Here is a 143,849-nt window from a genome sequence, read left to right as displayed (position 1 = left end):
CCCTGCTTATTTTAGCAAGACAATGCCAAACCACATTCTGCATGTGGCTTTGTAGTAAAAGAGTGCGGGAACTAGACTGGCCTGTCTGCAGTACAGACCTGTCTCCCATTGAAAATGTGTGCCGCCTTATGAAGTGTAAAATACGACAAAGGAGACCCCGGACTGTTCAACAGCTGAAGCTGTACATCAAGCAAGAATGGGAAAGAATTCCACCTACAAAGCTTCAACAACTAGTTTCCTCAGTTCCCAAACATTTATTGATTATTGTTAAAAGGTGATGTAACACAGTGGTTAACATGACCCTGTCCCAGCTTTTTTGGAATGTTGCAGCCATAAAATTCTAAGTTAATGATTATCTGCCAAAAAGAATCAGGTTTATCAGTTTGAACATTAAATATCTTGTCTTTGTAGTGTATGCAATTAAATATAGGTTGAACATGATTTGCAAATCATTGTATTGTTTTTATTTGTTTAACACAACATCCCAACTTCATTGGAATTGGGGTTGTACATCCTGTTGTCATCCATGGAAGTTGAAAACGTAACAAGCCTATTATGACAATCAGAAAAATACATACTCAAGTGAAGTAAGGACACCTGGAAAATCTAATTAAGTACTTTGTTACAGAAAGACAAAAGGACAACACGTTTATGAAGTATTTGTAGGCTCTCACACGACCAGATCTGGCCCCGGTGTGAGCTCACACCCGTGATCATCATACAAGGTGTGTCACAAAACACATATTTCAAATCCAAACGAAAGTGGTTTCCCTTTGAAAGTAATCCCCCTTTGCTGCCACGCCTTCATGCACTCCTGTGAGGATTCTTCCGGGATCCTCCGTCTTCGTGGTCTTCTTGATGTCGTCCACGTCTTCAAATCAGGTCCCCTTGAGTTTGGGAAAGAGGAAATAAATCACACAGAGCCAGGTCGGGTGAGTTGAGAGGTTGCTCCAGCACGGCAATGCTCCTCATCTCCAGGAAGCGTGAGATGCTCATGTCATGCCACAACCTTCGCCGCCTTCTCACGCACTGAACCAAGCAACCGTCGCAGGGTATCTTTGTAGACGTGCTGCTTGATCATCTGGCCCGCATTGATGAGGAAAACTTTGGGTTGGAAATGTATATTTTCTGACACACCTCGTATAAGGATCAGTGGCGTGAAAGAAGTCAAGCAAGTGTGAAAAACATATTGAAGAACAAATTACTGTGCTGGAGACTGCTGCATCATTTGGCCTCTGCGGTGAAATGTGACGGTGCAGCATGCATGCAAATTTAAAGCCAAGAGCCGGCGCGCTGATGCAAAGCCACACCTGTCACTCTTCGCTCTCCCTTTCCTGGTACAGAATACAAGGATAACTACACGCAAGTCCATATCCAGTTTGACTAGCCGGTCGTCTTTTACTTTAAATCGGCACCGGCCAAGGGTTGACTAGAAGGGCTAGCAGCTCAGAAGCCAACCTGGCAAACAGCTTTTTTGCCGAGTGGCTAACAGCCAAGCCCTTTTGAGCTAAACGCCACTTTAAATAGGGCTTTACGTGTGCGTTAGTAATCAATCGTTCGGCTATAATAAAAAAAAGAAATAATAATAATCGGTCCAGGTTTGTTCATAAGCAGTCGGTTTAAAATCGCACGTAGCTTATTGAGCTAATGCCGTTGTTTCCAATTCATTCTCGCTGGCGGCTCCAGCGACGTCATAGATTGTTTATAAAACTATAAGACACATTCGGCCTTAGCTAACCTCCCGGTGGCGACCCATTTGCCGTTAAGGAAAAATAAAAACAGTAGCTCTAGTAATTGCTTGTTTGTTTGTTTTTTAAACTTGGCGGTATTTAATTGTTCCGTTATCGAGGATTTACCTGATCCGGCGGCGAGCGCCATGTTGATGGTGCACGACGGGAGCGCGCACGCAGCTGAGCAGTGGTCGACGTCACGGGCATGCGCCCGCAACCTAGCTGGGCCTCGGACTCTTTTTTTTTTTTTTTTTTTTTTTACACGACTCTAGTATGAATGTTCTATTTATTACATTTAAGTTGGTTACTGAGGATTAATTTATGAGACAGGATCACAGGTATTATTTTGTTTTCGGAATGAATGATAAGTGGACGTAAACACAGTAGCCTACAGGTCACAGCTAGATGTACATTTTGACCAAAATGCACCAATTGGTCATAATTACTTCCAAGTAAAACAAAAATAATGTGTGCAAACTACACACTATTGAGGTAACGCAACTCATGCACAATTCATTAAGTTTAATAGTCGTTTCTTGCACAAATATTTCTTAATTGGGTAACATAAGTTGCTTTAATGGCGGCACGGTGGCCAACTGGTTAGAGCGTCAGCCTCACAGTTCTGAGAACCCGGGTTCAATCCCCGGCCCCGACTGTGTGGAGTTTGCATGTTCTCCCCGGGCACTCTGGTTTCCTCCCACATCCCAAAAACATGCATAAATTGGAGACTCTAAATTGCCCGTAGGCATGACCGTGAGTGCGAATGGTTGTCTCTTTGTATGTGCCCTGCGATTGGCTGGCAACCAGTTCAGGGTGTACCCCGCCTCCTGTCCGATGACAGCTGGGATAGGCTCCAGCACGCCTGCGACCCTAGTGAGGATAAGCGGCTCAGAAAATGGATGGATGGATGGATGGAAGTTGCTTTAACCCAATTTGAACAATTTTGTTTTAAATATTTAAGGTAATCGACAGCGGCCGACTGGTTAGGGCGTCAGCCTCACAGTTCTGAGGACCCGGGTTCAATCCCCGGCCCCGCCTGTGTGGAGTTTGCATGTTCTCTCCGTGCCTGCGTGGGTTTTCTCCGGGCACTCCGGTTTCCTCCCACATCCCAAAAACATGCATTAATTGGAGACTAAATTGCCCGTAGGCATGACTGTGAGTGCGAATGGTTGTCTGTTTCTATGTGCCCTGCGATTGGCTGGCAACCAGTTCAGGGTGTACCCCGCCTCCTGCCCGATGACAGCTGGGATAGGCTCCAGCACGCCCGCGACCCTAGTGAGGAGAAGCGGCTCAGAAAATGGATGGATGGATGGAAGGTAATCGACGCACAGTGGATATGAAAAATCTACACACCCCTGTTCCAGTGCCAGATTTTTTGAATATATAATAATAAAGCAAAAAAAAGATAAATCAAGATAATGTGGTCTATACCCCCCGCCACTCAATTGGATTTGTTTTTAAACCTTTTGGAGAGGAATGGTAAAACTAAACAATTGGGATAAAGTGCTTGCACAAGTGTATACACCCTCTTTTAACTGTGGATGTGACTGTGTTTAGAATTAACCAATCACATTCAAGTTCATGTTAAATGGGAGTCAACACACACAAGGCCATCTTGGTGTCACTTTTATTTATTTAATACATCACAAAAACCTGCCAACTGGGGTGTGTAGACTTTTTAATTCCACTAAATGATTTGAGGCTGGTTTTAGTTGAACTAACTCAGTTTAAGGTGTGGTAGTGTTGCCTAAAATGTGAAGTAAATAATCGAGAGAAACTAGTATAAATACTGGACTTTTATTTAGTTATAAATAAACAGTTGAATACAGTATACACATTGTACATCTCCCTAATGGAAGACAAAAAAAAGGCATCAAGGTATATTATTGTGATATCTACAAATTGATTTGCCTCACAGGAGGGGCAAAATAAAGTCAGTCCATTAAGGTTTTTTTTTTATCATTTAGCTGGCAGGGTTTACAGTAAATCAAATTAGGGAGCTGATAAGGCAATTAATATCCGAGCAACTCAACAAGTGATTTGAACAAAGCCTGTCAAAATATACCATTAACAGACTGACCCTCCTCCTGACAATCTTAATTAAATCAAGTTGGAGCACCCAATCAGAGCAGAAAACCCCCGCTTGTCACAGGTTTAATAACAAGATATTGCCTTGGAAGTGTTTATTTTTTTTTAATTTTTTTTTTTTAAAAAGCAATTCATCTCAAACTGCTTGAGAATTGCAGTAGCCTAAATCCTAAATAAAAGGGGCATCCACTGAGCTCCCGTTTTTAAGTCAAATATATCAAAATGAGTTGTGGTATGTTGGCAATTGTTAACATTTTTAGCAGCATATTAACACGAAACCTCTTTCAAATGGAATTACAAAAATAGTAATACACCGCTTAAGTGTTGAACCAAACACCAAAATCTACCATCAGCCCGAGTGTTTCTAACAGTGGCGCCAAACAGGCACAAAGCAACATCCGTTGACCAGCGTGTCTTTTTACTGCACACAAAGCTGCTTCTCAAATGACGAACGCTACAAGCACGACAGAATCTACAGTAAGTGTTTTCTTTTTGTCATGGTCAAAGTCAAGGTTGCAGCAGCCTCAATTGGACCAGAAACAGTGTACTTTTGTTATATCCATTCACAAAGACCTAAAATACAAATAGAATTGTTATATTAATGGGAATATTTTTTTTAATAGTCTTTCCCAACAACTGTGGTGCCATGAGAAATCTTCAGTGGCGCTGGCGCAAATGATCTAATTTCACATAATTTGTCTGAAAATATTTTTTTTAATTCATTACAAATATGTATATCTTTGTTCATCTATGCATGCCGGTGACTGAGAGTGACAGGCAGAACAATGAAATGCTCTTCCACTACATGGCAGAAGATACAATTAACCTGTATTCATACAACAGAATAATAGCAAAGGGTTCAACTAAATAGGCCAAGATTTCATAAATTTACACACAAATAAAGATCTTCATTATTTCAGTATTCATACAGTTTGTGATGCTTTTACTTGGCCATGTGCTATGAGAAAGGTTGGGAAACACCGTTTTAATAGATCTGTTTCCACTTCAATCCTAAATTCAAGATAATCAAGTGTGAAGGATTCAAATAGTGGAATATTACTATTATATTGTATAAAAAAATGTGACTATCTTTAAACAAGCAGAAGCGTCGCGATACTCAAGCCTTTTAACCTGGTTGCTCACCAGGATGCTCCTTGGAATGAAGACAGTTTGTGTAGGTAATTCAATCCTGAGACACGTTGGGTTAACGACGTCGTGAGGTTTTTGAACACACCACGAATCAGATTCCAACCTGGTCAAGCAACCGCGTTCAGCAAAGTAAAGGGGAAGCGTTCCATTGCTTGCTTCAGTCACCACTCTGTAATACACGGAGCATTTGTGTGTTACGTCTTCCATCGTAGTGCAGCATTTGTTTAATGGTGCACTTTAAAGGTGTCTCAATTAGAGCTTTCAAAAATCACTGTAAACGCTTTAGGAAAAGAAAGAAAGGCATTTGACTCCAAATCCAACGCGTTAAGACATGAAGTTACACTGCATAGTCATTTGCTGTACAACAAGCTTACAAATGACTGACGAAAGCGCTAAAAAAGAAACGAAAAAGCTTCCCACCAGTGACTCAATGACATCATCTCATCTGTCACTGAAGCCCTTTTAATGTCACCAAGATAGTAGACACAAAGGCGGGAATGGTAACGACTCCCACTCCCACACCCACACCCACACCCACACCCACACCCACACCCACACACACACACACTATACAAAACGTGATCTCTAGTGTAGCATCTGAGACAAGTTGATCAACACAAAGGTTCTGCGATAGAGCGAAGAGACAAACAATGTGTGACATGTAAGGCAGCTTGACAAAACAAATGACTGACCTGACCTAACCTGACACACTCAGGCCACTACATTAGGTACAATCGCACGCGACTCAACGTGACCGCTCGACGCCTCCTACGCGAAAACAACTAGATTTACTTTAAAAACCTAATATGCTTTTTGCGAAGGTTTTTTTTTTTTTTTCTCCGTGTGGTACTGAATTGGGCTTTTGTTTAAACAGGTATTCAGCTATTCTCCTAATTAAATATGACAACTTTTAATATAATGCAGTCCAGTACAACATCCACTTATTATTAACACAAACTAAAAAAAAAAAAAACATGAAAAAATACACATTTGAGATGAATTCACGATGGAGCTGCTCTGTTACACTTTACATGTGGCCAGGAGGAAAGTTTAAAATAAAATTAGGACGTTGTATTTTTTGTGGGAATGCAATACTCTGACTTTTCATTAAGCCAGCAGGTCATGACTGGTCTGACGTCTGTCCACTCATTTTGTTTGTTTTTTAAAACCTGTCATAAAGACTCCTTTTCGCGTTAAAGTGTAACTATTGTCTCATCTCGACAAAGCCACGGTTAAGATGGCTTTCAATAAATAAAGTCGAGAAACAGCAATAAATATTGTTGACCTTTTAGACTGACATAGTGGAGGCTGTGCAGCCAAAAATGTGTGGGGGTCAACAAATGTAATAGTACAGGTACCTCTCAAGAAATTAGAATAATGTAAAAAGCTTCATTTAGTTAGGTAGTTCAATTGAAAAACTGAAACTCAGAGATGCACTACACAGAGTGAAATATTTAATGATTTTGTTTTTCTTACAAATGTATAATTTTGATGATTTTAGCTTACAGCAAACGAAAGCCGAAAATTCACCATCTCTAGAAACCAGAATATTACGTAACAAACAATCAAGAGAAAATGTAAATTATTTTTAATGTAGAAATTAGGCAGGAATTTGCCCTCTAAAAAGTTTTTCCCCTAAGCTTTCAATGACTCTTTACAATGTATGAGTACTGAAATAAATGGAGTTTTCTACGATATTGTAATTTATTGAAATGTACCTGCAGTTATTCATATTTCTTTTTCTCTTGCTATCAACATTGGTTAAGCATTTTTTGTTCCTCTCCATTTCTTTCCATAATCAAAATTTGAATGGAGCGCTTGAGCATCAAAGAGACCATGGATTAGGTGCCAGTAAATAAAGACTTTCAGATTCAGGATGAGCGCATCCACGTGAAATGGAATCCAAATTAAAAGACGAAACTCCGGGAGTACTCCTGATTTTCCCCCTCTGTGATAATCTCCTTAGAAAGTGATCTGACCTTACTTTCGGTGCAGTTTCAAAAATGTGAGCAGTTAGTTGTTAAAATATGTTGCCGTTTTGAAATGATGATCTCCATCGTGTATAATGAAAAAAATATATATCCTCTTGAAAAACAGAAAATGTGCAAGAGTTAAAGCTATGGCATCAGAACCTGTTAGTTTGTCTTCGTATAGATTACGGTGAGGCAAAACAGGGCAGGGGGGTCTTCTGAGGTAGGGTGAAGTTAGCCTGCGATGTTACTTGACTTTATGAGCCCATTTAAGGTCATCAGCCCTGGGCTTCTCTCCCGTGACCCCTTGGATAAGATCCTCCAGGTACCTCCAGAAGCCCACCTTCTCCAGGGGGTAGTTGAGCCAACCTGCAGAAGAAGACGTGAACTCAGTGACTCTCAGCAGCTATTACGGGGCAGACTGCATACAACATATGAAGGCAAACCTGTAGTGATGCAGAAGTACGTCTCGTGCGGGGAGACATGATGGATGCGGTGGTGCTTGCGGGGAAGGATGATGTGGCAGTCCTGCAGGAACACCACCCAGCGCGGAAGGCCGAAGTACGTGTGGGACCACTTGTGGATCTGGTTGGTGAGGGTCACGAAGATGCCGAGTGCAAAAAGGTAGCAGTACCACGGGTAGAGATGGTAAATCTCAGCTGCAGTTGAAAGGAGACTAAATAAGGTCAACGTATAAAAGTAGGAAGATAATTTCATGCGTGCGCAAGTGTCTCTGCTTGAACAGAACTCTGCCACATACAGACCCTTTCCAAAACAATTTAATATCATGGAAAGGTTTATTTATTTCCATAATTCCATTCAAAAAGTTAAACTTTCATTGATTATAGATTCATGGCCCACAATTTAAACAATTTCAAGTATTTATTTGTTTCTTTTTACATCATTTGGGTTTCCAGCTTATAAAACCTACGAAATCAGGATTTCAAAGAAATTTAATATTGTGAAGAAATCAGCCCAAATTTTGCAGGCCATAACTATTTTAAACTGAGTGTCACACACTAATCATCTACTAAACTCAATGCACCTGCAGAGGTTTCCCCAGGTGTCATTAAATTGCTTCAGTTTGGGTCAATTGTCTCAGTTGGGTTCAATATGGGGAAGACTTGACAACTGGCCAGAAGACCATCATTGATACCTTCCATAGGATGGGTAAGCCACAACAGTTCATAGCTAAGGAGGCTGGGTGCTCACAGATTGCTCTGTCCAAGCATATCAATGAAAGTCTAGTGGAAGGACAAAATGTGGCAGGAGAAGATGCACCAGCAAAAGAGAGAACTGTGGGCTTTAGCGGATTATCAAACAGAGAACGTTCAAGAATCTAGCAGAGATCCAGAAAGAGTGGAATGAAGCGGGAGTCACAGTTTAAAAAACACACACACATTCAGACGCGTCCGGGAGATGTGCTACAGCTGTCGGGTTCCTCGGGTCAAGCCACTTCTGAGCCTGAGCCGACGTAGGAAGTGTCTCAACTGGTCCAAGGAGAAGAAGGAATGGACTGTTGGCCAGTGGTCCAAGGTCCTCTTTTCCGATGAAAGTAAAGTGTGCCTTTCATTCGGGAATCAAGGTTGAAGGATTTGGAGGAAGATGGGTGAAGAACAGAACCCAAGCTGCTTGCGGTCCAGTGTGAAATATCCAGTCAGTCACTCATGATTTAGGGTGCAATGTGCAGTGCAGGTGTTGGTAAACTCTGCTTTCTTAAATCCAAGGTCACGCAACAGTCTAACAGAATGTTTTAGAGGACTTCAGGATTCCTTCTGCTGAGGATCTGTATGGAGATGCAGATTTCATCTTCCAGCAGGACCTGGCCCCTGCCCATACCGCCAGAAGCACCAAAACCTGGTTTGATGCCCATGCCATCACAGTGCTAGACTTGCCAGCCAACTCACCGGATCTAAACCCCATTGAGAATCTACGGGATATTATGAAGAGGACAATCAGGGGCACCAGACCCAAAAACAAAGAAGAACTGACAGCAAGCATCAAGGAAATCTGGGCTCCCACAACTCTCAGGCAATTCCACGGCGCATCAAGGCAGTGATTAAAGCAAAAGGATTAACAACCAAGTATTGAAGGTTAACATATCGTTTTGAAAGTACCATATCTTGATTGATTTAATGCGACCCTAATTTCTCTCTTTTTTTTCTACAAAAACTGAGAAGTAAAGAGTGATTTCTTCTCAGTATTGTAAGTTTTGAATTCCTAATTTCATGGGTTTTATCAGATGGAAGCCCAAATTATGTAAAAATAAATGCATAAAATTGTTTCAATTGTGGGCCCTGAATCTACAACCCCAATTCCAATGAAGTTGGGACGTTGTGTTAAATAAGGACAATGTCCCTCAACGTACAATTGCAAGGAATTTAGGGATTTCATCATCTACGGTCCATAATATCATCAAAGGTTTCAGAGAATCTGTAAAAAATCACTGCATGTAAGCGGCAAGGCCGAAAACCAACATTGAATGTCCGTGACCTTCGATCCCTCAGGCGGCACTGCATCAAAAACTGACATCAATGTGTAAAGGATATCACCACGTGGCCTCATGTACACTTCAGAAAACCAATGTCAGTAAATACAGTTCGGCGCTGCATCCGTAAGTGCAACTTGAAACTCTACTATGCAAAGCAAAAGCCATTCATCAACAACACCCAGAAACGCCGCCGGCTTCTCTGGGCCCGAGCTCATCTGAGATGGACTGATGCAAAGTGGAAAAGTGTTCTGTGGTCCGACGAGTCCACATTTCTATTTGTTTTTGGAAATTCTGGATGCCAAACTGGGAAAGAATTCCACCTACAAAGCTTCAACAATTAGTGTCCTCAGGTCCCAAAAGTTTATTGAATGTTGTTAAAAGAAAAGGTGATGTGGTGATGTTTTCGAACGTGTTGTAGCCATAAAATTCTAAGTTTATAATTATTTGCTAAAAACAAAGTTTATCAGTTTGAACATTAAATATCTTGTCTTTGTAGTGTATTCAATTAAATACAGGTTGAACATGATTTGCAAATCATTGTATACTGTTTTTATTTATTTATGTTTAACACAACGTCACAACTTCATTGGAATTTGGGTTGTATAATCTATGCAAATGTATCTTTCTGAATGCCATCCATCCATTTTCTGAGCCGCTTATCCTCACTAGGGCCGCAGGAGTGCTAGAGCCTATCCCAGCCATCATCGGGCAGGAGGCAGGGTACAACCTGAACTGGTTGACAGCCAATCACAGGGCAAACATATAAACAAACAACCATTCGCACTCACATTCACACCTACGGGCAATTTAGAGTCTTCAATCAACCTACCATGCGTGGTTTTGGGATGTTTGAGGAAATCGGAGTGCCCGGAAAAACCCCACGCAGGCACGGGGAGAGCATGCAAACTCCACACAGGCGGGGCTGGGGATTGAACCCAAGTCCTCAGAACTGTGAGGCAGACGCTCTAAGCAGTCATCCACCGTGCCGCCTAACTTTCTGAATGGAATTATGGAAATAAACTTTTCCATGATATTCAAATGTTCTAGATAGGGTTTGTGTGTCTCAGTTCTAAAGCATCTTCTTTTGGCCACTGGCTGATTTCTGCTCTTTCGTCCGCCATTGGTTTTCAAACGTCTTTTTTGTCGAACAATTGTGACATTTTTCACCTTTTGAATGCAGTCACATCGAATAGCCCTGGGTCGGATTTCAATAAAATCAGAATTGCACTGTTCACATTGACATGAAAAAAATCTGATGTAGGTCACATTGGGGGGGTCGGAATGATCTGTTGTGTTAACATAGCCTAAGACTTTGTCTAAGTACACAAAAGGCCTCTTTCGCCCAAACACCGCTCACAAATATGTCTAAATCTGTTAGTGAGCACTTTGTACTTTACTATGATAATCAATCCCCTCACAGGTTTAGCATATCAAGATGAAAATGTCCACATTTCTTGTGTCCAGACAAATGTTGTTTTTTCCGGTAACGACCGAAAAACATTTTTAAGTCACACCAAGAAGCAGTGATAGCTCTGACAAAGGCTGAAGTGACAGCCAAAACTGTCAGCAAGGTAAGAGAACCTCTCTTCACTTGAGGAAAAAAAAAAGATGTCTCATCACAAGAAATCTAAAATCTATCATAAAAAGATGTGGAACGCTATAGATCTAAATCAAGATGCTGATTAGACAGCATGATTATTGCACTGGTGTGCTCTCGGCTGCCCACAATAAAAGGGCAGTCTAAAATGCGCAGTTTTATCACACAGAAGTTGCAAGTTTTGAGGGAGCATGCAATTGGAATTATCTCTAAACTGAATGTTTATTTTTCTACCAATGCCATCTTTAGACGTTTCAGGCCGCCACACACTACACTCTAAAGCACACTGCGCTCGCTTGGACCGGATCATAGCAAAAAAAGTGACACCTGGCAACTCAAGCCCGCACATTAAACGATTGGATATACTGTACGGAAGCCCTGAACAGCGAGCCCCTGTACACGTTTAATGCTGCAGATACAGTATGTTGTACTTTATCACATTTATTAAATCATAAAATGATAGAGTAATAGTTAAGGAAGCAGCAGGTTGCTAAAGAGACAGGACATGAGGGACAATAAAAAGAAAGAATATGGATATTTTAAAAGAGGCTCACTCTGTCCCATTCATTTGAGCGTACCTGGCGCGGTGCGTACCGCTCGCGTACATTTTGGCCACAAGCTTCGCTTTTTCATCCACGGGCAGATTATAAATATCTCTAAGTATTGTTGTGAAACACAATATTAGATGCTTTATATACTGCATTTGTATGGCTTGGGGGAATTCTGTCTCTCACTCACTTAAAACCCGGAAATGTATTTTTAGTGTGAGTGAAAGTTTATGTGCATTTTGATTGGCTGTAATCTGCGACGGCGTGCACCAGCAACTTCAATTTTGAATTCCGGCAAAACCACTGGCCAACTGATCGGCCACTCATGAAAACAGTTGTCAAACCCCGCACACTGCGCGAACGTTCAGTCGGGTTCGGCCATGTCGCTCGGTGGGCAGCAGCCTTAAGGCACACCTGTGCAATAATCATGCCGTCTAATTAGCATCTGGATATGCCACACCTGTGAGATGGATGGATTATCCCAGCAAAGGAGAAGTGCATTAGCTGCACATGCTTTAGAGATTTATAGAACAGTTCCTCTGAAGTTTTTAATGTTTTTTGTAGAACTGCATGGCATGCCAGATCAAATGCCCTCTGGGGCCTGGTTGACACACCCTGATAAAAGACCCTCATGCGCAAGAAAAGGACTCACCAGGGGAGAGGGTGAGGAAGTTGAAGGCCATGTTGGCGAGCGGGACGATGGTCAACATGCAGTTGTCGCCGTTGGTCTCAATGAAGTCGTGACGGGTGATGGCTGTGGGGTCAATATGGTGCTCTCTGAAGGGTCGGATGAAGGCCTGCACACGAGTCGAATAAGAGGGGGGACACACACACACACACTAAATGTGAATGCAGGAAGAAAAAAAGGCTCCTCAATGAAAAATGCAGTGGAGACGACCTTTCCGAAGATGGGAAGATCCACCGATCCCCACGTGTCAGCCCCCCAATGAACAAGGCCTGAGGCAAAGTCTGCAGTGAGGATTCCTGACGCTGCACATGGGTTCAAAAAGACTCATTTATTATGATGTCAGTACTGTATATCTATTCTTTGAATCAGTACTTACCAATACCCAACAGGATGTACCACAAATGCCCCAGGTGGAAATTGGCAAGAAGGTGAATGAAATTGAAGGCCATGAGAGAGAAGCACAGGAGGACACTAACCCACTCTTGACATCTTTTGCCTATGAGAACAGCAGAACAGCAGCAGCTTCTGTTAGAGCACTTTTGGAATACATTGGCGCTTTGAGATACAAGTTTAATTTGTTCTGTGACCAGACCACCCAAGTTATTCAAAACACTCGTTTCGTTAATCATCTTTCCCCATTGAAAGGAATGGAAAAGCCATAACTGAAAAAGGACCACAAACATTTTTGTAATGTATTTTTAAGAAAGAAAATGGCACTGCATAATATTGTACATTATAATACCATAATTAAATAGATTAGACATTCACTGACAGTGTTGTGATACATTCGCCTGATTCATACGTTCAGTGCAGGCAGGCTGAGTTCGGTTCCCAGTAGTATGGTTTTCATTTACACAGTAATTACTGCATGATTATTTTCTGCTCCAGAAACGCAAAATAATATGTTTAGTGAGTGTTTTACAAAAGACACTGGACCGCACTCCGCCCAATGCTATGTACAATGCGTCGTTTCATTGGAGTCATTCTCGGTGTGCCACCAAGTGGGCGAGTGCGGGCATTCACTAAATATTAAAAAAATAATAATAATCAAATACAGCAAGATTTTAGGGGAGCTGATAGGCTTCATCAGCATTGTGTCATCTCCTCTCATAGTGGCTTGTATGTAAATGATTTTTTTTTTTCAACAAGAAAAAAATGTTATACTGATTTACTGAGGATTAAGCTGGCACCAAAGTGATGTAGTTGTTTTGAATTGAAGTAATTCCCTTTATTTTAGGTTTAGTTTGACAGTAGAATGTTACTCAGAGTGGAATGAAAGAGCTCGAAGCCTCTTTTTCGAAGACTGTGCCACTTTTCACTTTGGCCAAACTGCTGCTCATTGTGAAGTGAGCCAACTCAGTTCACAGTCCATTTCTTTTTCTTTGCAAAAAAAAATAAAAAATCAATCAGGTCATTTGTATCTCTATGTACCACTGTAGTGACCTTCTGATCTCCAACAGGCCACCGTAGCATAACCTGACATGACATCACTTTCTACAAATCACCACCCAAAAGGTTAATTAATCACAGGCAACGTACACATGATGACGCAACGTTCCTCTGCGTGGTTACACGACTCGTCTGTGACTGAAATCTTGACAAGCAGCCAATTGGCTTGGAAGAAGTCAAAACTGCACATTGCAAATCAACATCAGGTGCTCCTGTGAGTGTTTGCATGCGTTTTAGATCATGAAAACTGTCGGCAAGACTCGTAAGAGCAAAGGTTTTGGTTTAGTTTGTGGCCCTATCTCACTTTTCACATCTTATTAACAACGTTCATGTTTGCTCTTTGGAGTTGTAGCGTGCACCTAAAGCCAAAGGCGAACATCTGTGCAGCTCCTGCTTCGTGTTTGAAATGCAAGTACAAAAAAAAAAAAAAATATTAAAAATAAATAAAAATTACAAATAAAAAACCCAAGGTCTCAATAATACAAATTCAAGCGACCTCACGTGATTGATTCCCATTGTGCAACGAGCACGGTGGCTCAAACAAGCACTGCAGTGTCGACGTGGGTGTCTCTATCAATCGCAGACATACTGATTTAGTCGTCCTAAGTGTAAACCGGTAACTCCAGTGCAGTATATAACAGCCGGTGAGCTGGCACAACCCGGATGGGTGTTTGCACCAGCCTAGCATTGTGACGACGAAGTAGCGACACGGATCCACTCACCTGGCGAATATAAAGTGGCCAATTCTCGGGCACCGGCGTGCTGTGGACCCCACCTCGCCGCGCCCCGGTCGGGGTTTTGTAATTCCTCTCTACAGCTCCTCTCGTCCACCATTCTCGAAATTTCTCCACTTTGGGCCCAGCCCCTTCTGTTGAGTCTGGTTGCTCCTCGGCAGGAGTCAACGGAAACGTCAACTTCTCAGCCCACACAGAACGTAGGCCTTTCGGACCAATCGAGTGCGAGAAGCCGGGGCCAGTAGCCAATTATCACTCGCAAAGGTGCCGACGTCTGACCAATAGCGTTGCGAGAGAGAAAATGCACTTCCTGACTATGCCTGACCCCACCCGAACTGTTGGCGGAAGCCAACCGGCCCTCCCCCACCATATGGTGCCCTACCACAGGATGGACAGCAGATGGCGACAAAGCGTAATATACGTATAGGCTATACATCAGGGGTCACCAACCTTTTTGTAACTAAGAGCGACGTCTTGGGGACACAACTCAACTTTATATATGGACAACTTTGGGGTGCATCTGTTTCGTCTTTCGATTTTCAACGAAAGCTCTGCATGGTTAACGCTCAAATTCTGGTTCTGATTTTTGAGTTTGCCTGAATTTGAAAAGGCTGAGAAGTTCAAAGAGGACGCCTTACCTACTCAAAACCGGTATGGGATTCTCGAGGTTTATTTCAACTGGTTGGAACAGATATTGTTCAATGATCAGCATAAATTACACCCCAAAAAAAAGTTGATTCCGATTCTGATGTACATGACAAATAATAGTCGTCACATACCAACAGTCTCTCCAGTACTGATTAATGCAAAAACCAGTTTGATACATACTTCTGAAACGCAAAATTTGCTCAAATTAACTTTAATTATGCTATTATCAGTCATCAATAATGTTCATGTTATGTATGTGACGATTATGTTAGTTATTTAAATCAACAAAATTGCTAAACAGGCCCAGATTTGACACCCAGTAAGTACATTGGTGAGCAAATTTAGATGAAATCATCATTATTTCAGTGTATCCTTCGTGAGGTATTTTCTTTTGGGGGGGGGGGGTTCCTCATGTAAAATATTTGGCTCAAAAGGTTGACACTGATTCGTGAAGATGTTTGCTAGTTGTTTCTTTTTGCCACGAGATGGCAGTCGAAGCTCAGTTAAAACTTTCAAGACCATCGGGGTTGAGAAACATGAGGTCACCTTTGCGCAATACAGTCAGTACACTGTATCATAGTGGGAAAAAACGCGCAATCAAACATATTAAAACTAGTTATACATGATCAAGAAGAACATATTCTGTTAATTTATATATCTATTTTGCTTCCATGACAATCAAACTAATAATGCTACTTATAATAACAGTCATCAATAAAAGAGCAGCAACTGGGGGGGGGGACACTTTTTATTTTTTTTTGGGTACTTTGAAAATGTTTTTAATTTCTCCAAATAAATGTTGCAAATAACAATATTTGTATTTGGAATTTCGAAGATATGTTGTCAGGAGTTTAAAAAATAAAACCATTTTACTCAATACCTATAAATAGCAAAATCACAAAATAATCATTTTGCTGTGGCTTTGTTTTCTTCAAGAGCTGCACATCATAATTATAAATTGATATCGACAAGGGGAGTAAGAATAACAAAAATACAACATTGTCAGACAAGTGCCAAATAGCAAATAAATCAATCGGACATGTGCGTGCTTGTTTTGCGACGCAATCTGAAGTTGCGTCGTGTGCTGACGTCATAGCAACGCAGTAGCGTCACCCCCCCACCAAAAAAAAGGCTTCTTGACCGCCTCGTGAAATTTTCCATGATCGTCTTTAGGGGGCGTGATCGGACCAACTGTCAACAAGTGGTGCGGCTCTTGTTGCTTTTGACACGCTGTTGCAAACAGTGCAATGAAACGAGCTTGATATTTATCTTGTATTGGCTGTGTTCAAGAAGCTATGGTTAAAATAAATCATAATAATAGTAATAGTAAAAAGCATGGAGTTGGGGGTGAGTGTTTGAAAAGCGTGCACGTCACACACCTGCCCAGCTAAGCCACGCCCCTCGCCTGCAATAAAACTTCCCCCGTGACAGGAAGACCTGTCAATTCCTCCCAAATCCACAGCGAGCACAACTTAACGGCACATAGGCACAGGGGCCACGTAGGGGTTTCTTCGAGCAAAACAAAACAAAACAACAACAACAACAACCAAGCAACATTGCGACACTCGCCGAAACCGACGCGGGCGCCACATCAGCCCTCCATGCTCGTGCAACCGGGCGGGTGTTAAGATCCATGGAAGTGGCCGGTTTCTACGACGAGGGCAGCTTTGCTATCCACGCGAGAGACGGCATTCTCAACCCCGGCGGCTCGTACTGGAGGCTCGGCGACTCCATGACGGAGTTGGGCATCGAGGAGCGGGAGAGAGCGATCGACTTCAGCGTCTACTTGGATCCGGCGGCGGCCGTGCACTGCCCGCAACTGGCGGCGCACTCGCACCCTCAGCAGGGCGACGTCTTCTCCGACTTCCTGGCGGAGAATAAGCTCAAGAGAGCGGCCAACGTCAAGAACTACACGCTGCTCAACGAGCTGGAGGCGGTTCAGCGAGACGGGCCGCGGGACCCCCGGGGGCCGCCGTCGTACGGTTACACCGACCTCCAGGAGACGCGCGTGGACAGCGTGCTCGCCTCGGAGCTGGCCCGCTACCGAGCCGCCAGAGACGACAGCAACCAGGAGGACGTGAAGATGGAGAACGGCTCGCCCGCCGCCTTTGACATGCGCCCCTACCTGCAGTACCAGTCCACCGGGGGCAGCGTGGGCAACATCTCCACGGCGTCGTCCACTTGCTCCAGCCCGCCCGGGACCCCCGCGCCGGCGGGTCAGAGCAGGTCCCCGTCGCACGGCCCCAAGCTCTCCAGCGGGAAGGCGAAGAAGCGCCTGGACAAGGACAGCGAGGAGTACCGGCAGAGGCGCGAGAGGAACAACCTGGCCGTGCGCAAGAGCCGCGACAAAGCCAAAATGCGCAACATGGAGACGCAGCACAAAGTGTTGGAACTGGCGGCGGAGAACGATCGTTTACAGAAGAGAGTGGAGCAGCTGTCCAGGGAGCTGGCCACCCTGCGCAACCTGCTCTCGGCCACCGGCCAGTGTTAGACGCCCCGACCCGGACCAGCCTTTGCTCCCTCCGCGGACTCGAAACGTTGTTCGGAGGGATGAGGGGGGGGGGGGGGGTCATGTGGGGGTGCATGGTGGTACGGCAACCAGTTTACAAGGACACTTTGCAATGAGACTGAAGAAGTGGCTTGCACGGATTGCGCAATCACGCAGCAGTCTTCTTTTCTTTTTTTTTTTTCTTTTTTTTTTTTTTTTTGGGGGGGGGGGCGCCTTAGCTCTCTTCTTCTCGTCTAATCGTGTGTATGCAGTATTTGTGCGCGGGTTCGATAAGACGCGCGTGAATTTCGACGTAAACGTGTCGAAGTGGAACAGCGGCTGCTTGTCAAACGAAGAGTTGTGCTGCAGTGAAATGATGCAACTCTTTGTAATAGTATGGGCAATGGATGAAATAAGTGGAATTATTTAATATCGACGAGGTGACATGCAATAATTGTACTTGATATTTTATGGAATTAAAACAATTTTTACTTTGGTCGAAACAATTTCACTGCCACGTCTTTATTTTTAGGCTGCTTTTTGGGAGAAGATCAGGTGGACTCAAACCCTGCTGGGAGAGAGCTTGTCTGCCACCTTTTTAAAAACTGTGAAAAATAGAAGCACCGTTTTCTAATTCCTAAAAAAAAAAAAAAAAATACAGCTGTCTTAATAAATGACATAACAGTAATCCTAACGACTACATTGTCATGCTTTCTTGTGATTTATGATGCCAACAATAAATTTGCATACAAGGATATATTAGTTTTGGCTGAATAAAGAGCTTGTGCAACATTTTCATGGCCCGCCGCCATCTCGTATAGAACATTTTCATGCATTCTCCAAATGAACGGCAACCTGGTGTTTACACATTGATTTGACACAAAATGTCCTCAGATCTTTGCAGATTACGGCCTGCGGCCATACTGCTGAGAGCAGCACATAAAAAAAAAAAGGGTCGGCACGCACGCAGAGCAGAAATGTTAGCTTTATCTGCGGCACACGGCTCTGTCAATAGTCTGCCGGGTCCACTGGCCTGCAGAGAGGGGTTCAAGGTTGCAGGCAAATTAATCAGCAACTAACCCTCCTCACACTAGCTCAGGTCACGCTTCAGACCACCAACATGCTGCAAGCGTTAAGCGCATATACATTCCTAATCCTCTGCAAAGTCTTTGCGCGCAAAACACAAAACATGGCAGTCTATGGAAAGCCTTTGAGGCATTTGTTCCATTGACTTGCTATCCAACTTAAGGGTCATGAACTAGTACACTACTACTCCTACTACTAGTGCCACTTTGGCCCAGTCGTTCATGGGCCTAAAACTGGATATCCAGTTTAAGGCTCTTGAGTAAATGTTCAAACGCCTTTCCATACACTACTAGTACGCAACTTGAAGGACATTTCTGCACACTAGTAGAACAACTATATGATACTAATGAGGCAAAACGGCGTCGTACTTGACCACTATGTGCTGCTGGTACTACTAGTGACATTGTAAACTAGTTAACGTCCAGCACAAGATGTCAACTAGTGCACGGTTTCACGTCACTAGTAACATGTAGTTGCCCCGCTAGTATGGCAAGGTTGTCCTACTAGTGTGCAGAAATGTTATACAGTAATGGAAAAACCAATACAAGTAAGACACAGTTTTTCTACTAATGCTCCCTAGTCTTGCTACTAGTGTGCTAAATTGTCTTGCTTGTGAGGACAAAGAGCGTACTAGTACGTGGACCTTAAGCTGGATATCAAGGATATTGAAAACATTGTCAAACGACTTTATGGTAAATGCCAAAAGTGTGGAAGTGGAAGTGTGGAAAAAAACATTACTGGTAAAGACACAATTGCTCTACTAGTGCGCTGAACTGTCTTACTAGTGAGAACAATGGGCATACTAATACACTGCTCCTAAATTGGGCATAAGAATATCCAATACATGCTACAAAAGCTTTATGGCAAGCCAAATATGCCGAAAGTGGGCCTAGTAGCGGAAAAAACAAAAAACAGTGCTAGTTATGAACACAGTTGTTCTACTAGTACGCCCTAGTCATTCTATTAGTGCGCTGAATTGTCTTACCAGTGAGGACAAAGAGTTTACGAATACGTGGACATAAAAGATGTATGTCAAGGATATCGAATTCACGCTCCAACAGCTTTATGGGATGTCAAAAGTGCCACAAGTAGTGGGAAAAAAGAAACCGTTACTAGTAAGACATAGTCGCTCGACTAGTGTGCTAAATTGTCTTACTAGCAAGGACAAGGAGTGTATTTGTACTTGGCCCTTAAGATGGATATCAATGAAGAGCTTGAAAACTTGCAGTTTAGCTTTAAAGTCGTTTGAGTATTTATTTGATATCCTTGATAGCCATCTTAAGGTCGTAGTCGTGGTAGTAGTAGCAGTAGCAGTAAGCAGCAACACAACGTAAAACGTTCTGTCACAAGCAAGCAAGGGAAAACCCAGCAGCTCGCAGGAGACGCAATGGGATGCGGAGGTGATCCGTGACAATTTCGGGTGGGGAGTGTTGACAACTTGAAACCCAGTAGAGAGGAAAAACCACCACAGCTAGTTTTTCAGGAGAGGCCGCTTTTTTCACCTTTCAGGACTGCGTTTGACTCTCCGTAGTAGTCAAAGCACTGCTTGTTTCTTCATGTATTGCGAGGAGATTTCCACTCTCAGTGTTGAACCGGCGAGCTCTGAACTATTGGGCAATAGCGTTCTCCACCCACATTTAAGGAAGCAATTGTTATCCTGCGTGCACTGTATGAGGACAAAAGCTGTGATCAACACGATCAAATGTAAGTCAGAATGTGTCAACCATTCCAAATATCGGGCTCCAACATGTTTTTCATCAGTAAACCATTTAACAAATAAATGCTCTAAATGGCAATATTCTCATTTGGAATTTGGCAGTGATGTCAGCATTTTCTAGACTAAAACTTTTATTTCATTGTTGTGTTTTGTTTCACTATTATGGTTATATTCATTTTGCTCACCAAGTGAACCGTCTTCCGAATTGTTCGAGATACAAGCCCTGTTTGCTTTGCCTGTATACGATACGAGCGCTGTGTGGTGGCAATGAGCTGAACTCAACTGACTTCACAACCAGCAGCGCTTTGGCAAAGAGTGAACATTCCTTCAACAAAGAGGCTTCAAGCTGTTTATTGTTGAAGTTTACTCTCAAACTAAAAAAAAAAACAAAAAACGAGAATTACACATAGTGTATTTGGAACTTCATGCTAACACACAACGCAAAACGGCATAGACGCGCAAACATCTATAGCAATAGCATCTATATTTGCGCCGTTACAACCCTTTAAGCAACGGACAGCTGAACACAAACAGTGGCGCAACACATGTAGAAAGACAATATAACAATACTCACGGCATCTGTGAAAAATGACTAATAATACTGGATCTTAGTGGCAAAGGTACACAAACCAGGAGCTGCACAATCGCAATGAATTGATCATGATGCACAAACAGTTTCTTTACATCCTATTTCATTATGTTATTACTGTATGTTTTTATCATGGACAATACTATGCAGTGCTATTTTCATTGTCAAAAAACAGATCACTTAACTCATATCTCAAGGCACCGCTGTAACTTCAAATAGCAAAATCGAAGAAACTGCTCTTTTTGGGGAGGTTTCTTCTTTTTTTCCCCAGACATATATGCAGTTGATTGAGTGAATTCTCTCTTGAGGGATTGTAATGTGTAAAATAAATACAATGGAATGTTTCATGTACTCGCTCACGGATGTTTTTATTTGTGTAGATATGTATTGATCAACACATGTGTGCATGTGCATGCAGACCAGCGCAAACTAAACAATGACTTGCAATTAAAGCAGGCTTTTAAGAAAGCACATATGCTGCGCTGTGAGTGTTTGGCTCCAATTCAAACATTTTTGGAATTTCTTTTTTTTTTTTCAGTGCGATGACCCCCACTCGTGTTCCCTTGGATCCCCATGCTGTCTTTTCCTTGCTTCTTGCTCAAATGCTGACAGGAGACAGGGAAATTCCCACACAGGATGACCTCTTCGCTAAAAAGTTTAGCCCAGCCTCCTCTCCTCATTTTACCGTCAGTGGGCAGTTTTTGTCCGTAACCTCGGTGTTGCATCACAGCCCCTCACAAGCCAACTGGCCTCCTAATTTTTTTTTTTAAAAATCCTCTGACAATGCAGTGCAAACAGGCAGAAACACACCTGACACGCTCATGTGGGAACAGTTATGACAGTGTTTTTTTTTTTTTCTTGTATGAGCATGTAGCTCCTCAAATAGTTAAATACGTATACTGTAGTGCATTATTTGATAGATAGATAGATAGATAGATAGATAGATAGATAGATAGATAGATAGATAGATAGATAGATAGATAGATAGATAGATAGATAGATAAAATATACAGTAGTAGTTATAACCCATTACAGATATTTTAACACCAACGGTGGAGCAAGACATGTAGACAGACAACATAACACTATTCAAAGGCATATATTCATTATCTGCTGCGGAAAACGCCGTTTCCATTTATTTCAATGAGGAAAATGATTTGTGTTACAAGGGTTTTGAGTTACAAGAGTGGTTATGCAGTGAATTAAAGTTTTAAGTCATGGCACCACTTTGTCTAATACTGTAATATTCATACAATTAGTGCAAAATGGAAAGTATATTGTTGACAGTGATATATAAGAACATATTAATGCAATTATAATACACCCAATATGTACAGTGTATGAAGCATCTGTTGGTATGGATATGTATGCACGAATGCTGCCTCTTGAAACGATTTACTTTCTTTGTAGTTATTCTTCTTATGCCAGCTCATTGGCCACTTCGATGGCTTTCCTACGCTCAAAAACTAACTCGATTTTTAGGGGCCGCAAGTACTGTAGCGCCCCCGGGAACACACTTACCACAGAAGCCACGTTTACTTAAGCGGTATTCATACTGTACATAGCGATTTTTCAAATCTAAAGCAGGATACACACGCACTGAGATGTTAAAATTCGTATGTGTGCAGCCTAATCAACAGGCAAGCAGTCCAAGTCGAATCCCACCTCAACCAAAATTCAGCTAGGATGGGCTCAAACTGTAAAGGAAATGGATGAATGGATTATTAGTAGTAGTTATAGCATGGGGTTCAAAATACATTGTACTGCAGACATCAATGTCAAATGAGTGTTCAAGGGAAAATGTATTATTAGATAGGTTTTGATACTGAAAAGACTGTGTGTGTCTTAAGTGACTTCTCTGTCTTGTTTCATTTTTTGCAAACAAACCATGTAAGTTCCTAATTCACACAGTTATTTTTAGTCTTTGACATGCGAAGCAAAGTAAACAGCACTTGAGATTCTTGTCGCAAACACCATACACTGCAAAGTCATTGGAGTAAAATGCAAAAGAAGAACCAAAGTTGGAAAGTAGAAAAAAAAAAAATTTCACAGTACAAAAGTCTGGTCTCATAAAAAAATATATGAAATAAATATTAGTTAAGTATCTTCCGTTCATAAATACACAAAGTGTGGTCATCTGTCCATCCCTCTTAGTTAGTTAGTTAGTTAGTTGACCATTAGCAAAGCTGGTAGAGTTCATTTTGTGATGCCTTTATATTTTGGTGTGAATGGTGTTTTTTGAATTATAACACACACAGTATGCATGAAATATCTGATTAAATGCATAATGTGTATGTAATTAAATACATTAAAATAATGTAAGTGCATATTTTCTATTAATCTGGTAACATTCTACAGTACAATTTGATCAATGGGTGGAGATTGAGAGGTGTGAATGCATAATAATGTAACAGTGTATCGAACGTGTTAATGATTTTCACTTTCATTCTTGACAAGTAAAGGTGAGTAAAACAAAGACGATCATTTGTAACCCAGTGATGTTCAAACCGTTTTTGAAGTGTCAAGTCTTCACAAGCTAACCTTTATCCATGCACAGTATGGTGACTCATATAGCCTTCATGTTAGAGAACTTGCAATGGAATGTAGCTGCTTTTACAATGTTTAAGAAATGTAATTTTGTTGACAAGTAAACCAATGGGAAACATCTCCCTCCACTTCTTAGTCCAGACAAAAAAAATGCCTGAGCTAATACCAAAATGTGTCAAAACGTGTTTTGGTCATATTTGAGCAGATGACTGATTTGGCGTCTGCCGTGTTTGATTGCAGATGCGTGTGCAAAATGAAAGGAGCACCGGACATCCTGAACACGGCTTGTAACGGGAAGCTAGAGCGCCTGAGCTACGGTAAACGGCCACGAACATGATCTGTCTTGAAGTGAACCAAAGTTTCAACATCGCTTTCCACTTCTGCAATTTGGCCAAAGATGACTTCGAGAACACCAAAGTGAGGAGCAGAAGTGACTTGTGGTCACTACGCAGCAAGCATCTCTGCCCACTTATTGTGGAACATCAGGTCATCTTTGCAAAATGAACGTTAGCTTTTAATATTAAAAAGACACACGCCTCACTATGTGTATGGAGGGATTCTCCATCCAGAATCTTGACTTAGTATGTGAAGGAAAGCACAATTTAATGATGTGCCGTAAATATTTGAGGTGCAAGAACCCGATTGAATTTGCTTTGATTAATATAATTACGGCGGCCATCTAGTTAGCACATCTGCCTCATAGTTCAAATTCAGCCTCGCCAGTGTGGAGTTTGCATGTTCTCCCCGTGTCGGTGTGGGTTTTCTCCAGGTACTCCGGTTTCCTCTCACATCCCAAAAACATGCATGGTAGGTTAATTGAAGACTCTAAATTGACCATAGGTATGAATCTGAGTGTGAATGGCTGTTTTGTTTCTATGTGCCCTGCAATTGGCTGGCGACCAGATCAGGGTGTACCCCGCCTCTTGCCCAGAGTTAGCTGGCATAGGCTCCAGCACTCCCATGACCTTAATGAGGATAAGGGGGACGGCAAATGAATGAATGAATATTATAACGACGTCACCTTGGGAGCTTTAAAGTCTAAAGCCCCAGTCTACACGCGGACTGTCAAGTTAGACTTTTTTTTAATTATCTTTTTCCCTCCTCCCCCCTCTTCCGCCAGTCTCTGCGTGACGTGCGCGCACTCTCGGCCAACAGCGAGGCGCTCTAAATTGGCCATCCTAGCGGTGGGCCACTTGGCACTGTTTCAGCCACGCACAAAAAAATTGGCATTCTGAAAAGGTGAAAAACTGTTTAACACTATGGGCCTTATTTTCGTCAACAGCGTAAATCCGGGAGGGCGTACGGCACAACTCTGTGCCAGAGGCAGGCTAGAACAGTGTTGGTAATTTCGTAGACAAGCGCAGCCCTGTGGATCTGAGAGTGGGTGGGCTGCACTATTGAGCCGAGAGTGGGCAGGCTGCATTGTGGATGTGTTTACAGCTGACTTAATTTGCCTCCACTTAAAGCGGCTCCTCTCATTCCCTATAAACATGGCACAAGTAACTGTCTCGACAGAGACATCTCTGTGCGTAATTGCAGCGTTCCGTCCATGAGTGGAGCTGCTCTTGGTCGGTGTAGCAACAGATAATGGGCCTCCTTCACTAACTGTACAGATTTGCGCTGTAATCATGTATACGCACATTTGACACAAATCTGTGACTCATCACGTTTTTTTCCGTACTCTGCAAACAGATTTAGAACCTCCTCAGACAATGAGTACACACGAATAATGCGCATTAGAAAAACATCAAACATACAAACTACGTTGGAAGTCTCATAGATAATGTGAAATCCAAGATGTCAAAAACCATAGCTATTCTTCATAAAACTAAGGATGTCTTAAATAAGTCATTATACACACTTGACTTTTCACTGTTACAGCCATATATGATTTCTCGTGTGGAAATATGGCGCAACACATATAAAACCAACACTCCCCCAATCTTTATGCTACAAAAAAAAACAGCCATCAGAATTATTAGTCAAGCTGGCTACATACATAATTGTTTATGAACTCAAATAGACTAAAATATTACGACTTAGTTGAATTAAAAACAGCAAAGGTAATGTACAAATTTTACTTTTCCATAGGATAGCACTCAGAAGCTGTTTGAAATTGGAGAGAGTTGTTACACTCTGAGGGGAACAGGTGTATTTAAAAATTCCCAAACAAAAACATATATATATATATATAATAGTGTGTCTCTGTTAGCGTTAAGTCGTGAAATGACTATGATGATGAATTGAAAACATGAAGCTCTCTTATTCTGTTTCAAAATATGTTTAAAACAAGTGATAAAAATGTATTTATACCAATGAGGAATAAACAAAAACTTTGATGATGATGAAGCAGTTGGCTATGTGAGCTTAACTGTTGTGATTTCCTTACCTGTTATTTTTGAATACCTAGAGTAAAGTCAAAAAGAGTTCACCTGTGTGTAATGATCTAATGACAATAGAGATACAGCTGTTCTGTGAAGACAAAGAGGTTAGCAAACAAACAAATGAAAAAAAACACCCAAATGAACACATCAGAAAGGTCAGTCATGGAAAAGTTTCAATCAGCGATTGTTTCTAAAATACAACATTGGTAAGAAGGTGCCATTTTGGACCTTTTCCAGGAGTCGTACCTGATTGAACTTCCATCGATTTATTTCAGCCGATCGCCACCAAAATTGAACAGTGTAGAAGTGTGTCATAGAAGTTCCAGGACTGGTGTCACAAACGATTTATTTCAAACCCAAACTACAAACTGTGTGTTTTCCCCTTAAATGTGGCCCAGACAATCAAGCGGCACGTTAGCGGCAAACCTTTACAATTTGACCTGAAACCTGATTAATTCAATTCAGGCCAAAGTGATCTAAATCATCACGGTGCGGTCGTCATTTAAAGTGTATTCACGGGAGTGGAAGATGGAGACGATTAAATGCACCGTCATCGTTGACATGAGTAACATTTGCGTAAAAATCATTAGAATTGTGACTATTCGGGCGAGGTGTGGTCTTTTCTACTGATCAAAACATCCACACTCAGCACATATGAGTCAACTGCGAATGCTGATTTGTCATCCAAACTGTAGGCTGATATGCAACTGTACTGACAGCCACTGAAAGTTCGGATCATTGCTCTGTTCCTCAAAGTTCTCCTATAGAACATTCCTAAATTACCAGAGGCACTATTTAACTAAACACACACCCTGTTCTATTTTGACAAGCAGGCCTCACTGATTATGAATATTATGGAAGTGAAAATGTGTCTTGTGTGAAGCCAAGTACTAGAGAGGAAGAGGAGCTCTGCTGCGATTTGTAGTCGTGCATACAGTCAAGTACAGCGGTTGAATTCTTTCCGCGACCAAGCTCAAAACTACTGGTTAGGATGAATGGTTACTTTAAATTCAGGTTAAGGTTTAGTTCAAGAGATTGTACTTCAAGTACACTCACCTGTTATTACTTTTTATTCACAAAGCATAGTACTTTACCATTTGAGTGTCATTTTATAGTTTGTGAAAATCTTGGACTCCTGCTTTTGAACTAAATTATTTTCTTCGATTTGTCAGGTGTTGCGATTAGATGACCTCAAAGACCTCTTTGAAAGACCTTTTCAATAAAAGTTGAATTTTTTTCGAAATTAGCCTCTTAATTGCTAAACTCATATGAATTTACAATACACTAAATAAAAATTATTACCTTTAACCTGAAACTGAAAAAAAATTACGTTTTACTCAATTCACAAAAAAAATGGAGAAATCTGCTTTTGTATTTGAACTCTTCAAATATACCTGAGCTGAGCCAATGACTTTTACGCTGTAAGCGAAAGGACAAGTGAGTGTTCCGTGGATGTCAGGAAGTATAGTTTGTGAACCCCAATATTTCTCCTCCAAATGCGTTTGTAAGCCTATTTGTTCATGAACCGAGGTTCCACTAAGAGGTTCCACCCGAATTGCTTAATTGCCTTAATCCTATTTTTTTCCCTTCACTGAATCTGAAACAGACTTGTCACTCATGTCGTTGCTCGCAAGTCAATCCAAAAAATATCGTCCAAATTGGTTTGCCATCTACTGTTTAGCTAATGTTACAATACTAGGGCCTCAACCTTATAATCCCAAATGTTAGTTTTATCTTATATTTATTACTATGGAGGAAATGGGGGTAGGAAGTATTTTAAACCACAACACTATAATCCTGTGCCAAGCATCCATCCATCCATTTTCTTTACCACTTATCCTCACAAGGGTCACGGGCTGCTGGAGCCTATCCCAGCTATCTCCGGGCGGGAGGCGGGATACACCCTGAACCGGTCGCCAGCCAATCGCAGGGCACATAGAAACAAACAACCATTCGCACTCACACTCACACCTACGGACAATTTAGAGTCTTCAATCAACCTACCACGCATGTTTTTGGGATGTGGGAGGAAACCGGAGTGCCCGGAGAAAGCCCACCCAGGCACGGCGAGAACATGCAAACTCCACACTGGCAAGGCCGGGATTTCAACCCCGGACCCCAGAACTGTGAGGCAGATGTGCTAATCAGTCGTCCACTGTTCCACCATTATATATATATATATATATATATATATATATATATATATATATATATATATATATATATATATATATATATATATATATATATTAAAAAAAGCAAAAGCATTGCACAAACATGTGTATAATATATAAGAGCGCAATACTGGGAAGAGCTAAGATCCTGTGCAGAACCCACAAGCTCCCAGGCCTCTGGTAGAGGACCTGAGCTTGAAGCAGATACCGTCCGGTTGGGTGAGAAAACAATCAATCAATCTATCTATTCTGTACATATATGTATATATTTATTTAGATACCGCTGGATTCATGAAACTGGCATTGTGTTAAGGCATATCAATAAAAAAAAAGTCAATGTTTAAAATGTATAATTCATTCAAATGCTTTAGGGTCCACAATTTTTTTTTCCAAGGAAAAAGACTATTATACATATTTACTATTTCAACCTTGATATTCATGACCTGATTAACAGAAAGGAACTTAACGAAATTCAATTGAATTAAATGCATTATTAACCAATACTGCTGGCTGCTGAGGAGATCTGCTTACACTACCAACAGGAGGGAAGAGCTAGATTACAAAAGCACAGTCAGTGTTACCAACTCAGTCAATTGCTTGCTATATTTAGCTACTTTTTCAACCCCTCTCGCTGCTGTTTTTCAAAAAAGTGACAAGTGCCTTTAATTCCTGCTAATGAACAGACAATATGGGCGGAATCCTCTCCACATTGTTTTCTGTATGACAGGACACGAGCCCGGTGGAAGGCAATCATGGAGTAAATGGCGCTGAACATTTACAAAGACATGGTGGCCATTCTTACGTTACGCAAAAGCACTGATTTATCCCCATGTGGGAAACTTTTGACTCGAGATATGTGCTTCCAAGCCGCAAATATTTGCAGAGTTTGCCTTTCCTCAGCTGTACAACTCGACATGACAAAAGTGTGTGAGAGAGCGGGAAATGTTGAGCAGCAGCATGCAGGGATGTCAGATTTATGTGATACGTCACAATCTTCAGAGTTTCTAATTGGCCAAAGTTAAGGTAGGGAGGACAAACTGGTTCAGTATATTTGTCTGACATAATTTATTGGAAATTGTTTTGTGACCCCCCCCCCAAGTTACACTCACCAGATGTCCAATCGCTCACTTGTACGTGACAGCGCCTCCCCCTTAAAAACTGTAACTTCAGCAAGAAATCAAAATAAATAGTGTGCTGTTATTCTTGTTCCTTGGGATATTTTAACAAAAGCATTGCACAAACATGTGAGTTACACACTTGGGAATTGTTGTAAATCGTAGGGGGAATGTCACCTTTTGCCACTGGCCTGTGTCCAACCAGAAGATACCAATCCAGCTAAATGAAAAGAAAATGAGTTGAACTCAAAATTTGGCCAGGATATGAATAATGTTGGTCTTAACTGTACTACAGGGACTAATGCAAAAGTCAGCACATTTCCTGGGCACTGTGGATACTGAACTTCTAAACAGCTCAGGGTGCGGAACACAGTGTGTGGAAGGTAACTGATCATTCCCTAAGCTACACATCCAAACCGATGAGCGACCAATCACAGCGCAGCACACAACTGAGGTCTGACACTTTCTTAAATTCACTGTATAGTTGCGATCTTTATTTCTATTTTTACTTGAAACTCAAAAATCAATGAGCACACTTTTGTCTGTTCCATGCATGCAATGTACTCTACAGCGGTGCCTTGAGGTACGAGTGCCATGAGACGTGAATTTTCCGGGACAAGAGCCGTCATCCAGACGATTTTGTGCCTTTGACTTGCATGCAAAAATTTTAGATATGGGCGCAGTATGGTGGCAGTGAACTCAACTCAGCTCACTTTACAACAAGCAGCAGTTTGGCAGATAGTGAACAATTCTTCACAAAAGAGACTTCACTCCCATTTGAAGTTTACTGTCAAGCTAAACAAAACAAATATTTGTTTTATTATTAATTTAATTTGCTGCATTTATTTACGACCACACAAACTTAAATCCGCTATCTTAATGCAAATACATAATGGGAAACGCCATAAACGGATTAACAAGTCGATTCTATATGGAGGTTTTACAATGCTTTTATGCTTTAAGCAACGGCTATGTGATGACAAACGATGCAGCAACACCTATAGACAGACAATATAACAATACCCAAGGGCATACTATTCTTTATCCTCTGCGAAAAACAACTACCGTAATTTCTTGTGTGTAATGTGCATTTTTCCCAAAAAAATTCATCATAACTCTGTCGAGTGCATTGTACATCGGTAAAAGGAAAATGAAAAAATTCGTTCATATAGTATAAACGTATACTGGTACCTAGGAGTTGTGAAAAAGGCGTACTTTCATTCCAATATGATATGTAGCGTCTAATGTTACATATTTATATGTAATACAGTAGATTTTCGCAGCTCACCTGAGAATCATGACGTCCTTGCAGGCGCCACCATATCATATCACATCTGTTGATGGCCTCCAATTTAACGTCTTCATTTACTATACTGCCACTTCACAGAGCACACCCTCAAGTTAAAAAAAAAAAAAAAAGAAATTTAAATATATTTACAAAAATGTCAAGTAACACAACATCTTTGAAAGAAAACATGGAAGGCAATAGGAAAAAACAAAGACTACCTGTGGAACACATTAATTGGCCTTTAGTTCCGTAGGGGAATTACCCACCACAACAGTAGTTTCATTCCAATGTGATATGTAATGTCAAATGTTACCAATGTATACATAGTATGTGAAATTTTCACTGCTCACCTGAGAATCATGTCATCCTTGCGGGACATTATATCCTGGTTGACTTCCAGGTCAAGGACGGCGTGTTATGTCCTCTCAGTGCCACTTGCTATCTACTTTTTCCCTCTATAGGCTATTTGGCAAATTACCACTTACTTCCCAATGCATCACGGTCTCCAGTTGACTATTTTTAATACGTTTTACTCTGAACTCATTCCTTCTTGGAGCATTACTCTGCATTGCTACTGAAGCTAGCTAGCTCCTCCCGCTAGCTCATGTAGCTGCTAGCGTCCTACTAGCATCTCTAGACTTGTACCACAACAACGGCCAGCAAAAAACAACGCCTGGTGGCAATGGAATAAAACTTGTGCGCGAATTGTTTAATTCATTCATTAAAATAATTACTGTACATTCAATTTAAGTATGTCTTTACAATATATTTGTATAAAGTAAAATATTATAGAGTGCTATTTTCCCGATTAAAAAAAAACAGTGGCATACAGTGAGGGCTTTCTAGGCCTTCTCTGATAGCTCAAACACTATCAGAAGCACTGACCTAATTGTATTAATTCATTTCCAACAGTCTATTGACAGTATCTTCATTCATAGCTAGTGTGTCTTGGCTGCCCAGCTTCTAGACTTGTACAGTATATGTAGATGTTTTAGTCCAATCAGGTTTCAGCTTCTATATGTTGCCATGTAAATGAGTCTTCCTAAGGCCTTCAGGTTTTAGCGTCAAACACACACACGCCGTTGAAATTACTGTTTCTTTAACACCACTCTTTGCCTTCGCGAAGGCTGAGTGTCCGTCAATTTTCCATCCTCTGATTGGTTCAGCTAAATAGTCTGCTATGTTTACCCCTCTGATTGGTTGAGGTGAATATGTGCATCTAATTTACTGGGGAGGACAATGTCGGACATGGTTAAAAATTCATTTTCAAGAAAAACTCAACATTGTGAGGCTAGATCAACCAACATAGTTGCTAGAACTGCTATATTGTCGTGTATACACTAAAAGCTTTATAGAGGTTTGGAGTTGTTTAGAGCTGATATATTGGAAGATGGTACACATGTTTCTTGCTTTAGTAATAATGGTGTTCATCCTCAAATATGCAAAATGCCTCTGTCTCTTCTTTAATGCCACACATAGTTATGTAGTGTTTTTGTACATGATTTTGCAACGTGATGGTGTTATTAAGAGGTGGATTAGGTCACTGAAGGCCCAGGTCCAAAACTCACCACCCGCCACTGTTAAAAACACATTTAAAAAATTGTTCGTGGGGGTTTGGTTTGAACAGATTCATGGTATTTCCATTCATTTCAATGGGGAAAAATGATTGAAGATATGTGCTTTGAGTTATGATCGTAGGAAAGAACAAATTGAACTTGTATCTCAAGGCACCACTGTGACATTACATGACATGAATATCTACCTCCCTTTATAACCTTTATACCCCAATCATAGCCAACAGCTTGCTATTGAGTGGAATAAGTGATGTACATTTTAGGACAGCTTCCAAAACAAGAAGGGTGTCTCCATGATGATGACGACATTCCCTCCCACACACAGACACACACCCATACACACACAGACACACACAGACACACACACACACACACACACACACACACACACTTGGCTCTGTGACCATGTTCATGTTAACTGCATCAATGCGGGCATGCACCTCTCTCAAAAAAATCCGCAGCTTAATACGTGATTCTGCTCGCATCTGTTTGTTATGATCCGAAATACCTCACCGCCAACCCAAAAGAACGCAGAGGTGACATGGGTTTTGTTTACATGAGGCCCCCGCCAGCGTCATCGCTCCTTGTTGCAATCTGCAACAGGAAGGATGCGGGAACCTCGAAGCGGACCGTGGGGGAAGCACCAGCTTCAAACTCTTGGTATTGATGCGTTGACCTACATGCATGCGTGCAATCTGCGGCAACGTAGCCACAGATTGTCGCACCAATATCTGTGCCTAGTAGTCGGTCCGCACCGCAGGCAAGCAGAGGTGAACAGGAACTGCTTACTTGCAGACGTCTTGACACACGCAAGTGAGCTGTGAATGAGGAACAAAACAAACAACATGCTTCTCCTGCTAGCTATGTGGAAAAAAAGTCGTGCACTGAAGCCCAAAACCAGAATTTCATTCATTCTTCAAGCTCATTTCAGCTAACTCAAACTGACATGTCTATATATATATACATATATATATATATATATATATATATATATATATATATATATATGTAAACACACACTCACATATGTAGGATAGAAAATGGATGGCTGGATTGGTAACAGCCTAATAAGAACTAACAATTCTGCAGTGATATTGCAAACAAAGTGCTGATGAACAATAATAGGTAATGTACTAAACACATCCATAAACATTTGTCATCGATTAGATGAGCAGTTACCCCAAGATAATTGCGATGACTCACTGAAGTCCAATAGTCCCCGGTAAACAAATAAAATTCAGCATCAGCCAGCAGTTTTCCCTTGGTGGTCTTATTTGTGCAATAGATTTTGTTTATCCTTATTGTAATTGCCCCCCTCGAAGGTAGTTTATACGATGGGTCACCTGTGGCGATATACATAATATTTTGCAGCCTACCTGATGTGTCTATCCATTTTGTAAAAGTGTTGCTTAATTTACCCTGGGTATTTTTCCTGACAACATTGCCACGGGTACAGTAGCGTTCCTGCTCGCGGCTGCCTCAAAAACGCAAAAACGTGTTTTGCATTGAGATGGTATTTCTAACTTGTTGTGCTTTTCACTTATCTGGCGTGAGCACTTACCTGATCACTGAGCTAATAGCAACCTGCACCGCCTTTCAGATATCCTTCCGTGGCTAAGGTAAAGGAGCATGTGCGGTCAAAAAAAATGGTGTGATTAATCAGCGTCAATACATGATTAATGCGATAATTTTTTTGTGATTAATCATACGCATTTACTCGTTAATTTTGACAACCCTACTATATATGTGTGTGTGTATAAAAATATTTTTATATATATATACACATTTGTGTGTGTGTGTGTATTTATTAAATCAAAGCATGAACGGCAACTATATTGCCCAACAATAACGCTTTAACTGAAACAATAACACATTTAATATTTATAAAATAACATAAATTAAGGCAATTTCTCCCACAAGAAATTGTCTGAAATCAACTTTCTTTGTTCACATTCATGAGACAGCACAATAAACTCACCAGGCGGAGATTATTTAGCCATTCTTTTCACTGGCGTGTTTACCAGCTTTCACAAAAGTGTGTCTCTTTTAAAACTTGGATTGGTGAAACAGAGTCGTGTGACAGCGCCCCAGGCAGAAGTCTCTCTTAGATAAATAACACTAAAAGTAGCGAGCGGAATGTCAACTGGAAATAGTCCAGTGAACGGCCTACAATTTATCGCAGGTAGCATTAGCGCTGTAAACAAGACAACGTTAGCCATGGCTGCTCCGTCGATAACATGACTTATCCAAATGGAGTGTGACTATAACACTAAATGTTATCGAGTTGAAGTTTTATCCTTGGGAATGTAGAATCAATTAAGAATAAAAAAGAGATGATAAACTTACCCGTGGAGCAGAAATGCTGCTAATTCTGCATCGTTTCTCTGAGCCGCCTGAGGTCCTTTCGCTCTGCTTCTGTTTGCTAGTCTTATGCCCAGTTGTTGGCAAACGAGGGATGGACATTTTTTTCAGTTTCCAGTTTCTGCAAAGCTTTTGAAGTGTGCCTGCAAGTGCATGAGAATGATTGACACGTCGTTAGTCATGTCTTCTGTCTCTGATTGGTTGTTATTCCTCTGGTGTGCTTGCTTCTTGCAAATCAAATTAGAGGCACACCAGAGAGGAATGATTTTTTTTTCGCTGATTATTTTACGTGTACTCCTTTTAGATCATTCTGACAGTTTTAACAAATATGACAAAATTTGAATTGCAAACTTTCCCTTTAATAAATTCGTAATCCGGATCTTTAGTGAGTATGATGTATTTTATTGATTCTGTTTACGTTTTTTGTCATATAATATAAATATAGATCGTGTACTGCTCCGCTGATACAAACAAAGACAGGAAGCAAAAAAGTAAGTGTAAAATGTAAAAAAAGGAACCTAAGTCATACTTGAACAAAACGCCACTTGAATAGTCATAGTAATGATCCATCAACATGAAGATAATACTTGACTTATATAGCTGAACAGGTTAGAGTTTGACCTAACCCCCAAAGAGTCACCAGATAAAGGTAGGTGATTATGGGTTGAGTAATGATTTTTTTATGCAGACGTTTGGATTGTTTAATTTTTTCCCCTCATGTGTACTTTTAAAATGCATATTGTTTTTATCGTTCAGGTTTCAAAGAGAACGTGTTGAATTGAGAGTGGTTAGCGTGGGCCTTTATTGGTCAAGGAATCATTTAACAGTTGAACTTTAGTTGAACACACACACAAAGTACAAGCATCATTTCTTTTTCTAACTTTTCATAGGGCGCTACTGAATGACTTGGGAAGTGAGATCACGTCAGAGACAATATTTCAGAAAGGTTCCAGGGCCGATGTCACAAAAGAATGGTGCCTTGACATACAAGTGGCCCGACTTATGAGTTTTTCGAAATACGAGCTCTCGTCTGGCTGAATTTTTTAGATAGGCTTCACTGTGTGGTGGCAGTGAACTCAACTTCACAACAAGGAGCACTTTAGCAGATAGAGAACAAATCTTCCCCCCCAAAAAAGAGGCTTGAAACTGTTTAATGCCACTCCCAGTTAAAGTTTAATATCAAACTCAACATAAAACAAAGAATTACGTGTACTTAAAACAACCACATAGCTTTGCAATTACTCGAATAGCTTAATGCTAACATATCATGCGAAATGGCATAGATGGGCTAATGAGTAGCATCTGTGCCATTGTTCTAAAGCTTTAAGCAACAGATATTTGAACACAAATGGTGCAACAACACATGTAGCCCGACAATATAAAACTACTGTACTCACAATCATATATTCGCTACCCTCTGCTAGCAACAGCAGAGGATACTGAGTTACTTACAGAAGTTAAGAAAAACTCTTCTTAATTTGTCTGTAGGACTGTATTAGACTGCCACCCAGTGGCCAATTTGCACACACCAGAAGCCACCGGAATAAATTAATTATGATGCTCAAACTGTTTAATTCTTCAAATGTTATTCATTATTACTATGTATTTATAAAATGCAATATTATATGTAATACAGGAAGTCCTCGAGTTACGACGTACTCGACCTACGACGTTACGACTTTACCACGGCCGTGCCTCGTCCGCCATTTTGTCCCCAGCACCATAGTGTGCTTAGCTTGTGCATAGTGCTTATCTGTATATGTACACCGGGAGTATCTTTGCCTTTTTCGCCCTCCTTTTTTCACACTCTCAGCAGTAATGGTAAGTACAGCATCTTATTTTTTTATTTTAATGTATGTTAGTTTCTTTATACGAAGTGTTAACCTTTCCTGCTACGGTCACCTGACCGTGGTCGGGAGACGCCTTCTCCAGGGGCGAGGTTGTCCTCCTCGGGGTTAACTCCCTTGTCTCGTTGCACAGCTGAGCTGGGTGACGGCAACAATAAAAGGCACGAAGCACCGATTTGCTGCTTTAATGACTTTATTAGCTCCTCTGCACATTCAACGTCAACGGGTCCTCTGCTAATCGCTACTCTTCCTCAGTCGCCGTCACTACACTTGCCACTGTACACGCTATCACCTGCGCGCACTCCTTCCTCCTTCACAGTCCCGACTCACTCACACATCGACGCACACGCCCACACACACTGAGCTTGCTGTCACAATCACGTGGGACAATACCCGTAACAGAAGTATTTTCGACGTAAATTTCGACTTTAACGGTGAAATCCGACTTACGCGGAAATTCAGATTCCGTTCTTACGACGTAACTCGTTCGTAAATCGAGGACTTTCTGTATTACAGATTCTTATTAAAACATATTACAAATTGTTTTGCTGTTTTTTTTAGTGGGAAGGCTGGAACAGATCATTCTTTCCAGTGGGGAATTTGAGATAGGAGTGTTTTGAGTTACGAGCGTGGTCATGGACTGAAAAAAAAGCATGTATCTCGAGGCACCACTGTTTTTCAAACCAAAACTACAAACTCAGTTTGCAAGTACAAGCAGCATGTCACAAAGACATCCTTGGTTCAGTGCACGAGAAAAAGCGAAAGTTGTGGCAGGACAATGCACCTGCTCACAGTTCTCTAAGCATCCGACATTTCCTGGCTGAGAAGAACATTGCCGTGCTCGAGTAACTTGCCTTCTCACATGACCTGGCTCCGTGTGATTATTCCTCTTTGCCAAGCTCAGAGGGGTCATCAAGGGGACATAGATCAGAATCAGAATCATCTTTATTTGCCAAGTATGTCCAAAAAACATACAAGGAATTTGTCTCCGGTAATTGGAGCCGCTCGGGTACGACAACAGAGAGTCAATTGACAGAGAACACTTTGGAGACATAAAGACATTGAGAAAAACAGTCACTGAGCAATAAAGGGTTGCAAGTTCTCTGGTAATGCCAGTACAATTTCTTTGTTTTGTTTTTTTGTGACAATTGTGCAAAAATATGCAGAGTCATCTAGCAATTAGAGCAGTTTGAATGACTAATATAGTAATAGGCCGGTGCAATGACCATTGTGCAAAGGGCGCAGAGACTTCAAGGAGTGTATGCAGTTTAAAGTGACTAGTAGCGCGATAGTCTGGGACAATGTTGATTGTGCAAATGTTACAGATACTCCTCAGTCAGTGTGCAAGTGGGGCAGATGCTACTCTGGCATGAGTGGCCAGTACTGGTCAACAACAGATATGCAAATATTGGAGCGTGGCGAGACTACTACAGCGAGTGCACGAGTCATGTATAATTAGCCCGACAGAAATGTGACAACAAACTCAAGACAGAAAAAAATTGGCAGCATGTTGCAATGGAATTGTAGGTTAGCGGTTTAAGAAGTTGATGGCAAGAGGGAAGAAGCTGTTGGAATGTCTGCTAGTTCTCGTTTGCATTGATCGGTAGCGCCTACCTGAGGGAAGGAGCTGGAAGAGCCGGTGACCGGGATGTGGAGAGTCCGAGAGAATTTTGCACACTCTTGTCTTAGTTCTGGCAGCGTGCAAGTCCTCAAGGGTGGGTAGGGGGGTACTGACAATCTTTTCAGCAGTTTTGATTGTCCGTTGCAGTCGGAGTTTGCCCTTTTTTTATAGCAGCACCAAACCAGACTGTGATGGAAGAACACAGGACTGATTCGGACCATGGACCATGCTTGTAACTCAAAACACTCGTATCTCCCAAAAAAATTCTCCATTGATCCAAATGAATGGAAATGCATTCCAGCCTATGCCCCCCCCCCCCAAAATAAAAAATTACTCATTGTGGTGTGTGTCCAATATTCATTCTTTCCTGCCTAGATGCAGCAGCCAATCGTTTTGTAGGGAGGTGTGTCCTGTCTAGAATTCACGTGGGATTCATATATTCATTCTTCACAGAGGTTAAAGAATAGTGTATGACTGTGAGTACTGTTATATTGTCTATGTGTGTTGTTGCACCGTTTGTGTTCAAAAGTCAGTTGCTTTAAGGGTTATAACTCCGCTACACAGATGCTAATCATTGCATATGTTCGCATTAGCCTTAAGATAGCAGACTGAAGGCTAAGCTGTGTGGTTGTTTTAAATACACATATAATTCTCTTTGTTTTATGTTTAGTTTTACAGTAAACTTCAACTGAGAGTGGCATTAAACCGCTTGAAGTTTCTTTTTTAAACTACTCATTCTATCTAAAAATCAACAACAACAAAAAAAGCGTCAGGTCACTCATATTTCAAGGCAATACTCTAAATATTTGAAATATATCTCACTGACAACAGTCCCGGAAGTTTTCTGTCACACCCTGTATGTAGTGAAGTACAATACACAAATCAGAGAGATGAAGGTCTCAGTAGTTACTCATCAACACTGCTGTTTTTGTATTTTTGAAATGTTGAAATAAGCGGCATGGGGCATGAAGACACATGCCACACATGACAGTGGACTCACACTTCCTGGCAGACTTGCGCTTCCACCGTACTGTGCGCGCGTAGTGACTCACACTTTGCACAGTCACACTTGGAAAGGCTCCTGTTGCATACAGGAATTTCCTGATCCTGGCTTCCTACGAAAAACAACTGAGGGCTTCATAGTGGCCCGTCCCTCCCTCACAGTTGGCCACCTATTGGGAACTTCCAGGTTAATAACTAAACAGCTCGGGATGTACGGAGTGTGGAGGGGTCAACAGGGCAGGGCAGGGCAGGGCAGGGAATGGGGAGACGTCCCCCCTTTGCTCAAAGGGAACTGTGAAGTCAGCATTGTTCCCATTTATAATCCTCAGTGCACTTTGGATACTTCTGATTTTTGTGAGTCAAAAGACAATCAAAGTGTAATTTTCTCACACCTAGACACACACTCCTTGTTTGATCACAGAGTGAAAAGTCCAAATCTATGGAAAGGTTGAACACGGTGACAAGCACGTTGTGGCTTTCAGTTGACTTCCGGTCCCCGGTCACACCTTGATTGTAGTTTTCCTACTGCAAATAAGTTCAGCCTGTACAATCTTGCACGCTTGACGTCAGCACAGGGGTGGTGGAGAGTGCTATTACTCACTGTGTTTGACTTGCATTCCTGTACACCACGTACCAATGTCTACCTCTTATTTCCCAAACAGGAAGTTGTAGATTGCCAAATCTCCTGCACCCTGCAAGAGGCAGGTTAAGGACGGCCGTGGGTGGGTGGGGGGTGGGGGTTATCGACTACAATGTAGCTTTACCAATGTCTGATTTTGTCCAAAGGAAACAACTTTGAATCACATTTTGTCAGATGGTTAGTAGTGACTGTGTTTGTGTATGTTGCGCCAGCAGAAGACACTTCACGACTGTATCGCATTGTAAACAAAACGCAAAGTGATTGTACAAACCCAGCCAGCACGAAGAAACAGGAAAGTGTGGGCAGCGATCAAAAGCCAAGGAGTGCATAGGTCAACAACGCCACCTTGTGATTGTTAGGAAACACTCCATCCAGAGAAACAATTACGGCGCCCATGAAATTACTGTATTCCCGTGCCATCAGATTCTGAATTCGACGGACTACAACAGATTTCTTTTTTCCCATCAAAATATTTAGTGGACAGTAATCCCCCTCAATATCGCAGTTCACCCTCGCAGTCACGCTGTATCACAGTTTCGTTTTGTTGTTGTTGTTGTTTGTAAGCGTTATTACAGTTGTTTTGACTATATATTTTTATCCTGTTTGTGCTCGTAGGCCTATAATATTTTTGGGGTTAACAACTGCTCTTGCTCTCTCAATATGTGTTATATGTGTTTGCATTGTTTTAAAAGTGTGATTAAAAAAAATAAGTGCCATAAGTAAGTGCTATAAAACATGCCTAGTGTTTATTTAAATTGGGTATTTTTATATCACGGATTTCAATGAATGGGGGGGTTGCGATACAAAATTCAGCTTAAAAAATTCAACATTCAGCGCGAAATATTAAATGTATTCAGCTGGGAAATTCAACATTCATTGTCAAACATTTAACATATTCAGCAGCTAAGTCAACATTTAGCTGCAAATTCGGCGTCAAAACATCACTTCCGGGTCAGCAGGAGAAGCCTGTCAAAAAGAAGTCAAAGCAATATACCTAAAACTAGAGGTGCAACAATTAATCGATTACCAAATTAATCAACAACTATTTTGAAAATTGGTTAGAGCGTCTGCCTCACAGTTGTGAGGACCGGGGTTCAAGCCCCGGCCCCGCCTGTGTGGAATTTGCATGTTCTCCCATTTTCTATTACTGTCAAAAACTCATTGACAGTAATAGAAAATGCTTGATTTCAGTTGTTGCTACGGAGGGTGGCACAAGTAGTTTTTAGGTTTAAGGGGTAATTATTTTTTCAAACAGGGACAGGTAGCTTTGAATATTTTTTTCCCTTTTAAATAAATTACTGTTTAAAAACTGCATTTTATGTTTACTTTTGTTATCTTTGTCTCATCGTCGCATTTGCGTGATGATCTTTACGTTTTTTGTTTTGTTTTAAACCTGCCCTGTTCAGCTGCATGGCGGATCTGTATGCCTTTTGCGCTGGAACAGTTTTGCTGTGCAACAGGGGAGTTTGAAATACTCCCTCTGCTTATTATTCCGATGTTTATTGAAAATGGAGCCAGACAGGAAAAGGGGTTTAGGGGACAGACAGAGGGGTGTGAACCACAGCAGAACAATAGTTAGACAGACAGTCTTGATATCTGACCACCAGTAATGTTACAAGTCAAATTGTGTTCTTAATTGTAGTTGGGGGGGACACACCCAGTGAGAACATGCAACAACTAACCATGAGCACAAGATGAGAGAGGACAGAAAGCGGCAGGGCAGGACAGGATGTGGGAAATGAGCATGGCAGTGCTACTGATGATTGGTGAGGTGGGTTGCTTTTATAGTGTCTAAACACCTGCAATAACCTGTGATTTGATATCTTAATATAATCTGTGTTATTATTAGAGTTCCAGCACAGCAATTAAAGCCTATAGCGTGTCTATGGGATTTTCCGTGAATGAACACCATATCACAAGCATGTTAGTCAACTGGTGTTCGGAGTTGCTCAGCCGGCATATTGAGGAAGTGTGGGGTCGACCACCACGCCCAACGCCCGATCCACCCCCCACCCAGCACGCCCATAGCTGCCACCACCCCTACCATACCCGGAGAACATGGGGGCCCCAACCACCAACAGGGCCCAACGCAGGAGCCGGCTGCAAGGTCACAGCCAGCCAAAAGTGAGCCCATGCCCTTGCCTCCCCATATGACCGCCACTGGAAACACATACAGGGGGTGATGGTTCATGAAGCATAAAACATGGAGCAATAGGTTGCAAAAGTGTGGAAAATTGCAACAAATGGACATGACTGTCCATCAATGTCCTACACTCGGATACGATGTTCTGTTCAATGCGAGCTCCCACATCAATAAACATCCGAAACTTGAGTCGGGACATTATCAAACAGAAGTAGGAATAAGGCTATAGATCATCCCAGACCATACGCATTATTTAAGAGGAATGGTCTAAATGTACTCTTATATTTTTGCTCTTGTCGGCACTTACTATCATTGTGAAGCAGTATTCACTCAGCATTGGATTGTTTGCTCAGTAATAGGGATTGTGAACTGGGTTTAGACCGTTGTGAGACAGGGTTAGTCTTAGACCTGCCGCACATTGTGCGGTAAAACACATTACAGTTGGCGGATCACACCCAAACAATGAATTTTGATCTTGGACACCCTGAACCACAATTGTAGGCTTCAGAGGCTGCACATACAGTATTATTGTACTATCACTTTTATTACACCGTAAAAAGATAAGAGTAATCATCAAATAAGAAGCGAGTTGCTACAGAGAGGATATGGGCCAAAATGAAAAGAGAGCGGGGCAGAGGCTCGGCTTGGCTCCCTTTCATTTGAATGTACCTGGCGTGGCCAAATCACATCCTGCACGTGTTACAACAGCGTGGCTTTGTAGTAAAAGACTGCAGGTACTAAGACTGGCCTGCCTGCAGTCCAGACCATTCTCCCATTGAAAATGTGTGGGGCATTACGAAGCGTAAAATACGACAACGGAGACCCCGGACTGTTGAACAGCTGAAGCTGTACATCAAGCAAGAATGGGAAATAATTCCACCTTCAAAGCTTCAACAATTAGTGTCCTCAGTTCCCAAACGTTTATTGAATGTTGCTAAAAGAAACGGTGATGTAAAACAGTGGTAAACATGACCCTGTCCCAGCTTATTTGGAATGTGTTGCAGCCATAAAATTCTAAGTTAATGATTATTTGCTAAAAACAATCAAGTTTATCAGTTTGAACATTAAATATCTTGTCTTTGTGGTGTATTGAATTAAATATAGGTCGAACATAATTTGCAAATCATTGTATTCTGTTTTTATTTATGTTTAACACAACGTCCTAACTTCATTGGAATTGGGGCTGTACATTGCTCATGTACATTTTGGTGACAATGACTGCAAGCTTCGGTATTTCATCCACAGGAACATTATAAATTATAAATATACCGTAGTTAAGTGTTGTTGTAAAACAATACATGTAGGTATACATTATGAAATGGTTGTATAGTGGTCTACAATAAAAGCTAGAAACCATTGAGATGATAATGGTAAATTTATTTAGAGATGCTAAAAGGGACATCTAAATGTGAAAAGGTGTACTGTAAAAAGAGGCAGTAAAATTACTTTGCTCCTTTTCATTCAAATTTTTTTCACGAAAAAGTATTTATTTTATGAAAGATTAAATGCATGCATAAAGGAAACACATTCTGTAGTATATTTCTTTATTTGAAAAGGCAAACAAATGTAAATAAAAAAATACACATTTTAAGCTCATCATAGAAAACTGGAGAACTTGAGGTGCTGAGGTTGAATCCCTTGATCAAGCACAACCAAAACAAAGTCAGCACAATAAAACCTGATTTGAAATATATATATATATATATATATATATATATATAGTAAGAGTTTATCCATTAATAGGACAAGTATACATTCTAAAAAGGGTATAGATTTGTCTGACTCATTTTGTTGAATGCTAGCAGCATTACTAATGTCACTTTAGAACACACCAGTTGATTCACAAAAGCAGCATGCTAAAAGTCAACATAATCATTCAAGACAACTTTTCCAGCTCAGGGCGATGCAGTCTTACTACTACTACAGTGTATTTTTTCTCTCCCTGTGCTGGTGTTGTTCTTAATCCCTGGTTCCCTGTTCAAAAGGATAAGGCGACAGAATAGGATGTGTTTGTATTGCTGGCAAATAGTTGGCTCTGTTTACTTGTTCTCTGCACCCACTGTGACAGCGACTTCACTCCAGCCACACTCATACATCCATTTTTTCCCCAAATGTATTTATTTTTTATAGCTCTTGTCCTCATTAGGGTCACAGGTGAGCTGGAGTTTATCCCAGCTCACTTTGAGCGAGAGGCGAGGTATATCCTGGACTGGTCGCCAGCCAATTACTTGACAAACGTTACACTATAAAACTAATACTTTGCCCTCCAATAGAAATATTTGCATTGTTGAGAGAATATGCAGCAGGAATAAAGAACCATGGTTCACATTAGTTTTCCTTTAAAGTCCCTGTAAAGTGAAAATGTCACAAATTTGACACACAACAGACAAATGTTGCTAGCAACCCTGAAATGTTTTTATGGTTACAAAATTGGCCAAGTATATAAAACGAGGATTTAATGGGAAGAATTATGCTGTTGTCTCTACTCAAGCACTGGCGGGGTCCGCTGAATGCGCTGAAAACATGCCCCGCTCAACTCTCAATCAAACACCAGTACCACTGATATGACACGGAAAAATCGATGCTACTTCATCGAGCAAACATTTTCTTCTGAGGGCCGAATACAGAAAAATCCAAGGATTCAAGGGCCACTTTCTTGACCTTTAATTTATTAAACCTGGTAAAAACAATCTACCAAACAATTATATATTGTTTACAAAGAGTTCTACATCACAGCTTTCTGTTAAGAGTGATAAAGAAAATTTTGGGATGGGCCTCGACTATGCAATCCACTATAATAAATCCGCACCGCATTGTGTTGAACTCCACATTCTGACCTAAAACATTTCAGTTTAAGATGACATTTTTAAACATCATTAATAGGACATTGACGAGGAGCAGAAACTGGAGGAAAAATTTGTTGCTTATCTTTATTCACCGTAATGAAATTTGTTTTTACTATTTTAGTTGTAAATAGTTTCTGTGCAAATATCCTAATAGCATAATAGCCTGAGTCTTTTTTTTACTTACTGATACAATAACAATTGCAGCGAAAATTGTTTTTCCTGTGTAGACTGGAAGACGTCATGGTAATCCGCAAAGGTTGAATCGAGGTGACTAGTTATTTGTTGAGGTTTTTTTTCTCTCACAATTAGCACAAGTCTGCACGTTTTCAGCCATTATCTTCAAATGTATAATTTAGAAACAAATCTTGGAATTCACTTTACATGGTCTTTAAATGGTATATTAATATTTCTTAAGATGATGTCACTCAAGCATTAGTAGGAGGCTCAATAACTACACACTTGCACATACAGGTCCATCTCAATAAATAGTGTCAAAACCTTAATTTAGTTAGATTGTTCAATTCAAAAAGTGAAACTCAGAGATGCACTACACACAGGGTGAAATATTTCATTTTTAAAAATATATGTATAATTTTGATGATAATAGATTACAGCAAACAAAAACCCAAAAGTCACTATCTCTTGAAACTTGAATATTGCGTAACAAACAATCAAGAAACCATGAAAATGATTTTTAATGTAGAAATTAGGCAGGAATTTGCCCTCTAAAAAGTACTTTCCAAAGTGTTTAATGAATCTATATAAATGTATGAGTACTGAAATACATTGGCTTTTCTACTACATTCTAATTTATTGAGATGTACCTGCACATTGCAACAGCCAGTCATGGGCCACTAATGGGGAGAGGACAGATAAGTTACCCCAGAATTGAGCTCTTATCTAGTGGGCACAGTGGCGGTTCCTTCCCACGTTCACTCACTCCATCGTACGGCCGCAACTATGTCCTGTCTGGCTTATTTTCAAGCATGTGTCACTTGATTTTGATCGCGCAGTTTATGCAGATGAAGAAAAATGATGTTAAAAAAAAAAATTAAAAAAAAAACGAAATAAGGACAAGACTTGTGATGGGACCTATTGTAGCTGTTTTGACCATGTGGTAAATGGGCTGCATTTATAAAGCACGTTTCTGCCTTCAAGATCCTCAGAGGTCTCTTCCAATGTCACCTCAAAAGGAGGATGTTGCCACTGAGACGTTGCAGTGGACTCAGTTGTTTTGATCATGAGTACAAAAGAGTACTGTATTAGGGCCACACTAAAAGGAAGAGAGAATAAAGTCATATTTTTCCAAAACGACTTTATTCATGTACCGTATTTTCACGACCACAGGGCGCACCGTATTAAAAGGCGCAGTCTCAATTACGGGGTCTATTTCTGTATTTAACACATACATAAGGCGCACAGTATTATTGGGCGCAGGCATAGTAAAACATATGCGAGCTTAAAACATACAGTAGCATGCATGCACGCTAAAACAATGTGTTTAAAGAGGCAGCGGGAGCAAAACTGAATTCGGTTGTACTTTATTGAAGTATTTAACGATGTACTCACGTTATTATTTGATCAATCCTCATCCACAAACATTGTCAGAGTCATTCTCGTTGCCGGGGGGCAGTTCAGCAATGATGCCGGCTTTCACGAAAGCTCGGACAACAGTCAAAGCAGATACCTTAGCCCAGGCATCCACAATCCATTTAAATATGGTGGTGTAACTTGCCCGGTGTTGCCTCCCAGTCTTAGTTGCACTTGGTTTTTCACAGCAGCTGTGAGATGGGCTCGCATGGAGTCACAGATCAACAGGGACGGTGACTTGTGGAAAAAAACATCCGGTGTCTTTACGTACACCTCACTCAGCCACTCTCTCATTTTCTTCTCGTCCACCCAGCCCTTAACGAGGACTTCGGCTGGAAACTTTTCTTTAGGCAGCATCTTCCTCTTAAAAATCACCATAGGTGGCAGTTTATGTCCATTACCATGGCAACCAGGCACAACAGTAAAAGCCGACTTCTCGTCCCCCGTTGTGCGTATCGCTACCGTGGTGGTCCCCTTCTTCTCTACAGTGTGGTTCACCGGGATGTCGAAAGTGAGCGGCACCTCGTCCATGTTGGTGATGTGGCTGGGCTGGATGTGTTTGTCAGCAATCTTTTTACTGCAGTAGGAGCAAAAGATGGCCAGCTTTTCCTTGTAATCCGCCGGAAGTTGCTGCGCCACGGTGCTCCTTGCCCTGATGGATAGACGACGCCGTTTCATAAAACGAAAGCACCAAGACGGACCTCCTTGAAAATGTTAGATTTTCATTTCTTCTGCAAGCGTTATTGCCCTCAGTCGAATGGTGACTGTAGAGACGCTTCTCCCGGCTGTTCTCTGATCATTAATCCATTGCCCGAGTTGGAAGACCAACTCGGGCCACCTCACCTTGTTTCCGCGGAAACTCAGCTTCGTCTTCTTGACTTGGCGAAGCTCGTTTTCCTGCTTCCTCCAATTGCGAACCATGGATTTGTTGATCTTGAATTCTCTCACGGCTGCTCGATTCCCATGTTCCTCCGCGTAACTGACAGCTTGCAGTTTTAACTGTGCTTCATAAGCGTGTCTCTTTGTAGGTGCCATTTTCGGGGGTCCTTAGCCAAACCGATGTTGTTTTGCACAATGCACACCCCGACACTATATACCTACTGGGGGCGTGCCTTTATCATCCTCCTTCACGCGCACCCTTCCCATCCACATCCTCAGTCACGTCCGCCTTTCCTCTATATAAGCAGCGCGTCGGCAGGAAATGCTCCCAGTCAGTCAAGCGGAGCGCTCATCAAAGTCACACATAAGGCGCGCCGCATTATAAGGCGCCACGTCCATTTTGGAGAAAATTTAAGACTTTTCAGTGCGCCTTTTGGTCGTGAAAATACGGTAGTTTTTTTTTCCAGTGTCGCCTGATAAATACTCCTTCATACATAAGGTGAGGCAAGAGAAAATCTCTACGTAATTTAAACAGCCATGGCTGTATATAATTGCTATGCAGATGACATCCAAACCCAGTTAACCTCAGACAACAGCCAACTCTGTCAAGCCATTGACCAAATCAAGAGCTGATACCCTTTACTCACCCATAAGTGTTAACCTTTGTCAAACACTATTTTTATTTCCTCATCATTTTAATTTCCGTCTTATAGTTATAGCTTCTTCTCATCATTTGTAGATTAGTGTGGCTATATTTATAGGACCCTAATGTATTGCCCAGCAGGCTACTTTTAGTACAACAGCACGTGCAGCGTGAGGTTTGAAGTACAGGTGTAACAATTAAGATTAATCAACGACTAATCGATTACCAAATTAATCAAGACCTATTTTCATAATCGATTAATTATTTAGAGACCTTTTTTTAACTTAAAATTGTCCAAATCCATATCCAAAGACTGATTATCTTTGTGTTAAATCAAAATCAAACCTTTGGTTTTAAATTTGGAAAATGATCAACATTTTGTCCGTTTTCTGATGTTACGGACAAAACCAGTAACAGAAAACCAATCAGTTTGTTCGTACATTTTCTACACTATCAATTTGAAATAATTTCCTATTTTTGAGTAAAGTGATGGAAATTTCAAAAATGTTTTTTTTTTTTTTTTTAATCCGATTAATCGAATTTTTTTTTTTTTACAGATTAATCTATTATTAAAATAACTCCGAGCTGCAGCCCTAGTTTGAAGCATCTCTCCGCATCACAAAGTGGAGTGGTCAGTGGAGAGTTATTACTCAGTCATGAAAAGATCATTATTTTCTACAATAGTTGCTGTATGAATTTTGTCGCTCAAATATTGCATTATTTGTTGTTCCAAGATACATATATGTACATATGTATAGAGAGAGAGAGAGAGAGAGAGAAATACAGTGCCGTGAAAAAGTATTGGCCCCCTTCTCAAATTCTTGTATTTATGCAGTTTCTCCACTTTGTTTAATATCATCAAACAAAAGTAAATATCAGACAAGTATTACCCAAGTGAACTTAAAATGCTGTTTTTAAATGGTAATTTCATTTATTTAGGAAAAATAACTATTCAAAGTTACCTAGCCCTGTAATTACCCCCCCTTGTTAAATCATGAATGAATCGTGGCTAATCACAATTTTCGGTTCATTTTCACCGATCACACCTGAGCCTGATTACCTCCAGACCTGTTCAGTCAAGAAATCACTGAATCTGTCCTGACAAAATCAAGTCAGACAAAAGATCTAAAAAAAAGCTGCAGCAAAATAACATGATCCAAAGAAATTCCAGAACAGTCGGGAAATTAAGTAATTGACATATATCAGTCTGGAAAGTGTTACAAAGCCATTTCTAAAGCTTTAGGATTCCAGCGAACAGGCCTCAATGGAACTCAGGACAACTACTAAAGAATTGCAATCTTTTTCCCATAATAAATTAAATCACCATTTAAAAACAACATTTTAAGTTCACTTGGGTTAAATTGATCTCATATTTACATTTGTTTGATGATCTTAAACATTAAGGTGGGGAAAATACGCAAAAACATAAGAAGTTGAGAAGGGTGCCAATACCTTTTCACTGCATTGTAGCTGTATAAATGGTGGGAGAAGACACCTGTCTGTTATCATCTGTATTGGCATAATTTTTTTCATTTCATTTTATTATGATCGAGAAGCTTTCAAACTCACTCTGCATATTCACAAGCACCATGCTGTAAGAAATATGTGCATGGTCCCATAAATATAGCCTCTTATCTCGCGATTTCTAAAACACTTTGTAGGAAAAGCGATGCTTTGTTTGTTTAAGTTGACGTACGACTCGGGGACGTGATACCTTGAAAAGGCCCTGAGCTTTCAAGACTAAAACAACATTTGGCCCGGATAGTTAGTGGAGGGAAAGAAGGAGGGGAAGGAGAGCAGACATCAGTGGTAAAAGACTCGATAGCAGACGTAAGCGCTGAGCACCAGCGCCGTGCACAGGCACACATTGGGGAGGAAGGGAGACCAATTGTCAGGCTCCGCAGAGGTTTCCACTAACTGCTGAATGGCGTCCGCCACTTGACGCTGCTCCGTGTCGTGCTGTAGCTGGGCTTTGGTTTCAGATTTGGAAGTCAGACCTTGGACTCCCACGTGATCATCGGGCTGAGTGCTGTCATCAGGAGGCGGCTGGGGGGCAACCACGGTTCTTCTTCGCAGCTGTGAGTCTTGAGAGGACCTGCATGGGGACAGCAGAGGATTAGATGAGTTTCTATATTTTTAGTGGCCACTTGAGAACGACAATGTTTGATTTTTATAGTTATTTTGACCCTCTGCATTACATAATAATTGGTAGCAGAGCTGATCTCTTCTACCAGATATTTTTAGAAGCGTTAAAATAAAAATGGCATGTCAGGGTGACAAAAAAGACAGCCATATTTATTTCCCCTTTAAAACTTGATTTTAAAAGTAAATAAATTAGATTAAAGTTACTTTATTAGTGACATTCAGCAGCTGCCTAAGGCACATTATCCAAGATACTGTGCCTACATCAGTACACAAAATAAAGGTGGAGACAATAACACATGAGCCAACTTACAGATATTCTTTGGTACACAAAAAATGACATTGTTACTGTTGTTGTTTTTTGCCCCGTAGTATAAGAATGTGTGTGTAATTTACCTGTCTTGTCAGGTTGTATTTGTGGTGCTTGTTTATTTTATTTTCGTTTAACTCTGAGACTGCAGGGTGTGTTTGAGGTTGTCACCTTCCGCTCATTTCCATTGTGTAACTAAACGGCGGAATCCCCTCCCCCCACCCCATCTGCGGTCCCTTCTCAAGGTTTCTTTTTTCCACAAATGGAGTTTTGATTTTTGCCTTTCCCGATTGGGGGAGGGGGGGTTAGATTAGGGGATGTTGTCTATCTTTGCCAACTGGGCCTGTGAAGCCCTTTGAGAGCCTCTTTTGTGATTAAGGTCTATACAAATAAACTTGACTTAACTTACTGTGGGGGTGAATTTCGAAAGTGACTCTCTGTCGATGCTCAAAGTATTCTGAAGTGCCTCGACTCTTCTTAGGAGACTCATCCTCGCCACAGTAGTAACGCACAGTGACTAGGATAAATAACTTTTATCTTATCAGTTTGGAAATAGTAACACAGCTTACTTGTTACTGAATGAAGTAGACATATTATTAGCGTCACTAAGTAACGCGTTACTGGCATCATTGGATCATAGACCTATGAGCAGGTCTGCAGGCATTTTGTTAAGTTCCTTAAAAAAAGAACTAAAAACTCCTAAAACTTTCCTCATGAGTCACGTTAGAACTCGTGATCCTACCCGCTTCCTGTTTACAGAATCAATTACGTTGGATAGTGAGTTGTTTTGGGCATTTCTAAGCAACTGATATACTAAATATTTAGTTTGGCTTGATAGAAATGTTATGTTTATCGTTTCTATCTGGCGTTGTCAAGTCTCCCCGGAACAATTCATATTATCAATCACTTAGATTCAAGCAGAATGATTACCCCAGACTGTGGATTTCAACTGGCTGGACAATCTCGTCATTCTTGGGAAAACACATTGGCTCAACTTTGCCATTTAGAGGGTCTCTTGGAGGGGGGAGGGGAGGCGGAGGGGTGAATTCAGGGGGATCATCTTCCCCATTCGAGAACTCCCTCCATGATTCCTAGTAATAGACACAAAATACAAGTGAATATTTACAATACTTATCAAATGAAGATGCCTGGATGTTACTCCAAAACGCTGGAAAAGCACTTGCCTGCAATGACAAATCTCCCTGAAGGTATTTAGCACCTTCAATAACTGCAAGGTAGGAGAAGCGAAGTTGATCTGCAGTCTGAATCAAACCCATGCGATGACGTCGCATCTCCAGTAGAACATCACGGATACGCACTGACGACGGGTCCTTGCGGATAGACATCTACGGGGAAAAAACTCAGAATTTTCCAGACATTCTGTTACTTAATTATGAATGCCTAAGTAACTACTAATAGAAGAGAAATAATTCATATTACAGTAGTTCCTTGACAAAAAAGTTTAATTTGTCTGTGACTACACTTGTAACTCAGAACACGTCAAATCAACTTTCCCCTTTTAATGAATGGAAGTGCCATTTTGTCTTGCCAAAAAAGCCAACATTCTTGCAGTGTTTTTTATTAAGGAAAATGGCACTCTATAATATTGTACGTTATAAAAACAGAGTAATAACAATCAAGTAGAATGTAAATAATTAATTAGTATGTGAATCACAATTTCATGCTTCAAGTCAATACTTTGTGCTGCTGCTTCTGGTGTACCACGTTGGCCACTGGGGGGCAGTGTAATACAGTTCTACGGACAAATGAAGAAGAGTCACCACTACGCTCAGCGACTCAGTAAGGCACAATAATGGTCGTTTTTCACAGAAGATAAAGAACTTACGCCTGTGAATATTGCCTGTCTACATGTGTTGCTCAACTGTTTGTTTTTAAATAACTGTCACTTAAAGGGTTAAAACACCGCAACTATAGATGCTAATCATAACTCCGTCTACGGCATTTTCTATGATGTGTTAGCATTAATCTAACGGGGGCGTTACAAAGGCCAAGTTGTTTTGTTGTTTTAAAAACACAACATGTAATTCTCTTTGTTTTATGCTTAGTTTAACAGCAAAGTTTAACTGGGAGTGCCATTAAACAGATTGAAGACTTTTTTTTTTTTTTTTTAAGAATTCTTGACTAGCTGACAAACTGCTTCTCATCCTGAAGTGAGTTGACTTTGCTGCCACCTTACAGCAGTCTGATCTCAAATTTTCCCTTGCAAGTCAAGGCAAGAAAATATTGACCAAAAGATGGCTTTTATCTCGAATAACTGCTCAGTCGGGTCATTCATATCTTAATGCACCACTGTACTTCTTTCAAATTGAATGAAAGTTTTGCATTGTTCAGTTAAAACACTAATGTCTGGATTTGTATTATCTCTGTACAAACCAGTAAAAGGCAGGTGTCCACCAGGCAAAAGGTTCCAGAGCGTCCGATGCCAGCACTGCAGTGCACCACCACTGGCCCCTGGTTGGAATTCATACAACCCGACTCCCGCACTTTGAACAAGAAATTAAGGAAGGAAGCTGGAGACTCTGGGACACCAAAGTCAGGCCAGGTGGTGTAGTGAAAATGTAAAATTTCACGTGTCTCTAGTGTCTGCAGAGGGGAAATGTCACATAAACCCAGAGAGAGTTTGTAAAATAAATAAATAAAACTAAATGGACAAACATCCCACTTTCAATAACATCTGGTCGCGCAGAACTTACAGAAAGATTTTCCAGCTCGAGATGACGGACCGTGTAATAGGATTTGATGTCTTCGGAAACAAAGGTGAGCTTGAAGTTGGTATCCTCAAAGACAGCATCCCTCTCTTCTCTGTGTGGCCAATACTGTGCACACTTGACCTACGATCGACCATGAGTCAAATGACTTTTGGGAAAAAAATCGGTAGTGAGGAAGGAACATAAGTAATGGAACCTGCTGCTTACAGATCCTTTCTCAATCACTCTGTTCAGCATCACCACACCGTAACTCTGCTGCTCCCACACCATCTCCCAGAAGTGGCCACATGTGTTGGGTAAAGGTCCCTAAAACAAGAGTGACAGTGTTAGCACAGCCTTTCCCAAACTTTTGAAGCACCCCCTTCAACATCTTCAAAGAGTTCCTGCATACACTCTAAAAAAAATGTGGTGTTATGTCTCATCATGCAAACATGTTCCAAACTCGTAACAAAATAATCAAATTAGGGGAACTTTTGGAACTGGGTTTGTGTAAAAAGTTTGGTGGGACTCAACTAAAAACCTAATTAAAGAGAGGCTTTATAATTAATCGCAATAGTATTAGAATGAAAAACAAATCCATCCACCCATTTTCTGTAACACTTATCTATTTGACAGAGTTAGCTGTGAGTCCAATTCACGGATGGTAGGGCTGTATTGAAATAAGTATATAAATAATTTTCAAAGTGTGGTACAAGTACCACTTGTTGGCTAGTAGTATGCGAACGAATCACTGAATTAAATAAAATTCACAACATTTAAAACATTCAAATTAAATAAACAGAATGAAGCATGTAGCTATGCATAAAACCTGTTTTAATATTTTTTATGTACATTTGTTTTACTTTTCAGTGCAGTACATTTTTAGAAGTACAGTTCAGTTGTATTTAACTGTTGAGTACATTTACATTTAGTCTGTTTACAATATATATATATTAAAGTACAGTTTTCATTCAACTTTCATGTGAAATACATTTTTAATTTAATCTTTTAAGTAGTATATTGTATTTTCCTATAATTAAGCACAGTGGTAATGTTCACAACAATCATATACTTTTCAGGAATAAAGCCTATTTTTTGTTTTTGATTAACACTTGGCCCTATTACATTACTGTACTTTAATTTTAGGTGGTACATGGTATAAAATGTTTGACAACCACTGCTTTAAGAAATCTTTGTCGCGTTTGAAATGCCAGAACCACAACATGCCCCCGGGGTCCAACTCGTAAAGTTTGTGCCTCCAATCCAAATACAGCCATATGAGGTCACAGCGTTATCAAACTTTAAATTCATTATTCTTATTATTATTATCACTATCATCATCATCATATTAAGGATATTTTAAAAAACGTAAGCCTAGAATGAAGAAATTTCTTCAGCAAGCCTCCTCCAACTGCAAGTCATGGTCATTTGACCGGAGTGAGCAAAACTGTGGCTAGCGCAAATGCTAAGGCGATATAAGGTGGATTTGGATAGTACTACAAAAAACCCTGAAATTAAAGACCTTCCAGGCTCATTTATGTCAGCATTATGGGAGCATTTGGGATAGCCGCTTGAGAACAGATGAAAATTGTGTAGACGCCAAGACCCAGACTATTTGCCATAAGTGCTTCAAAAAAATATATTTTTATTTGCCAAATCACGTCCAACGTGTTAATGCACTTTCAAAGACACCATCGTGAATTATATTTACGTCGGGCACAAAATAAAACAGTCAGTCTCCTTTAACAAATGTATAAACAAATTGTGTGTGGTTGTGTGTGTGTGTATATATATAGAGATAGAGGTATAAATATCATATTATAAATATAAGTAACATATCCATCCATCCATCTATCCATTTTCTTTACCGCTTATTCTCACTAGGTGTGCTAGAGCCTCTCCCAGCTATCTTAGGGTGTACCTCGCCTCTCGCCCGGAACTGGTCGCCAGCCAATCGCAAGGCACACATAAACAAACATTCATACTCACATTCACACCTACGGGCAATTTAGAGTCTTCAATCAAATTACCATGCATGTTTTTCGGATGTGGGAGGAAACCGGAGTACCAGGAGAAAACCCACGCAGGGAAAGGAAGAACATGCAAACTCCACACATGCGGGGCCAGGATATGAAACCAGGTCCTCAGAACTGTGGAGCGGATGTGCTAACCAGTCGTTCACCGTGCCGCCATAAATAACATATTCATGTTTAATTTATAGTAACAGTACATTATATTAATTTATTCATTAAAATATTGCATTACTATATTAACGTATACAAAAAAAATAATCTAACCTTGTATGGAACCATGGGTCAGAAATAAAGTAAAAATCGAATCTTATTTTTGGATTATTGATACAGCTATAAAGGATGGTAGCAAAACTCGGTCTTTGCAAAGACACTAATGCTCAATTTTTTAAAAATCAAAGAGGGGTTGAATTACTTACATCTAGTAAGTACATTTGTCTTCTTCCATTATATACAAACAGTTAATAGCATAAAGATGCAGGATTATTCCAGAAAGATGCTTACCTGAGTAAGGATATAGTTCCTCTGCGCCTCTTCAATTGTTATTAGGCTGGCATTAATGTAGTCATTGGCACTCTGTTGCAGGCATATTCTACTGTGGTCAACTGGGGAGAAAAAGACTGATAAACCCAGGGCTTGACAATTAATAAAATTTTAATAATGATCGCAATTTTGGCTGCCACGATTGATATGAACCTGATCGGTGGCGATTTTTTAAATTTAAAATGCGGGCATTGCTACATATGAAAAGTACTTCATTTGCAGCAATGCCCGCAACCTAGTCACCCAGCCACCGGGGGGGGGAGCGCATGGTTAAAGATTCATAACGCTCCGGCACTGCACTCCGGTGCCAACTTCAACATAAAACTTACAATGGCATTCATGTCCAATGTAGTAATATACAAAGCTTTTATTTTATCATATAACATATATATCATATAACGCATTACTGTAACAACTTCAGTAGATGGCAAATACTAATTAATAATGGACATTCAGAGCAAGTATGCACTGCAATGTGACTAAATATAGTCCCCTACAAAAGTAAAAGAACGCCAAGGTCAATTATTTTGTTTTTTTATACTGAATACATTTGGGTTTCAGATAGAGACAAAATTCCAGAATTCCAGATTTCATTTCATGGTATTCACATCTTGATGTGTTCAACAACTCAGGACAGAACACCTTTTGTTTGAAGCCACCCACTTTTCAAGTGAGCAAAAGTATTGGAACAGACATTATTAAATTAACTTAAAGTGATGTGTATTTAGTGGCATAACCCTTACTAGCAATAACTGCATCAAGCCTGCGATGCATTGACTTCACCAGACTGTTGCATTCTTCATCTGAAATGCTTTTCCAGGCCTTTACTGCAGCCTCTTTCAGTTGTTGTTTGTTACTGGGGGTTTCAACCTTCAGTCTCCTCTTCAGGAGGTAAAATGCAAGCTCTATTGGGTCCGGTGATTGACTTGACCAGTCTAAGACCTTAACTTTTTCCCCCTGATGAAGTCCATTGTTGTGTTGGCAGTGTGTTTTGGGTCATTGTCTTGTTGCGTGTTGAAGCTTCTCTCGATGAATTTGCATGTATTTTTTCTGACTCACTTAATTGGTCTGAAAAGATCGCAGTATTTATTTACTACAAATAATCTATAATTATTCATCCAGATATGCCTGTGACATGCAGAACAAATAAATGCTCTTCCACTAGGTTCCAGAAAGTACAATTAACCTGTCTATCCACCTGTTGCCATTCATACAACAAAATAGTATCTTTGTGTTCAACTATTGCGTTGAATAGTTGGACATTACTGTGAAAAGAAGGTCAAATTAATTTCATTGTTAAATATTTTTGTGCATTTTGGGTTCATCCTGAAATTTCACCAGAAAACCCAATAACCCTAACGTTTTGTGAGAAGTATGTGCCTTGGCTCAATAAAAGTTTGGCAAACACAATTCAATTGGCCTTGGCACTACTGGGAGGCTACTTACATGGGCTAACATCCCGATAGCGGTTGCGACTCTTGTTTTCTGGTAGTTTGGCCAACTTGCAGGGCAGTTCACACGACTGCTGACGAATCTCCTGGAAGACAAGGGAACCTTGACCTTGACATGCTGGTCACAATGGTCTCTCTAAGATGCTTTTAGTCACTTTTATCTACATTTTATGCCATAGATACATACAGCATTTTAACACAACACTTTGACAGTATCATGAGGTGTGGATCATACATGCCAATAGTGTACAGATGTACATTACTCGGTACGAGTAAGAATGCTCCGATACTACGCATGGATACTTTAAGAACATGGGTGACAAATCTTTTAGGCGATTGCAAATTATGCTTAGCAAAATGGACGAATTCCTTCGCTCAGGCCGCCGCCACCCGGCAAGCAACGAGGTTTGTAAGCCCCATCACCTGCTCCGAAAGGCTCCGCTCCAGTTAAGGCAACCGAGCTCCCGCCACACAATTAATCAAATGTTAATCGTGACTTTGATTTTGACTTCTCAAACAATCGAATAAAAAAATGATGTGCCCAATGGTGTGGTGTGTGTATGCAAGTTCCTGCGTTGGGAAAGCACCTGCCTGTGTTGCTTGAAGAAAGCGTGTGATGTATGTTATTCTGCCCTCCCTGAGCAGGCTTTAAAGAGGACATATTTTGCCAAACCAACTTTTTCTCGTATTTGGGATGTAATATTGGCACGGTGCTCGACTGGTTAGCACATCTGCCTCACAGTTCTGAGGACCAGGGTTCAAATAGCACATCTGCCTCACAGTTCTGAGGACCAGGGTTCAAATCCCGACCCCGCCTGTGTGGAGTTTACGTGTTCTCCCTGTGCCTGCCTAAATTGCCCTTAGGTGTGAATGTGAGTGTGAATGGTTGTTTGTTCATATGTGCCCTGCAATTCGCTGGCGACCACTTCAGGGTGTACCCTGCCTCTCGCCCGAAGATAGCTGGGATAGGCTCCAGCACGCCCGCGACCCTTGTGAGGATAAAGCAGTAGATAAAATGGATGGATACGGTCTCTATGGTGCCTCAGTAAACGTAAAATATGAATTAAAATCGTCCACGCATTCCTAAGATCTAGATGCTTTTCTGCCGAGAGAGCTGAAATCAGGTCTTTCGAATTTCTTGAGCTTATCAATGTCTTAACTCCGCCTTCCCTTTGCACTCCCGAGCCAGTGCTGTCAACATAACAAACATGTGCTCTCACAAGGGTTTTCTACACGGAGGCAAGCAATCAGAGGAAAGGGGGTGGTCTTAGCCAAATATGGATGAAAGCGGATACAAAACTGGGTCAAACAGAAGTAGCTGTCAGTGGGGCCTTTTCTGGAAAAACCAAGGTGTTTTTTTAAATGAAATTGACACCGTTATACTAAGTTCATGTTAGAGAGTCACTCTATGGAGGTCTAATTAGCCAAAATACAGGACTTTTAAGCTGTTTAATGACACCCCAGTTGGAGTTTACTGTAAAACTAAACCCATCCATCCATTTTCTGTACCGCTTATCCTCACTATGGTCGCAGGCATGCTGGAGTCTATCCCAGCTATCTTCGGGCGAGAGGCAGGGTAAACCCTTAACTGGTCGCCAGCCAATCGCAGGGCACATATAAACAAACAACCATTCACACCTAGAAGCAATTTTAGAGTCTTCAATCAACCTAACATGCATGTTTTTGGGATGTGGAAGGAAACCGGAGTACCCGGAGAAAACCCATGCAGGTTGTATATTTAAATACAAGACATACTGTAGTTCATTTTATAAACATTTTCATCTTAATGCTAGCAGTCAATTGAAAACTTTTGATGGGCTGAAAAAGATTGCATTAAAAGTAACGGGTGGGATTTACCTTCAAATAACAAATATTCGGACACGGAGGCTGTAGTAACACATACAGCCAGGTAATATAACAATACTCACAGGCAAGTGTTCTTCCCAATCTGGAGCAAAAAACGAATTATATTAATGAAGTTCAATTGCGACTTTCTACAACTCTTTTAAATCTTAATGTAAGTGTGTGTCCATGTGTCCACCACACTGCCCCTAAGAGGCTAAGGTGCAAACAGCAGGTGTTTGTTTTTTATTTACTGTTTTTTCATTGCCTTTATTTTAATGTATTATTATTGTACCTGTTACTCATTTATTTTCTGATTGTTCTTTTAAGTTATATTTAAAGTTCAGTAATTGTTGTTGAATAATACCAAGTTTTGAAAGCAATGTATAACCATGTTCATAAATCGTGATTTCAATATCAATCTTATAATATATATAATTTTATATTATCATGATTCTTTTTTTCCATAATCCCTTGTGTGATTAAGTATCACTACGGTTACCTTGCCATAGTTTTATTTTATAACTTATGTATCCTCAAGTCGCAGTCTTGTATTTATTTTTACTCACTTTATTTTGTAGTTAACACGCAGAAGTAACACGGCATCCGTATTCCTACTTGTTTATATCCATTAGACTATGTTGTTCTTCGTCTCTAACACAGTGCCCCCTGCTGTTGAGACTGGCGGCACATTTACATTTGTATTGAAACGTGTTCAATATTCAAGCAAAGTTGGCGTTTTTCAACAATATTCAATTCAAATAAAACACCTTCATCGCAATTGCAAGACGTAATTGGTCTGTCAAGTAGGTAATCGGTTTCTGAGTACTTGTACTGGTGGTACTCAGTCTAGGAAAAATAAATATTTTAAAATGCGATAAAATAGTGGAACGACTCAAAAGTGGATTATTCGCCAAAAGAGAACCCGTGGTTAACTTCGACAAGATATAAAAAACGAGGTACATAATTATGTAAAATATAAGTGCATAGTGACTTCCCGAACACCCTGAAGCACACGAAACCTAATAGGGACATCACTTCCTACACATCCATCATAATTCGTCCTATAAGTGACATTTTGAGACCGAAAAACTCCTTTTTACCCACCTGGTAAATGGCGCTCCAAATCCTGTTGTCATCGATTTCCCGAAACTCGGCTTCCATTGCTGACAGTCCAGCTGTCGCTCGTTCCTTCCCCCGCCGTGAACTATCTCACCTCGCTTTGATCTTGATGTTTTTTGGCCCCTAAAAGTATCCCAAAATTTAGGACAAAGAACGCCGCCGCTGTGGATTAGTTCTCAGCCGAGCAGCATTTATGACTTCGATTACAAAACGGCCTGCTGCTGATGTTAGCGGAAACGAGCCGCAGGCAGGCAGGCGCCTCCTACGCGGGGTAGCTACTAGCTAGCTGCCGTTTTTGCCAGCAAACGACGAATACGCACAAATACAAAAATTGAAATGTCGCCACCGCCCACCTGCATATAAAGCGGGCTCGTCAATGCTGCAATGAATATAACTCTGAAAAAGAGGGAACAGTCACTTTTCACCCATTTCTACGGCAGCTAGTGTGTGTACACACTAACGGGAGCGCGCACGGAATGCATCTTGTTACAAGTGCTTCCCGCCTGGTGTGCGCGCACGCACGCACGTCGTGGTGTCTACGTCAGTCAGTAGGTGACAGAAGTTTCATTCAAAGCTATTAATCGATGTTATCCCTCCCTGTCAGATCCTTTGTTAAAATTAAATCGATTTATTTTTTCTTCTGTGACTCCCACACTGAGACTGTTATTCATCTGTTTTGGTTCTGGAAATGTACACGTACCCGGCGTAAACTGTGGCAAGATTTCTGCAGATTTATCTTGGATATCTTCTGTAAATTTGACGTTACTTGGCAAAATACACTTTTTAGCTTTGTTAAGCGTGACAGCTCAGTTGAAAAATCTAATCTCTAATTAATCTCAGTATCTTTCTTTATTTATATTCACAAATTTAAGTTTGCCAAGGAAAAAACTGTTTTCCCCAATGTTTTTATGAAAGAACTGCAACTGCATTAAATTTCAATATCTGCAGCTAAAAACAAAGCTATCAAAACCTTGAGATTGTGTTCCCATTTCAGTGTGAATTTTTACTCGTGACCCCTGGCATGTTTCTATTTTATTTTTGTTTATTTGTCCCTTTTATTTGATGTTTATGTAATGTTTACCCATTACATTACATGTACATTGCACTACTGCTATGTCGGACGTATTTTTAAATAAAGAAAAAGAAAAAAAGAAAAAAAACATGCAGCCAGCCAGTGGAGTCGCACTGCAACTACAGAACACTGCAGCTAGACTCTGCTAAGAATTCAATCATGATATTTCCATGTTTTGGATATATGAGGATGGCATATTGGGATATTCCAACATGGACTGACTGTTGTTCAGAAGTTTTCTGCAGACTGTCTTACAGCAACAACTGAAACAAGGGACTTTGATGCTAAAGCGAGCTAGCAAAACAACTTACCTTGACGCTTTGAAGCAGCTTTAACACATTGACAGGTATTATGTGTAAATTTTTGACCAGCTCCTGGCGTGTGTCTGTTTTTGTGTTGTCTTCTTTTGGCTAACTACTGACTTTCTATGGCTGGTTTTCTTTAGCTGTTTTGTCGCTTTGGTGTTAGCCTTCGGCTCCCACTGCTAGCTGATGTGTAGCTATAGTTATTGCCTCCCAGTGGTGGAAAAGGTATTCAAATCTTTTAACGGTAAGTTGCATGATCCGTGTTACAATGCAAAGACGTTTTTTTTTTTCCTAAGGAAATCCACAGTTTATTTAGCAATGCTAGGTGATCAGCAACTAATTTCTGTAATGCAAAAAGAAATGCATACCTTTCAAAAAAAAAAAGAAAAAAAAAATGGATACTGCGTATTTATTCAGCAAAGTTGCATCAGTAGTGGAACACGAGAACCCTCTATTACACAAATCGCTATTTATTATTTGTTTGCTCATATGCTAAGTGCACCACACGTACGCACATACATAAATTTACACACCCTAGCAGAATTTGTGAGATGTGTATCATTCTTTGAAGAAAACATATATTATCAGGGCAGGCTGAACAGTTATTCCATTTTTAATGGGATTCAAATTCAACTGTAAGGTATATCAGAATAACACAATCAGTAAAAAAAAAAAAAAAAAAAAAAAAAACCTAGCAAAAAATAAAATAATGAGGTTGTGCCCATTCAGTCATCAGTCATATTTTCCCCAAATGACCAATGTTTGACAAATTCTGCCACGTATGTAAATTTATGAGCAGAACTGTGTCCAAAATGGTGCAAAGTGAACATACTGTATGTATGTTCTGTAGAGCAGTCTTTCCCAACCTCGATTGAACCCAGGTACTTATTTTGCATACGAGAAACTCTCACAACATGCCAGCAAAAACAAATGTCACAAAAAGTGGATACACAGGTTAATTATGTACCTTCTGCCATTTAATTGTTCATGCACATGTTCTGTACATCGCTGGCATACATTGTTGCACAAAGATAAATTATTTGTAGTAAATAAATAATTTCCCTACCATCCATCCGTCCATATTCCGTACTGCTTATCCTCACTAGTCATGGGTCTGCTGGAACCTATAATTAAGTGAAATTTCCCAGTCATCTCTTGTGTCACACTGGTTGGGAATCACTGTTATAGTGTAGGTGTTGTATATGTTGTTTGTGTGGCTGTCATTTTCCTAAAGACTCCCCTCAATTTTGTACTCTTATGTCATTTAGATTCCTGGAGCGGTTTGAGAGCTCTGTGTGACCCTCAAGGCAGCATGGCCCCCAAGGACATCATGACCAATTCCCACGCCAAATCAATCCTTAATGCCATGAATTCCCTCCGCAAGAGCAACACACTCTGTGATATAACTCTAAGGGTAGAAAATACGGATTTTCCAGCTCACCGGATTGTCTTAGCGGCCTGCAGCGACTATTTTTGTGCCATGTTCACCAGTGAGGTACGGGGTCCATAACAAAGCTTGTTGCTGTTTTTTGTTTAATGTCCTGTTCCATCAAAATCAAATGTTGTTCTACTGTTTTATGCATAACACAGGGCAAAATGACTCTGTGACATGGGTTAAAAGTCCTATATTTTGGCTATTTAGACCTCCATAGAGTGACTCTCTAACATTGACTTAGTATAGAGCGGCTGAAATAAGTATTTAACACATCACCATTTTTATCATGAACTATATTTCGAAAGTTGACATGAACATTTCACCAGATGTAGGGAACAACCCAAGTAATCCATACATACAAAGAAAGGAGACCAAATAACATCAGAAATTAAGTTGTGTGTAATAGTGTGAAATGACACAGGGAAAAAGCATTTAACCCGCCAACTGGTATTTATTTAATACTTTGTACAAAAGCCTTTGTTTTGCAATGACAGCTTCAAGACGCCTCTTGTATGGAGAAATTTTTCCCATGCATTGCTCTCGTGTGATTTTGGCCCATTCCTCCATACAAGCAGTCTTCAAATCTTGAAGGTTCCGTGGGCTTCTTTTATGGACATTGAGTTTCAGTTCTTTCCATAGATTTTCAATTGGATTCCTTTCAGGTGATTGACTGGGCCGTTAGCAGCTTTATTTTATTTTTTCTTCAAAACCGATTGAGAGTTTCCTTGGCGGTATGTTTTGGATCATTATCCTGCTGAAATGTCCATCCTCGTTTTATTTTCATCATCCTCGTAGAAGGCAGCAGATTTTTGTCAAGAATGTCTCGGCACATTTTGCCCATTCATCCTTGTGAGGTTTACCAGTGCCATTTGCTGAAAAGCAACCCCACACCATCATGTTCCCACCTCCGAACTTCACTGGTGGTATGGTGTTTTTAGGGTGATGTGTAGTGCCATTTCTCCTCCAAACCTGGTGTGCATTAGATTATACTCTCACAGTATTTAACTGACTTGTCCAAATGTTCAGCTAACTTTAAACAAGCTTTGAAATGCTTTTTTTTCCAACAATGGGGTCTTTCGTAGTGAGCGTGCATACAGGCCATAGTCCAACAGTAAACTATATTCATAATTTATGATGTAACAGTGGATGAAATAGTGAAGCCTGCTGCCACTATCGGCACAATGTGCGCCAGCAATTAACTTGATGGACAAGTCAATGTAAGCGGAGGAAGAGCTCAAACCTCAAAATAGCCCACTCTCTTTTTATTTTCACCCACGTCCCTTTTCAGATCACGTTCCCTATTAGTGGGCCAACTTTCCAATGTTTGGTGAATTGTGCTTCACAATGATAGTAAGACATCAAAGGACACAACGTCGCTAGGAAACGCTTACTGCTTGGCCGCCACTAAACCAGAGGTGGGCAAACTACAGCCCACGGGCCACAGACCAGAGGTGGGCAAACTACGGCCTACGGGCCACATCAGGCTCGTTGATCATTTCAATCCAGCCCGCCAAAGATTGGTACAGAATCACCCAAATCATATCAAAGTCATGACTACAATCATTTGACCTTGTCCTGTAATGCAGAGTGGTTCCACCAGGTTGTGCTGTAAATCCCAGTGCTTCCACCAGGATGTCCTGTAATGCCCAGTGGTTCCACCAGGTAGCACAGTAGGTACAGTGATACATTGACTTTGGCTGTTCTGTTTTTACTCTGCTACTGCTCTGAACCCTTCTTCAATCATGAGTGGGCCAAAGAAAAGAAAAGAAAACTCGACAGTGAGTGCCAAGTGTTTGATATAGAATGGACCACTAAATACTTTTTCACTGAAGTTATGTCAAATGCTGTCTGTCTAATTTGTTAAGAAACCATTACGGTTTTAGAGGAATATAACATCAGCCGTCACCTTTCTACCAAGCATGCTGATTATGCTAACAGCCAATCAACGCAGGAACTGATGGCTACGGCTCAGCAGTTAAAATCAAGCTTGCAGGCTCAGCAAAACACATTTATCTGACAAACTGCCATCCAAGATTCAGTCACACAAGACCCTGAAACAGCGCCACAGGAGCTGCTGATGGAACTCCAATGTGATATTGTCTTAAAAGAGAAGTTTTAGTTCTCAGCCGAGCAGCATTTACTGAGTTTTATGCTTCATTAAGCGCAGACAAATTTCCAAAAATCCGGAAGATGGCACAGAGGATGCTTGTGGTGTTTGGCTCTACATGTGTGTGTGAACAGACTTTTAGTGTGATGAACACGAACAAAACATCCTCAAGATCCCAGCTGAGTGATGGAACATCTCAGATGAGTTCTGAAAATTGCCACAACAAAACTGACATCAGACTTTGATGCACTGGCAAAAAAGGTGATCAACAAAACAACACTGTTCCCATTAAAAGTAAATCTAAGTATTAACACTACAATGCCTTTTGTTTTGTTTATTTTTTATCTGTAAGCATCTGGTCCTGGGTTGGCCCGCCTGTCAAATTTTAAGTCCATGTGGCCCCTGAGCTAAAAGGTTTGCCCACCCCTGCACTAGACTCATGATATCACCAAGGACCAATCAGAACAAAGCTGTTTTAATATTTTTTAATATATATTTAAATTAGATTAACAGTGATCCAATCAGGCAGCACAGTGAGCGACTGGTTAGCACATCTGCCTCACAGTTCCGAGGACCGGGGTTCAAGTTCCGGCCCCGCCTGTGTGGAGTTTGCGTGTTCCCCCCGTGCCTGCATTGGTTTTCTTCGCGCACTCCAGTTTTTCCTCCCAGGTTTCCTCCCACATCCCAAAAAGATGCATGCTAGGTTGATTGAAGACTCTAAATTGCCCTTAGGTGGGAATGTGCGCGCCAGTGGTTGTTTGTTTATATGTGCCCTGCGATTGGCTAGCGACCAGTTGAGGGTGTACCCCGCCTCTCGCCCGAATATTGCTGGGATAGGCTCCAGCACACCCACGACCCTAGTGAGGATAAGCGGAACGGAAGATGAATGAATGATCCAATCAGAGCAATTTAGCTTATTAAATATCAAATATTAATAAGAAGTCTGGCTGCCTCAAATGTCAGGTAGAAAAGACCAACTAGAATAGCTTGATAAAAGGCATTCTTGGCAATTCCTACCCAAATTACCTTGCAAGCCTGACAAAAGGATATCAAAGATGATAAAAAAAATAAAATGTGTTGTGACATGGCTTAAAGGTCCCGTATTCTGGCTATTTGGACCTCCATAGAGTGACTCTCTAACGTGGACATAGTAAAAGTGTCAATTGCATTTCAAAAACACCTTAGTTTTGTCAGAGTGTCCAGAAAAGGCCCCTCTGACAGCTACTTCTGTTTAACCCAGTTTTGTATCCTCTTTGTCCATATTTGGCTCAGACTGCCCCCTTTCTTGTGATTGGTTGCCTCTGTGTGAAAGACCCACTTGTGAGAGAGCACGTGTTTGTTATGTTGACAGTGCTGGTCTGGGAGTGGAGAGGTAGACTGAGATCTTGGCGAGTGAAGTTGGTTTGACAAAATATGTCTCCTTTAAAATAAGAGACTTTACGAGGAAGTAATAAAGATGTTTTTTTCACAGAAAGCCTTCATTAGGTTTAAAAAATTACACTTGTTTTTAAAGTATTTTCAAGGTTTTCTAATTTGGCCTGTAGATGCCTTGTAAATGCATAAAATGTAAGCATTCAAAATGCAATTTAATGTTATTTTCCTCATCCTGAAATGTGTGTTAGCTTGCAGAAAAGGGAAAATCCTTTGTGGACATCCAGGGTCTGACTGCATCAACTATGGAGATCTTGTTGGACTTTGTCTACACAGAGACGGTGCTAGTTACAGTGGAGAATGTGCAAGAACTGCTCCCAGCAGCATGCTTGCTTCAGCTGAAAGGTTTGTGTTTCAGTTGGACTGATTCTCATTGTGTATGTGTGTACATTTCCAAATGACTTGTGGAAGATGGATGTGTCTGCAACTATATCCTTGTTTTCCTCAGGAGTGAAAAGAGCCTGTTGTGATTTTTTGGAGAGCCAACTTGATCCATCGAACTGTCTGGGCATCCGTGACTTTGCCGAAACGCACAATTGCCTCGACTTGATGCAAGCTGCCGAGCTCTTTTCCCAAAAGCATTTCTCCGAGGTGGTTCAGCATGAGGAGTTCATGCTGCTGAGCCAGACAGAAGTGGAAAAGCTTATAAAATGTGATGAAATCCAGGTAATAAAACTGGCTGACGAGAGGCTTATGGTGTTACACATCATGAAGAAGGCTGCATGTTTCATGGCCAGAGTTGCCTGGAAACATTGTAACCAGTCTATGGAGGAAGTCTGCATGATGTTCCAAAATTCAGAATGTGAACCAAAATAAATTATTGTTCTTGGGGAAACATAGGAGCTTTAGCAGTAAGCAGTATATCTCTGACTTTACGGGGAAACAAATATTTTAAAGTTGCCAAGCGTTGCTTTGTAAATAATTTTTGGGCAAACAGTTAGAGTGGTGTTTCTTTTATTTTTAAAAACCCAAATGTGTTTATACTACTACTAACATGTACAGTGGATATAAAAAGTCAACACACCCTTGTTCAAATGCCAGGTTTTTTGTGATATAAAAACATGAGATCAATGTAAATCATTAAAAAAAGAAAATTCCACCATTAATGTGACCAATAATCTGTACAACTCAGGTCACATTTAATGGTCGAAAAAGTTTTGAAATGATGTATCTTCTCATTTTTTATTTAAAAAAAAAAAACCTAGTAGACTTTTTATAGCCACTGTATGTACAGTATTTGCCCGCTTCTCTTGTTTTTTTTGCATTTTCCCCACTTTGATTAAGATAATCAAACGAATGTAAATATTAGACAAACATATCCCAAGTAAACATACAATGCAGTTTTTAAAAGGTTATTTTATTCATTAAGGAAAAAAATAGCTGTCCATCTGTGAAAAAGTTAAATCATGAATTAACTATAGCTAATCACATTTTTGGGGGGGAAAATTAGTTCATTTTCACTGACCACACCCAAGCCTCCAGACCTGTTCAACCAAGAAATCACTTAATTCTGTCTTAAATCCTTATTCCCAACCAAGCTTAAAGTAAAATTCATGTACGTACATTTAATTTGACTTTGTTACTCAGACTGTGCTCTGTCTGCAGGTGGACTCAGAAGAGCCTGTGTTCGAAGCTGTGCTAAACTGGGTCAAACACAACCGAAAAGAGAGAGAGCCCTATTTGCCAGACATGTTGGAGTTTGTCCGAATGCCGTTGCTGACCCCCCGCTACATCACAGACGTCATTGATGCCGAGGTGGGACACGCCACAGGTTCTTCTGTGAGAGGTTATCTCCTGTTGTGTGGCTGTCATAGGCTACATTCACACTGCAAGGCATGATGCCCAATTCGTTTTGTTTGTTAAATCTGACCCTTTTAGGTCGTTCACGTTATGAAAACAAATATGACTTCTCTTGTGGACAGAATGCATCCATGAAGTGGCACGCATGCGCACAAAACACAATGCACAGTGTTTACGGAAGTAAATATGGCTCATCCCTCTAACCCATTGTGGCAATTTAAAAGATTTTGTGCTTGAACTGACCCCCCCCCCAACCCCACCGCCTCAATATTTATCAGTTCTAAAGCATCTTCTTTTCGCCTGTGTCTTTTTTGACTGTTTTCTGCTTCTTCAGCCACCATTGCTTTTTGCACATGTATGTGTGACAGTTTTCGCCCTTTGATGACGTGTAGGTCGGATAAGGGCAACCTGAGCGTCCAAACTGGACTCACATCGAATACATATCCATTTTACACTATATCAACGTAGGGAAGAGGCCTGGGTCGGATTTAAAAAAAATCGCAATTGTACTGTTAAAAAATTTAGATTAAAAAAATCTGATGCAAAAACGGAATTGACCTGCACTGTAAATTTAGCCTTAGTCACGTACATTCTGGGACGTTTCAGCCCCTGATACGCTGCAGTCTCCCCTGTCGAGACCTTGTCGATGAAGCTAAGAAGTTCCACCTGAGACCAGAGCTGAGGAGCGAGATGCAAGGCCCACGCACACAAGCAAGATTAGGCAGGTGTCTTTTTTAGCTGCACTTCAGCATCCACACTGTGTAAGTCTTTCTAATTTCTGCTTTTTAGGTGCAAAAGAAGTCCTTTTGGTGATTGGCGGCTTTGGCAGCCAGCAATCACCAATCGACATAGTGGAGAAATATGATCCGAAAACTCAGGAGTGGACCTTCCTCCCGGTGAGTTTTAAACTGAAGCAAATTCTTTCGTAGTTTAATTTACTTGCTCAATATGACCCAAAGATATCTCAGGGGTATACAGATGTCACCTTTCTTCTGTCACAATTTCCAACCAGTCTTAAGACCAGGGGGTGGGCGAAGTCTGAGGGTCCGTTTTGGACATAATTCAGGACTACACCCTACACTTTCTACTGAAATCTGAAATGTTCTCATACACACTACTCAAATGCTCTCATAAGTAATACTGTTGTTTTTTTCCCCCCATATAGACTACTGATTTATTTATTTATTTATTTTGTGCTTGTGTAAAAGGATTTCAGTTTCAATATGGTTTGAGCAAGGATTTTAGTTGTGTGTGTGTGTGTGAGCATGTTTCAGTATGGTCGATGAAAGAATTTCAGTTGTGTGTATGAGCGCTTTTCAGTGTGGTGTGTGAAATGATTTCAGAGTAGAGAGTAAATTTTTTGGCGACTCACCTCTGCCCACCGACCACATTCTTTAACTCTACCCACAGAGCATTTACATTACCAGTTACATGAAACGTCTTCTAATATTTGTTGCATTAATATAGCTTTAGGTTTTATTGGCCCTAGGATGTATGAAGTAAAATGTATGTGTATTCATTTTATTTATTTATATCATTAAATGACTGGTTAATTGATTTATTGTGAATAACATAGCTAATATTGGTCAAATAAATGAATGTAACAGTTTTATTTTATTATTTTATTGGTCAGTTAAATTTGGTAAAAATAAAATATTTTTAAAATGATTTATCATTGTTGTATTATTAAAAAAAATAAATTTTCACTTGTTTTAACTTCCTCTACGAATGACCTGGCTGATCTTTCCGTTTCTAAATCCTAACATGGTCCTTGAGTACTAAAGTTTGGCCACATGCTTCAGAACAGTGTTTCTCAAGTGATGGGTTGGAACCCAAAATGCCTCGTCTTGTTGTATTGTGCAGAAAAAAAAATAAACAAAAATAAATTTCAGCGGGGTTTTATTTATTTATTTATTTCTCTCTCTCGCTTTTTTATGCGGTATGCACGATAGGGAAATCCTAATAATACTACTTCTGTTATATAAAATGTGAATTTCATGTACAGTTTATATTTTTTCATGTAAATGTGTTGTTTAAACTACAGTTCATACACAAATGTTAAAATAAAACATTTTGCAATTGTCATGCAGTTTTGGTGGGTGATTAGTATTACAGACAAGTTGAATCATTTATGAGTAGTGTTAATCAGGGAGGCATTCTTTTAACAGGTCATTATTGTTGAGCCATGATTTCAAATAGAGATTCTCCAATGATTTTTGCGTGATATGATTTATGTTTTATAAATCTCCACCTATCTTTGGGCGAGAGGCGGGGGGCACCCTGAACTGGTCGCCAGCCAATCGCAGGGCACATATAAACAAACAACCATTCACAATCACATTCAGACCAAGAATCAATTTAGAGTCTTCACTTAACTTACCATGCATCTTTTGGGATGTGGGGGAAAACCCACACAGGTACCAGGAGAACATGCAAAATCCACACAGGCAAGGCCGGATGTGACCCCGGGTCCCCACAACTGTGAGGCAGATGTGCTAACTAACCAGTCCAGTCGATGTGTGTGCGTGTGCGTGTGCGTGTGTGTGTATGTGTGGTCAGCCACTAATTGTTCTCCCACATAAAAAGATGAGAGAGGCTTTTCATCATCGGTATACCTCACCTATGAGATACAAAATGAGGAGGAAAAAAAATCCAGAAGATCACATTGTCTGATTTTTAAAGAATTTATTAGCAAATTATGGTGGAAAATTAGTATTCGGTCCGTAACAAAAGTTAATCTCAATACTTTGTTATATACCCTTTGTTGGCAATGACAGAGGTCAAACGTTTTCTTCACAAGGTTTTCGCACACTGTTGCTGGTATTTTGGCCCATTCCTCCATGCAGATCTCCTCTAGAGCGGTGATGTTCTCACAATACATGGCCCCATTCATTCTTCCCTTTAACGGATCAGTCGTCCTGGTCCCTTTGCAAAAAACAGCCCCATTTTTCCACCCCCATGCTTAACAGTAGGTATGGTGTTCTTTGGATGCAACTCCGCATTCTTTCTCCTCCAAACACGACAAGTTGAGTTTTTACCAAAATGTTCTATTTTGGTTTCATATCACCATATGGCATTCTCCCAATCCTCTTCTGGATCATCCAAATGCTCTCTAGCAAACTTCAGACGGGCCTGGACATGTACAGGCTTAAGCAGGGGGGACACATCTGGCACTGCAGTATTTGAGTCCCTGGCGTGGTGTGTGTGTGTGTGTGGATGTATATATATATATATATATATATATTAGTGGCCTCGTAAAAGTTGCGTTAGCTGCATGTAGCTTTGAATAGATTTTTTTCCTTAATAAATAAAATCACCTTTTAAAAACTGTCAAAAACTTTGTTTACACATTTGTTCGGTGATCTTAAAAATAAATGGGCAAACTATGCAAAAAAAAAAAACCTACGAATTTGAGAAGGATGCAAATACTTTTTCACTATTCATTTTAAGGACATCCAACACAAGATAATGGCTACAGTCAAGTGCTAAACTCTATGTACAGTGTTCTTAATGTGTGACCACACTGTAAAGAATAAACAGTTTGTGTCACACATTTTGCTTCATTCAGTGGACATTGTCCTGCTCCTTCTGTGTGCACCTTGGCCACTATAATACATACATTCGGATATACAGTACATGAACACCTCATTCGTCAGTAAGTCACATTCATATTATTCTTCGCAAAGAATAAAAAATATATGCCTGTGAGAATAAGTATAATATGTCTACATGTGTTGCTGCACCATTTGTGTTCAAATATGCATTCCTTATTTGAATAAAAAAAATTTGCCAAGTATGTAAAACAACACAAAGAATTTGTCTCCGGTAGTTGTTGCCGCTCTAGTATGACAACCGACTTTTGAGACATAAAGACAGTCACTGAGCAATAAAATGTTGCTAGTAATCTGGTAATGCCAGTACAATTATTATTATTTTTTTTTTTTTGACAATTGTGCAAAAAGATGCAGAGTCCTCTAGCAACTAGAGCAGTTTGAATGACTAATATAGCAATAGTCCAGTGCAATGACCATTGTGCAAAGGGCGCCGAGACTTCAAGGAATGTATGCAGTTTAAAGTGACTAGTAGGGCGATAATCTGGGACAATGTCGATTGTGCAAATGTTGCAGATACTCAGTCTGTGTGCCAGTGGTGCAGATGCTACTCTGGCATGAGTGGCCAGTATTGGTCAACAACAGATATGCAAATAGTGTAGCGTGGCGAGACTACTACAGTGAGTGTATGTATAATTGGCCCGACAGAAATGTGACAACAAACTCAAGACAAAAAATTGGCAGCATGTTGCAATGGGATTGTAAGTTAGCTGTTTAAGAAGTTGATGGCAAGAGGGAAGAAGCTGTTGAAATGTCTGATAGTTTTAGTTTGCATTGTTCGATAGTGCCTACCTGAGGGAAGGAGCTGGAAGAGCTGGTGACCAGGATGTGGAGGGTCCAAGTGGATTATACATGCTCTTGTCTTAGTTCTGGCAGCGTGCAAGTCCTCAAGGGTGGGTAGGGGGTACCGACAATCTTTTCAGCAGTTTTGTTTGTCCTTTGCAGTCGAAGTTTGTCTTTTTTTGTAGCAGCACCAAACCAGACTGTGATGGAAGAACACAGGACTGATTCAATGACAGCTGTGTAGAACTGCCTCAACAGCTCCTGTGGCAGGCCGTGCTTTCACAGAAGCCGCAGGAAGTACATCCTCTGCTGGGCCTTTTTGAGGACAGAGTTGATTTATATCGCCCACTTCAGGTCCTGAGAGACTGTAATTCCCAGGAACTTGAAGGTCTCGACGGTTGACACAAGGCAGCTGGACAGCGTGAGGGCCAGCTCATGCCTCCTGAAGTCCACAATCATCTCTACAGTCTTGAGCGTGTTCAGCTCCAGGTTGTGTTGGCCACACCACAAGTCCAGCCGCTCCAGAGGACACAACCTTAAAGGGTTATAACACTGCCACATAGATGCTATTTATTAGGTGGTGTCTGACATTCCCCATTATGTCCATCCATCCATCCATCCATCTTCTACCGCTTATCCGAGGTCGGGTCGTGGGGGCAGTAGCTTTAGCAGGGATGCCAAGACTTCCCTCTCCCCAGCCACTTCATCCATCTCTTCCGGGGGGGATCCCGAGGCGTTCCCAGGCCAGCCGAAGGATGCAGTCTCGCCAGCGTGTCCTGGGTCGTCCCCGGGGTCTCCTCCCGGTGGGATGTGCCCGGAACACCTCACCAGGGAGGCGTCCGGGAGGCATCCGAATCAGATGCCCCAGCCACCTCATCTGGCTCCTCTCGATGTGAAGGAGCAACGGCTCTGAGATCCTCCCGGATGACCGAGCTTCTCACCCTATCTCTAAGGGAGAGCCCGGACACTCTGCGGAGGAAACTCATTTCGGCCGCTTGTATCCCCATTATGTGTTAGCATTAAGCTAGTGGAGGCTATAAGGTTGTTTTAAATACACGTGTAATTCACTCTTCTTATTATTTTCAGTTTGCCAGTAAACATCAATTTGGAGTGACTATAAACGGCTTGATACATATTTTTTGAAGAATTTTTTACCATCGGCCAAACTGCTGCTTGTTGTGAATTGAGTTCAGTTCAGTTCACTGCCGCCATACAGTGCTCGTATCTCAAGTCTTTGCTGTGTGTAATGCATGTGCTGAACGTTTGACTAATTAGCAAATGCATTTCACAGAACATTGCGAGGAAACGACGTTACGTTGCCACAGTGTCTCTCCACGATCGTGTCTATGTGATTGGAGGTTATGACGGACGGTCAAGGCTCAGCTCAGTGGAGTGTCTGGACTACACGGCGGACGAGGATGGGGTTTGGTACACCGTCGCCACTATGAATGTGCGCCGTGGCCTTGCTGGAGCCACAACGCTTGGAGGTGAGGTGTTGTATGTTTTCTTTAAGGGATGAGCACATTTTTTATTGGGTTGGGACATTAGCCCGTTACTTTCGATTGATTAATAGAAATAGAGTTCCAGCTCAATTTTTGTTTTCTTCTTGGCGCAGACATGATCTATGTTGCCGGCGGCTTTGATGGGAGCCGGCGCCACACCAGCATGGAGCGATATGACCCAAACATTGACCAATGGAGCATGCTGGGAGATATGCAGACAGCCCGAGAAGGTGCTGGTCTGGTGGTGGCTAGTGGACTGATATACTGTCTTGGTATGGACCCACATTTCAGTCAGTTGATTTCCACACGAGGGCTGTCACTCACCATTTTTCTTAATATTTCCTTAAGGAGGCTATGATGGACTCAATATACTGAATTCTGTGGAGCGGTATGACCCCCACACAGGCCACTGGACGAGTGTCACCCCTATGGCCACTAAGCGCTCAGGTCAGTTTTCCAGGAAATAATGTGTCAAGCTGGTTTAAGTGAAGACCATTAACGTCCTGCTTTTTCAGGGGCTGGCGTGGCTTTACTCAATGACCACATTTACGTGGTCGGAGGTTTTGATGGGGTTTCACACCTGGACTCTGTTGAGGTTTATAACATCAGAACAGACTTTTGGACCACTGTGGCCAGCATGACCACACCTCGATGCTACGTAGGAGCAACTGTCCTCAGAGGACGACTGTATGCCATCGCCGGGTAAGGAGTGTCCTGGTTTTTCACAGCAACCTTTTCCTTCATAAAACAAACCCTTCCATTCAGCCTTGGATCATGATTACAGTAATTCTTCACATATTTTCAGTTTACCGTTCACAAATTTACCTACATTGCTGATTAAGATACGGGTGAACTGACTTACATATTGTTTTAGATATGTGCCACTATTTGGCTGATTTTTCATTTTTTTTGTTTTTTTTTGCTTTGACTTGTCAGCAATATTTTGAGATAAAGGCACCGTACGGTGGCCGTGGAATCAACTCCACTCACTTTACAAGTAGCAGTTTGGCAGATAGTGAACAGTTCATCAAAAAAGGCTTTAAACCATTTAATGCCACTCCCAGTTGAAGTTTACTGTCAAACTAAATATAACACAAAGAGAATTACATGTTGTGCATTTAAAACAACTACATAGCTTACTTAGCCTTTTAGTCCGCTAGAATAATGCTAATGCTAACACATAGTGGGACACAAAATAGACAGGCTAATGAATAGCATCAATGTGGCCGTTGTTATAACCCTTCAGGCAACGGATATTTGAAGACGAACAATGGGGAAACACATGTAGACAGACAATATAATAAAACTTGTAGCCATGCTGTATATTCTTTGTTCTCTGGAAAGAAAGATGACTATTACTGCTGAGGAGTTGTGAGTCTCCTCTGTCTCCGTGTATGTCTGTATTATACTGCCCACAGGTGGAAAAGGCATTACACAAGACCATTGAATAGAAGCAAAATCTGTAACAGAAATAGTTTAATTGTTTATAGTCTTTTTAATTATTTAATTACTCTGTTTTTATAAAGTACAATGTTATAGAGTGTTATTTTTCCTTATTAAAAAACACATTACAAAACGCAGTGGCAGTGTTTTATGTTGAGAGTGTATTCACGAAACAAATCAAATCTGTATCTCATGGCATCAATGTATTGGAAAATAAAAAAATAAATGTACCGTAATTTCTCTTGTATAATGCATATTTTTTCCCCCCAGAAAATTGTCAAAAGTCAATAGTGCGCATTATACATAGGTATAGGGGAAAATGGAAACAATCTTTCACATTTTATAAATGTATGCCGCCACCTAGAGGTTATGAAAAAGGTGTAGCCTACACTTTCATTCCAATATGACAGGGGGGTACGTATGACTGCATATGTGTACAGTTGTGCTCATAAGTTTACACACCCTGGCAGAATTTGTGAAAAAATGTTTTCTTTTTTAAGACTGAATAACAACCATCATTAATGGTTATGTATCGTTTAAAGATAATGCTTTTCTGAAATGCTTGAGTTTAATTTGAATCCCATCAAAGTAAAATTAAATGTTTCGCCTGGCCCTTTATGTTTTCTTTAAAGAATTATACACATCTTGGGTAATCAAACATATGAGCACAACTGTGTTTTCTCATTTACTAAATAAAAGTATTCATCCATCCATCCATTTTCTACCGCTTATCCGAGGTCGGGTCGCGGGGGCGGTAGCTTTAGCAGGGACGCCCAGACTTCCCTCTCCCCAGCCACTTCATCCAGCTCTTCCGGGGGATCCCGAGGCGTTCCCAGGCCAGCCGAAGGATGTAGTCTCTCCAGCGTGTCCTGGGTCGTCCCCGGGGTCTCCTCCCGGTGGGACGTGCCCGGAACACCTCACCAGGGAGGCGTCCGGGAGGCATCCGAATCAGATGCCCCAGCCACCTCATCTGGCTTCTCTCGTAAAAAGTAGAGCTGTGAATTTCAAAATAAGAGCAAGTAAATAAAAAGAAAGTATTGTGTGTTCAAATAAAGTACTTAACTTCAGAATAATTATTTGAAAAAAAACTAACAAAATACAGATAATGCTTCATGTTTTGATCATATGGGTAGAAGCAAAATTATGCATTGTAAAAATACATTACATAGGTAGAAGGGTTTTCCAGAATTTTGAGGTCATCTTTGGGGGTGCGTATTATACATGGGTGCGCATTATACACGAGAAATTACGGTACTTAATGATTAAGGTAAAATGTATTTAAAAATATATATATATTGTACCGAAATAGATGTTTAAAAAAAAAAACTAACGGTTCTTGAAGATTAAATGAAATTGTCGTCTGCCAGTGATTCTTATGCATACCACCAGATAATCACTGATCTATTCTAGAGTATTCAACTACACATATATTTAGAACATTGGATGTGTCTGAATCGAGTAATTTTGGGATATGGACCTTTTTTCAAACTAATAAAACTAGTTTGAATGTAGCATTTTCTCATATAATTTGTCTTTATTTGTGGTATCACAATGCAGTCTCGGGCAATAAGAAATTTTAACTGATTTGGACCACAACTCAGACACGTCAGTTGAAGTTGTGCCTTTGCTGTCATGTTCCATTTCCCGTCTCTTAATTGTATTTGTTCAAACTCCGTTCCTCCCTGTTTGTCTTCGCAGATATGATGGGAACTCTCTTCTCAGCAGTATTGAATGTTACGATCCTGTGATCGACTCCTGGGAGGTGGTTACCTCCATGGTGACGCAGCGATGCGACGCAGGAGTCTGTGTTCTACGAGAAAAGTGATCTTTTCTTGAGAGCTGCGTGAACCGCAAGCGGGCGAGCGGCATAAATGAAAAGCAGGCAGCTAGACTTGGATACAATGCCACTAGAACAGACTGTTTGTTTGTTTATTTGTTCGGCAGCCTAACCAAGGGAACTTCCAAAAAGAAAGCTCTCGTTCGCTGGACGTTAAATCCTTCGCCATTTCACAGGTAGAACTCGGCCAAGATTAACCTCAGAATATCCCACCGCCGTCTGCATGGCTCTCCTTAGTGGCGCTTGTTACTGTTGTTAATCTGTGAGATTATTTTTATCTTCAAAGTGCAATATATTTGTACACATCATCAGAAAAGAGATGCCGCTAAACGCCTTATGACTTCGTCTTGCATCGCATTGTGAACATTCATGTTGCCTCTCAGTTTAATGGGCCATTTGCTTGTTATTTAGCATTTGCCAGCCTACGAACGCACCCCTTTGTAATTCACTTTGTAAGAATTGCTTGTAGACTCGGATCCCCTAAATAAAATGACTTCATACAAATTTAGGATAGTTTTACAAGATAGCTCAATCTGTTCCATTGAAGTTGTTGTTTTTTTGTTTTTTGTTTTTGTTTTTGACGTCCATTTCAGGCACGTCATTTGTTTCCCTCTCAAGCATTTCAATTTGAATGTTACTTCAACACTGCTGCTCATAAAGTCAGGTGATTTTTATTTTATTTTTTGAGTGACGTCCATTTGAGGCGCGCTATTTGTTTCCCTCTCAAGCATTTAATTTGAATATGTTACTTCAACACTGTTGCTCATAGTCACAAGAAAAGTGAAACATTTTGTCATAACTGTATGAAGGCTCGTTCAGTGGTGTGGACACACTGCCAGCGACTCCCAAATATATTAGAATTGTTGAAAGAGGACTGAGGTAGGCCATCTGTGTCATGATTGAGAAACCATCTTGAAACGAAGGAGGGGGCTTAGTGCACCACTTGTCTCCCACATAAAATGCTATCCTTTCATCCCTTCCGAAGAGATCAATTAACTCAATCACCGGTAGCCGTTTTCAAGCGGAGATCCCCATATTGCCAGCTGTTTTAGAGCATTGTGACTGATCTTTCAAGACCCAGACAATATTGCGTTCTGCGACAAAATAATCACCGGATCTACCTTGTTCTTGCGTTTGTCTTTTTTAGACCTTCAGCTCAGTTGTTGGTAGCAAGCCAGTCCAGAGTTTCATCGCCAGGTTAACAAGGCTTAGATCGCCATTTGGTGCCCGATGTTTGGGGCAACTTGTTATATGACGTGTTCCATGGTCTGTAGGGCGTCTCCACATTCACATTGGGCACTGTCCATGAGGCCCCACCGCTTCATCGACTTGCCAGTGCGTCCCACGCCTGTCCTCAGGCAATTGAGTGTGGTGCACTGCTTTCGCGGCAGGTGCTGGATTTGCGAATCATTGATGGATGGAAGTATTCTGTTTTTATGTGCATTTTCCTCGACGTTCCAACCTCATTGGAATTGGGGTTTGTATTTGTTGCTATGTGTTCAAGTTGTTTGGGGCAGAAAATTGAATAGATCAACCAAAGGTTGTGTGGACTTTGTGACCAAAGAGGTTAATAATACTGCTGGAACGGAGAGTGTGGGTGGTGGTATGCATGGTGAGCAGAGAGCGAAGACAGGGTGGGGATTTGCCAATGAGTGTTTGATAGATATACACAGGCAAGTGAATTTGTTTGTGACTCAATGACCTGGATGAATGAAAATATTCACTGGTATCAGAATTGGATTTGCATTTTAGTACAGTGACAATACAAATAGATAATGAACTGGCGTGCAGTGGTATTTTCTTGCAATATTACGCACTCTAATAATGGCCCAAGACTTTCACACAGTACTTTATTTAAAAGTTCCACCTATCAGTCATTGTAAACCACCTTGAAGCATTAACCTTTTTGCTATTCAGTGCTACTATGTCTAAAAAGACTTTCAGAAAGCAGATGGAGAGAGGCCTGCCTTCCTCCCCACCTCCATCCACTGCGAGCCTCCTCAGCAGCAGGAGAGACGAAACACACAAAGATCACAAGGTAGTGCTCACTTGCGAGGTTGAGCCCTGAAGGACATACATCTTCATGCTCTATGGAGGAAATAAAGCACCAGCCTGGAGCCTTTTTGACTAATAAATTGACTGCTGTTCTTACAGAAACATGGTGAGCAAAAAAATGATTTGGAGACCACAGCAGGAAAATGACTTTGTAAATCTACAATCTATACTGTATAAAATGGCTGATTACATGACATTGATTTAATGAACACAAATGTGCAAATATTGAAACATGACTGCTGGAAATATTTGTGGGAGACAGAAGAGTAAACTGCCAGTAAAAGCCTGTCATGCGTTTTGACATTCTAACCTAAAATGGGAAAAGGAGACAAGCGATACAATAAAAACAAATCAGACATTTTGTATTATGCAGTGACATTGTGTAATTATAAAGGAATTCATTTTGAGTCATAGCAAGTGATTCAAATTACAATGAGCCAATTGACAATGGCAATGGGAGATTTTTTTGATTATTCAATAACAGGGCAACACAAAATTGTGTTATAGCATTACACTGAATGGTCCAAACTCCATAACCTCAACTGGTTCACTGACAGGAAGAAAACCCAAATGAAAACTGACGCTATTTAGATTAGATTTGTTTTTTTAGGATATTTGTGCTACCAATTCAGAGACAACAACAAATTACAAAAACTCGTCAAGGTAAATCTTCACTTGCTACTTTAGCCGAAGAAAGAAGGTAGCGGTATTAAACTTCATGGAAATATTTGAAGGGGCTTTTTTTTTCAAAATACACACCTTTCCCCCCTGCTAATCCTTAAAGCCTGTTGTTACCACTGAAGTTTATTTTTTTACCCAGATTAGTACCTAAAATACTGTCACAACTAGTCAGGCGCTCCCCCCTCTGCCAGTTCGTCACACCCACCTACCTTATGTAAGACTGCTGCCATTGGATCATTCAGTTATTGCCAGATTGTATCACTACAAGCTCTGGCCAGATGCTCCAGCACTTTTCCATGGATTGATTTTTTTGTTGCTGACCATGTCTGCCCTGCCCGTGACCATCCCGCCACGTGGTTCTCCCCGGAATCTCCTGTCTTAGCACGTTTGCCTGCCCCAGTGGTTGTTTGCCGTTTTGCTACGACAACAAAGTGTAAGTTTCCCCATCCTGCTATCAGAGGATTACACAGTGTTACATTACCTGGCTTCAAACCCCTTCCCATACTTCAAGGACTTGTCATCTGGACTTTGAAATCAATTGTGTTGCTGCTCACCCACCCATTTGTTGCTGGACTTGTCGCAGTTGTTATTGAGGTAAATTCCAACTAGTTCTGTGGTTAAGCGTATTAATACCCTCCAACATGACTCTTCTTGCAAAAACCTTTTTGGGGACATACTATAGAATCATAACAGCATTTGTTAATTTCCCTCTGTCACGTTCTCTCACAGGGTGAGTGCATCTCCATTAATGTGGGCCAGGCAGGTGTGCAGAAAGGAAATTCCTGCTGGGAGCTGTTCTGCCTCGAGCATGACATCAACCCTGATGGAACCTCTCAAGAACCTGCAGCACCAAACTTTCGTGAAGATCCCTTCAACATCTTGTTCAATACTGGGAGTTCTGGGCGTCACGTTCCAAGAGCGCTTTATGTCGACCTGAAGCCCACAGTGGTCGGTGAGGGGTGCACCATCACAAGAACACGCTTTGACACCCCACATATGAGATGTGATGCTTCTGGCCTAAAAACTATCAGAAGCACTGATCAACAAATACAATATAAATTCTAATACAGTATTTTTTTTATGAAATTGTATGAATATATTCCCAACACTCTATTCTCTTAATTTGCATAGTGTTTCTAGTAGCGGCATTGTCTCCAGTATGTGTATGTGGATATTAGATATTTTGTCCCATCAGATGACAGCCTGTCTGATGCCATGACAGTCTAATCTCTCCAAGGCCTTCACAATCAGTAGTGCTGGCCAGTGTTGTAACTTAAACTATATTCGCAATGGGACTGCTTCTTTAACCAATCACATTTTAAATTTGCTACCGGGCCCACAATAATATCTGCATTTTTCTCTCTGGTTAGTCAGAACAAACAAAGATTGACTAGCAAAATACATCTGTAGCGATCTGCGCACATTATTACATTAACAGTAATAATCAGCATATGTAGTGAGTATGATGTACTGTATTGTTTATTTATTTTTTTGGGTCATGTTATTAGACATATCTTGATTGTGAACTGCTTCAGATGATCGACATGACACAGTGACATGTTGTAATATTGCGTTTTTGTATACTTGATGGATGATTTATATAATTGTGATGAGATAGTGGGATTAAGTTAGGTGTGTGCCCACTGAAGGCCCAGGTACCAAATACTACTGGCACAATATGATATTAAGCAACAATGCATGGTAGACTATGACACATTGTGATGCAGAGTGATATGGTTCAAAGAGATAATCTTTAACGTACACTATGGTGTGGTATGATATGATGCAATACAATACCATGCAATACTTATAGACGCCCGTTTGTCAAATGAGGTTGAAAGTTGTTTCTCTCAAGTCAAATCGTACTTTCCAGATGAAGTGAGAGTAACAAACCGTCCGTGTCCATTCCTCACCCCCCATACTGCTGCTGTCCTAGTTCATAGCCTTGTCACCTCCCACCGAGATTACTGCACCTTCCTTCTGTTTGGTCTTCCCCACTGGTTGTTGTTGTGACTTTCTGCTTATGCAGTCAGGAGTCCCTACTGTTTGGCAGTATTTTATTTTATTGGGTTTTTTTTGCCAGATGCCCTACCCGACGCAACCCACCCATTTTTATTTTATTTTTATTTTTTTTTATCTGGACTTGTGACTGGCAGTGGCTAAGTATTGGGGTCCTGACCAGTAATCGAACCCACACCGCCTGCATGAAAGGCAGAAGCATGTACCACTACTGGTTTCTCCCACAAGTCCCTTCACAAATTACAGAAGACACATATCGTCTCCAGAAGCCCCACTATCTACCACATGACTCCAATCCAGTAGCAGCTCCACTGCTTGTCCAATGTCCAAAATACAGATCCTCACATTCAAGGCCCGTAATATTCCTGCCCTGACCTTCTTTATCCTGACATACCCTCCCGCTCTCTCAGATCCTTGTCCTCCCCCTGCTCGTCTGTCCACCATGGGGAACAGCGTCTTCACCCAGTCTGCCCCACGTCATTCGAACTCACTACCACCTGACCTCCATAATACAAATTCCTCAAACCTCTTTACATCTAGAGTCAAAACATACTTATTTCTGACTGCTTAGTCTGTTGAAGATCAGCCATTTATTTTAGCTCACTGTTTTTCATATCATTTGCAATTTTAACTGACTGTTACTTTTTTTATTTTTGTACTGCTTGTTTAATTTGTTATTATGTTTGTACAGTGTCCTTGAGAGCCCAGAAAGGTGCCTTTAAGTAAAATAAATTCTTACTCATTTTTGTTTTAACAGGTTGGCATCAATCATCAGCCTCCAACTGCAGGTCCTGGAGGAGACTTAGCCAAAGTGCAGCAGGCCGTGTCCATGCTGAGCAACACCACAGCCATCGGTGAGGCCTGGTCTCATCTTGGCCAAATGTTTGACCTGATGTATGCCAACCAGGCTTTCATACATTGGTATGTGGGCGAGGGAGAGTTTGCTGAGGCCAAAGAGGACCTGCCATGTCTGGAAAATGATTACGAGGAGTTTGGCCACACCAGTCCAGATTCTGAAACGATGATGAGGATCAAGAATTTTGAACTTGTTTAAACCTCGACTGAGGTAAAAATGATGTTTATACCTGGCTTTCATGGTTTTTCATGTTTGCATGTTTTTTAAGAAAGTTTTTCTCTTTTCCGGGGGCTGTACTTTGGTCATGTTGAGCCTTTTACCTTGCCATATACAGTGGGTACGGAAAGTATTCAGACTCCCTTAACTCTATTATATTGCAGCCATTTGCTAAAATCATTTAAAATCATTTTTCCCTCATTAATGTACACACAGCACCCCATATTGACGCGAAAAAACTGAATTGTTGACATTTTTGCAGATTTACTAAAAAAAGAAAAACTTAAATATCACACAGCTATAAGTATTCAGTCCCTTTTCTCAATATTTAATAGAAGCACCCTTTTGAGCTAATACAGCCATGAGTCTTTCTGGGAATGGTGCAGCAAGTTTTTCACATCTGGATTTGGGGATCCTCTGCCATTCCTTCTTGCAGATCCTCTCCAGTTCTGTCAGGTTGAATGGTGAATGTTGGTGGACAGCCATATTCACTTCTCTCCAGAAATGCTCAATTGGGTTTAAGTCAGGGCTCTGGCTGGGCCATTCAAGAACAGTCACAGAGTTGTTCTGAAGCCACTCCTTCGGTATTTTAGCTGTGTGCTTAGGGTCATTGTCTTGGTGGAAGGTGAACCTGCGGCCCAGTCTGAGGTCCTGAGCACTCTGGAGAAGGTTTTCGTCCAGGATATCCCTGTACTTGGCCGCATTCATCTTTCCTTCGATTGCAACCAGTCGTCCGGTCCCTGCAGCTGAAAAACACCCCCACAGCATGATGCTGCCACCACCATGCTTCACTGTTGGGACTGTATTGTACAGGTGATGAACAATGCCTGGTTTTCTCCACACATACCGATTAGAATTAAGCCCAAAAAGTTCTATCTTGGTCTCATAAGACCAGAAACTCTTATTTCTCACCATCTTGGAGTCCTTCAGGTGTTTTTTAGGAAACTCCATGCAGGCTTTCATGTGTCTTGCACTGAGGAGAGGCTTCCGTCAGGCCACTCTGCCATAAAGCCCTGACTGGTGGAGGGCTGCAGTGATGGTTGACTTTCTAGAACTTTCTCCCATCTCCCGACTGCATCTCCGGAACTCAGCCACAGTGATCTTTGGGTTCTTCTTTACCTCTCTCACTAAGGCTCTTGTCCCCCAATTGTACAGTTTGGTCGGACGGCCAGCTCTAGGAAGGGTTCTGGTCACCCCAATTGTCTTCCATTTAAGGATTATGGAGGCCACTGTGCTCTTAGGAACCTTAAGTGCAGCAGATATTTTTTTTAACCTTGGCCAGATCTGTGCCTTGCCACAATTCTGTCTCTGTGCTCTTCAGGCAGTTCCTTTGACCTCATGATTCTCATTTGCGCTGACATGCATTGTGAGCTGTAAGGTCTTATATAGACAATTGTGTGGCTTTCCTAATGAAGTCCAATCAGTATAATGAAACACGGCTGGACAACAATGAAGGTGTCGAACCATCTCAAGGATGATCAGAAGAAATGGACAGCACCCGAGTTAAATATGAGTGTCACAGCAAAGAGTCTGAATACTTATGGCTGTGTGATATTTCAGTTTTTCTAATTTTAATAAATCTGCAAAAAAATTCCGCTTTTTTTCTGTCCATATGGGGCGCTGTGTGTACATTAATGAGGAAAAAAATGAACTTAAATGATTTTAGCAAATGGCTGCAATATAACAGAATTTAAAAATTTAAGGGGTTCTGAATACTTTTCGCACCCACTGTAGTTACAGTTGTGCTCATAAGGTTACATACCCTGACAGAATTGGTAAAATATTGGCAATTTTTAGAAAATATGATTGATGACTGAACGGGTATTCCTATGTTTTGTTTAAAGGTCCCGTATTTTACCAAACCAACTTTGTATAGTATTGGGAAGTAATATTGGCTCTATGGTGCCTCGGTAAACGTGAAATATGAATTACAATCGTCCACGCATTCCTAAATTACAGATGTTTTTCTGTCAAGAGACCTGAAATCAGGTCATTCGAATTTCTCAAGCTTATCTATGTCACTAACAAAGATCTCTGCCTACCTCTCCGCTCCCGAGCCAGCGCTGTCAACATAAAAAATGTGTGTGCTCTCACACGTCTTCTTCACAGAGGCAACCAATCAGAGGAAAGGGGGCAGTCTTAGTCAAATATGGACAAAGCGGATACAAAATTGGGTCATACAGAAGTAGTTGTCAGAGGGGCCTTTTCTGGACACTTGTATGGGGAAAATCAAGGTTGTTGTTTTTTTTTAATGAAATTTACACTTTTATACTAAGTCCATGTTTGAGAGTCACTCTATGTAGGTCTATATAGCCAAAATATGGGACATTTAATGATTGCTCTTTTCTGAAATGCCTTGTAGTTAAATTTGAATACCATTAAAAATGAAACCTTTTTACCTGGTCACTCATTTTTTCTTTATAGTCCATGTAAAAAAAAAAAAATTTCTTAAAAAAGTCAAAAGTTGACAAGCCATGGAGAAGTGTGTTGTTAACAACCCTGCGAAATTTGTATGATTTAAAAAAAATAAAAAAATAAAATAAATAAAAATGCCAAGTATATGAAATGAGGCTTGTAAATATTGAAAAATCAAGCTCGTCTCTGCTCTCAAATGCTGTTGGCATGTCCACTGAATGCGGTGAAACCACACCCCGCTCAACTGAGAATAAAATACCACTACTATGACCTGGAAAAATGTATGCTACTTCTTCTAGCATCTCTCTTATGCTTAAACATAACTACACGTTTGAGCTGAGAAAATATATCCTCCTAAAGCCTCCAGTGACTGGAATATATCCCACCGGGTCACCGCAGTGTTTTCCAAGCCGTAATAATGCGCTCTAAAGCGGCCATGCCGGTGCAAAGCCCCTGACCACACGCTGGCTGTCAAGTCTGACATTTTCTTTCTCCCCTCGGACTTCTGGTTTCTCTCTGTGATGTGCGCACACTCACGGCCAATGACGAGGCGCTCTCCAGCGGCCACACCAGTGGACTATCCGAAGGGAAGCTGTATTTTCAGGGTGTAGGCATAGCTATCTAGCTAAATGCTAGTTGCAATTGCGCTGCGCCAGATAACCACAAATGCGAACGAAGTCACTCAAGTGCTGAGGTGCATCACTGGGCCCCGTTTTAGCCATGGCCAGAAATCAGGAAAACTGAAATGATGAATTTTCAAATGTGTAGTTTATTTAGAAACAAATCTCTGCATTCACTTTACAGGGTCATTAACGAATAGCACACATCTTACAAATTCTGCCAGGGTATGTACATTTATGAGCCCAACTGTATATTGCAAATAAGGCAGTTGGAGCGTCCTTTGACTAGGGTTTATAAAAAAAATAAATAAAAAATAATTGGGTGCAGAAATGACACATATATAGACTATTGAGTCCTGGACCATTTTGGACTTTAACACAGCTTTTGAAATTTAACGTGACAGCAGTTTTTATATATAGTGCTGCATTTGTAGTGCATTTGATTCCACTTTTATTCCTACTTTAAATATCCTTGTTGTTGTTGTTAACTATAGGACTAGATCGAGAGTTTGACGTTACGAAACGTGCCACCTCGATCCTTCAATAGCAGTGTCTATTTTAAAAAAATATATATATATATATAGATCCGGCATCCCTTAAGGTATCACCTGAACATATTCATCCGCCAAAGTGTAAATAGAAAGCAATCCATAAATATTTAACACATTTATGTTGATTAAACGGCACCATTCTGAAAGTTTTCTTTTTCCACACTTTGTTATGTCACAGTAGAGTGAGAATAAGACCGAAGTCATCATGTATTTTTGTTATGAGCCCAAAAACGGGATTACAAGTAAACACGGTCGATTGTATGAACGTGCAGTTTTTAAAAATTCACATAATCACAATAACGAATTCCAATGTCTTTTTAATCAGTATGTAACAGCAACATAATTGTAACCAATTTGATTAGGAGGCCTATATACAGGTATATGGGTCTCATATACCTGTATATAGGCCTCCTAATCAAATACATTAGTGAACAATGTCTGGAAAAGATACCATCAGATTCATGAGTATTTTTGGGGGTTAAATTAATTGTTATTTTTAAATAGCTACATTTAAAAAAAAAAAAAAAAAAACTTCTATGTCCCAACGACACAGAGAGTTAAGATTAGCAACAATGGTCAATGCGGATCATTTCAAGTGGTTTGAAGCGCAAACCTTGAGGTCAAACTATGATGACATTCGGAGCAAATAGTTGGTGTCTAGTTTTTTGAGCGGACGTGCTCACTGCCTTGGAACATTCTCTCCACAGCGCGTGGATGTGTGTGCGTGCGGCTGTGTTGCGTGCGGCCGTGTGCGCGTGGATGTGTGCGCGCGTGTGTGTCAGCTGCCTCATCTCGTGTTGATGTCGACTGGCTGCCACAGGGCCTGACGGTCAATAACGGAATAAAACAATCCTCCCACCCCCACGGAGTCCCCTTTCACCTTCGCCGTGACCCGTCCGGTCCGGTCCTGTGCGAAACGATGATCCAGCCTCGGCCGGACGAGTTCAAGCCGCCCCCGGAGTGCCCGGTTTTCGAGCCCAGCTGGGAAGAATTTGCAGACCCGTACGCCTTCATCAATAAGATCCGTCCCATCGCCGAGAAAACGGGCATTTGTAAAGTCCGGCCGCCCCAGGTGAGTGCTATTACGGATTATTTAAACGCCCCTTTCGACGCGGATGCTCGTTTGGTCGTGATGAAGGAAGCAGCGAGGGATTTAAAGGGACTCGTCAACATGGCGGATGAACGGCTAGGTTCATTCTTTGTGCAGCCACGGCAAGCTGCCACTTTTTCGGCACCGTTGGCGTCACGAGCAGCCTGCTTTTGCCCACTTGGGACACTTAACGCGTTCCACAAGCGTGTCCAGAGTGGGATTTCGTTGTTGTTGTTCGCCTTGTGTCAACAAAGCCTCGGCGCTCCGGCCAACTGAGTCGCCGAGCTAAGAGGCTAATGCTAACCAGCAGAAGGTGTCATGATGTTGCGCTAGGTGCTTGTTGTCATAGACTGTGGATATATACGGAAGAGATACTAGTGCAGTCTAGGGCAAAATTATAATAAAACACAACGACTTTTTGACCATTTGTGCCCTAATGTCTTCGTGTGTTGTCTGTTATGTGCTGAAGGGAATCGCATTGTGGTCAGCATATCATACAACCCTTGTCAATCCATTGGCAGTTTTATGTATTACCAAAACAGAGACTAAATACAGTATATATATTGTTCTGGTCATTGTTGGTGATTGTCTTTGCAAAGTGTTCTGATGACAGCACAAGTACAACAAGTTATGGAAATCACATTAACTCATTAATAAACTCATAAAACAGTTGTGCCTCTGAAAATTGAAGTGGATCTATCAACGTTACACAACCGAGACGGTGTGATTGTATTTAATTATGATTGCTTGAAGACAAGCAACTGTCCATGAACAACTCAGAAACCAATCTTCTAGGGTGTTGTCCTCCATGTTGGCTTTGTGGTAAGCTGGCCTAGTGACTGACTTGAGTCTTCCATCTGGCCATTTTGTGTGCCAGTGGGGGATGTATGCTTCTGACTTGTAACAAAAACTTGGGCCTCCCCTTTTGTGAGCAATCGTTCTTGTTGTCGACGCTCAGCTGTGTAAAGAAACCCATCGCATTTTGCTGTTGAACAAACTCAAGATCAGAATGTTCCATGTCTAAATTGCCTTTTGTGTCAAATGGGATATCCATCTTGGAAATCATTTTTTGAACACGTGTTGTTGTCAGGATGGAAGAATTTATTAAAGAAAGTCAACAATCTGCAGCGGCAGAGTATAAGAGAAATACTCAAAAGTAATTGGCAATCTATTGGCTTCCTACCCCCAGACAAAGGCTCATGTGATATTGTTCTGTTGCTGTTAGGGTTGGCAGCCTCCATTTGCTTGCGATGTTGACAGACTTCACTTTGTTCCTCGGATCCAGAGGCTCAATGAATTGGAGGTGAGTGTTGTTTGGCAAGATATTTGCTGTCAGAATGTTCATGAACATTTGTGGTGTTTTTTGTTTTTTTAACACTCCCTCTCCTATGCAATTACTGTGTGTATGCAGACATGAAACGAAAGTAGTAATAATCTTGTTTGACAACTGAAAATGGCGACTGGGATCATAACATGGTGTGATGAGTTTTACTTAAAAGAAACAAAATCGAGAAGGAAAATACATGTACTGTACTGTATATGTCTTAACAAAATAAAAGACTTAACACATTTTTCTGGGTAAATGACAGCCTTTGCAGACAGCAAGCTATTCATTTCTCCAAATGTTAATGTCCATGTTTAAATAGTTTCAAATGATTTTCTATCGCCTTCCAGGCCCAGACTAGAGTCAAGCTCAACTTTTTGGACCAGATTGCCAAATTCTGGGATTTGCAGGGATGTTCCCTGAAGATTCCCCACGTGGAGAGGAAGATTTTGGATTTATACCAACTAAACAAGGTTGGTGCCATATAACCAAGGCACTCTTTATCAACTTCAATACACAAACATTTTAATGACTTAGTTGAATTCAAAATAACTCAGGTAATGTACAAAATGCCCAACAATTTACTGTGCTGCATTATTCAGAAGCTGTTTGAAATTAGAGTTGTTACAATTTGAGGGGAACCGATGTATTTAAAAAATCCAAGAAAAGAACAAATGTAAAACAGATGTGTCTCCGTTAGACGAGTTTGTGGAATGACTATAATAATGACCTGAAAATGTGTAGTTCGCTTACAGTGTTTAAAAAAGTGTTTAAAAAACGAGAGTGATTAAAAATTAATTAGAGGCTTTGTAATTAATTAATCTCAATCGCGCTTTAATCATATAACAATATTTGTCCTAAAAAGTCAGTATGGTTTAATGTAAATGGATATAGCGGACGACTGAATCAAATCATTGACACAGACAGGAATGTTGTTAATGCTGGAAAAATGCATTTAATTGCATTTCAATACAAAACAATAGAAAAACTTATAGAAAATATCCCTGGCCAAAATTAAACAGACTTAAAGTTAAAATGCCGTTTTAGGGCTTTTATTTAATTTTTTTTAAGAACAGTATTGTCTTTAAATGGTTTCTGCATGGCAAATGAAAAGTTGGATCACATGTTTTGCTTTGGTGGTATGAAAACTTCTATTTGCACAAAACCACGGTTATCAAGCCTTCCATCGGATAGTTTTAGTTTTTAAAATGTAATGTAAAAATAAAATTTGGCTCCCATCAGTGCTAGCAACACTGTTTCATCCAATTCCTCAATTTTGGTAGCCAAGCTCTGATATGTTCGTCAGTGTAATAGGTATACCAGGAAATCGTACAGTCAAAGTTTCTGCTTTGTTTGGAAGACGATGCGATCATTAAAAAAAAAAAAAAAAAAAACTAATTAATTAATTAATTGCAAGTAATGTGTTAGTCCCACTCCAAATAAATAAATAAATGTAAAATATGACAAAACGGATGATGATGATGCAGTTGGCTGTGTTATCTTGACTGCTGTGGTTATCCTACAGGCACACAGTTTTTTATACCTATATAATAGAGTACATTGTATATGAATAACTTCCAATTTTATTATTGTACAAGTCAAACCTGTACTAAAAGTTAAGGATAAGACAGGGTAAATTTTTCACCTCATCCTACTCCTATTGAACATGTACATTGTGTCAAACGATGGAATTTTCTGTTGCCTACATTTTTGAAATACCTTATCTTATTTTGAATTACTCGTATATGTTCAATAAAGAATAGAAACCTGGCCAAATATAACTGTTTTAATTCCCTCACCAACCGTCCCATCATTGTCGTTGTTCCCAAAACAGTTAGTAGCGGAGGAAGGCGGATTTGACATTGTCTGTCGGGACAGAAGATGGACCAAGATTGCAATGCAGATGGGCTTCGCCCCTGGTAAAGCTGTTGGCTCACACCTTCGAGGACATTATGAAAAAACCCTCTACCCCTACAATCTCTTTCAAAGTGGCGCAAACCTGCTGGTAAGTCACACCCTGCGTTAACATGACGACATTCTCTTTTCCTATTAGAAGTGTATGCATCTATGCACACCAGCAACCTGTTTGATTTGAAGTCTTTTGTGTCCGTGCTAAATGGAATGCTTCAGTGAGTAATTGTGTTTCACGTCTTTGACACATTTTAAAGGCGCCTAATCATAAAATGCTCATTAATTTTTTTCTTAAATAATTTTGTTTATTGCAAGAGAGCTCATCATTGGATTGGTACCGCATGACCGCTTAGTACAGGTTGCTCTAAATTGTTTAATTACATCAGCTCTCTCTTGCCTCAGACACCAGAGGCAGCTTCCAAACTGATGTGTTTGGAGGTTGATCCTGAGCTTGAAAAGGTATGTGGGTGTCCCACTAAACAAGGCATCTTACAATTAACAACCTGCATGTTTATCTCTGACTGGGTTTTACACTGTTTGTCAAGTATTGCTTGCAGAAAGAATGCGATTTTACAGCTGATTTTACTTCTTAAACTCATAAAATTGATCTTGACTCATTATTGCATATCTATCATGGTAGCAATATTGTTGTGGCAGGAAAAAAACATATATTCAAACTAAAGTATCTGTCTATAATATGTTCTCTTCCACTCCAGTGTTTCACAACCTTTATTGCGCCAAGGCACCCATTTTACATTTAGAAAAATCTAATGGCACACTGTCAAATGAAAATATCACAAAAAGTATGAATAGTGAAATAAAGATGATTTTTTTTTCTCAATTGGCATAGATACACGAGCAAAGACTTATTTTTAATTATTAATTATAATTTTGTGACAAATTAAGTTCAATTGGATCATTTTCCGCTGTACCCCTGATGATCCAATGACACCCCGGTTGGGAATCACTGTTGTATTCATTTGAGGTTCAAATGCATCTCCCCAATTTCATCACCTTGACACTGCTGCCTCATCTCAAATCTGGGTTGGCATGTTGCGTTGCTTCTTTGTTTCTGTTGCATGCTAACCACATCCTACTTTTGACCTTTCTCTCTTTTGACGGCTGTAGTTACATTTTATTTACACTGTTGCTGTGTATCCCACAGTTTGCCAATAACTTACTATTTGCAAAAATGACTAACAATAATAAAAATGATAGAGTTGTGGTCAGCGGTTTGCATAGATTTATCATGGCCATGGATTTTCTATTAATATCGGGCTCGTAATGATTTATTTGAATCTTTCTTTTTTTTTTTTTGCCTTTAAAAAATAACTTAAAATAAATAATTAAAAGACAGAAATTAAGGCCTTTAATGCCATAATAAGTAGTATAATGTTAACTTCTGACCACAACTATTGCATTTACTGCACCTTAGCCTCAATAAAAACTGCATTCTATGAAAACTCCCGCCAAGTTATTTCAAGTTAAGATCCAAAATCAGTTCATTAACCACTGAACGATAGTTTTAACCTACATGTTGTTTGCTTCAGTGTGTTCAAAAGGCAGTCCACCCAGAGGAGAGTGCAGAAAGTGTGGATCAGGTCGACGACAAGGAGCCCAAACTGGAGGAGCCACTTCAGAGGACACCCCACCAGACGACTGATTCTTGCCCCAGCGCTCGCAGAGGAAAACGCATGAAGTATGAGGTAGGGGCTGTTCACTAAATTTCAGATTTCGTCTGCATTACGATGCATCTTTTTATGTAGTGTATGTAAACTTCTGGTTTCAACTGTACGTTGATGGCAGCAGCCTCATGCTTTGGGGCTGTTTTTCTTCAGCTAACCCTTTAGACAACATGGAGGGAATTATGAACAGTTCAAAATAGCAGTTAGTGTTAGCACGATTTATCTTGGTCTTATATATATATATATATATATATATATATATATATATATATATATATATATATATATATATATATATATATATATATATTAGACTTTACACCGATCTGATAGGCTTGGTTGGTATCGGCCGATAATTAGCATTTTATGCTGATCGGCTCTAATGTCATAATTCGCCGATCCGATCAATGACGTCAATGATTGGTTCCGCAAAAGACATTTACTCCGCGTCACCATCGTGTACAGTATATTTGAATCCAAAAGCTAGTTTATTTTTAGCCTTGTCGCGTGTCTTTCGACGTAGTACTGTAAGTTAGTCCAAAAGTTAGTTATTTAAAAAAAAAAAAAAAAAAAAACAGGTTGGCGGTGTGGGACAGAAAACACGTCTGAGACAGACAACACGTAATGCCTGGATCAGACTACAAGACAAATTTGATCTTTCACAATTGCACTGTGTCAGACTACTGCAGTAAAATCTTGTAATCCGATCACCGCATCCCGTCTTTTACAATCACTGGGCTTTATCTTGTCAACTCAAAAGCGACCGGATACACTCGTTACTATGGCGACTACAACAACAACAGCAATGGATTGCATCGCGTGTATGATAAGAACAAAATAGGCAAAAAACGTGGTGGTGGTCACCGGTGCTCGGGACAAGACTTTAATTCAAGAATTGCTTGAGGTATGTTCACATACGTTTAATATGATATGGCTCGCAAGCAGGCAACAAAACGTTATATAGCCTAGCAAGCTACTGCTAGCACTAACGGTTATACCGGCGTTCTGTCAAATCATGCTCTATAAAGTTTCGGTGTGTGGCTTAATTTAATTTCCATTCATCCATCCATCCATTTTCCGTACCGCTTTATCCTCAGAAGGGCGTGCTGGAGATCTTCGGGCGAGAGGCGGGGTACACCCTGAAATGGTCGCCAGCCAATCGCAGGGCACATATAAACAAACAACCATTCGCGCACACATTCACACCTACGGGCAATTTAGAGTCTTCAATCAACCTACCGCGCATGTTTTTGGGATGTGGGAGGAAACCGGAGTGCCCCGAGAAAACCCACGCAGGCACGGGGAGAACATGCAAACTCCCCACAGGCGGGGCCGGGGATTGAACCCCGGTCCTCAGAACTGTGAGGCAGATGTGCTAACCAGTCGTCCACCGTTCCGCTAATGTAATTACAATAAAGTAATTTTATTACAGTAAGTTAGCACCCATTATTTCTGTCATGTTGTATTATTGGTTTGACCTGACTGATTAGAATACATGACCTGACTAGAGCACTGATTTCCAACCTTTATGGAGCCAAGGCACATATTTTACAATTGAAACATCTCACGGCACACAAAAAAAACAAAAAGTGGATACATTAATTACTGTATGTACTTCCTGCCATCTAATAGAAGAGCATTCATTTGTTTTGTCTGTCACTATGCCTCACTGGCATAAACAGATGAACAAAGATACATTATTTATTGTAAGTAAAATAATTATTGTAAGTAAAATAATTATTTATTGTAAGTAAAATTAGATAATTTCCCATGGCACACCTGAAGATTGCTCATGGCACACTAATGTGCCACGGCACATTAGTTGGGAATCACTGGACAAGAGATTACTTTTGAAGATACTCAGTATACAGTACACGGGTATATACAGTAAATGAACAAGTCATTGAAATAGACACATTGTTCCATCTTGTGATCAAATCGGTTATTGTTTTTTTAAACTCGCCGATCGGCCCCAAAAATCCTGATCGTGTAAAGCCGAATGTGTGTGTATATGTATATATATATATATATATATATATATATATATATATATATATATATATATATATATATCAAAAACCTGGCATTTGACCAGTGGTGTGTAGAGGTTTTATATCCACTGTATCACTGACATTTTTTTGAAAAAATACTCTACCTTTTTCTTGTAGTCGGTCTGTGTGAAGACTGAACCAGGCGAGCCAGGTGAGAATCGTCCGAACTTGAGAAGGAGGATGGGCTCATTCGTCGCCAAGCCAGAACCAGGTATGCCTCCACACTAGTGCATCTGCTTCAGTGGTTCATTTTGGATCATGATAACTGATGTGTCACTCTTGGCTGTATTACAGAGAAAGAGATTCCCATTCAAGTAAAACAGGAGCCAGTGGAAATCAAGGAACCAGTAATCGAGGAGGACAAATTCAAGCAACGCTACAAGAAATACATCCCACATGTTCCTCCAAATCCAGTAAGTACAAACACTCACTCAATGCAAATCCAGTGAATGAGTGTTCTTTCAGTTGAATACACAAACGTTCTTTTTATCCAACAAGAAAAGGACTTTTCATGTGATTCATTGGAAACGTTCAGAAGAATGTAAGAACATGAAACAATCGTTTTTTTTATTATCAATTTAGATCAACGTAGACTGCATTTAAAGGCTGCTGCACACCGAGCGACTGAACTGTCGTGCAGTGTGCTGGGTTTGTCAACTGTTTTTATGAGTGGCCGATCAGTCGGCCACTGGTTTTCATCGTAGTTGCACGATGCAGCAACTAGCCAATCAAAGTGCAAAGCTTTCATTCATGCCAAAAATACATTTCTGGGTTTTAAGTAGCGAGAAACAGGCCGCTGCGCCTCCCCAAGCCATACAAATGCATTATATAAAGTATCAAATATTGTGTTTTACAACAATACTTAACTATATTTATAATTTATAATGTGGCTGTGGATGAAATAGCGAAGTTTGTGGCAAAAATGTATGTGCGTGGTATGTACCGTGCTGGATACATTCAAATGAATGGGAGCCAGCGAACCTCTTTTAAAATAGCCACACTCGCCCACGTCCTATGTCTGTAGAAACCTGGTGCTTCCTTGACTATTAATCTATCTTTTTATGGTTTAATAATAATGATAAAGTACAATGTACTGTAAGTTATGTTCAGCATCCAACGTCTATACAAGATGGCTGTTCAAGGCGTCCATATATCCAATCACTCAATGTCCATTGCGCCGTTTAGGAATGTTACATTGAGACATCTGAAAGATTCTTTTTTTTATTAACAGATAGAAACCATAATAAATGGTCAGGGGCAAAACTTTAAATGTGTTGAATTGCCCACACTACTGCTGTGGATTGGGTAGAAACCTTTGCTTCATTCTCTAGGTGGATCTGGTCGTGTGTCTGGTTTGTGGCAGTGGGGGAGATGAAGACCGCCTGTTGCTATGCGATGGTTGTGACGACAGCTACCATACCTTCTGCCTCATCCCCCCTCTTACTGACGTCCCCAGGGGAGACTGGAGGTGCCCCAAGTGTCTGGCTCAGGTGAAGATCGCTCATGTAAACAATCAGTGTTGGGAAATTAAATTTTCTACGCGAACTACAGTACTTCAAAGTTCAGTTCACCGTTCTAAAAATGAACAAGTTCACTTCATAGTTCATAATTCAAAATTTTGATTCCCAATTTGTTGCTGACGGGGGCGGCACAGTGTGTGGTTAGCACATCTGGCTCACAGTTCTGAGGTCCCGGGTTCAAATCCGGCCTCACCTGTGTGGAGTTTGCACGTTCTCCCTGTGCCTGCGTGGGTTTTCTCCAGTTACTCCGGTTTCCTCCTACATCTCAAAAACATTCATGGTACGTTAATTGAAGACTCTAAATTCCCCATAGGTGTGAATGTGAGTGCGAATGGTTGTTCGCTTATATTTGCACCGCGATTGGCTGGCGACCAGTACAGGGTGTACCCCGCCTTTTGTCCGAAGATAACTGGGATAGGCTCCATCACGCGCGCGACCCGAGTGAGGATAAGCGATACGGAAAATGGCAGCTCTGGCTGACTATATTAACAAAATCGTTAGTTAAAACACTGTACGAAAGCATTCTCATGCAAACAATAATTTTCCTAGTGATACATTTTTACAATTATGTACCAAAGAACACATTCGCTCCCAGTTATGCAGTGTCCCTGAACACACGTTGCGCACTCTCGCGACTGCATGTAAACATGAATGGCGGCTGCACTGACTGACTAAATACGACATTTTTACCCTGACACAGGAAGGCTCGTGTATATAGTGTGTTCAGCCGGGTTTTGTCCTGGAAGTCCCAAACAAAACCTGGTGCTCCTGAATGAAGATGAACGTTCGTTCGAAAACCGTTCTTGGTCGTGTTCTCAATAACGTTCATCAGGCAGAAATGAACTTTCAGTTCACGTTCACCCAGAATATGAAGTAGTTCATGAACCTTCGTTCATTGAACTCATTCAGGTACAACACTATAAACAATAATACCAAATATATCAACTCAAGGCGGCACGGTGGCCGACTGGTTAGAGCGTCAGCCTCACAGTTCTGAGGACCCGGGTTCAATCCCTGGCCCCGCCTGTGTGGAGTTTGCATGTTCTCCCCGTGCCTGCGTGGGTTTTCTCCGGGCACTCCGGTTTCCTCCCACATCCAAAAACATGCATTAATTGGAGACTCTAAATTGCCCATAGGTGTGACTGTGAGTGCGAATGGTTGTTTGTTTGTATGTGCCCTGCGATTGGCTGGAAACCAGTTCAGGGTGTACTCTGCCTCCTGCCTGATGACAGCTGGGATAGGCTCCAGCACGCCCGCGACCCTAGTGAGGAGAAGTGGCTCAGAAAATGGATGGATGGATAGCAACTCAAAATATACTAAACACATTCTCATTCTTTTAGGAATGTAGCAAGCCTCATGAAGCCTTTGGGTTTGAGCAGGCTTACCGAGACTACTCCCTGCGTGGTTTTGGGCAAATGGCAGATGCATTCAAATCAGATTATTTTAACATGCCAGTTCATGTAAGTAGAACATGGGTTATACAAAAACAAACATGGTTTTCTACCACCATTCTGATTGCTCCTGTTCATGCATCTTCCAGATGGTACCTACAGAGCTAGTGGAAAAAGAGTTTTGGCGCTTGGTGGGAGCCATCGAGGAGGATGTTACCGTTGAGTATGGAGCAGATATTGCATCAAAGGAGTTTGGGAGCGGATTCCCCATTCCTAATGGGAAATTTAAGGTTACTCCTGCAGATGAGGTAAACTGATTGTGTTGTGCAGATCATCCAAAACAATAAGATATGGCTGTAACAAATGATTATTTTAACAACCAATTAATCTGCCGATTGTTCTTTTCTTTTTTTTCAATGAATCGATGATTCCAATTTAAAAAATAAAATAAAATAGTTTACATCCCTTTATTAAAAAAACAGGACATTTCAAATTGACATTACAGAATATGCGCACACATAAATTGATTATGATTCAGTCCGTTTGGTCCGTAACAACAAATTTGATCATTGTTTTCCAAAGTAATGGAAAATGTCTACAAATGTCTTATTTTTATTAAACACAAGGATAATCAGTCTGCTTTCATGGAGGACTACAGAAATCTGAGAATGTTTACTGTTAAGGGACTGAAATTTGGACAATTTTAAGTTAAACAAGGTCTCTATAGAATGACTCGATTATCAGAATAGTTGTAGATTAACCTGATAATAGATTAGTTGTCAGTTAACTGTTGCACCTCTCCATTAAACATATGAAAACAAGGTATGTCTAATTCCATGCCTACTGGTCTGCATCTGTTACCACCTATGCAGAAATACCTCAAGTGCGGGTGGAACCTAAACAACATGGCTATGATGAATCCATCCGTCCTCACACACGTGACAGCGGACATCTGCGGAATGACGTTGCCGTGGCTTTATGTTGGCATGTGCTTCTCATCTTTCTGTTGGCACATCGAGGACCACTGGAGCTACTCCATCAACTACCTGCACTGGTATAAAATTAATCCTGCAAGGAGTGATGCTCACTGACCCTTTTGATCTTTCTGTGACAAGAATAAAGAGAACTCAATTATATTGTTCATGTTCATTTTTTTCACTCCAAGGGGGGAACCCAAAACATGGTACGGCGCTCCCGGATTTGCTGCAGAGCAGCTAGAGGAGGTGATGAAGAAATTGGCCCCAGAGCTGTTTGAATCTCAGCCTGACCTCTTGCACCAGCTGGTCACCATCATGAACCCCAATACCCTAATGTCCCACGGTGTTCCGGTATGTTTTATACTGGTACAACACAACACAAATAACATAATAAAATTAAACCTCATTTTTTGGTTCTGCTTCAGATTTACAGAACAAACCAGTGTGCTGGTGAGTTTGTTGTCACGTTTCCCAGAGCCTACCACAGTGGCTTCAATCAAGGCTTCAACTTTGCAGAGGCAGTCAACTTTTGCACTGTTGACTGGGTAAGCAGGATTTTTGTTTATTCATCCTTATACAGGGTTTTCCAAAAGTCACTATACACTTCCTTTTTCTATTTCATTTCAGGTATCATTGGGAGATACATGAGGTCATACGCATTTGACAGCTGAGGCTTTGCAGTTTTTTTAAGCATGGCTTGTTAATTGACATTGGAACTGCAGTGCAAAATTGCCACGTACAATCTACTCTGCTTATCCATGAAAGGTTTCTGAAAAATGGATCCATTCTGGACAAACTATGCGGCAAAAGGCCTGCTACTACCACCACTGATGAAAACCTCAAACTCCCAAAAGAAGGACCTTCGGGCAAAGCCAGGGAGTATATCGGGAGAGTTGCACTGGAAATCAGCATCAACAAAAGCTCAAAGTTGAGTTGAGTTGAGATTCAGCAGATTCTTTGGAAAGTGATGATAAAGCATTACCGGTACTGACTTCAGGTTGTTCAGCATCTTAATCTTGCGCTTGACGCCTTTGAACAACCTTAAGTTAGTACGGGTAAAGCTTTATCACTCTCTAAAGCAAAATCGAGCTTTTGTTGATGCTGAGTTCAAGTGCAGCCCTCCGTATAGACTGTCACTGGCTTTGCGTGAACGTCTGCTTTAGGAGTTTGGTGTTTTCATCAGTGGTGGTAGTGACTGGCCTTCCACTGCATGGCTTGTCAAGAACATATTCTGTCTTCAAGAAACTTCAAGAAACGTGTTGGAGCAGGGGGACAGCCATAAAGTGTCTAAAACTGGCACTGAACTGCAGTCATGGACAAAAAAGTGTCTTGCCAGGTGGCAATTTTGCAACACTGGTACAATGTCAATTGGCGAGCCAAAACTGCAAAACCTAAGATGTCATATTTGAATGGCCTCACGTCTGTCGGAGTGATATCTGAAACAAAAAAAGAACAAAACGAGTGTATAGTGACTTGGCATACTCTGTATTTAGTCGTAAATGTTAGCTAGAGCATCTGTGGCAGCATCTAAGTAAAGGATGGGCAACTTAAATTATGGTAGGGGCCACAATTTTTTGTTTGCGCTTCCAGGGGGTCACAGACTGCATACTTCCTAACCAGATCTATCACAAAAATGCCATTTCAATTATGGACAAAAAAAAAAATATATATATATATATATATATATTAGTTTTTTTACTTGAACTAATGTACATCATAGTATTTTGATATATTTCTTTCTCAAATGGATGTATAAAACATCCACTCTTCAACAAAAACGGGTTTGAAGCAAACAAAAAATAACCACATACTGTAATTTTTCTGTGTGCTGTGTACTGAAACATCTCGGTCAGTTCCTCACCAGGATATACTTGCATGCTCTTCCTGATAATTACGTGCTAAATTCTCCCTATTCTCCATGTCCAACGTGTTTCCACAAAATCAATCATGGCTGACTTATTCTCTAGCGGAGAAGAACTGGTGGAAGAGCTACAAAACGATGTCTGCCATATAGCGGTGAAGGCTATCATTACAACTTAAAACATGTATTGTAGAGGAAGCGTTTTGTTTTTTTCCCAAAATTAATCTAGGGGCCACTCTGATTGTGGGTGTGGGCCACATGCAGCCCGCAGAGCACCAGTTGCCCATGTATGGTTTACGTACAATGAGATGTTTTTGAAAATAAAATGTCTCCAAATTAATTTGGCAATTTATTTTACATTGAAGGCATGCCACAGACCAACAATGACAACCTTCCTCTTCTCTTTCTGTTACTCCAGATGTCTCTCGGTAGGCAATGTGTCAATCACTATCGCATGCTACACCGGTACAATGTCTTCTCCCACGACGAGATGGTCTGCAACATGGCAGCAAAAGCAGAGACCCTTGATGTGGTCTTGGCATCTGCAGTCCACAAAGACATGGCCATCATGATCCTGGAAGAGCAGGAACAAAGGGAAAAAGTTTCCAAAATGGTGAAGTAGTAATAAGTTAGCGCTGTCAGTTATGTCCTTCACTCATAACCACTCACCGCTGATTTGGCCCTCACATTTAAAGGGGTTAGTCCAGTGGCAGGAGGCAAAATACGATCATCTCCAAGATGATGAGCGACAGTGTGCCAAGTGCCGGACCACCTGTTACCTGTCTGCCATCACCTGTCCCTGTAGCCCAGGAGTGTTGGTCTGTCTGCATCACATCAGCGACCTGTGCTCCTGCCCAGTCACCAACTACACACTGAAGTAAGTCCCACTGGTCAGGCTGTTTAAGATAAACGTTATTACAGTTGTCCCTCGCCATATTGCGATGCACTTTTTACGGTCTCACTCTATAGCGGATATTTAAGTCTTACATTTCTAACTTTATATCGCGGGATTTTGTTGTGATAATTTTTCACACGGGCTGTTACTGCAGACTCACACAGCAATAAATGCAAGGGGAAATAGTGTGTAAAAGACAGACAATGTCCTAAATTGGGGATTTATTTTTTTCCCGCATTTAAAAAGAAGTAGAGTGCAAAGCAGACTGGCTTACACTACTGCATATCTATGTTAAAGTAAACAGTTGGCAAATTCAATGTAGCCTACCATCACGAGTTAGGATGAATTTTGATTCCTCCATAGGAGGTCATGGTTAGACACTTTCAAATGCTTTATTGAACAAACGGTAACAAAATAAACTTTCTGGCTGCACGGCTGAACAGACGCCCAGAGGCACTCATCAATCAACAACCAGACTGGCTAACTTTTAGCCACTTAACAGCCCGCTGGTATCCTGAGCCAGCAACAGCCAACCCTACACTCTCGTTTGCTGACGTCCACGTCACTCAATAGGCCAGGCTCCACCCTTAAAGCCACACACGTTCAAAGTCACAGAGTCAACAGTGTTGAATGTGAGGATGGCGACCCCAAGAGGACAAAAGTAATTCCTGCACCTCACATTCTTATTTTGTCTTGGTATTATGCATAAAGATTTAAAATATATATAAAAAAATATACAGTTGCTACTGTGCGGATTTTCGTCTATCGTGGGGGATATGTTCCAGAAGCACCAAAATGAGGGACTACTGTACTCTCACAACTCAGCTTCTAAGTAAAGTAAAAAAAATTCAACTTCAATTTCCTATGATAGTTACAGATACACACTGGAGGACCTGTTACCCATGATGAATGCTTCGAAGCAGCGTGCTGAACAGTATGATGCATGGGCCTCTCGTGTGTCAGAGACTCTGGAGGCTAAACTGGAAAAGAAGAAAGGTAAGCCAGCAAATGTGTAGCAAAAGTAGCATAGGTTGGCCCGTGAGCAACACAGTCTTCTCTCCATAGGCTTGCCAGTTTTTCGCTCTCTTCTTGCTGAATCAGAGTCTGAACACTTCCCTGAAAACGACCTGCTGCGTCGGCTGCGTCTTGTCACCCAAGATGCAGAGAAGTGCTCCTCAGTGGCGCAGCAGCTGTTGAACGGGAAAAGGCAGACGAGGTATCATGCTCATACTGTATATCAAATGTTAAGATTAATTGTATCAAGTATAGTAACGATTGATTGGACCTGTTCCTAAGGTATCAATGTGGCATCGGGAAATCTCGAAGTCAGTTGACTGTGGAGGAGCTGAGTTCCTTTGTAAGGCAGCTGTATAACCTCTCTTGCAGCCTCACTCAAGCCCCCTTGTTGAAGGTAGGCTCAAGTTTACAGAATCTCAAGGAATCTATGAAGTCAGACTCATATGGTAGAAGTTTGCACTCAGAGCATCACTCGGTAAATTTTGACGTCTCTTTGAAGGAACTCTTGAACCGCATCGAAGACTTCCAGCAGCACAGCGAGAAGGTCCTAGCCGACGAGGCTCCCGGCGTGGCTGAGATCCAGAGCCTGTTAGATGTCAGCTTTGAGTTTGATGTGGACCTGCCCGAGCTGCCACGCTTAAGGGAGCGGCTAGAACAGGCCCGCTGGCTGGAGGGGGTGGAGCAAGCCAGCATCCAGCCTGCAACCCTGACTTTGGAAACCATGCGCAGGCTTATTGACCAGGGCGTAGGCCTGGCGCCGCACTCGTCTGTGGAGAAAGCAATGGCACACCTTCAAGAGCTTCTGACTGTGTCTGAGCACTGGGAGGACAAGGCGAGCAGTCTTCTCAAAACGAGGTGAAGGCAGCCGATCAAATGATGCATTATGGTGTTTACATCTTTTCAAAAGGGTGCAAAACCATCCAGGAGCTTCATTCTAAAATGTACTTAAAATATTTTGTTGTCACTTTCTGCCTGGGTCTTTGCACTGATTGCATTAAGTGATTTCATATTACGTCAGTGCTCCTGATTTTGCTTCATTTTAATTCCAGCTAGTGCAAAAAGCTGTGGCTAGAATATTCAACCAGATCAACAAAAAGTGAGCATCACGTTTAGTTCCCCCCTCATTCCACTGGTGCTGTTCAGCATTTAATGTCTCGAGTTGCTTTTAATAGCATGGCTGTTAGGAATGTGCATCTCTCCATCTTAACTTAGAGCTTAAACTCTACATTTTTCAAAATTGATGTTCCTTTGACATGCGTAGTTGCCATGCTTAGCTGAGAATTTTGAGTTTCATCCTGTTAGGATTTCTAAGCATTCATGAGGAAAACCCGATTTCATGGAAATAGTCCTATTTTTATTTTTTTTTTTTTTTTTTAACAGCAGCAATTTTGGGTCCAAGACCTTTCAACCTGTCAAAAAAACCAATTCATTTCCTGTGTCAATTGAAGACAATGCAGCGACTGTCATAATTGCTCATAATTACTGTGATCTTGGGAGCCATTGCGTCCCAGTTGTATTACTTAACAGTGTATCATTGTGTACGATTTTACCCATCAGACCACCTCACTCCATTGAGACCCTGAGTGCAGCTGCTGAGGAAGTGTCTGGCATCTCGTCTCACCTCCCGAACTGCCTCCTTCTCAAAGACACCATCAGAAAAGCTCTTGAGTGGCTTCAAGAAGCTGAGGAGCTTCAGGTCAGGACATAGTCGGCACTTTTGCCGCATGTGAATTGCTTTGCTTTCAATTGGAGTGCAGGTGTAACCCACAACCTTGGTGTTTTGCAGGCTAACGACTGCATTTTAATGGTGGACAACTTATCGGATATGGTGCTACGAGGACAATCCATTCAAGTCCACCTGGAGCCGTTAGACAGACTGGAGTATTTAATGGCGGAAGTACAAGACTGGAAACAATCTGCTGCTTCTATTTTCCTTCAGAAGGACACAGCCTATACCCTACTTAAGGTAAAGCCCACACCCCCATGTTCCCAAGTATATATGGCTCTGAAAAACATGGGGGGCCTCACTGTTGTGTTGTTCATCACAGACCTTGTGTCCAAGATGTGAGGTGGGACCTGAAGGTTCTCCCAAGCGGATGGCCAAGAAAGGAAAGGAATCACTAAAAAATAACAAGAAGAAAACTCTGAGGCTCAACACTGTCAGTGATGTGGAGAAAGCACTTTCAGAGGCCAAGGATTCTACCTCTATTGTAAGTGGTTGTCAACTAAGAAACATCATTGATAGCAGATTTTGTTCGTTTTACACGCATCAATATTCCCAAATAGAAAAAATAAAATACATTTGAATAGGCCCACAATAAGAAAATGTGTGGCGTCTGCTCTAATAGATAATTGTGTCGTCCAGTTAAAAAAAAAAAAAAAAAAAAAAAAAAGCCTCACGTCAAGTAGACTAGATCCGAGGTCACCAACATGCCCCCAAGTATCACATGATTGGCTCACAGGCCTGTTCTAAAAACAGCTCTCAAGTGATGGGACATGTGAGGAATGTTGCAGAAGTGATCATTTGAAAGTGTAAACACTTGCAGAAATTGAGAGAAAGTGTTGCACATTATTTCCTACTTTTTAAATCATTTATTTTATTATTATTTTTATTTTTTTTAGAAATCATGAACATGTTTAGTGTCTTCACAAAGCTGTGGACTCAAGTCATGAATTTGATGACTTTAGACTGAACTTGACTATATGTTAAGACTTGTGACAATATGTTAAAAGACTTACAACTCGACTTGGACGAGAACAGCAATGACTTGTGACTTCACTTGGACTTGAACCTATTGACTTAAAAAGACTTGCTACTTTGACCAAAGCACTGAGATACCAAAACTTTGTAGCTTTCTCTTTCTGTAGCTATATGGGCAATTCACTGCGTTGGTTAATTGAGGACAATAAATTGTCCATAGTTGTGAATGTGAGTGCGAATGGTTGTTTGTTTTTTTGTGCCCTGCGATTGGCTGGCTACCAGTTCAGGGTGTACCCCGCCGCACGCCCAGAGTCAGCTGGGATAGGCTCCAGCAAACCCGCGACCCTAGTGAGGATTAGCGGTACGGAAAATGGATGGATATCTCATTTTCTCTTGTGTGTTCATAATTGCAGAATTGTCAGTAGAATACTCGATTACTAATTGCAGCGCTACTGGATGCAATTCTTATTTGTGACAGGTCTGTTTCATGTCACTTCAGAAATAAAGTGAGAAAAAGTAAGTCATAGCATAGGATTTTCACTGAATAACTGAAAACGTACTATCGATCGGCTTTGAAGATGCAAATATTTTGATTAGCCCCCACCTTTTCTTATAAAGGTTTAATGCATTTATCAAATTTGTTTTGATAAATATATTTGGATTTTAAAATCTATTAAATATATAAGTATATAATATATACATTTTAATTATATATATATATATATATATATATATATATATATATATATAAAATATATTTTAAAAATATATATATATATAGAGGGAGAGAGAGAGTTTTATTATATAGAGGTTTATTTTGTTGGTAAAAGGACTCAGAGTGTAGGAGTTTGGGACTTGCAACTTGACTCGGGACTTGCCTGTCTCAATTTGGGACTTCAGTGCAAAGACTTGAGACTTGTGTCTTGCAAAGCAATGACTTGGTCCTACCTCTGTTAATTATTAACAATGTATAACTTAAGGTAATTTGTGTATAAAACTGGTATCCCTTTGCATTAATTAATACTCCGGAAGTAACTCTATTTAACCCCTGGATTAGGTAACTCTTCCCTTCTTCATAAATCACAATTTTTTTTTTAAACAATTTTGTTGTGCTAAATTGAATTGTAAAACAAAAAGTAGCCTATTGCTGTCTAAAAGTATGATTGGTCTTCATTTGACAGAATGCAACTCTGGAGGCTCTGCGGGTCAGGGAGATGGAGGCCTTCTGTCATCTGAGAGTCGCAAATGAGTCAAAGCTCCTCCCCACTGCAGACTGCACAGATTTGAAGGTATGCGTCTGTCAGAAGGCGCTCATGGGAGCGATGCTGCAGTGCGAACTCTGCAGGGATGCCTTCCACAGCGTGTGTGTCAGGGACCAATCGGACCTCAACGATAGGCCGCCATGGCTGTGTCCCCAGTGTCAACGATCCAGAAAACCTCCACTGAACAAAGTTCAACCTCTGCTAGCATCCTTAAGGCGTATCAGAGTGCGACTTCCGGAGGGGGACGCACTGCACCACCTGGTTGAGAGAACACTTAACTGGCAGCATCGCGCACAGCAGATTCTACAGTCTTGTCATTTGACAGAACTGGAAAATGTAACAGAAAATCCTCCCACTCTGACTCGATGTGCATCAGACTCCACAGAGACTTACAGCAACACTCAGGTCACTCATTGTATCCTTGTGTGACTTTTTAATTTCCATTTGTCTCATTTTTGGTGATCAATGTTAGTGATTTTGATGTTTTCTAGCAGGCACCTTGTTTGACTCCAGAGTGGAACAAGACAAATCATGCTCAGACTGTCTTCTATACAGAGCAGAGATGCATTCCACTGCAGGGTCAGTCCTTCTATCAAGGGCAAATTGGATCTACTGAAAGGAAACCTTTATTGTCGTTTGATGCCGTGTGTATTTGTCTGACAGGGTTGAATCAGGACCTGGAGGAACTGATGGTGGAAGGTCTCCTCCTGCAGGTGACACTGCCAGAAGTCCAGACCCTGTACCACGTTTTATTGGACAGAGTCACGAGCCAGCATGGAAACACATGCATGTCTCCAGCACGGGACGATTGCACAGACTACGATCAACATGTACAGTTTCACGCTCAGGGAAAAAAACTCAACCAGGTAAATATAAAACGGGCAAATGAAATCAGAACCCTCTTTAATCTATGTATCATTCATTTCCAGGTTCAATTTCCAGTTGGCAGTCAAAAATCTAAAAACAAAAAAAGTGATTCGTTGTTTTATGTTTAATCTGACACAGAAAAAAAGGAAAAACATTCAAACTAAACGGATTTTTCAAAAGTCCATTTTAGGCTCAGATCAAAAATACATAAGTGAAAAATGGGTCATATGACTGAGTTTGATATTTTTTATTTTATTTTATTTTATTTATTTTTTTGCATTATTCATTAATTTGCTAATGAGCATTAGTAAAAATATTTTGGCTTGTTAGGCGCCACAATATTCAAGACCACGATCTATCGACCATATTATAACATGGAGAGTTATATATTGTTTAGAGGAACACCGCAAGTCACTTCCACAACCTTATGTTCATTCTTCTTTCAACCATTGTGCAATATATGGGGAACTGTGTGTGTACTGTAACATGTCTCGCAGGGGCGACATGACGGCTAAACAGCCTTTTTGTGTTAAATTAAAAAACAAAGAACAAAATAATGAGTCACTTTTTCATTTTGTGATTTTCAATTGCGAGTCAAAAAATTGAAAGAACGAACAATACACAGGTTTTCTTTAAAGAGAAATGCTTGTTTTCTCACATGCTAATCTCTTTTTCAGAACACTCAAATGAGGGAAGCTCTGATGGCACCAGAGAAGAAAGCCAAAAGGCATTTGGAGAGGGAACCTTTAAGCGGGGAGCGCAGGGAAAGGGACACAAAGCACTCTCACAAAAGACAGAAGATGAATAAAAAGGAATTGCAGCACAGACCAGCCTCAAACTTGTCCTCGCCACGTTCTGATATCTCGCAGTCTGACGCGTCTGATGAGGACATGGCTGTGTGTCCCGCAGAGAGGTGTCAGCTCCCCGAGGGAGATGAGGTGAGAATAATGACTCAAAATGAATAAATGCATCAAAAAATATATATAATACAGTGGTGCTTTGAGATACAAGTGACCCGACTGACGAGTATTTTGAGATGCGAGCCGTCATTCGGACGATTTCTTTCTTTGATTTGCAAGCTCAAACTTGAGATACAAGTGTTGTTATGGTGGCGGTGTGAATTCACCTCAACATTCACCTCGTCACAATAAGCAGCAGTTTGTCACTCACAGTTAAGTTTACTGTCACACGAAACATGAACCAAGGAGAATTACGCATTCTTTATTTGAAACAACCAAATAATTCTGTCTTGTAAGAAGAAGGGAAAAAAAAGTCTGCTTAGCTTAATATTAACAAACACTGCAAAACACCCGACAGTTTGACATGCTAACAGTTAGCATCGATAGTCGCAGTTAGAAGCAACGGATATTTGAACACAAATGGTGGAGCAACACATTTAGAAAAGTAATGTAACGATACTCACAAGCATATATTTATTTTTTTATAAAAAATGAATAATATTACATCGTCACTTACAGTAGTGGTAGAAGTATATTCTTCTTTTGTTTCTGCATGACTGTACAGTATTATGCTGCCTTCTGGTGGTCAACGTGGGCACACCAGAAGGAGCAGCACAATGATTTGGATTGCAGCGTTAAATCATGAGACACAAATTGTTTAATTCTTTACATTCAATTTAATTATGTTATTACTCTGTTTTTCTAAAGTACAGTAGATTATAGAGTTCTCTTTTTCCTTATGAAAAAACTAATTGTGTTGTTTTTTTTGTTGGGGAAGATGGAACAGATTAATGGGGTTTACATTCATTTCAGTGGAGAAAGATGATTTGACTTACAAGAGTTTTGAGTTACAAACGTGGTCATGGAGTGAATTCAACTCCTATGTCAAGGCACCACTGTATTTTTTTTTTAATTGTTAATTTCGACAGTTACTATGACGCTTGTGAAAAAAGGCAAGCAATATACAAAGTAATCACCTATGTAAACAACTAAGACAAAAGTTTTAAAAAAATCTGGGAACAGTATGTGACCCAGTTACTAGTGATGATTAACTCGCTCTCTCATACATGTTCATAAGGTATTTAACTTGTATGAAATCATATGTTCTTGTCCCTTTCTCTTCTTGAAGGTGGACTGGGTCCAGTGTGATGGCAGCTGCAACCAGTGGTTTCATCAAGTGTGTGTTGGTGTCACAGCTGAAATGGCGGAGAAGGAGGACTACATTTGTGTCCGATGTGCACTGAGCAACGCACACATGATGAAATGAAGAGATGTCCCACCCCACACCCTCTTGAATGACACTTGTTGGGGTGCCACCAATCTCGCCCTCACCCCAATTTGTCCAACCCTTTTGTAATAATGGTGCTATCTTCTCTTTCTCCTGTTGTTCAGAACTGTTTATTTTATTTTTATTTTTTTTGGGTGGGGGGGGGGGGTTGTGCATTTTTACATGCTTATTATATATATTTTCTTCTTCTTATGAATTGTTTGTGGCAGTCAAAATGGAAAAAAAATGAAAAAAAAACAGCAGGATGTGATGTGTACTGCATGGGGTGCCATTACTTCGGCACAAAAGGATTCTTACTTCAAACACAACCAGTGAAGGTTAAATGGTTGATCAGGGGTTAATATTCATTGCATGCAGAGCAAAATTTAATGACATTGGAGTCGAGGTTTTATCCCCCACCCATCCCTTTTTAATCCAGTGTTTAGTACATGTATTTTAATATAATTATTGTCATTTTTGTAGAATAGTTTTATTTATCTGAGCAATAATTTCTGTCCAAATTGACAAATGGATATCCGGTGAGTTGTTGCTGCCATAGCAATGGTGTGATGTACAGAGGTGGATGGGTGGGAGCTGCAGTAGCAGGTTGAAAGAAAAGACTGCTCACATGTACAAATGGCAGCCTGTAACTTGGTATAGGATACTCAGTGTGGACTTGGCATAGTTTATATTGTGGAATAAATTCATTTTGGTCTATGGATAAGTCTGTTTTATTTATAACATTGATAAATTATGTGTCAATGGTGCGGCAAAATCAAGATGTGATTTTTTTCAGGGCAACAGCACTGTACTTGCATCAAAATTATGTCCATGCTGAAGTATGATTATGTCACAAGATCTTTTAAGAAAGCAGTAGAGGGTGAAGCTCAGCCTTGAGCAGAACAATGAACCCAAGTTTTCAGAACGGCAAATTTTGTTTGGAATGAGGAACCTAGACAGAACAGATGAATGCAAATATCACACTCAACCACCAGTAGGCAGTGTATCTTTATTTGTAGACTGCTTGAGGGACATAAACTCACAGTGGTAGAAACCTTTTCATAAATTAATTTGGGCGTGAGGGACGAAATACAAACTGAGGATATTCGTGTACAGGACAATCAGATTTAAAATAATAATAATAAATAAATAACCTAACTTGACATAGAGTGTACACTTGATCAGTGATTGCCAACCAGTGTGTTGTGAGAGATCATCCGGTGGACTGCAGGAAAATATCCAACTTCATTGCTCCGAACCTTATTATTTACTACAATGTTCCCTAATTTATCCATGCCAGTGACGCATAGTAGTAACAGGCAGAACATTTTAATGGTCTTCCACTAGCAAGCAGAAGGTCCATCCATTCTCACTCACATAGCAAAGGGTCCAGTTGAACTGTATCCACCTGTTGCCATTTAGTACATCATAGCTGTTCTCAATTAAATATTGCACACTGAGTAAGGACATTCGTGAGAGTGAGACAAAATCATTATTTCTTTATAAAAAGGAAAACTGCATATTTATCAGTTTATGTTTTAGTAGAATTAACATTTTTGTTTTATTCTAGAAACTGGTGTCAAAATAACTCCCACATTCCAAATACAAATATTAAAAACGCCCCCCCCCCGCCCCCCAAAAAAAATATATTTTTTTTTAAGTTCTGTTTTTTTGGTCTCGAGTTATTAAATAAATAAATAAATAAAAGCAATCAAACACTGAACAATGTGTACAGGGGGGAAATAAATTATCAACTGTTTCTTTGTCTCTCATAAGTGGGTGGCATGTGACATCTTTAATATAGGATATATTATGATTTTTTTTTTCTCTCCACTTTTTTAACCATACCTTGCCTCCAGGAGCGCACAATATCATTCCTCCAGACATGAAAATATCAAAGAAGCCAAAATAATGAAACGTGTTAACTTAGATGTGTCCGCTATGGTTAAATCAAGGCAACTGTACTGTTCTTGTTTGTTGAAGACGTTTCACCTTTAATCCAAAAGGCTTCTTCAATTCTAAATTTTGGGTGGGGAGCTTCCCAAATACGCCTCAATCGGGTGTTTTTGTTGTTGCCCGATGTGGTTAGCGAAACGACTGTCCTGCATACCAATCAGTCATTCACTTGTCTTGAGGCAAAACAGCTTGTTATGGCCACTCTTCCCATTGAATGAGGCAATCGTTGGAGTGAGATGTCCGAACATTGTTAAGGGGCAAACAATGTGATACCTCAAACCAGCTTTTTTTTTTTTTTTTAGGTTGAAATTCGTAGATAGTTTCATTTACAGCTCTTTCAAACCAGCGGTCCTCCCTATCAAGAATTTGAACATTGTGGTCCTCAAAGGAATGTCGGTTCTTCTCACGATACAAATGAGCCACTGATTCTGGACCTGAAGCCTCCGGCCAATGCTGGGCCATGCACCTGTGGAGCGCCTGCTTAGTCTCTCCAATGTAGAGGTCATTGCCCTCCTCACTGCACTACACTGCGTAAACAATGTTGCTGAGTTTGCTTGTCCGGATTTTGTCCTTGGGGTTGACCAGCTTTTGTCTGAGGGTGTTAGTGGGTTTGAAATGCATTGGTACGCTATGTTTGGAGAAAATGAGTTTTTCTGACAAACCAGCCACATCGGTGCATTCTGCCTCCTGTTTCTGTCTTCAGGCTCAAGTGTAGTGGCTCCTCTTCTCTTGGCCGATTTGACAAAGGTCAAGTTTGGATACCCACAGAACAGTCCAGTTGCCTTGATTCAACCTTTGGAGATTACCATGACCTAAATGACTGAAAATCTACACCAGGCGTGTCAAAACATTTTCTTCTGAGAAAAATCGAAGAATGCAAGGGACACTTTGAAATTCTTTGACTTTTATTTATTAAGCACACTAAAATCAATCAATCAAGCTATTATATATTGTAAATATATTATAGTCATTTTGAATAACCGCTTGGTCACAGCTTTCTGATGAAGCTGATAAGGCAAATAGTTTTGGATCTTCCAAGATTTTTGGGGCAGCCGTGTATCACATTAGAATTGATCCGACCCTGCACTGAACAGCAGCCGAATCCCATCTCCACATCCAGAACCAAAACAAGAGTAATTTTGAATAAGATGATGAATACACTTTTGAAGAAGAAGAAGATACTTTTAAAGAAGATACTTCAGAATCAATTCATGTTCACAAATTTGACCTCGACACGGAGCAGAAGGTAGAGGAAATCATTTTTGCTTTTAAAAACAAATTATTCACTACAGTGCTACGGAGAGAAATGTTGTTACTATTTCAGTTGTAAATAGTTTATTTGAATCTTTGCATATCCAGAAAAGTTATACATTACATAAAACCAATCGTTCGTAATCGTACGGGCTGTAAACGTTCGTAATCGTTTACAGTCCGTATCAGGTGGTTCAGTACCCCATACTCCCGAAGCACCCCCCACAGGACTTCACGAGGGACAGGTCGAACGCCTTCTCCAAGTCCACAAAACACATATAGACTGGTTGGGCGAACTCCCATGCACCCTCGAGGACCCTGCCGAGGGTGAAGAGCTGGTCCACTGTTCCACGAAAAGCCTTTAGGAACTCCGGGCGAATCTCATCCACCCCTGGGGCCTTGCCACCGAGAAGCTTTTTAACCACCTTGGTGACCTCAACCCCAGAGATGAGCCCGCCTCAGATACCACAGACTCTGCTTCCTCATGGGAAGGCGGTGGAATTGAGGTGGTCTTCGAAGTATTCTCCCCACCGATTCACAACGTCCCAAGTCGAGGTCAGCAGCGCCCCATCCCCACTATAAGTGTTGATGGTGCACCGCTTCCCCCTCCTGAGACGCCGGATGGTCGACCAGAATTTCCTTGAAGCCGCCTGGAAGTCGTTCTCCATGGCCTCACCGTACTCCTCCCACGGTTTTTGCCTCAGCGACCACCAAAGCCGCATTCCGCTTGGCCAGCCGGTACCCAAAGAGGCTTGATAGGACTACTTCTTCAGCTTGACGGCATCCCTCACCGCTGGTGTCCACCGACGGGTTCGGGGATTGCCGCCACAACAGGCACCGACTACCTTATGGCCACAGCTCCGGATGGCCGCCTGGGCAATAGAGGCGCGGAACATGGTCCACTCGGACTCAATGTCCCCCGAGACGTGGGTGAACTTCTGCCGGAGGTGGGAGTTGAAACGCCTTCTGACAGGGGATTCTGCCAGACGTTTCCAGCAGACCCTCACAATACGTTTGGGCCTGCCCCGTCGGACCGGCATCTTCCCCCACCATCGGAGCCAACTCACCACCATGTGGTGATCAGTTGACAGCTCCGCCCCTCTCTTCACCCCCGTGTCCAAGACATGTCGCCGCAAGTCCGATGACACGACCACAAAGTCGATCATCGAACTGCAACCTAGGGTGTCATGGTGCCAAGTGCACCTGTGGACACCCTTATGAACATGGTGTTCGTTATGGACAATCCATGGTGAGCACAGAAGTCTAATAACAGAACACCACTCGGGTTCTGATCGGGGGGGGGGCCGTTCCTCCCAATCACGCCCTTCCAGGTCTCACTGTCATTGCCCAGCATGGAAGTCCCCCAGCAAAACGATGGAGTTCCCAGCGGGAGCACTCTCCAGCACCCCCTCTAAGGACCCCAAAAAGGGTGTGTACTCTGAACTGCTGTTTGGTGCATAGGCACAAATAACAGTCAGGACACGTCCCCGCACCCGAAGGTGGACTGCAATGTGGCCCGTGACAAAAATGAGTTTGACACCCCTGCGGCCTATTTAAATACACCCTTGGCATATTTGTATTACATGACTTAAATTTCGGCGGCACGGTGGCCGACTGGTTAGAGCGTCAGCCTCACAGTTTTGAGGACCCGGGTTCAATCCCCGGCCCCGCCTGTGTGGAGTTTGCATGTTCTCCCTGTGCCTGCGTGGGTTTTCTCCGGGCACTCCGTTTTCCTCCCACATCCCAAAAACATGCATTAATTGGAGACTCTAAATTGCCCGTAGGCATGACTGTGAGTGCGAATGGTTGTTTGTTCCTATGTGCCCTGCGATTGGCTGGCAACCAGTTCAGGGTGTACCCTGCCTCCTGCCCGATGACAGCTGGGATTGGCTCCAGCACGCCCGCGACCCTAGTGAGGAGAAGCAGCTCAGAAAATGGATGGATGGATGGACTTAAATTTCACATAATATATTGACAGGGAGAACGCTTAATGGATGGACAAAAAATATTGTACAAACAGTATAAAGAATAGAGTAACAGTTACATAACAGTTAAAAAAAGAAACGCGAAATACCAGGACCGCGAGAACTGCACCGCGATATAGCGGACGTTTACTGTACAAAAACAGTTGTTTAAACAAATGCCTGAGAATGGAGCGTTGTCATTGGCTGATCATGAGCCAATCAACGGCCGCCTTCTCGACCCTTCCGCACACTCGCGGAGTGTGATTTAGGGCACACAAAACGCACAGCGGAACACGGTGAGTGTTTATGCGAAGCTTCCGTGTAGAATTCGCGGTTCGCTTTACACTTATCTGGTGTTCAACTTTAGCAGTTTGTTCGACAGAGTTGAAGTCTCCTGTAGGACAGAAAAAAACGAGCCGTGGCTCCTCCATCGCAGGGGAGCTTATTCTCGTGGGTGAAGTATCTTAGCATTCAGCCTCGAGGGATTGCTAACGCCAAGCTAATGATTAACTACTGTGGTTGACGATGCAAATAGTGTTTGGCAAGTGCTTCCGTGTTGTGTTTGTTGTCGTATTTCAGACAGAAATCCACATTGACGCCACACGAATGTCATACAAAGTACAGCTTGTTGCTTACTTACTGGAAGCTACCGCAGAGTGATCTCCGGTCCTGTTGACGTAACTGTTGATTTAGTAAAGTCGTCGATTTGGAGTGAAAAATGAGATAAATTGTGTTACTTCTCCGCGAATCCCACTTTAGTCAACACGCCGCTTATTTCTCAATTTCCTTGTGCACAGTAGCAATATCCGGTGTCGCTGCTCTTTATTCGTCGCTAACAAAATGCTAATAACTTCTCGAGTTCACTCGCGAGTGGATTCACGATGGTGTTTAAAGTCTCTTTTTTTTTTGGTCATGCTTGACTTTTTTTCGCCTGGGCATTTTGTGCGGTGGTCCAATTTGGGAAACTAATAGCCACACCCTTTTCGAGAACAGCGAGGCAGGAAAAGTTTGTCGTCTTCATTCCAGCACCACACCCCATTTCTATTTTGTTTGTTACTACTCCGCTCATTTAGTTGTATATTAGTTTCTCTACTTTCATGATGTTGGCCAATAGACTTTACTCTGTTAGAAATGATTTTGACTGGTGGTTCTCAACTGTGTGTTGATTCTTACACTATTTAAAGCAGTGGATTGTACAACCCTCCTTTCATTATTGCTGAGTTTTAATAAATGTTCCCTTTTCTGATGAAGAGGCACTGCTGATCTCAAGCTTTGTGGCCCCTGCTGACCCTCAGCACCTGCCACTGACCTCTGTGCACACAAGGATCTCCCAGATGTAGAGGGAGTTGACATCTGCAGCTGCTGTCTACACAGTATGTTACTTTGGTCACACCACACGCGCTTTCAATTCATTTCGCATGTATTCGTTGAACACCACTTTACAGTACAGCTTATCTCAAGGCACTTTACATATGGAGGACACACTGTAAAGAGATAAACGGAAGGAGTCCTACATGAGCAAGCACTAGGTGACTGAGACTCTAAATTGCCCATAGGTGTGAATGTGAGTGCAAATGGTTGTTTGTTTCTATGTGCCCTGTCATTGGCTGGCAACCAGTTCAGGGTGTACCCCGCCTCCTCCCCGAAGATAGCTGGGATAGGCTCCAGCACGCCCGCGACCCTTGTGAGGATAAGCGGCTTGGAAAATGGATGGATGGATGTCTTATACTGCCCCCAGGTGGCCAAGACGCATACACCATTCAGAGCTGGAACAGATTCATGGCTCATCCATTCATTTCAATGGGGAAATGGAATTTGAGATATGAGTGTTAATTTATGAGCGTGGTCATGGAATGAATTAAACTCACATCTCAAAGCTATACTACAAAATTAATTGTAATTGAAAGTACAGGCACTTACTACTAGGATAGCGAACAACAAAGATAGTAGCAGTGTTGTATGCCTCCAGCACAGGAAGCAAGAGCACCTGCTACAAGGGGGGTGAAAGTGAGAGAAGGGGGAGGGGGGATTGAGAGTGAGTGGGGGGGGGGGGGGGGGGGTGTCACAATAAAGCAGAGAAATGTGTCCATCATCACAGTGACACAAAGCTGAACGAAAACACAAAAAAATTTAGCGATAACTGTCTAGTAGTCTAACTTAAAACAGCGTAATAGTGGCAGCAGAGACTGAGGAAAAAGCTCAGTGGACACCACTTTCCAGGATTTCTTAATAGCACAATCAAACTTGCATTTTTCACTTTCTTGGGAATCATGGTGAGGGCTAATTTACAGACAAAGCAAAAACAAATATACAGTACCTGAAATACATGATGCATGGAGCGAATGACATTTACGCTGTTTGATAGAAAGCACAAGGGAGTGTTCTGTGTGGATGTCAGGAAGCACTTGATATTGTACTTGTACAGCATGAACATGTTTAGTTTGCGTTTTAAATCCAAAGCATTCTTTTGGACTCTCAGCTCATGTAATGGTGCCCCCCCCGAGTAGAGTCATTACAATGGCCTATTGTGGCGCTGCACGTGTAGTTGTCCGTGTGGGCCTCTGGTGGCGCATCGAACGTCACTCTTAGAATTGCAAATGCTGCCTGAGTGTGTGACAGAGTCCTTTTTGTATTGTTTGTCTCCACTTTTGACAAAGGTCCCAAAGACCCAGAATTATATGTTCAAAGAGGCTCTGAAATGAGTTTAAAGTGTGCATCTCGCTCTCACTCACTCACTGACATTTGTACTGTAAATAATAATTATATAATATTGCTCCTTGATTTAAAGGTGTGACATTAGTTTGTGACCCTTCAGTCTTTAATATCCTACCGCCTGGTTATTTCCGGTAGAATAGAGGATTCGAGCCACACTGAAATGTTACTAGAATATTACTGAATATATACTGAATATTACTAGAATAAACTCAAAATATGAGGCAGAAATAAATGGAATCTTATACACCAACCAACAATCCCTGTCCCTCTAGAAAACCATGTACTATTGTTAGCTTAATTGCGTAGTTGCCTTATACTCATTTGAACATTTTCGGAAGCCAAGAAAAAACACAACAAATAAGAACATTCCAGTTGCCTTGATTCCACCTTTGCAGATACCATGACTTGGATTTGGAAACAAACTTTCTAGCATATTGTCACAGTAAGTTTAAAATTATTTGGACAATTGTCTTGTTAGGTACACGATAGGCCTGTCACAATAATTTTTATATCAACTTATTGGTCGATTAATAAAATGGACGTGATAGTTTTTCCGGACTCGATAAATTGTCATTGTTTTGGTGAGTCAGCATGCCGATCACACAGTGAGCCGACAGAGTTGGACGGCTGTGTCATTAGCTGCTAGTGGGGGGAACACTTTGACCGGTACACTCTTGCCAGTGTTAGCTCCGTCCAATACGCCACAGCATTGCTCCATGTGCAGCTCGTGGATTCACGACAGACGCACTGAGGGAAAGTGAACTGTTTGTGTTCGCTAGCCTGCGAGCCTCTGAGGTAGCTTGTGAGTTAACAAGCTAGACTGCGAGCTAAGGAGCTAACTACACCACCGCGAAGTTGTTTAAAACGTCACCACCGCTCCGAGTTGTTGTAGGTGTTAGTCCCCAATGAACACAAACACCGGTAAAGTTAACTACCGTATTTTCACGACCATAAGGTGCACCGTATTAAAAGGCGCAGTCTCAGTTACGGAGTCTATTTCTGTATTTAACACATACATAAGGCGCACCGTATTATTGGGCGCATGCATGGTAAAACATACGGTAGCATGCATGCACGCTAAAATATTTTTGTTTAATAGGCAGCGGGAGCAAAACTGAGTTCGGTTGTACTTTATTTAAGTATTTAACAATGCACTCGTTATTTTTTTGATCAATTCTCATCCACAAATCCATCAAAGTCCTCATGTTCTGTATCCGAAATGAAGAGCTGGGAGAGTTCTCCATCAAACACGCTAAGTTCCCTCTCGTCACTGTCTGAGTCAGTCTCGTTGCCGTGCCGCTCCTCAGAAATGATGCCGGCTTTTACGAAAGCTTGAACAACAGTGCAAGTGGGGCTGTGCAATATGGCAAAACAAATTAAAAACATTTTTCACATAGTCAGATCTCGATTAGAAATTTATTTGTGGCTGCCCGCCACAAATATATATGTGGGCCACACTGAAATGGCAATTATGTGGTGGTGTTAGAACACTTTAGGAAATGGCTATTTGAACACAAATGGTGGAGCAACATGTAGACAGATAAAATAACTATACTCCAAGGCTCCCACGCCGCTCGCAACTTCACTTTGAACGCCCTGTTAACACCGATGTCCAGCGGTTGGAGTTCCTTCGTCAAGCTCAGATATATTGCACTCAGTCGAATGGTGACTGTAGAGACTTTTCTCCCGGCTGTTTTTTGCTCATTAATCCATTGCTCGAGTTGGTCTGCCACCTCGCCTTGTTTCCGCGGAAACTCAGCTTCGTCTTCTTGACTTGGCGAAGCTCGTTTTCCTGCTTCCTCCACTTGCGAACCATGGATTCATTTATCTTGAATTCTCTCGCGGCTCCTCGATTCCCATGCTCCTCCACGTAACTGATAGCTTGCAGTTTAAACTGTGTTTCGTAAGCGTGTCTCTTCGTCTGTGCCATTTTCAACTGCGGTCAAGCCAGCCTCCACTCGTAAAGTAGCAGTCAAACCAGCCGCCCCTAATTTTGTTCATACTAGGCATTACGGTAATCGGTCGCCAACTCGAGGCATATTGACATGTATATACCGGTGTACATTTTTAGTATATATTTGTGTACTGTCATCTTCAAATTTATTCTCTAGCGTTTTAGACAAAGTTAAAACAATTACCTCTAGGGGGCATTCAAGGATTGGCAACTGACATAACTTTAGTTCAAATCAAGATTCAAACATGACAGAAATAATGGGTGCTAACTTACTGTAATCAAATTACTTTAACAAATACTGTTATTGACATGCTAACTTTAACTTTCTCACTGTCCCGGCGATATGGACTGGTGTTGTCCAGAGTTTGGGTCGTTTGGATTCCCCCCCACGCTGCGTTGCTTGAACGCGGAATGCTCCTCCTCGTGTACATTCTTCAGGTGCCCGATCAAATTTGTTGTGTTGAAATATTTAGATGACGTTCCCCGCGATGAACTTTAGGTGTGCACAGACTGCAAATAACTTACGTGTTGTTTGTCTGAGACACTGCAAAATAGTCCCAAAACCGATTACGTATTGTTTCACCAACAAGATTGAAAAAACTTTATTGGCCGGCAGATAGTGACAGTACTGCGCCACTAAAAATAAACTAGCTTTTGGATTCATACGCCACGAAGACGCAGAGTTAAATGTGTTGTGTAGAGCCGATCGATGACGTCATTGATCGGATCGGCGAATTATGACATGTAAGCCGATACCGATCAGATCGGCATAAAGTCTAAAAATAATAAGGACTGGCCTGATTTTTCATGATTTCAGAGGCATAATAAAAAATATGTTATCGTTAATTGTGATAGTTTTTGGAAAATATCCATCCATCCACTTTGTGTACCGCTTAGGGTCGCGGGTGTGCTGGAGCCTATCCCAGCTAACTTCGGGTGAGAGGCAGGATACACCCTGAAATGGTCACATTCACACCTACGGGCAATTAGAGTCTTCAATCAACCTACCATGCATGTTTTTGGGATGTGGGAGGAAACTGGAGTACCCAGAGAAAACCCACGCAGACACAAAGAGGAGGGGCTGGATTTGAACCCTGGTCCTCAGAACTGTGAGGCAGATGTGCTAACCAGTCATATTTGATATAATGTAGTGTTTAAATGAGTTATTCGTTTTACACATTGTTTGGGGAAAAAATCAATTGATGCAAAAAAAAAAAAATTTTAAATGAGGAGCAACTTGGGAGCCTAAAAAGACCAAAACTTCCCATGCTGCTGCCTTTCATGTAGACTGCTTGTGGTCAATTCAAGGCAATGAGTCTTCAATCAACCTACCATGCATGCTTTTGGGATGTGGGAGGAAACCGAAATGGCCAGACAAAACCCACGCAGATGTGCTAACCAGTCGTGCACCGTGCCGCCTTTTGGAAAATGTATCGTCTTTAAAGAATTATCACTACAGGCCTATGCATATTCGATATAATGTAGCGTTTAAATTAGTTATTCGTTTTACACATTATTTGTTAAAAAAATCAATTGATGCAAAAAAAAAAAAAAAGATTTAAATGAGGAGCAACTTGGGAGCCAAAAATTCCCATGCTGCTGCCTTTCATGTAGACAGCTTGTGGTCAATTTAAGGTCAGTGTCCCAATGCCCAGCCATTGGTCCCAAGCCCAGATAAAAACATGCGTGGGTTATGTCAGGAAGGGCATGCGGCAAAAAAACTGTGCCAAAAACACGTCATGTGGGTGACTCTCTATGGTGACCTCTGATGGGACAGGCCAAAAGTCGCGGCAACAGTTTTCCCCTAATACACTTGAGTTTTGTAGCAGATGATTATTGTTAGTCTTTGTTGTTGCATCATGTCACTATTAGAAAAAAAGGTTGTTGTCTTCCCATTGTCAAGTTGACAGAGTTGACTGTGCCCTCCATTTTGTAATGTTCTTTGTGACTCCTGCTGACTGCCATTGACTCTTGCTTTTGTACTGCTATCTTGCTGTTTACCCCACAGTGTCACACTTTTCAACAAGACCTTGTTCATTTGGAGAAGCTATTCTGAAGTTTCCATTAACTTCTTTCCAACGTTTTCTTTTTAAGAGGCAACACCCTATTGACCATAATGACGCAAATCCCATGGCAATGGGTGTGAAAGAATTCATTTTGTTGTCCAAGAATGAGATTAAAAGCAGCAGATGCAAGCGGTCATGTTCATTGCCGCACGTGCTCCACTGACAGGACCATTTGCTTTGGCCAGATGCTGCTTTTGGGGAAATGTCTTTTGTAGCTGCAAAAAAACGGCCCCTTTTTGGGGAACTAGCATTAAAACAAGTTTTATTTTGATTTGTACAGGGCAAGTTTGCTTTGTGTGAACCTTAAGTTTGTTTCGTGCATCTGAACATGATGCATGCACCCTCTGACCGACTCTCTGTCCTTTCACAGACCCTCGTGGTGTCTCCTGAAGTTACCCACCATGCGCGAGTACAAGCTAGTGGTGCTGGGTTCAGGAGGCGTGGGAAAATCTGCACTGGTGAGGGACTTATGGTGCCACATTTATCTTATTTGACTACTTAACTAAACTGTGACTTGTTTTTGAACAAATGTTTCTAAAAGAACAAGGAATTAGAGAGCCCTAGGAATCTTTTTGAATAATAAAGCATAGTGGCATTTTAGTTGCATTTTCAAACTAGAGTGAATGTGAAATATCCTTTTCTAGTTATGTATTCTTCCTATTATCATATAATAGATTTTTACGATTCTGATTCCATTTTCAATAATGCTTAACGATTTGATTCCTTATTGATTCTCAAATTTGTAGTTTGATAAAAAAAATAATAATAAAATAAGTTTCCTGTAAAACTAAATGGACAACAAAACGAAAACGCATTGTATATTTAAATACAAGACGCATCTTTTTTTTTAGATCACTATATTAATGCTAACACTCAAAGGAAAACCCTATGGACGGGCTAGCAAAAGTTAGCATTCACGGGTAGGATTTACCTTCAAATAACAAAAAGTCACACACAAACGCCGTAGTAACATACACAGACGGGTACTATAACAATACTCACAGGCATATATTCTTCCTAATCTGTAGAAGTTCTCTCTAGACATTCTTCTACTCTTTTTAAAAGGTAATTGAAGACTCTAAATTGCCCGTAGGTGTCAATGTGTGTCTGCATGATTGTTTTGTGTGTCCTGCAATTGGGTGGCGACCAGTTCAGGGTGTACCCCGCCTCTCGCCCACAGTTAGCTGAGATAGGCGCCAGCACGCCCGTGACCCCAGTGAGGATAAGCGGTATGGAAAATGGAAATATAAATGTGTAGCTCCATGCATGCATCGCACCATACTGCCCTAAGAGGCCAAGGGAAACTTCCGGTCGCAGTTTCTGGCAGTGTGTATTTTAACGTAACACCCGTAAAATTTGCTTGCGCTCTTTCCCAGAGTGCATTGCTGTAGTTAAAATTACTGTATAATTTTTTTGACTGCGTTAAAATGTATCTTTTTGTTACTTTGGACAGAGAGGCTTTAATAGTTAAAGTGGTGTCATTTATAGTTAAATTAGTGTTGTTTTTAGTCGTGTGTTTACAGCTGTTCTTGGTAGCAATCAGGCACCCTTTCGCAGAGTAGTTAGTGTGATGTAGCATAGGTATTAATACCACTGGAGGCCCACTTGAGACTAGTGGTTGTGCGAATCCCAGCCAATCCATGTGATACGCACGCTAACTAAAACGCTTAATGATGTCATCAATTCAAGTAGAATTGAATCGCTAGAAAATCCAGCTCACGATTCCAAGGTATCATTAACTTTGGGAATGGTTCCCACAGATTCTTGTTATAATTATATCCATCCATCCATTTTCTGAGCCGCTTCTCCTCACTAGGGTCGCGGGCGTGCTGGAGCCTATCCCAGCTATCATCGGGCAGGAGGCGGGGTACACCCTGAACTGGTTGCCAGGCAATCGCAAGGCACATACATACAAACAAACAACCATTTGTCCTCACAGTCACACCTACGGGCAATTTAGAGTCTCCAATTCATGCATGTTTTTGGGATGTGGGAGGAAACCGGAGTGCCCGGAGAAAACCCTCGCAGGCACGGGGAGAACATGCAAACTCCACACAGGCGGGGCCGTGGATGGAACCCCGCACCTCAGAACTGTGAGGCTGACGCTTTAACCAGTCGTCCGCCGTTATAATTATATATATATATATATATATATATATATATATATATATAATTATTAGGATTCCCATCCTAATTATTATATTATTTCCTTTATTTCTATTATATAGTGAATTTTTATTTACAAACTCAATTGGTTCTTGAAGGGGGTTTGTAAATTGCAAAATTTGTCAATAGAACGTAACTTTCCTATATAAAAAAAATTTAAACATAAATAATTGGTTCCAGCTTTGACTAAAGTCTCTATTCCAGCAAAAGGTTTGCATACTTTGAACACAATATAAAGCTATACAGTATTGTATGTCAAACATGACAAAAGGTGATCAATCAAAAATTTGTACTAACAAGTTAACAACAAGCATGGACATACTGCCCCTACTAGCTTAGTCTTGCAGTAAGCACATAGCTATTAGGGGTGTGTCGTATCTACCTATTGTTCCGATGTATGACAGCAATAGATCAACAAGCAAGAAAAGCATCTATGCTACTACAACCCTTTCCAAATATGGGCAAGCTAGCACCGGATGTGTCTTGGCGAGCAATCCTTTTAGCGCAGACATGCCCGAAGTCCGGCTCCCGGGCCAAATGCGGCCCGTGTTCATATTTCCACTGGCCCGAAGCCGCTGTCATAAAATCAATATGTGGCCCGGCAGTACAAAATACACGCGCAATTTTATATTTCACCACAGGATGGCAGTAAACTTGTGGCCGAACTGTCGCGGGGCCGTTTTGCGCATGATCTGTTTTTTGCCCGTTTCTAAAATGGCAACTGGAAGTAAGAAAAGGAAAGTTGATAGCGAGGGCCGCCGTTTCCAGGGCAAATGGAAGTCTGAATATTTTTTCACTGAATTTAGAAACAACGGCATCTGCCTAATTTGCCAAGAGACTGTGGCTGTGTTCAAGGAGTTCAATATAAAGAGGCACTACCAGACGAAACATGCTAATTATGACAAGCTAACTGGGAACGAACGCAGTGAAAAATTTAAGCAACTGGAAGCTGGTTTAACGGCACAGCAACACTTTTTCACAAGAGCCAATGAGTCGAATGAAAATGCAACAAAGGCAAGCTATGAGGTGGCAACGCTGATTGCCAAGCACTGCAAACCTTTTACTGAAGGTGAATTTATTAAAGACTGTGTGATGAAAATGGTGGAGAACATTTGTCCTGAGAAAAAGCAACAGTTCGCCAATGTTTGCCTGGCTCGTAGCACTGTGTCACGAAGGAGTGAAGAAGTTTCTTCTGATATTAAGAAACAGTTGGACGCAAAAGAAGTGGAGTTTTAGTTTTTTTCGTTAGCCTGTGACGAAAGCACGGATGCATCAGACGCCGCTCAGTTACTGATTTTTTTTGAGAGGAGCGGACAGTGAAATGAACGTGCGTGAAGAGCTACTTGACCTCCAGAGCCTTAAGGTCCAAACAAGAGGGAAATATTTATTTGCTTCTGTTTGTTCCGCCGTAGATGACATAAAATTACAGTGGAATAAAATCACGGGGATTATTACGGATGGCGCACCTGCCATGGTTGGCGAGCACAGTGGATTATCAACCCTCGTGTGTAACAAAGTAAGCGAAGAAGGAGGTAAAGCTATAAAACTCCATTGTATTATTCACCAACAAGTTCGATGTGCCAAACATCTGAAATATGATCACGTTATGAAACCGGTGATAAAGGCTATTAATTATATTCGCTCCAAAGCCCTGTGCCACCGCCAGTTTCAACAAGTTCTACTGGATATCCACGCTGAATACGGAGATGTTGTGTATCACACCGATGTAAGATGGCTCAGTCGGGGGTCTGCACTGCAACGTTTCTACTCACTCAAAGAGGAAATTGGACAATTCTTGGCAAAAAAGGGACAACCGATGCCAGAACTAACCGATCCTGTTTGGTTGTCTGATTTTGGATTTTTAGTTGACATAACCCGACATCTGAACGCCCTGAACACGAGCCTTCAGGGGCAAAATGCATTGATAAGCCAACTGTATTCACATATTAAAGCCTTTCGGACCAAGCTGCTACTTTTCCAAACCCACCTGTCACAAACGTAGCCCAATACCACACATTTCCAATCTCTGCAAGAAATAATGACGTGTTTTCCAGCGCACAATATTAGTGCGCAAATGAGGAGGTATGCCGCAAACATCTCATCTCTGACTGAGGAGTTTCAACAACGTTTCAGGGATTTTGCAACTATTGAAAAGGAGATCACGCTTTTTTCTTCTCCCGTTTCCGTGGATCTCAGTGACGTTCCAGCCCACCTGCAGTTGGAGCTCATTGAGCTGCAGTGTGGCACAGAGTGTCGCAGCCGGTACCAATAACTCCCTCTTGTCAACTTTTACCAGCAGCTGGATAAAGACAGGTTCCAAGAGATTCGTACATTTGCTAAGAAAATGTTGTGCTTGTTTGGCTCGTCATACTTGTGCAAGAAGACATTCTCAGTCATGAACATGAATAAGAACCGCGTGAGGACAAGACTAAGTGACTCCCACCTGCGTGACATCTTGTGCATCAAAACCATTGCTTTTGAGTCAGACCTGCCCCATTTACTGCAGTCGAGATCTCAGTATCACCCTTCACATTAATGCAAACATGTTTGTTGATTCTGATGTATAAAGTTTGAGTTTGAGTCAAATTCCATAAAAATACTTTATTTTGCATTTAATTAATTTTTATGTTAACCTTCATTTATCCAGGTCAGGCAGTTATCAGATCTACCTAGCAGCAGACAGCATAGTAAAACAAAGTAAAATTAAAATAATTACATAAAAGCATTCCCCTCGTCGGTGGCATGTAAAATTAATGCTGGCCCGCATGACAAATTTTTTTACGTCAATGTGGCCCCTGAGCCAAAACGTTTGGGCACCCCTGCTTTTAGACATAAAAACAAAGAAGATTGTAGACATAAAAATGAATTTGTTGTGAAAATATGAGAGTGGCACTTGCCAAGGTGAAAGGCAACAACAAAATTCACATTCATTTACAGTCAATTTTCATAGAATTTTGTTTTTTGTGTGAAATTAATGTTTTGTTGGTTTCGTTCTTTGAACAGTTATTTTGTGTGCAACTGATACGTGATGCATTTTGTGCACAAATAGAATACGTATGGGTTTTGAGTTTGAAATAACCATATTTTTATTTTCACAATTACAAAGACTTCCATGAATAAATGTTTTTCTGCATGAATAAATCTTTTTTATTTTGCTTTATTGTACACTTCAGAGTCTTCCAGTTTGCTTAATTTATTTAAAAATCTAAAAGCTTCTCTGTGGAAGCCCGGGGGTTACTCCCAGACAAACGTTTATTTTTTGGGTTTTTTTGTTCACTTTTTTCATGCCTTTGGCGCTTGCATGTCTGGGTACTACCTATTTTTGTTTAATCAAGGAGCAATATTATATAATTATTATTTACAGTACAAATGTCAGTTTGAGAACCACTGCTATAGAAAATGAAACAACATGCATAAAACATCCAGCCATCCATTTTCTGAGCCGCTTCTCCTCACTCGGGTCGCGGGCGTGCTGGAGCCTATCCCAGCTATCATCGGGCAGGAGGCGGGGTACACCCTGAACTGGTTGCCAGCCAATGGCAGGGCATATACAAACAAACAACCATTCACACTCACATTCACACCTACGGGCAATTTAGAGTCTCCAATTCATATATGTTTTTGGGATGTGGGAGGAAACCGCAGTGCCCGGAGAAAACCACCGCAGGCACGGGGACAACATGCAAACTCCACACAGTCGGGCCCGGGGATTGAACTCCGGTCCTCAGAACTGTGAGGCTGACGCTCTAACCAGTCGGCCGCCATGCATAAAACAATGAGAAATAAATATAAATGACTAACAAAATGAATAAATGAACATTAAATGTCACTTTTAATCACTGCCATTGACAGCTGTTGTATTCAAATATCCATGTTAACATGGAGTACTGGCAGTTGAGGTAAAAGTGGTGGCCTATGAAAGATGGCGAGGAGAAGAGCCTGTTGTTTGGAAGGTTTTTTTTTTTTTGCACTTTGCTGAGTTCTTTCTTGAGTTCTGTGGTGGTTCTCATTTTGTTTAACAAAAACTTGGAACTTTATATCTGGAAGAAAAAAAAAAGTTAAACGTCATTAGTCTTCACTTACCTGTCACTACAACAACCTTTAAGAAAAAGCCACCACATTTCCTCACATTCCTCATTCCTAGTTAGTTGTAAGTGGCCAGTGTGGTGCTATTTATACTGCAGGGAACAGTCTTTGGTAACTTAACCTTGAGTCAAAAGGGACACCACATCGATAAGGCAGGACAGAGATCTTTGACTGTGATGCTGAGTTTTACATGTTTTTGTCATCATGCAATCATGACCTACCTTTATTCATCCACTTTAGACAGTCCAGTTTGTGCAAGGAATTTTTGTGGAAAAGTACGACCCTACAATAGAGGACTCCTACAGAAAGGTAAGCTCAGGATGTACTGTAATGTCTTAAACAAGTATTACTTGTTATATATAATTTGTGATATTGCTGTACAAGTCAAGGCCAATATCAGCTTTTTGGGCTTGTCATTCAAAATGTCTTTTGTCTCTTTGATTTGAATTTTTTTTGTTGTTTTTTTTGTTTTTTTTTTATATAAATATAAACACTTTTTTTTAACTTTGTCTTATATCGTTGCTGTCGGGCGGAAAGCTTGTATATGTCCAAACAGTCAATTTCATATATTTTTTACAAAACTATGGGTCAGTCCTGACCCATAGTTTAATTTATTTATTTGTTTAATTATTAACCAATTGAAGTGTTGAAAATAGCTTGACCTAAACTAACTCTTGAAAACTTAAACAGTCTGAGAAGTGTCTTATAACTCCTTAACTTTGCGAGAGCCTGGTGGCATTGTCGCCTCACGAATGGTCTTTATTTATTTATTTATTTTTATTATTTTTTATTTATTTTTAAAAAGACAAAAACAAGTAAAAATAGCATATATATGCATTTTAGTAGGTCTGTTTTGTTGAAAATTGATAGCTGTTATAGCTGTCGGAGAAGGAAGCCTTTCACTACTACACTCTATTCAGCTCATCTTTTTTTTTTTTGGTTTAGACTTTTGAATCTCAAGCAAGATGGCGTTTTGTTTTTATCCCCCTGAAAAGTAGTGATTTTGGAGATATAAGGATTCCACCTGACAGAAACAGTATGTCCTTACACTGAGAAAAGAATGCTTCAGAATGTGATAAAGTTAGATGTTTTTTTAGCTTTCTGCTATACGGGTTTTAAAACGTCAATGCATGTGTTGACATTAAAGGATTGCCAAAACAAAATTTCTTCTCCGTTTACCGAAGACTTTTGTTTTTTTCCTGCAGCAAGTGGAAGTCGATGGGCAGCAATGCATGCTAGAGATCTTGGACACTGCTGGAACAGTAAGTGCAGCCAGAAGGTCCATGCGACCGAAGTCAAATCAAACAAGTGGACTGATGTGTGTTTGTCGTTGTTGTGCTCTGTAGGAGCAGTTCACAGCCATGAGGGACCTTTACATGAAGAACGGCCAGGGTTTCGCTCTGGTCTACTCCATCACAGCACAGTCAACATTTAATGATCTGCAGGACCTCCGGGAGCAAATCCTGCGAGTGAAGGACACGGAGGATGTGAGTTTGATGCATCCATTCGTACTTAATATGTATCAATGCTGCCTCCAGTGGTACAGTACTACTATATAAAAGGTCATCCCCCACGAATAGCAGGCTAAACTAGCTTGTCCACAACATACATCCATTTTCTGAGCCGCTTCTCACTAGGGTCGCGGGCGTGCTGGAGCCTATCCCAGCTGTCATCGGGCAGGAGGCGGGGTACACGCTGAACTGGTTGCCAGCCAATCGCAGGGCACATAGAAACAAACAACCATTCGCACTCACAGTCATGCCTACGGGCAATTTAGAGTCCCCAATTAATGCATGTTTTTGGGATGTGGGAGGAAACCGGAGTGCCCGGAGAAAACCCACGCAGGCACGGGGAGAACATGCAAACTCCACACAGGCGGGGCCGGGGATTGAACCCGGGTCCTCAGAACTGTAGGGCTGACGCTCTAACCAGTCGGCCACCGTGCCGCCTCCACAACATACGTGTTCATTTATTGTATATACTTTTGTACTGTATACTGAGTGTTATCAAAATTATTCTCGAGCATTTTAGACAAAAGTTAAACCAACAATGACCTCTAGGGGGCATTCAATGATTGGCCACTGACATACAGTAGGTACGGAAAGTTTTCAAACCCCCTGAAATTTTTCACTCTTTGACTCATGGCTGTATTAGCTCAAAAGGGTGCTTCTACTAAATACTGAGCAAACGGTCTGAATACTTACGGCTCTGTGATTTTTCAGTTTTTTCTTTTTTAATCTGCAAAAATGTCAACAATTCTGTTTTTTTTCTGTCAATATGGGGTGCTGTGTGTACATTAATGAGGGGGGGGGGAGCTTAAAATATTTTAGCAAATGTCTGCAATATAACAAAGAGGGAAAAATTTAAGGGGGTCTGAATACTTTCCGTACCCACTGTAAGTTAAGTCCAATCAACATCATAACATGACAAATAATGGGCGCTAACTTACTGTAATTAAATTACTTTATTGCAATTAAACACCCCGAGGACGACCCAGGACACGCTGGAGAGACTATGTCTCTCGGCTGGCCTAGGAATGCCTCGGGATCCCCTCGGAAGAGCTGGAGGAAGTGGCTGGGGAGAGGGAAACTGGGCTTCCCTGCTGAGGCTGCTGTCCCCGCGACTCAACCTCGGATAATGATGATGCAATAAAATTACTTTAACAAATAAAGTTAATGAGTTTGCGTCCGTTTGACGTTTCCCTTTTTTTTTTTTTTTTTTTCCCCCCTCTCTCTCTCCCTTCTCCAACAACGCGTTCCATGCTGCATACTCCTCCTTGTGTCCATACTTCAGGTGCCTGATCAAATTTGTTGTGTTGAAGCATTTAGATGATGTTTCCCCACGATGTACTTCGGTTGTGCACAGACTGCAAATAACTTGTGTGTTGTTTGTCTGAGACACCGCAAAATAGTCCCACACCGGCGACGTGTTTTTTCACTGACAAGATTGAAAAAAACTTTGTTGGCCGTCAGATAGTTACCGTACTACGCCACAAGACACGTGACAAGGCTAAAAATAAACTAGCTTTTGGATTCATACTCGACAGTGACGTGGAGTAAATGTCTTTTGCGGAGCCGATCAATGACCCCATTGATTGGATCGGTGAATTATGACATGAAAGCCGATCGGCCGATCAGCATAAAATGCTAATTACCGACCGATACCGATCAGATCGGTGTAAAGTCTAGTTTTTATTTTCCTTATACCCATGTATAATTCGCTCTGTCGATTTTTGATTGTTGTCTCTCCCCCCCATTTTTAAAAGAAGAAAATGTGTAATCTAAACAACAAATTACGGTTACAGTGGTACTTTAACAAGTTAAATTTATTCATGTCAGTCATACCACTTGTATCTCTAATCAACTTTCCCCATTGAAAATAATGGAAATGCCATGAGTCCATTCCAGCCCCGAAAAAAAATGTAAGAAAATTTGCACTGGATAGTATTGTACTGTATAAAAACAAACAGTAATAACTAGAGATGTACAGATACCAGTATCAGTAACGATAACTGTACTTCTGTGTATTGTAAATATAGGCTTGGAAATGTGGCTTTAAAATAAAATCTTTGTGTATTACCAATTTGAATAGTTATCCCCCCATGCTTCTATTAAAAGCAAATAACTGACATTAATCAAAACCAGTATTATTATTTTTTGTTTTCCCCTTGTGGGATTTGCTTTATTTCTACTGATACCAAACAAGCTTTCAAATTTGGAAGTTCCCCCATTATTACTTTTAGCAACCGCAATCAACTGTGCTTCCTTGTGGAAAAATGTTCCTTCTTAAAAAACCTACAGAATATGTAAACATCACCCTTTACAGATTAACATTTTAAATGTTCAACAATTTAACATAGTAAAATGAGCCACCAATCAGCATTGTTTGGCTCTTCCATATTTCTGTAACGTTGCACAAAATGGATTGAATATTCATCTACAGGTGAAACTCCACTTGTTGAGAAGTCTCTAACCTGGCAATGCTGTCTGTGCTCCTGTAAACTAGCTCCTCTCTGTTCACAGCCATGTTTTTAGTGCAAGCAGCACACATCAGCAAAGACACACTTTGAACTACAGAAGCTGCTAAGTGAAAATTTATTTTCAAAAAAACTGTCCTATGCAATCAAATCGATTTACCGCTCAGCCCGAATTGTAGGCCTCCGTATGCAGCATGATAACCAATTGGACTGTGTGCGTTGGGATACAATGTGTTTGACTCAAAACCATGTTTTCTCAGTTTTTGTTTTCACATAAGAAAATATGTATATTACTTGTAAGGCCGATAAGCCCCTCATTAGTTGACACTGTATTTTGGGAGCACAGAGAGGCAGATGGGGCGACATAGTTTGTGCTGGGTTGCAAATGTCAGCTGCATCTCATTGTGTGTGTACATGTGTGGATACAGTGAGAGGATTGACGACATGCTGGCATTGTTTTACTAATTAATGGTTGTGTGTGTCTGTGGAGCTCTAATTATATCTTTTTTACTTTTGAAATCACAAATGACACTAAAAGCAACTTTGCCATTGGTTAAGCAGGTCCCCATGATCCTGGTGGGAAATAAGTGTGACCTGGAGGACGAGCGTGTGGTGGGCAAGGAGCAGGGTCAGAACTTGGCCCGTCAGTGGAGTAATTGCGCCTTTTTAGAGACGTCGGCGAAATCAAAGATCAATGTGAATGAAGTAAGTTTGCCTGCATTGTGATAATGGCCCAAGAGATGTTCTGTAGGTGACTTTAGTCCCAACAGATAGATTTCCTGCTCACTTAACTTTTTATGCCTGTAGATTTTCTATGATCTGGTGCGACAAATCAACAGAAAAACACCGATGGAAAGGAAGCCAAAAAAGAAGAAGGGCTGCACACTACTCTAAAAACCACCACACAGACACACATACACACACACACACACAAATCTGGGCTCCAGGCCAGGTGAGTGGCTTTTGATATAACATTTATTCCAAGCAAGTGCAAGCATCCACTGAGCAGTGAGCACTGTCTTTTAACTCGACACTCCCATGCACAGTGGTCACTGGTCAGCTGTTTATTCTACTGTACAGTGCCATGAAAAAGTATTGGTCCCCTTCTCAAATTCTTATTTTTGCATAGTTTTTCCATTTGAATGTTTAAGATGGTCATCAAATAAATGGAAATATTCAAAGTTATCTGGCCCAGTGTGGAAAAACTAATGGCCCCCTAAACCTAATAACTGGTTGGGCCATCCTCAGCAACAACAACTGAAATCAAGTGTTTTCTATAACTGGCAATGAGTCTTTCACATCTCTGTGGAGATATTTTGGCCCACTCCTTAAGTGTGCCTCAGCCTGAGGTCACAAAATGATGGCTGAACATTGTCCTTCAGGAGTTTTTGTTAAAGAGCATGGTTCCATCAATCACAGCAAGTTGTCCACCAGCAAGTTCGACAGGTGGTATGATGTTCTTTTTCTGAAATGCTGTGCTACATTTACGCTAGATGTAACGAGACACGCCTTCCCAAAAACTAAACTTTCATCAGAATCAGAATCAGAATCATCTTTATTTGCCAAGTGTGTCCAAAACACACAAGGAATTTGTCTCCGGTAGTTGGAGCCGCTCTAGTACAACAGACAGTCAATTTACAGAACACTTTGGAGACATAAAGACATTGACAAAAACAATTGTGCAAAAAGATGCAGAGTCCTCTAGCACTTAGAGCAGTTCGAATGACTAATATTGCAATAGTCCGGTGCAATGACCATTGTGCAAAGGGCGCCGAGACTTCAAGGAGTGTATGCGGTTTAAAGTGACGAGTAGTGCGATCATCTGGGACAATGTCGGTTGTGCAAATGTTACAGATACTCCTCAATCAGTGTGCAAATGGAGCAGATGCTACTCTGGCATGAGTGGCCAGTATATGCAAATAGTGCAGCATGGCGAGACAACTACAGTGAGTGCACGAGTAATAAGTAATTGGCCCCACAGAAATGTGACAACGAACTCAAAGTAAAAAAAATTCCTGCTTGTTGTAATGGAATTATAGGTTAGGTGTTTAAGAAGTTGATCGCAAGAGGGAAGAAGCTGTTGAAATGTCTGCTAGTTCTAGTTTGCGTTGATTAGTAGCGCCGACCTGAGGGAAGGAGCTGGAAGAGCCGGTGACCGGGGTGCAGACGGTCCGAGAGGATTTTGCACGCCCTTGTCTTAGTTCTGGCAGCGTGCAAGTCCTCAATGGTGGGTAGGGGGGTACAGACAATCCTTTCAGCAGTTTTGATTGTCCGTTGCAGTCGGAGTTTGTCCTTTTTTGTAGCAGCAGCAAACCAGACTGTGATGGAAGAACACAGGACCGATTCGATGACCGCTATGTAGAACTGTCTCAGCAGCTCCGGTGGCAGGCCGTGCTTTCTCAGAAGCCGCAGGAAGTACGTCCTCTGCTGGGCCTTTTTGAGGACGGAGTTGATTTTGGTCGCCCACTTCAGGTCCTGAGAGATTGTAATTCCCAGGAACTTGAAGGTCTCGACGGTTGACACAAGGCAGCTGGACAACGTGAGGGGCAGCTGTGGCGAAGGATGCCTCCTGAAGTCCACGATCATCTCTACCGTCTTGAGCGTGTTCAGCTCCATGTTGTGTCGGCCGCACCACAGCTCCAGCCGCTCCGCTTCCTGTCGATATGCAGACTCGTCACCGTCCTTGATGAGGCCGATGACAGTGGTGTCATCTGCAAACTTCAGGAGCTTGACAGTCGGGTTCGCTGAGGTGCAGTCGTTCGTGTAGAGAGAGAAGAGCAGCGGAGAGAGGACACAACCTTGGGGCGCCCCAGTGCTGATGCTGCGTGTGGATGAGGTGGCCTCCCCCAGCCTGACCTGCTGTGTCCTGCCCGTCAGAAAGCTGTAAATCCACTGGCAGATGGCAAGTGAGACGCTGAGCTGGAGAAGCTTGGTTGAAAGGAGTTCAGGGATGATGGTGTTGAACGCTGAGCTGAAGTCCACGAACAGGATCCTCGCGTAGGTCCCTGCACTGTCGAGGTGTTCTAGGATGAAGTGCAGTCCCATGTTGACTGCATCATCCGCAGACCTGTTCGCTTGGTAGGCAAACTGCAGGGGGTCCAGCAGGGGACCTGTGACACTCTTGAGGTGGTCCAGCACGAGACGTTCAAAGGACTTCATGACCACAGATGTCAAAGCGACAGGCCTGTAGTCATTCAGACCAGAGATTGCAGGTTTCTTGGGGACTGGAATGATGGTGGAGCGTTTGAAACAGGATGGAACTTCGCACATTTCCAAAGATCTGTTGAAGATCTGAGCGAAGACTGGAGCGAGCTGGTCCGCGCAGACTTTGAGGCAGGATGGGGACACATGGTCCGGTCCTGCCGCTTTGTTAATTTTCTGTTGTTTGAAGATGCGTCTCACATCCTGTTCATGGATGGTTAACGCAGAAGTCAGAGGTGTGGTTGTGGTCGCGGGTGCGGCCGGGTGGGTGTGTGGAGTGAAACTGTCCTTTTCAAATCTGCAATAGAAGGTATTCAAGTCGTCGGCTAGTGTGCTATTGTTCTCAGCTTGGGGGGATCGTCGCTTGTAATTAGTCAGCGATTGGAATGCACGCCAGACTGATTTCGAGTCGTTCGCGCTAAACTGTTTTTCCAACTTTGCTGCATAGATCCTCTTTGCAATGTTAATTTCTTTAGTAAGCTGGTTTCTAGCTCGATTATACAGGGCCCTGTCCCCGCTCTGATATGCATCTTCCTTAGCTTGGCGAAGCTGCTTAAGTTTAGCAGTGAACCACGGCTTGTTGTTGTTGAATGTCCGAAATGATTTTGTTGGTACACAAACCTCTTCACAGAAACTGATATAGGATGTGACAGTGTCAGTGCCAGTGTGTGACATTCATCCAGGCTGCCAGCTGAATTTTCAAAGACACTCCAGTCTGTGCAGTCTAAACAGCTTTGAAGTTCCATCTTGGCTTCATTGGTCCACTTTTTGACTGTTTTCACTGTAGGCTTCGCACATTTAAGTTCTTGCTTGTACGTCGGTATTAAGTGAATTAAGCAGTGATCAGACGAGCCCAGGGCTGCACGAGGTATAGCACGGTATGTGTTTTTTACCGTAGTGTAGCAGTGGTCTAAAGTATTATTTTCCTTGGTAGGACAGTCGATGTGCTGCTTGTATTTAGGGAGTTCGTGGTTGAGTTTAGCTTTGAGCTCAGTCTATATAATATTCTCCCAAATGTTTTGGGAATCATTCAGATTATTATTATTATTATTATTTTTTTTTTCTTCCCCAAAATTAAGAAGAGCCTTTGTTCTTTTTGGTCAGCAGTGGTTTTTGCCTTGGAACTCTGCCATGGATACCATTTCTGCCCAGTCTCTTCCTTATTGTTGTGTCATGAACACTGACTTTAACTGAAGCAAGGGAGGCCTGCAGTTCTTTAGAAGTTGTCCTGATTTCCTATGTGGCCTCCTGGATGCGTCATTGCTGTTCTCTTTGGGTAGAGTCTTTGTAGACTGGCCACTCCAAAGAAGGTTCACCACTGTTCCATGTTTTCTCCATGTGAGTATAATGGCTCGCTCTATGGTTCGCTGGAATCCTAAAGCTTTAGAAATGGCTTTTGTAACCCTTTTCAGATAGAAAAGTGTCAATTACTTGATTTCTCGACTGTTTTGGAATTTCTAGGGATCGTGTCATTTTGTTGCAGCTTTTATATCTAAACCGATTCTGTTTAAGTGATTTCTTTATTGAACAGGTCTGGAGGTAATCAAGCTTGGGTGTGATCAGTGAAAATTAACCAAAAATTGTGATTAACCACAATTAATTCATGATTTAACAAGTGGGGTAATTACTTTTTCACACAAGCCCAGGTAACTTTGAAAAGTTGTTTTCCTTAATAAATAAAAACCATTTTTTTAAAAAAACAGCATTTTAAGTTCACTTGGGTTATTTTTCTGATATTTACATTTGTTTGATGATCTTAAACGTTAAACTATGCAAAAATATAAGTGTGCGGAGTTATGCACAGTAGGAGGAGCACAATGTCCCCCGAAAATTTGGCAGTAACTTTACAAATGTTTACATTTGATTTGATCATGATGTATTTGTATTTTTCTACAGCACAATAGAATAGTGCAATTTTTCTTAGTAAAAAAAAAAACATTACAAAAACATTTTTTGAGAGGAGGCTGGAATGCTTTAATTTCAATGTGAAAGACGATTTGAGATAGTGTTTTGAGTTACGAGTGTGGTCACAGAACACATTTAACTCTTATCTCAAGTGGTCAGTTTAATTTGAATCCCATTAAGAGTAAAATATATTTTTTTGCCTGATCACTTGTTTTTTTAAAGAATGGGACACGGGATACACATTTTGCCATGATATTTAAGCTTATGAGCCCAACTTTTAAGCAGCCATCCCAGAGAACATAATCTTTTTTTTTTTTTTTTTTTAATAAAAAGCTTTCCTGTGTGACTCACAAATGGCTAAATGAATCCTTATTTTTTTTCTTTCATGGCATGAAGACCTGTCTGTTTGTGGACCCTGCCAACATTCCGAGTCCTCTCTGAAAGCTGAAACATGGCAGGAGTCGCCATGTTTGGAAATCCTGCTCTCCAAAAAAAAAAAAAAAAAAAGTTGTAATTAGATGTTTCACAGCATCATCATAGTTGCTTTTAGTGATAAAAAGAGAACCATGTTTGGGATTTCAAGTGTACTGTCAAAACTCAATCTAGTTAAACGTTGGCCTTACATTTCTGCACTAACAGTGACGATGACGATGATGCATCCTTGCTCTTGACTTACTCTCCTACTTTGATAACATATTTCCTAAGTGACTTGGTTTTATAATGAGCTGCAAGCCTTCTATGTTCCACTTAATATATTCAACTCATGTGTTGGCATAAAGTTGAGGACGTAACTGTTTTATAGACTGGGTGGGGAGAGGGGTGCCTTTGTGATGACGAAAAGATATTTTACTAAACCACATCAAATATTGCTTCTTGTGTCTCTGTCAGATGGCTTTTCCAGCTTTTATGAAATGATAAAAATTTAATGTTTTAATTATTTTCTGTCCTGATGATTAAAAATGACTTGTTTGTTACTGTGTGGTCAATATATTTAACATAGCATGTACATTTCAGGCGGCACGGTGGGCGACTGCTTAGAGCGTCTGCCTCACAGTTCTGAGGACTTTGGTTCAAAGGTTTGTCCTAATATTCTTTGCTTTAAAACATGGCTAATCGTAACTTTAAAACTGCTCAATTCGACCCCCAAGACATGAACAGTACATACAGGAGAACACAGATAATGTAATTGTTACGAAGTATTTAGATTTCACACTAATGTAAATTAGGTGTATAAATTCAAGATCTAATCATGACAAATGCCACAGACAGAATGTGGCTTAAATTAATAATTGATCATGAATGGTTTGAAAGCAGCAAGTGGGCAAAGTATGGCCCATATCGTTAGAAGTTGCCCACTCTGTTCTCTAATATGGCCATCTGAGCATTTACAATATTAAAACACCTGTAATAATACAGTGTGGTGGTGCCTTGAGATACGAGTGACTCCGATTTACGAGTTTTTCGAGCTACAAGCTGTCGTTTTATCAGATTTTCTTTTCATTGTTTTGACTTGCGGGCGCAAATTTGTGGCCCAAAAACACCTACCTTGACTCAGATATGGATTTTAGTGACGTTACATTCTTAATCCTTACGGTTTAAACCCTCTGCAATTGTAACATCTTAGTCTTCTGGAAAGGCTTACCACGAGGTTTAGAAGTGTGTTTATGGGGATTAATGACCATTTTTCCAGAAGCACACGTGAGGTGACACACTGCTGTTGGATGAGAAGGTCTGGCTCTCATTCTACACTCTAATTCATCCAAAATTGTTCTAAAGGGTTGAGGTCAGGGTTGTGGAGGCCAGTCAAGTTCATCCACATCAAACTCGCCGTGTCTTTATGAACCTTGATTTGTGCACTGGTGCACAGTCATGTTGTAACAGGAAGGGGCCATTTCCAAACTGTTCCCACAAAGTTGGAAATGTCCAAAATATTATCTCCTGAGTGCCAGAGAAAGGAAAGGAGATTTTGGACAGTCAAACAGTTTGGGGATTATCCCTTCCTGTTCCAACATGTCTGTGCAGCGGTGCACAAAGCAAGGTCCGTAAAGACATGGATGAACTTGACTGGCCTGGACAGAGTCCTCCCCTCAACTCGATAGAACACCTTTGGGTTGATTTTGAGTGGACAGTGAGGCAGGCCTTCTAGTCACAATCACAAATATGCTCCTGGGAGAATGGGCAAAAAAAAACTCGCTCCTAAACCTTGTTGAAAGCCTTCCCGCAAGAGTTGAAGCTGTTATAGCTCCAAAATGTTGACCAACATCAGATTAAACCCTATGGATTTAGAATGGGATACCACTTATAATAATATGTGAGTCAAGGCAGGTGAGCGTATACGTTTTTCGCAGTTAATGGGGAACAGAACCCCCCGCGAAAGGTGAAAAACCTGCGAAGTAGGATTTAATTTTTATTAGATTCATTCACGGGGCGATGTTTGTAATATCCGTTAAAAGTGAAGAAAATTTGCATTAAAAGAACAAACCTATTTAACAAGAAACATGAAGTCGAGACATTTGACTTGTTTTAGCATGCCGCCACATTGTGTGATGGTCCAGTTCTTTGAGTTTGTCACCTGTGATGTACCATGGAATCTTTTCCGAATGTGTCTTATACTGCCCCCAGGTGGCCACGGTACGCACACCAGAATGAGCAGCACAATATGCATTGAATTGAAAGTTGACAAAAGCTGTTGAATGCTTTTAAATTCAATTTCATTATGTCATTACTTGATGATTATATGAACTATAATATTGTAGAGTGCTATTTATTCTCATTAAAACGTTTTTTTGTTTTTGCTCTTTTGTGGGAGACTGGAACTTATTGATGGCTTTTCCAATCATTTCAATGGGGAAAGGTGATTTGAGATGCAGATGTTTTGCGTTACAAGCGTGGTCACGGAACGGATGAAAATCGTATCTCAAGGCAGCAGTGTAAATGGTTACACATGCTTATGGACACTAGCTGGACACTAACAACAGGAGGCTCCATGAAAAATAAAGTGAACAAATATTACATTTTGTCAGTAAAATAAACAATTCGGCATGCAGGTATATTTCACCATTGTTTTTTTGTTTTTTTTATTCTGACCCACGAATTGCCTGGCCCATCTGTCAGTTTTAAACACAGCCCCCCCACCCCCAAGCGAGTAGTCGTGCATGTGGAGGCCATGAAATGTCTCCCATCATTTGCAGCTGATCGATGAGCGACGGCTACTCATCTTTCTTACCTTCCTGGCCCTCTCTCCTCTCCTCTCCTCTCCTCTCCTCTCCTCTCCTCCTCCTGCTCCTCATCTTCCCCCCTCCGTCCCCCCTCGCACACACCTCCACCGACAAGGCTGCGCGACCCCCCTCCCCAGTGCCCCCCCCCTCCTCCTCCCTCCCCCCTTTCCATCATTTTCCCATCTCCTACTCACTCTATCCCTCGACAAACATGGCTGCGAAATCCGACGGTGCAGCCGTCTCTCCGCGAAGCCAAATCCCGTCCAGGCCGGACCGGCGGCCTGCGCAGCGATACTCCCCGGCGGACTGCTGCTGGACGCTGGGCGCTCTTTTGGTCTTCTTCTCGGACGGGGCCTCGGACCTGTGGCTGGCCGCCGACTACTACCTCCGGAGGGAGTACTGGTGCTTCGCACTGACTCTGGTCTTTGTGATCGCCCCCTCCGCGGTGGTGCAGGTGTTGAGCTTCCGATGGTTCGCCTACGATTTCTCCGATACCCCGGAGAGCGGCACGGCCACGGCCGCTGTCGTGGCGGCGTCGTCCGTGGCGGTGGGGAGCGATTTGGACGCCAAGGACGGCTTCGGCGACGGCGAGCGGGGCGCTGGCCGTACCGCCGGGGCCGGGATGTTGCCCGGGCCGGCCACCGGGGGACGAGCCCGGGGATGCTGCAGAGTGTTCGTGTGGCTCTTGCAGGCCGTTGTCCACACCCTCCAGCTGGCGCAAGTGTGGAGGTAAGAACTACACGCCCTGACCAATTCATTTGTTCCTTATCTAGATTTAAGGTCCATCATGTACTAGTACTCTCTTTGTCCTCACTAGTAAGACTATTAAGCGCACTAGTAGAAGGACTGCCAGTGCCGTTTTTCCCACTACTGGATGACATTTCTGCACACTAGTAGGACAACTACGTTACTAGGACGGCAAAACTGCACGAGTTGACATCTGCGTGCTACCAGTGATGAAGGATTAGATGTTAATTAGTAGAATCGTATCATGTCACTAGTAGGTACGAGTGGCACTCGCATGACTATTGCAATAGTTTTGCCTCACTAGTAACATGTAGTTGTCCTACTTGTATGCCAAAGTTATCCTACTAGTGTGGAGAAATCTCATACATGTTACATAAATGTTTTACTAGTTGTATGTAGTCGTTCCGCTAGTAGTGTATGGCACGCCACTTGAGGATTTATTCGATATCCTTGATATCCAGCTTGTGGGAAAAAAAACATTACTCGTTATTCTACAAGTGCACTGAATTGTGTTACTGGTGAATACAAAGAGCGTATTAGTACATGGGCCTGGAGCCGGATATCAAGGATATCCAAGAACTGCTCCTCCATGTATTACCAATCTAAAAGTGGCACTAATAGGAGTAGAGGCGTACTAGTAGCCCTACATGAATAGCAAGGATATGAAATCAATGCTAGTTCACCAGAAATGATGCAAAATTGTTCACTGGTTATTTTCTGCATGCTACTAGTACTAGGTCCACTACTAAAGTGCTCGATGGCAACAAGTACAATTTTATTTCCTTAGTAGTACTAATAGCACTTAGAAGTAACATATAACTCTGCTACTAGTGAGGACCAACTGTACGAGTACCCGCACCTTAAGACGTATATCAGGGATATCGGATAGATGCTCAAACGTCTTTATGAAAAGCCATGTCATAATTGGAGGTCATACTAGTGTTGGCCAAAAGGGGCACTTGTAAAATAGTCATTCTACAACTCGTTCTACTAGTGCGATGAGTTGTCCTACTAGTGACGATAAAAGTGTACCTTAAGATGACTATCAAGAAAGGAAGCGCTCAAATGGCTTTTTACACTTTCTGTTCCTGCATAATATTTCTGCACACTAGTCGGTCAAATTTGGGATATATGACCCGAAGCGTACTGTCAAAGCAAACAAAGGGTTTTTATGCAAAGAAATGGAATTCTATGCAATGGCCAAGTCAATCGCCTGACCTGAACCCGAATGAGCATGCATTTCACTTGCTGAAGACAAAACTGAAGGGAAAATGCCACAAGAACAATGAGGAACTGAAACTTGCACTCAATCTTTGTTTCACAATAAAGCCGTTTTTTCCCATTGCAGTGAGTTGGCAATGTGTGTGAGGGTTACTGGCCTGGTGTGCTAATGTTAGTCGCCAACTGTATTTTTGTTCGCGATTGTCCGGTTCAGTCGCGTCTGGTCGTGTCGCTCGGTGGAACTTGCTGAGTCTCCCAGCATACTGCAAAACTAGAACAAAACACTTCCTCGCGCACTAGGATGCTAGTAGGTCTGTGGGTCGGCGGCTCAATCAGATAGCGGAGGGAGTACTCAAACTCTGGGCGCCCTGATCGCTTCTGACAGGCCCGAACGAGATGCTGCCGGGCTACAGGAGGCGTTCGTGTGAGCTGCTGTCAGACAACCCGGGCCAGCTGTATGTTCTTATGATGGTGAAATAACATGCAAATCAATTGCTTGGATTGACCATAAGCGCTTCATGTGATTCTCTTTGCGCTCTTCCTCACGCTCTTGCATCTTCGTCTGCATGCATAGACAGCCCAATATTGATCCCCTACTTCCTCTTGTGGTTGTGTGTGTGTGTGTGTGTGTCCAGCAACACAAAAAGCTGAATTACCGGTAATGCCATTAAAGCAGTTGTGTGGGCTCCGTTTATTGTTCAGCATGTGTGCCCATTAAGAGGATTTCTTTCCTGTTTCACCCTTAGCAGTTAACTCAGGAATGATCCATCGTTGACAGACAACCCAGGATGGCTGGCCTTAAAATAAACTCTCCCGGTTTTATTTTTTCTCCAAAAAGTCAGATTTTTGTATTGTAATTGATATTTTCCCCCCACAATAAAAAGAAAACGCAAACAACAATCACATGAAAATATTAAAAACTTGGAGAAAGTGGCCCTTTAAACACAATCTTTAATTTCCCTGTAAAATGGAAATAAAAATGTCTAAAATTGACTCGCGTTAACAGCATTGCCTAATTTGAATAATAAAAAAATATCATCCAGTATAGAAATGGAGGCTAGAAAATGGTGCACAATCAAGCCGTTGTCTCCGCTCTCAAATGCTGTGGGAGTGCCCGCTGAATGCATTGAAACCACGCCCCTTTCAATTGTCAGTCAAATACAAGTACAATGACTTTTATAACCTGTAAGAATGGATGCTACGTTGTATAACACATATAATACATATAACTACATGTTTGAGCTGCTAAAATCTATCCGTTTAAAGCTAGCTGGTGGGTGGAACATACTGTATCCCGACGGGGGATTGCACGGCTTTTTCGCACTCATTTTATACTGCATACTTGCAAGGTTGCGGTTATCGTGAATACATTAATCATAACATGTACATTGCGCCTGTTATCCAACGATGGGTAACTGCAAATTTCCAGATTTTGCAGATTCTTTGTAGTTGCGACTTTGGACTTGTCCCACCAGCGGTCACCACAGCAAGTCACTGACATGTTTTCTGTATTTGTTGATTTGTTTTTACCGATGCCGCTTACCTTTTTTTTATACAGACTTGGAACTGGCAATTGCTGGGAATCGAAGGCAGACCATTACATTACCAGTGCTTGTGGGTTATTTACCGTATTTAATATAGTAATTTCATTTACAGTGATTTATGATGGCAGGTGACTTAACTCATTTCACAACAAGCGGCAGTTTGGCAGATATAATTAGTGCATTTTCTTTAAAAAAAATGGGCTTCAAACTGTTTATAGCAACTCTCAGCTGAAGGTTATTCAAAATAAAACTTAAGACAAAGACAATTACATTTTGTTTAATACAACCACATAGCCTCCGCTAGCTTAATGCTAACATACAGTATAATGGGAAACACCATAGGCGATAGCATCAATGTGGCATTGTTGTTACCCTTGAAGCAAAAGATATCTGAACACAAACGGTGAAGCAACACGTAGATTTACAACATAATACTCACAGGTATGTATTCTTTATCCTCTTCGAAGAACGACTAATAGTACTGAGCTGAGTCTCCATGCACAGTATATCTGTATGTCTGTCCTATACTGCCCCCAGGTGGCCAAGGCGTGCACACCAGAATGAGCAACGCAATGTGCATTCAAGGAG

General features: G+C 41.2%; 8 protein-coding genes across 18 annotated transcripts in view; 5 read left to right on the top strand and 3 right to left on the bottom strand.

Moving 5' to 3' along the window:
- The window catches only part of LOC133401708 (ubiquitin-conjugating enzyme E2 variant 1-like), a 9,057-nt gene extending 7,137 nt beyond the window's left edge, over positions 1 to 1,920 (bottom strand). The window contains exon 1 of the mRNA XM_061674999.1: positions 1,857 to 1,920. Within this exon, the coding sequence (XP_061530983.1) occupies positions 1,857 to 1,878 (22 nt within the window). The 5' untranslated portion in view covers positions 1,879 to 1,920. The remainder of the gene's footprint in view (positions 1 to 1,856) is intronic.
- A 4,488-nt stretch (positions 1,921 to 6,408) lies between these two features.
- peds1 (plasmanylethanolamine desaturase 1) lies at positions 6,409 to 14,658 on the bottom strand. The gene is made up of 6 exons (XM_061674986.1): positions 14,433 to 14,658; positions 12,638 to 12,757; positions 12,472 to 12,563; positions 12,226 to 12,370; positions 7,384 to 7,596; positions 6,409 to 7,306 (listed from the first exon to the last, which is right to left on the bottom strand). Exons 1-6 carry the CDS (start codon positions 14,542 to 14,544, stop codon positions 7,185 to 7,187), a joined length of 804 nt encoding a protein of 267 aa, XP_061530970.1. The 5' UTR covers positions 14,545 to 14,658; the 3' UTR covers positions 6,409 to 7,184.
- A 1,876-nt stretch (positions 14,659 to 16,534) lies between these two features.
- cebpb (CCAAT enhancer binding protein beta) lies at positions 16,535 to 18,257 on the top strand. The gene has a single exon (XM_061674972.1). The coding sequence runs from the start codon at positions 16,726 to 16,728 to the stop codon at positions 17,581 to 17,583; it is 858 nt and encodes a 285-aa protein (XP_061530956.1). The 5' UTR covers positions 16,535 to 16,725; the 3' UTR covers positions 17,584 to 18,257.
- A 24,938-nt stretch (positions 18,258 to 43,195) lies between these two features.
- ptpn1 (protein tyrosine phosphatase non-receptor type 1) lies at positions 43,196 to 60,268 on the bottom strand. The gene is made up of 9 exons (XM_061674959.1): positions 59,760 to 60,268; positions 56,806 to 56,896; positions 55,321 to 55,421; positions 53,015 to 53,113; positions 52,793 to 52,930; positions 52,473 to 52,682; positions 51,263 to 51,424; positions 51,009 to 51,169; positions 43,196 to 49,721 (listed from the first exon to the last, which is right to left on the bottom strand). The coding sequence occupies exons 1-9, from the start codon at positions 59,814 to 59,816 to the stop codon at positions 49,430 to 49,432; spliced, it is 1,311 nt and encodes a 436-aa protein (XP_061530943.1). The 5' UTR covers positions 59,817 to 60,268; the 3' UTR covers positions 43,196 to 49,429.
- Positions 60,269 to 60,937: 669 nt separating this feature from the next.
- On the top strand, positions 60,938 to 85,322 carry klhl12 (kelch-like family member 12). Of its 6 annotated transcripts, XM_061674909.1 has the most exons (14): positions 60,938 to 61,192; positions 62,420 to 62,646; positions 66,316 to 66,469; positions 66,573 to 66,790; positions 67,730 to 67,879; positions 68,531 to 68,645; positions 68,714 to 68,820; positions 73,610 to 73,805; positions 73,934 to 74,092; positions 74,169 to 74,267; positions 74,336 to 74,522; positions 76,962 to 80,430; positions 80,566 to 80,788; positions 82,613 to 85,322. In XM_061674909.1, exons 2-12 carry the CDS (start codon positions 62,464 to 62,466, stop codon positions 77,086 to 77,088), a joined length of 1,695 nt encoding a protein of 564 aa, XP_061530893.1. In that variant the 5' UTR covers positions 60,938 to 61,192; positions 62,420 to 62,463; the 3' UTR covers positions 77,089 to 80,430; positions 80,566 to 80,788; positions 82,613 to 85,322. The 6 variants fall into 6 exon arrangements, with proteins under 6 accessions (XP_061530893.1, XP_061530883.1, XP_061530931.1 ...); XM_061674899.1 differs by having other exon boundaries at positions 76,962 to 80,788; XM_061674947.1 differs by lacking the exon at positions 60,938 to 61,192 and adding an exon at positions 61,232 to 61,395 and having other exon boundaries at positions 76,962 to 80,788.
- A 1,909-nt stretch (positions 85,323 to 87,231) lies between these two features.
- kdm5bb (lysine demethylase 5Bb) lies at positions 87,232 to 110,009 on the top strand. Of its 3 annotated transcripts, none has more exons than XM_061674879.1 (28): positions 87,232 to 87,585; positions 88,829 to 88,906; positions 89,278 to 89,400; positions 90,762 to 90,932; positions 91,241 to 91,297; positions 92,389 to 92,544; positions 94,692 to 94,785; positions 94,869 to 94,987; positions 95,906 to 96,064; positions 97,435 to 97,554; positions 97,635 to 97,793; positions 98,358 to 98,539; positions 98,651 to 98,813; positions 98,888 to 99,007; positions 100,742 to 100,936; positions 101,019 to 101,200; positions 102,090 to 102,214; positions 102,284 to 102,434; positions 102,515 to 102,629; positions 102,735 to 103,090; positions 103,793 to 103,931; positions 104,022 to 104,201; positions 104,284 to 104,445; positions 106,118 to 106,603; positions 106,693 to 106,777; positions 106,862 to 107,064; positions 107,743 to 108,003; positions 109,154 to 110,009. In XM_061674879.1, exons 1-28 carry the CDS (start codon positions 87,433 to 87,435, stop codon positions 109,289 to 109,291), a joined length of 4,632 nt encoding a protein of 1,543 aa, XP_061530863.1. In that variant the 5' UTR covers positions 87,232 to 87,432; the 3' UTR covers positions 109,292 to 110,009. The 3 variants fall into 3 exon arrangements, with proteins under 3 accessions (XP_061530863.1, XP_061530855.1, XP_061530871.1); XM_061674871.1 differs by having other exon boundaries at positions 106,690 to 106,777; XM_061674887.1 differs by lacking the exon at positions 91,241 to 91,297 and having other exon boundaries at positions 106,690 to 106,777.
- A 4,701-nt stretch (positions 110,010 to 114,710) lies between these two features.
- LOC133401618 (ras-related protein Rap-1A) lies at positions 114,711 to 137,505 on the top strand. 4 transcript variants are annotated; one of them, XM_061674828.1, is made up of 9 exons: positions 114,711 to 114,758; positions 115,714 to 115,835; positions 121,568 to 121,655; positions 127,690 to 127,758; positions 128,655 to 128,711; positions 128,796 to 128,936; positions 131,987 to 132,130; positions 132,233 to 132,377; positions 136,928 to 137,505. In XM_061674828.1, exons 3-8 carry the CDS (start codon positions 121,599 to 121,601, stop codon positions 132,317 to 132,319), a joined length of 555 nt encoding a protein of 184 aa, XP_061530812.1. In that variant the 5' UTR covers positions 114,711 to 114,758; positions 115,714 to 115,835; positions 121,568 to 121,598; the 3' UTR covers positions 132,320 to 132,377; positions 136,928 to 137,505. The 4 variants fall into 4 exon arrangements, with proteins under 4 accessions (XP_061530812.1, XP_061530821.1, XP_061530804.1 ...); XM_061674820.1 differs by lacking the exon at positions 114,711 to 114,758 and adding an exon at positions 114,765 to 114,912; XM_061674837.1 differs by lacking the exon at positions 115,714 to 115,835 and having other exon boundaries at positions 114,740 to 114,758.
- Positions 137,506 to 139,920: 2,415 nt separating this feature from the next.
- LOC133401637 (XK-related protein 7-like) overlaps positions 139,921 to 143,849 on the top strand; it is a 12,006-nt gene continuing 8,077 nt past the window's right edge. The window contains exon 1 of the mRNA XM_061674860.1: positions 139,921 to 140,478. Within this exon, the coding sequence (XP_061530844.1) occupies positions 139,961 to 140,478 (518 nt within the window). The 5' untranslated portion in view covers positions 139,921 to 139,960. The remainder of the gene's footprint in view (positions 140,479 to 143,849) is intronic.

The sequence above is a fragment of the Phycodurus eques genome, chromosome 1 (genome assembly GCF_024500275.1).
Source record: "Phycodurus eques isolate BA_2022a chromosome 1, UOR_Pequ_1.1, whole genome shotgun sequence".
Lineage (NCBI taxonomy): Eukaryota > Metazoa > Chordata > Actinopteri > Syngnathiformes > Syngnathidae > Phycodurus > Phycodurus eques.
The sequence above is the reverse complement of the archived record's forward strand: the minus strand, read 5'-3'. Positions and strand labels throughout refer to the sequence as shown.

Bases quoted from the DNA above. Each gene is read 5' to 3' on its own strand.
- peds1 (XM_061674986.1), bottom strand. From the start codon at position 14,544: ATGGTGGACGAGAGGAGCTGTAGAGAGGAATTACAAAACCCCGACCGG. The intron at 12,564-12,637 runs GTAAGTACTGAT...ACCCATGTGCAG, and splicing joins GTACATCCTGTTGGGTATTG to CGTCAGGAATCCTCACTGCA. The intron at 12,371-12,471 runs GTCGTCTCCACT...ACTCGTGTGCAG, and splicing joins ATCTTCCCATCTTCGGAAAG to GCCTTCATCCGACCCTTCAG.
- cebpb (XM_061674972.1), top strand. From the start codon at position 16,726: ATGGAAGTGGCCGGTTTCTACGACGAGGGCAGCTTTGCTATCCACGCG.
- ptpn1 (XM_061674959.1), bottom strand. From the start codon at position 59,816: ATGGAAGCCGAGTTTCGGGAAATCGATGACAACAGGATTTGGAGCGCC. The intron at 55,422-56,805 runs GTAAGTAGCCTC...TTTTCTCCCCAG, and splicing joins CTATCGGGATGTTAGCCCAT to TTGACCACAGTAGAATATGC. The intron at 52,931-53,014 runs GTAAGCAGCAGG...GGTCGATCGTAG, and splicing joins GAGTGATTGAGAAAGGATCT to GTCAAGTGTGCACAGTATTG.
- klhl12 (XM_061674947.1), top strand. From the start codon at position 61,338: ATGTGTAGCTATAGTTATTGCCTCCCAGTGGTGGAAAAGGTATTCAAA. The intron at 61,396-62,419 runs GTAAGTTGCATG...TATGTCATTTAG, and splicing joins GGTATTCAAATCTTTTAACG to ATTCCTGGAGCGGTTTGAGA. The intron at 73,806-73,933 runs GTGAGGTGTTGT...TTCTTGGCGCAG, and splicing joins TGGAGCCACAACGCTTGGAG to ACATGATCTATGTTGCCGGC.
- kdm5bb (XM_061674871.1), top strand. From the start codon at position 87,433: ATGATCCAGCCTCGGCCGGACGAGTTCAAGCCGCCCCCGGAGTGCCCG. The intron at 90,933-91,240 runs GTAAGTCACACC...CTCTTGCCTCAG, and splicing joins AAAGTGGCGCAAACCTGCTG to ACACCAGAGGCAGCTTCCAA. The intron at 91,298-92,388 runs GTATGTGGGTGT...TGTTTGCTTCAG, and splicing joins TTGATCCTGAGCTTGAAAAG to TGTGTTCAAAAGGCAGTCCA.
- LOC133401618 (XM_061674828.1), top strand. From the start codon at position 121,599: ATGCGCGAGTACAAGCTAGTGGTGCTGGGTTCAGGAGGCGTGGGAAAA. The intron at 127,759-128,654 runs GTAAGCTCAGGA...TTTTTCCTGCAG, and splicing joins TAGAGGACTCCTACAGAAAG to CAAGTGGAAGTCGATGGGCA. The intron at 128,937-131,986 runs GTGAGTTTGATG...TTGGTTAAGCAG, and splicing joins GAGTGAAGGACACGGAGGAT to GTCCCCATGATCCTGGTGGG.